Below are 144179 nucleotides of genomic sequence, written 5' to 3' on the forward strand. Positions count from 1 at the left end.
AACTTCTATCTTGCTTCCTATTAAAATTCAACTGAAAATTAAAATTGCAAAAAGTACAAATTAGACCAACGGCGCTAGTGTGTGATATTGATTCAGCAGCGAGTAAAGAATCCCAACACCACAAGGGATAAAACATAAATAACCAATCAAACAAGTGTTACTCGCGCTATGAATCAGCGAAAAATAAAAAAGTATTTACCTGTAATGACGGGAAAATCAACTTATAAGCATTTGTTGTTGAGAAGAAGTAAAATTTGATTGATCAAACTACAAGGGAAACAGGAACAAGATCCAAAATCAATCCTCAATTAAGAGTAATAAAATATCAGAGTTGCACTCCAAAAAAATATATATATCAGTGCTGCACTCTAGTAACTGGATTTAAGCATTAGAGTGCAGCACTGATATATATATATATATATATTTTTGGAGTGCAACTCTGATATTTTATTACTCTTAATTGAGGATTGATTTGGGATCTTGTTCCTGTTTCCCTTGTAGTTTGATCAATCAAATTTTACTTCTTCTCAGCAACAAATGCTTATAAGTTGATATTCCCGTCATTACAGGTAAATACTTTTTATTTTTTGTTGATTCATAGCGCGAGTAACGCTTGTTTGATTGAAAATTAAAATTGTATTTTTTTATTGTTTGCAAATTGTTATCAGTTTTGGCAGAACATGTACGGCGCTTACAAGTTCTTTTCTTTGGAGCTTGCGAGCGCTACACTAAAGCAAGTGTGCTGTCAGCTCCTGATCCCAGCGAACTACAATGTGTAGGAAATCCTATGATTGTGCAGCGGCCTCATGTGGCAGCATTGAGACTGCAATGGTACAAACACTTTCACTAATTCATCATATTTTCTGAACTGTGAATATATATAAGTAATAAAAAAAATACAAAATAACAACTTTCTTTTTTTTATCAATTTTTACTTTAAGCATATTACTTCCACGAGGCAAGAAACCACTTCCCTTTCAGAGACAAGCAGAATAATAGCTACCTGGGACCAAGTGTAGCTAATAGCTGCCCAACCACAAAACAAGAAGTCCTGTTTTTGGTCAAACATCAATTAGTTATGCTCCATCCCTGGCTGCTACTTCCCAGCATTTCTCTGTGGCGAAATCAGCTGCCTGCTCCAGCGAGAGCAATAAAATAGAGTGAAATCTAGTGAAGGGCTTCCCGGTAGCCCCCTCTGATAAAAAAGTAACTTCGGAAAAATAGACAAATAACATATACTGATTTATTTCATAATTAAAATTAGCAATTAGAAACATTGCAGACCACCTCAGAACCTTTAATATGTCATCAAAAATACTAGGGATCATATATATTGTGGGAAAATTATGTAATAATAATGAACTATAATGCTTCCATTGGATGCTCACTGTTTTCATAAACGTTTTCATTCTTTACCTTTTATATAAAAAATTCAGATGAAAATTGTAATGTATCCCATGAGGCTTTTGGCCTCAAATCCAAGTCAAGCAATAAGAAGTATAATGGTAATATAGTAATAGCAATACTAACGCTGCACAAATATATGCATCTAGATTACTGCTCGTGCACGTTATGTATTGTGTTTGCAAGATGGATAGTTTGCTGCATCATTAAGTTTTCTGCATCATTAAATGATCTTAATAATGTTCTAGTAAAAAAAAATACTTTTCTATATATTTTTCTGAAATTCCCGTATTCAAAGATTTAGCGTTTAAAATCTAACCAACAAAGGCACAAAAAATATCCACTTTCGGACACAGCAATTATTAAGTAGCATGTCAGCCACTGACCAATAATGGGTTAATTTCACGTAAGCAAGTGAACATAGCATCAGATGAATGAATTCACCTCGTTTCATGCTGTGTCATTTGGAGATGAGAACTTAGCATTGGCACCACTGCCTTCTACTTAATGTGTCCCATAAGATTCCTTGGGAAAAAAAAAGGAGTCGCTCTGATGGAACTGCATTGCCTGTATGTGAAATGCAAGTGCGGAATTTCTTTTTTTTTTTATCAGCCTAACCTTCTGTGTTGATACATGAATGCTGGTACCCACTTACAGGGATGCCAGATGATCAGTGCGGAATGAAGGTCCCAAGGGAACGCATCATGTGGTTCTCTGCCCTGTGACGTCACTAGCAGATGGCATGGGTACCAGCTCTGGCAGTTGGCATCAATGTCACTTTTTTTAGAGATCAATGAGATACACACATATCTAGACTCCTGGAGACAATGCGACATTCGGACTCACTCTGAAGGCGAAAAAAAATGAAATCTGGATGTTGATTGAATAAGTCTGAAGGTAACAAACCTTTTTATGCTGTATTATATGATTTCTGTATGTAATATTTACATGTTGAAGTTATTTGCTGGTATGTATATTAGACTTCATTTACTCTCCATAACATCATGCTCTTTCTTTTCATCATCTCATGACACAAGGTAGCCATGTACGTTAATGTGCATCAATATCATAGAATGCTTTCATAATTGCATAGTGAAGGAATTGTGTCACTAATTGGTTGTTCGGTAAGGCACAAGGGGTATTCTTGTGCATTTCTCTGCATGCTGTCCTGTGGTCTGACTTTATATACAGATTTCCTCTCTGCCCGCACATTCACATAGACAATATTTTATTATAATATTTCGGCAAATAGTGCCAGTATCCAGGTAAGAAGCAAGCAGGAGATCCCCAAAACGCTTGTTATGTGACACTCGTCATTTCCTTTCTGTTCAAATAAGATCAGAAATAAGATAAGAATATTTACTGAAAAACACCATTCTTGTAAAAAATCAAGATTTATTTTAAGGGAAAGGTGATTATTCATTTTTTGTCTAAAATCTTTAAGTGTTTCCACGTGAAAATAAAAATCTGGACAATTCATGTGTGCAATGTAAAGCTATATGTCTGTAAATTAAAACAAGAAAACGTAATAGTGGATTTCCGGCAATCTTATATGGTAATATTGCAGATAAAAAATGTGATTTAAGTTAATAATATTGTCTACATTTTTTTTCTGTGAAGTTTGTACCGTACTCAGTTTATAAACCTTTTCTGAAAATTAGTCGTTTTATGAATTGAATAATGATTTATTAGTTAGCTTTATTAGTAATATCTGTGAATATTGCTCTGTACTTTCAGGTGGTTTAACCCTAAACAGCAATGTTAACACTTCCATTTGATGAATCTGTTGTGATGACGGAATCGCAGCTTTGTAGAAAGTATGTGCGGGAAAACGAGGAGCAAAGACCTGCAAAGAAAGTAGAAAGCTGTGCTAAACAGATAATGTCCCATGGGAAAAATGTCAAAAGAACACCTGAAGAGGAAACAGAGCAAGAAGAAGAGGAGGAGGACAAGGAAGAAGAGGATGAAAATGGATTACCAAGGAGAAGGGGGCCAAGGAAAAAAAAGATGACCAAGGTCAGGATAGAAAGGATTAAAGTACGACGGGTAGAAGCCAATGCAAGAGAAAGGGGGAGAATGCATGGCCTAAATGATGCCCTGGACAATTTAAGGAAAGTTGTGCCCTGCTATTCTAAGACACAAAAACTGTCTAAAATAGAAACTTTGAGGCTGGCCAAAAACTATATCTGGGCTCTTTCTGAGATCCTGCGTATTGGGAAGCGACCAGATCTGCTCACCTTTGTGCAAAACCTATGCAAAGGTTTGTCCCAGCCCACCACAAACTTGGTGGCTGGGTGCCTGCAGCTCAATGCCAGGAGTTTTCTCATGGGTCAGAGTGGTGAGGCAGTCCATCATTCAAGATCCCCATATACTTCTATTTACCCTCCATATCACAGCCCTGAGCTTAGCACCCCACCAGGTCATGGAAGCCTTGACAATTCCAAGACAGGAAAGCCGTACAATTACTGTAGTGCTTATGAATCTTTTTATGAAAGCACTTCTCCTGAGTGCACCAGTCCTCAATTTGAAGGTCCCTTAAGCCCTCCCTCCATGAACTATAATGGAATATTTTCCCTGAAGCAAGAAGAGGCCTTGGACTATGGGAAAAATTACAATTATGGCATGCATTACTGTGCAGTGCCAGGCAGGGGTCCCCTCGGGCAGAGCTCTATGTTCAGGTTGCCTACAGACAGCCACTTCCCTTATGACTTCCATCTGCGCAGCCAGTCTCTCTCTATGCAAGATGAATTAAATGCAGTTTTTCATAATTAATGAGGAAAATGAATATAAACAGTGGTCATTCACCTCCCTCCCCCAATCTAATTAAGATAAAGCAGATGCTTGTTCACACAGTAATTGACACGGCTCGATTAAGGTATCACCACGGTCCCAAAAGTGTGTTTTAAACTTCTGTGCTCTAGTTTATTTGTTTTTTTTTAAATCTTTTTGTAAAAAGCAAAATTTTCTGCCATATTTAAAAGAGAACTTGTCACTCCTGATCCATTTATTAGTTGAATACTGTGATATTGCTCTGCACTAAAGCCGTGTTTTATGTTTATTTGTTAAGAAATCTGTTAAGATTACGTGCTAAAATAAAGAAATATACACTACACCATTCCTATGTCTATATTAATTACACACAGACAATTCAAGGCAATTACATGGAAAGCCGTTTTCTGCCAGGATGGCCTGCAAAGGATTGAAAAGAAATGCCTTGCAGCCAGGCCTCATTGTCCACGAACAGATTAGTGACTACATAACAATGCACAAGTCAGGCTCATTAGGTCTTGAATGCGAAAGTTAAGGATGTACATGAAAAGTTCAAAATCAACGAAAATTGTGACAATATAGAAAGCTCAGATTAAAAAAAACAAATATGCATCCTTCTCATCAACACGGTCTAGAAAAAAAAAACTGTTACTCTCAGAATAGTAAATCAGTGGACGCAGATGGCTGGGGATCAAGTGTAAGATTTGGAATTTTTAATTAATAGGTGTTACAGACCATCTCACTAAAATGCATCACTACTTTTCATAGATTAAATGAAATACAAAACACCACTAGGAGTTTACTTCGGCATGACTCTCACAACATATATGCATAGAAGGTTTTCTATTATATTTATATATTTTAGATTTTTTTTATATTAAATGCTGATGTGGTGTACAATAAGATATAATAAAAACAGCATTAAGCATCCATAGATTGATCACATTAGGAAATGGTGCTCTTCCTATTTATTGGACAATGAAATACGATCTAATCAAACTTTTTGGCTTGCGGTTTAGAATTCAAACTAGTGTTAAAAAAAGCGATGTATCTAATGTCTCATATCTGAATTACCTGAAATAATAGACCTAGCGGGTTTGCTAAAGCCTGGGGTAGATGTCATTTAACAAAAAAAAAAAATGTTTGAAAAATTGCACATTTTAGGTCTCCTTACTATAGGATCAGCACAGCTGAGTTGGTTAGATGCCGCAGTGCTGATATTTTTTTCCGGAGTAATTTTGTATTTCTGGCAGTTAAAAAAAATAAATAATCAGTTAAACTTGTCACATTTTTTCATGTCATGTAATTGCGCGTGAACATAACAACATAGATAAAAGTAAAACATTCCTCTCTGCTCAATCTAAATTGCAAACATATGATCATATCTTGAGTTTAGTTTAAAAGTCCATGTCTGAATTTAAAGATAGTAGGACTAATGTAACACCAATGATTTCCCTATCATAGGATTACTGCCAATGGTTTTGTTAACTTGGCGAAGGAAATCAACAAATATATGTGTATCTAAATATACATATATCAACAAGTACGTATAAATATAAAAGCACATATATATAGGTGTGTATATTAATAGAAAGATAAATGGATAGAGAGATATGAGCTAGATAGATATGAGATGGATAGATAATAGATGGATAGATATGAGATAGTTGGATGGATGGAGGGATAGGTAGATAAATGATAGTAAAAAGAGTCAAAAAGCAGCAAAAAAAGAAAGATTTTTGGGTGCAAAAGCCTCCCAAGCATGTACCAAACCTTGTAAATAAACCCAAAAAATGGAAGGCAGCACACCAGTCAGTAAAGATTCATGTGTAGTTTAATAGCCCATGTGGACGTTTTTCATAGATAGATAGATAGATAGATAGATAGATAGATAGATAGATCATTTGCTTTTCTTTAAAGCAAGTTGGGTGAGATATGAATATAATTAGCAAGTGTCTCTGAAATAAAAAGAATATAGAAAATAAAAATATTGAATGTTGTTGCAGTATTTGCCGAATTAGTGCAAATAAACTTTAAACACACATAATAAATCATATCATAAATATTAACGAGTGGTTTGGTAGTGATCAACCAATTAGATTAAACCACCTTAATATACGTAAGTACAATTAGGAAGGAGACCATTATGTATTTTAACAGCCAATAAATAATTTCTAAAATACTCTTAGATGAAAAAGTTGGAAACATTGATTTAAGGTCTATATTATATCCACAGCCCGGACAGTTTTCTAGAGCGGTCGTGTCACATCACGTGACATGTTCAGTTTCAGCCACTGCAAGTTTGGCATCCAAGTACGTTTCATATTCTCCTTGGGAAGGTTGCAAAGAATCTGGAAAAATAATTGCTTCAATTAGTTATTTTTTGCTTTGACCAGATTCCATATAGCTATTTTCATTACCTATCTAGGTTTCATAACTTACTTCTTGCATGTTGGATAAGACGTCTGCGATCTGGTAACTAGAAACCAACAGGTGATAATGTGCATACATACACAGAGGAATGTTAAAATATAGATAATGCGATCTCGCTTACAGTTTTCATTTTAAGGACATATATGGCAAGGAAGTAATAACAATATATTTCTGACACATTGTAATAAGTTTGTGTTTGATATTTTTTAAAACCAAATTAATTAAATGCAGGTTTTGCTACATTACATTGTAAAATTAAAAACAAAATCACAACTTTCGTTTTCATTTTTTCCAGTTTATAATTTAAATATCAGCTGACCCTATTTTCACTGTATATTGAAAATAACGACAATAGGGTCAGCTGATAGTTATAATCACATAACAATAGCTTAGTACAACCAGCATAGGATTTACATAGTATAATAAATGACAAATTCTACTTATATTAATTCACACAAGGAGAATCTAACAGTCAATATTAATACACAACATGCCTTTCAGCCCTTGCATAAATGTTTGACCATTGATAGTAATTATATCGACCAACTGCATGCATAGAAAGACATAGTATTGAATTTCTTTTTAGACGTTGTCAATGAATACAGAAATTAAGATAAAAAGTATGTTTGCCTATTTATTATTTGATGCTTTTCGGTAATACTGTGCTTGGCAAGTTTTTGACATTATCATACTCGAATACTATCCTTTTCCTGTTACATTTATTATAATTACATACAGAAAATCTCTGTATATCAAAGGCGCAAGACTTTTCTGCTCCCAACAGGAATTACTACAACTTTAACTTATCCTCACCCTGTGTGTTCATGGAGACAGAGTCAACTAGACAATTAAAAGTGCCCCTGATAATAGACATATTATTTCCTTCATTAATCTTAGATCAGTTTGTATCAGAAAAGTACATCTAATAATTTCCATTCTAATGAATTGGCCACTCCATAACTTTTTATGTCACATCAATTCTTATGCAAATTTGATAAATAGTATGTTGCTATTACAACAAAAGAGCAAAAAAAGGAATGCAAAATATAGGGGAAATTTACATTTATTTGAAGAATTTTGTGAGTTCTGTTTGTAAAATATGGCAATATATAGTTAACACACAAAAGACTTAGTCAAATATAAACTTTTTGACCCATTTATACTTGTATGTATGTATATATACAGCTTTGGCAGAAATTAAGAGACCACTTTCAAGTGTCTGTTTTTTCTCTTTTTAGGTATATTTTTGAGCAAAATGTAAATTGTTCTTTTAGTCTACAAACTTCTGACCACATAAATTTTGCATTTTTTTCTGACAAAGAAAAATGCTCAAAATTAAAAAAACAAACACAAAAAAAACAAGTTCATAATCATTTACAAACAACAATACTAGTGTTTTAACTCAGGAAGAGTTCAGAAATCAATATTTTGTGGAATAACCATGATTTTTAAAAACAGCTTTCATGCATCTTGGCATGCTTGCCACTAGTCTTTCACACTGCTTCTGGACCCAAAATGTAAGCATTTCTTCTTTGTTTGATGGCTTGTGACTATCCATCATCCTCTTGATTACATTCCAGAGATTTTCAATGGGGTTCAGGTCTGGAGAATGGGCTGCCCATGACAGGGTTTTGATGTGGTGTTCTCTTAATTTTTGCCATAGCTGTATATTATTTTCATTCAATAAGAATAAGATTATGCTCTGCCTTTTTACCACATCTATGGTCACACATTAAAATTATACAGTGTTTATGACTTGGTAGCGTTTATTGTGTAATAAAATTACAACGGCAACTTGTGAACTTAGCTTGCTCTCAAAATGGCAGTAAAATGTATAAACTGGGCACATATAAATGTATGATTAGTGGTATATTGCACTTTAGCTGGTTATAATATAATCTTATAAGTTAATGAACTCCAAGACTTATATATTTATTTATATAGAGACATAGTGAGGTTAAGACTCTAGGAGGCAAAAATGTGAAAGCATTAACCTTATATGATGTCCAGCTAGCTTAAACATTGTTTTGGAAGCTGGTGCAGATGAAATAAATTTCCATGTAAACCATACCTATGCAAGTGAAAATGCTAATTTGTAGTTCCTCCATCTGCTGCGTTCTCTACCTCTGACAGTAAGACAAGAATGTCAGCTCATTAATGCTTCCATTCATTGCATGTGCATGGGGACTGTTGTTCACAAAATTGTGATTTATAGGGAAAAAGGTGAAAAGATCATATTCATTTGTTATCATTTCTATAGTACATACATAGGAAAATATATGGCACAAGGTAATTTCTTTTTTTTATACATACTAAATATGTGTATAGACAATTAATATGGTACTTTATTAAGATTGCAATGCCTCAAATGCAACAAAAACTATTTTTTATAAGAGCGCATTATTTTTCTCCCACGTAAACAGCTCATCAGCAAATTCTGCACATATGTTCCCTGCCAGAAGGAAATGGCTTCAGTGTTTTTCATTCAAGGCGACATATTCAAATGTCAGCAATTGTCAGTATTGAAAATCTGCTCGTGTAACATAATTTTCTTCTGTTAAATGTGGTTTTCCCATGGTTGGTATCCTCACTGAAAATTACGTCTGGTAGGGATTACTTTACAATATAAGACAGGATCTTTAAAAATTACTCGTTACCGTCATTTTTCCCTATATTAGAAGTAATATTTATTAATGGAAGTGAAGAGCACATAAAAAGTAGCAATGAATTTATTAATTTTAGATTGAAAAGTACATGAGAAAACCATATGGTTACAACTGAATATATCTTATACTTGTCTATAAATAGTCATCGTTGTCTTTGCTCTTCTATACTTGTGCCTACTCTGCACCCTACCAGCTCCTCTCAGAAAAGTCACAAACATCTGACTAAAAACTTGGGACATGCTTACTCTGTTTTTGTTCTGTGAATGTCAAGTTATTCTTATAATTGCTTAAAAAAGATATATTTATTCCATATATTCATATATTATAATCCATAATCCATATATTATTCCATATAAGATGAAAACTTGGAACCAAATATTTCCAGAAGTCTGGAAGATTTTCTCTTTGAAGATCACTGCCTAGATCCATTTTCTCTAACCCACTGTAGACAAACACATTATATATTTGACGCTGTCGGTAAGTACTTCCCAAAATCTTTCACATGTGTAAAGAAAGGGAGGTGAGTCTGAGCAATCAGGGGTTAGTATCATCTGTGACATACAGCCCCTTAGATTCTGCTAGAAATAACGACCCCAGTGTCTAACCAGTTATTCATCCCAAAATAATCCTCCATCATCGGGATCATTAAATTACCAATGGGTTTCCAAGACAACTAGTAGTCTAATAAAGGCCCACCGGCCTGCCATCCTTGAACTCTGCTTATGCCCTATCAAAGGCAGCACCAACAGAATACCCGATGGTTTTTATTGATAAGCATAATATATTGCAATACACAAGTATTGCAGCTCAATAAAGAAGCAATCAACTGATCACCCAGTTATGTCCCATAATGAGACTAAAAAAACAAACTTAAAAAAATATATATTAATAACATGGTAAAACTAAATATTTTTCCACAAAAAAATAAACAAACAATTCCAATGGCTAAAAAAAGTAAAAAGGGCTGCATCATTTGGAATACCTCTGTAAAGATATGAAAAAATAAATAAGATGATGATTATCTCAAACAGTGAACAACATGAAAAAAAAGCTGAATGCAAGATGTTTCCCTTTTTGTTTATCCAATAACCAAAAAAACAAAGAAATGTATCCCAAAACGGTATCAATAAAATCTACAGTTTGTCCTGTATATAACAAGCCCATACAGCTTTGTAGATGGAAATATCATAATATAATAGCCATAGAAATATAGGTCTCAAGTAACCCATAAATGGATATTTATTCTTTAGCGGAAAATTGTTTGTTGTTATGGATCTTGAGGGACCCTACAAAACTTTGGGTTTGAAGGAATTCAAGTGAAGTAAGTGATAAGGCTTCTCAAGAGTATTCACAATATTTTAAGTGTGCAAAAAAATGGATGATGACATGTATTTTTTCAGTTTGCCTGATAAATGATTTGAATATTGATTTGAATAAAGGGGGGCTGGGTGGCAGATAACATTTACTTGACTAACACTTAGTTGACTTGGCTTCTTTGTCTTTTAAAGAACTATAAGTAAAACAGGTCTGACTTGTCAGGAGATATAATTATAGTGAGTTGTGGTATTGTGTACTTCCTTCTAGTTCTAATATTGATTAGATTTCTCCCTTTCTTCTCCATCTCCATTAGTATTTTTTTAAACTATGTGCAAAACAATATTTCTATTATACAGATCACCAGTCACAATCTTCCAGGATTCTCCCCTACTCTCCGGACTGTGGCCAGATGGAACTGAATGGATTGTCAACTCACTCATGTGTCCTGCAACTTCATTTTAAGAGGCATTTCATTGACTGGCAAAGTGCACACCTGTCTTAATTAACTGCTTGCTGGAGTACATGTAAAGAGTGGAAATCACCCTTCTTGTATTAGCTTAATATACTGACCTGCATATCTGTGTCTATAATTTCCTATGTGGTCTGCAACAGTTTAGTTAGCCTGGTACTTACAGGGTTAAGTATTAGGCCTGCCCTTGGTTTAGGAGAAGTTAATAGGGCATTAGGAATTCAGTTCCTGTATCTAGGCAGTTAGTGAGAACATTTCTGTAGGAAAAGGAACCCTTTGGCTGTGTGCACACGCTGCGGATTTTGCTGCGGTTCCGCAGCGGATTTGGCCGCTGCGGACCCGCAGCAGTTTTTGCTGCGGTGTACAGTACCATGATTCCCTATGTAGAAGACAGAGCATGTACCAGACCTTGGTAAGGTCACCGTTAGCACTGTGAGAAAAAGTCTCAAGGTGCAGCGCTCAGCTCAGTGAGTCACCTCAGTTCAGTTACCTTGTTGATTCATGTTCTTACCACCGATCAGAGGAAGCATTGCCACGCTGTCATGCACATAATAGAGTGGAAAACACTGGATGCTCATGCACCCCATTCATGTGAATGGGATCCATGTTCATGTTCTGGTACTGTTCTGGTACCAAACTTTTTTTCAACTGTTCGGCCAGACCTGAACAACCAGGAGTTCGCCCATCACTACCGGTAACCTCCTCTTCCTTGGGACTGGATCCTGCTGCAACTACAGATATGACAGGAGACCATAGGTCCAGTTCAGCAGGTTCGGCTTTACTGTTTAACACAGATACAAGCAACTGCGGCATATAAATTGAGACAGAGTCCCTCTTTGATGATGTTCCCTTGGTCATGTGTATTATCAGTCTTTGACTCCATTCTGCCTGACCTGCCACTGCCTCAACATCTTCTGTTGGTTCTAGGAGCTTCCTATCCAGCAAAAGTTTCCCTGAAGCTCACCATCCTTTTCTTTTGCTGTGACCAAGCTGACACCTTTCTCACCAGGGAGATAGAGACACAACCATCAATGTCTCATCCGGGTCCTAGGCCCAAGACTGTCCTGTATCCACACAAAGCATGGGATGTGTCCTCCTACTGTAAGGAGGCTTACATTGAAGGATCCCTTGTGCCTCTCTTACATCCATATTCTTAGAACCCGACATTATCTAGCACTTATTGACTCTACTAAACTCCTCCCTCACTCTCCTCCACTCTGACTCTCCCCGACTGAACTCGGAAGTGCTTTCCCTATAAACTAAACTAATCCCTCTCAACAAATGAGCTAATCCTTTGTATTAACTATCTGTTACCCTGTGTGATGTAAACTATATCCCTATGCTGAAGATTGTCCCGATAGTGGACAGCCTTCACGCCATTCCCAGAGATGACCTTGAGGCAGAGCCTCCAGGACAACTGAGACACAAACCAGCCATAAGCATAAAATACAAAACTCTTATCAAACATATATAAATCAACATATTAATATATTATATTTCATATTAACTCATTCATGCCATGTCTTCATCTACCCTCTGCACAGCAATGACACACCTTGACCAGTTCAGCCCTCACAAGGGAAGATATTGGCCCTTATAACAGTCTACTTTCAGTGTAATGCGTACCATCAGATATATTGCACCACATGTAATAGTCAAGATTATTCCTCTGAATTGTTCACAAGATATTTTACCAAAGTTTTATTTATGCTACAATCTGTATATGTGTTCTAAGAGTTTGTTCAATGAAGAAAAGTTCATATTCTTTCAACTGCCTCTCTCATTCATCTTGAAATCATCGGGTCTTAGCCTGCCATGTCAATCATCAGTATGCAGTCTGCAGATACATTTATCAGAAGGGATAACACATACACTCATCCAGGTAGCCAGTGATATCATGTTTATGGACGCTTAAGCAACCCTTGGGAAGAATGTCCCCTTATATTTAAATTGGCATAGTCGGTAATATCAAGATTTGGTCCTGTAAAATGAGTATGTAACCTACTGTGAAGTAAAGATAGCATGTGAATTGTGTTTGCAGATGCCGATTGGTGTCACAGTAAAATCAGAAGAAACCATCTATCATGGTAGTGGAAGGGAAAGGAGAGGTGAAGATTTGCCTAGCCCACCAGAATCACAGCCCCAAGAAGGAAGTGCCCTATGAAGAAAAGCTGGTGCACTGTCAGATGTGTGCATCAGGGCAAGCTGCATTGAAAAGAAAGCCCTGCCCACTGAGAGGTGAAGATAGAACATTGGAGGAGTGGCTAAGGCGGAGACATCAGAATAGAGACATTGATGCCACTAACAAGTCTATAGTACTGCCAATAAAAGGGAGGACATGAAGCCGAAAGAGCATGATGAAGAAAAGACCAGCTCTATTAGCCTTCTGTGTGTCAGAGAGGAAGCAACTGTAGAGAATGAAAAGGGAAAGTGCTTCATGTGTGGATCAGTTTGAGTAGCCTGGGAAAAAGAACATTTAAGTAGTGCTCACCTTGGCTGGTTGTGATAAGCAGGCACAACACCTGAAATAGCATTAAAGTCTCCACGTAATTATTTCTGCACCACTCGCATGCTCCCCAAGCTCTCGACAGGGAGCTAATAGTGGCAATTGTAGAACATAAAAAAAACTGTGCTGTATTGTCCGGCGCTATAATTAAGTAGACAAGATGATTCAGAAAGCTGAAATGGTTTACAAGACTACACATTTTATGAACAGTCTGTCCCCTTCATTTGGTATGTACCTATTGAAGGGGATGGACAATCCCTGAAACACATAATCCATTAAACGCATTCAAGCTTCCAGGGTCATCTGATGATACAATTTTTTTCCCCCGTTTTGCTATTTTCATAGTGTAAGCAACGTCACTTGTGCCTGTAGAAGAATAATCTGAGAAAAATGATGATTCATCAGAAAACTGGAGCCTGGCACTGGTATAATGAACAGTCGGACCAGATGCTACCTTGGATAGAAGACGACTCTCGGTGTCGGGTCAAGACATGGCTTGACAATCATCAGTATTTAGTCTGTAGATACATTTATCAGAAGTGATAACATACACATCCATCCAGACATACCTTGTTTACGGAAACAGAAACAACCGTAGGCAAGAATGATACCTTACACCTAAATTAGTGTATTTGAAGGGATCAGGATTTGGTCTTGTAAATTAAAGATGTAACTTGCGGAGCAGTAAAGATGGTATCGGATTTGTGTTGGGAAATGGCAATTGGTGTTGCAGTAAAGTAAGAAGAAACTGTCCATCATGGTAGTGGAAGGGGAAGAAAAGTGCGAAGGTTTGCCTAGCACACCAAAAGCACAGCTCAAAGAAGGAAGTGCCTTGTGAAGAAGAACTGATCCTCTGGAAAGTTTGCAGCTGGTGAAGGAAATTGGAAATAAAAGTACTACCCAACAAGAAGTGAAAAGAGAATAAAGGGGGGTGGCTGAAGGTGGAGACATCAGAAGAGAAAAGTGATGAGACTGAGACATTGAAGGTACTGCCCACAAAAGGGAGGAGACAATGCAGAAAGAGCTCAGTGAAGAGAAGACCAGTACCATTAGCCTGATGTGTGGCAGACAGTAAGCAACTGTAGAGAATGAAAAAGGGAAGCCCTTCATGTGTTAATCAGCATGAATAGCCTGGGAAAAATGAACATCTGAGTAGTGCTCACCTGTGCTGATGGTGCTGAGCAGGCACAACAATGGAAACAGTGTGAAAGTCTCCACTTTATTAATTTTTCATTACTTCTGCACCAGTCGCACACTCCCCATGCCCTCAGCAGGAATCTAGTAGTGAAAATGGCAGAACAAGAAAAAATGCCTGCTGCGGGCACCAGTGACTCAGCATCCCCCAGTTTTACCAGGGAACAGTCCTTTATACACAGCTTTGCAGGAGCTCGCCGTACCCCACTGCTGCAGGACGAACAAATTGAAGCTTTGGTCGGATGGATGGCAGCTATCGCATCGACTTCAATTAGTTCCAGATCCTCTCAAGTCCAGAGCACTGAAGAGAACCCATCTGTCTCTTCACCACCTGCCAAATTGCCCAGGCAGTCAGAGAGCCCTGGACAGGAGCCATCTCTAATTCTGTTCTCTGAATCTGTTGGCTTGGAAAGAGAGGGCCAGCCAAGCAGCATTCGAGAATTTGAAGAAGAGGTAGTATGCAGTGATGCGCAACTGCTTTGTCTCTCTGAATCTGAAGAGGCGGGTGGGCCAGTGCCTATGGTCAGCACACCTCAGTACGCATCTGATGATGAGACTCAGGTGCCACTTTCTGGTGCGTACTGTGCTGTCGAGACTACCCAGGAGAAGCAGGTGTTTGAAGAGGGTAGTGTAGATGATGAGGTCCTTGACCCATCATGGCGTGAGAAACAGGAAGGTGGTGGGAGGAGCTCTGAGAAAGAGATTCCCTGAATGGCCAAAACAGAAGGGAGAGGGAGGGGGCAGACTTGGTTGCTTGTAGCCTCCACTTCGGCACCCATTAGGAGCATTCCTCTTCCAAAACCCAAAATGGGCGCTCCCAGGACTTGCAGTGCGTGGTCCTTTTTTGACACAGTTGCAGATGACATTTGCTTTGTCAAATGCAAGCTGTGTAATCAGAAAGTCAAAAGAGGGAAAAGTGTCAGAAACCTCAATACCACAAATATGTGGAAACATGTGTGGACCAAGCACATGGTGGAGTCACAAAGACACACTGAAGACGTAGGCCAACGTACAGCACCACCTACCACCTCTTCAGCTCGTGTTTTAGCCTCTTCCTCCAGCTCACACACAGCTGGTTCGACTTCCTCACAGGATCACCATGGAAGAACCTCTGGCACTGTTGTCCAGAGACCCAGTGTAATTCCACCCACAGCACCATGTTCCCTGTCATCCTCACACTCCCAGGCCACTCTTCAGCCATCGGTAGCACAGGCATGGGAGAAAAGGCGGCCATACTTGGCAAACCATCCCCGAGCACAGGGTCTGAATGCTGGCATTGCAAAACTACTGTCCCTTGAAATGCTCTCATTCAGGCTGGTGGAGACTGACACCTTCCGTAACTTCATGGCATTGGCAGTCCCACAATACAACGTGCCCAGCCGCTTTTATTTCAGCAGGCAAGCCGTCCCTGCCCTGCAAAAGCATGTGGAGGGAAAAATTAAACATGTGCTACTAAACGCCGTCAGTAGCAAGGTCCACCTGACCACTGATGCGTGGACCAGTAACCATGGACAGGGACGATACCTTTCCCTCACTACCCATTGGGTAAATGTTGTGGAGCCGGGTACACATTTTGAGAGTGGCGCTGTACGTGTTCTGCCAACTCCAAGGATTGCAGGAATCCAGTCTGTACACATTGACTCCTCCTCATACTCCAGTTCCTCTGAATGAGCGCTGCTGGAGCTGTCACGGTCTACCTCCACATGGATCCATGAACGCTTACCTGTTACGACAGATATGAGCACAGCCGTGGCCAAACGTCAACAGGCCGTACTGAAATTAATTTCTTTGGGGAATCAAAGCCACACAGCGCAGGAGCTCTGGAATGCCATCAAGCAGGAGAGCGACGTGTGGTTTGAGCCAGCGAATCTCCAGCCAGGCTTGGTAGTGTGTGAGAATGGCCGAAATCTGGTGGCAGCTCTGGACCTAGGCAACCTCACTCACATCCCATGTCTGGCACATGTGCTCAACTTGGTCATGCAGAGTTTTTTGAGGGACTATCCCGATCTTGATGCACTGCTGCACAAGGTCCGCATAGAGTGCGCTCACTTGCGGCGTTCCAGCATGGCAAGATCGCGCATTGCAGCTCTGCAGCGCCGATTCCGCCTTCCGGAATATCGCATCATATGTGACCTACCCACCAGATGGAATTCAACGTTACATATGTTGGAGCAGTTGTGTGAGCAGCAGGCAGCAGTAATGGAGTACCAGCTGCATCAGGCGCAAACAAGGCGCACTGCACGCCGTTCACACTTCACCACCACTGAGTGGGCCTTTATGAAGGACATCTGCCACGTTTTGCGTGCCTTCGATGATTCCACGCAGATGGCGAGTGCAGATGATGCACTAGTCAGCATGACTGTCACCCCTTATCTGCCTGCTTCAAAAAAACACTGCAAGCACTAAGGGAGGAGGTTTTGGAAGAGGTGGAGGATGAGGAGTCACAAATGCCTCTGCTTCTGGACAGTCTGCGCAACGTGGTTCCTCACAAAGGCCTAGGCATGGGACAATTTGTGAGGAGGATGAGGAGGAGTCAATGGAGGAGGAAGACATCTCTCCAGAGGAGGGAGGTACACAATGCTCTAGTAATCAGTATGTAGAGGGAGGGTGGGGTGATGCAGAGCAGGCAGAGATGACGCCTCAAGCATGGGACAGCGTTTCTTGGCCAGTTGGGAGTCTGCAGCACATGGTTGATTTCCTGCTGCGATGATTATTGGGTGTACACCCTCATAGATCCTCGCTACCGGGACAACTTACAAAGTCTCATAACACCGCTGAACCAGGAGCGTAAAATGCGGGAGTACCAAGACACATTAGTGCATTCCATCATGTTCTCCATTCCACCTGAGAGCAGTGCTGCTAGTGCTTTACAAAGCAGCTCTGTGCGTCGAGGCAGTGGAAGAAGCTCTGCACAAAGAGGGAGCAGAAGCAGCGCCTCAGCACAAGGCAAGACCAGTATGGCCCAAATGTGGCAAAGTTTTGTGTCCCCGCCACAAATGTCTACACCATCACAGACGGCTCCAGTCAGCAGGAGGCAACGTTTCCGTCAGATGGTGACAGACTACATGTCTTGCCCTCTCAGTGTACTCCCAGATGGCTCTTCCCCTTTCAAGTTTTGGGTCTCTAAGCTGGATAAATGGCCAGAGCTTAGCCAGTATGCATTGGAGGTGCTGGCTTGCCCTGCTGCTAGTGTATTATCAGAACGCGTCTTTAGTGCCGCAGGTGGTGTACTAACAGACCGTTGCATGCAACTATCCTCCGATAACGTTGACCGGCTTACTTTTCTGAAAATGAACAAGGCCTGGATCTCGCTGGAATTTGCCAGTCCTCTTCCAGATTAAATAATTGGTTGGCAACAGTATCCAGGTCTCCTGTTGTGTTCATGTTTCTACCACCTAAACTGATTGACCCTGGGCTCCAACACGGCCAGTTGCTGCTCAGAAGTGCCATCTGCACAGAGAAAAACACTAGCTCCTGTGTTATTGGGGTTCAGTAACGCCAGCTGCTCCCCTGCTGTGTGTCCGGCAATGTCTCCTGCTCCCTCCACATTCACACTACATCAGATATTAAACTTGCTCCAATTAGGCCTCAGCCTCATTTCCGGACACACAGCAGGGGATCAGCTGACGTTACTGAACCCCAATAACACAGGAGCAAGTGCTGACTGTGCAGATGGCACTTCTGAGCAGCAACTGGCAGTGTTGGAGCCCAGGGTAAATGCTAGAAACAGAGTGGAGCCATAGGCCTAATTGGAGCAAGTTTAAAATCAGTAGTAGTCTACAACAGATATTAATCTTGATCCAATTAGGCCTCTGGCTCCACTATGTTTGTAGTATTAACACTGGGCTCCAACACCACCAGTTGCTGCTCAGAAGTGCCGTCTGCACAGTCAACATATGCTCCAGTGTTATTGGTGTTCAGTAATGTCAGGTGATCCCCAGCTGTGTTCGGCAATTTCTCCTGCTCTGTCCACACACACAACTACAGATTTTAAACTTGCTCCAATTAGGCCTCTGCCTCCACTCTGTTTGTACTATTGACCCTGGCTCCAACACTGCCAGTTGCTGCTCAGAAGTGCGGTCTGCACAGTCAACATATGTTCCAGTGTTATTGGGGTTTAGTAATGTCAGCTGATCCTCAGCTGTGTGTCCGGCAATTTCTCCTGCTCTGTCCACATTCACACAACTACAGATTTTAATTAGGCCTCTGCCTCCACTCTGTACTATTGACCCTGGGCTCCAACACCGCCAGTTGCTGCTCAGAAGTGCCATCTGCACAGTCAACATATGCTCCAGTGTTATTCAGGTTCAGTAATGTCAGCTGATCCCCAGCTGTGTGTCAGACAATTTTTCCTGCTCTGTCCACACTCACACAACTACAGATTTTAAACTTGCTCCAATTAGGCCTCTGTCTCCACTCTGTTTGTAGTATTTACCCTGGGTTCCAGCACCGCCAGCTGGTTCCCGGCAGTGTCTTTGGCATGGGTACTCCCTCCTGCTCAGCCTGGTTCCAGCACGCCAGCTGTTTCCGGGTTCCAGTACCGTCAGCTGGTTCTCGGCAGTGCCTTTGGCTTAGGTGCTTCCTTCTCGGTATCCGAGTTCCAGCAACGTCTGCTGGGCCTTGGTAGTGCTTTCTGGCATAGGTACCTCCTGCTTAGTAACCGGGTTCCAGTACCATCAGCTGCTCCTCGGTAGTGCCATTGGCTCTTGTTCCTTCTGCTGCCCCTCCGGGTTCCAGCACCGTCAGCTGGTCCTCGGTAGTTCCATTGGCTCTTGTTGCTTCTGCTACCCATCTGGGTTCCAGTACCATCAGTTGGTTCTCGGCTGGGCCTTTGGCTTAGGTGCCTCCTTCTCGGTATCCGAGTTCCAGCAACTTCTGATGGTCCTTGGTAGTGCTTTCTGGCACAGGTACCTCCTGCTTAGTAACCGGGTTCCAGTGCCATCAGCTGCTCCTTGGTAGTGCCATTGGCTCTTGTTCCTTCTGCTGCCCCTCCGGGTTCCAGCACCATCAGCTGGTCCTCGGTAGTTCCATTGGCTCTTTTAGCTTCTGCTACCAATCCAGGTTTCAGTACCGTCAGCTGGTTCTCAGCAGTGCCAGCAGAGTCAATAAGGCAAAAGGAAACAAAATGAAGCAGCTGAATGGCCGACAAGCTCCCTGAGCATGTGACGTCACAACAGCTACGCGGCGATACTAGGACCAGAAACCAACCAACGCGTTTCAAAGGCAGTGCTGCCTCCTTCGTCAGGATGATCATGTTCCTAGTTTACCGCCGCTATATAGCCTACAGAGTCCGACCAATTAACCCTTCCTGCGCCCCTGCAATTGTCAATGACAAATTAGACATTTTATGTACTAAACAGTATTAACTGAGTTTGAGTAAAACCGGGAGAAAAAAACAAATTATCTGACTAATTACATATATAAATAGAAATAGATATATAAATAGATAAACATACAATAATACAACTATCTTTATTAATTAAAAACCTTAAAAGGGAAAAAAAGAAAACTACAAATAAAAAGGAATAAATATTGTATGTATAAATATAAATTTATAAAAATGTGTAAGAATATATATACATTAAAATGAGGGGATACTCAGAGACCCCCACAAAGAAAAAAACACAACATGGCCAAAAATGGCAGAAAAATGCCAAAAATAAAACCACTTATGACACAGAAGATAAATGGGTATGGTAAATGGCTTATACAGCAGTAGATTTTTATAGACACTATTAGATACATATAGGAAACTCCTACAACCCGTGAAGGTGGCTCACTACTTTAAAAGAAATTGTAGGTCTATAGATAGATGCTGCTTATTAGATTCATCCACCTCCACATGGTGGATGCTATTGCTATGCCCCTAGTCTGCAGTGCTATGGGCACAGGCTTTGCCCCTAGTTATGCTAACTTTTATGTCGCCAAATTGGGAGGAGTCCCACATTTACACGGGTGGCAACTTACGCAGGGGTCTAGTGTTGTGGTGCGACTTCATTCATGACATGCTTTTCATTTGGGATGGTTCTAGGCAACATCTAAATAAATAATCTTTATTTTTATACAGCGTTAACATATTCTGCAGCGCTTTACAGTTTGCACACATTATCATCATTGTCCCCGATGGGGCTCACAATCTAAATTCTCTAACTGTATGTCTTTTTGGATACTTTTATCGCAAATCTGAACATTAACCAGTTCGGTCTTGAATTTACCCCAACAATCAGCACCACATGTATCAATTTTTTGGACTTAAATGTCTACATTGAGAGGGGCCTTCTGTGGCACCCCTGAGGTTTCAGTCGCCACAGAGGTACTGCACCTCATCCAGAGGTGTGGTATCCCACTTTCCATGTAAGGTGGAGGCACCTGACCACACTCTAGTACTTGCACCCACCACACACCAAAGCAGTAGGTGCTCCTACATCCCTGCAGGCTAGGAAAGTGTGTTGACAGGTGGGTGAAGCTGGTAGGTTGAGAACGGGGAAATAGAAAGGAAGTAGAGGAGATTTCCCTAAGGGGAAGAGGTGGAAGGACGTGAGTAAAGCAGCTCCCGGTCGGGAGGAGATGCTGGAAGGAGTAGAGACTGAAGGAAGCTCCCTGTGAGAGGGAAGGGTTCTCAGAGGAACGGGATAGGCAAGAGCCACCCGTGGGGCTCATTCCACGCTGACTGACGGCCGTCAGGTGGAGGGATCAGGTCGCAAAAGGGACTCGGCCCCTAGCCTAGTAGAGCGGACAACTGGACTCAGCTAGCAAGCTGACAGCTGTGGCAACTTTAGGAGTCACAGCCTCTAACCACAGTTATCTTCGCCGGAAAGGCAGCCAGAAAGGAGCAAGGAAACGCAGTGGGCACGTTATCCGATAAGGTCCATGACTGCTGGCCTGGGACACTGACTGTGAGGTGTTGCGTGGGAAGAGGCAAGAAGGCAACACAGTGAGAGGGCCAGGAAAGGCATATACTGAAGGGAGTGCTGGAAAGGTGTTCTTCATCTGCCTGGGAGTTGGCTGAGACCCTCATTTGGAGGACATGGCTGTTATGATTGAGTCACCGTAGGAGGCAAAAACAGAACTGCTAGCTAAGTCCAGAAAACCAGAGAAGTTGGCAGCTATCGGATTGCAGACCCCTGAACCTATCAACACAACTAGCAGTAGCCGTGGGGGGTTCCTACGATGCCCTAGACCCCTCGATCACAGCCGGAGAAATAACTTGGCCCAAAGAAAGAAAGGGGAAAACTAAACTGCCCCAGAGCAGCCCCCAACATATAATGATGGTGAAGCAAGATGAAAACACTAACACAGACAGAAAGATAGACTGAGCAAAGACGGGGCCCAAACTACCTACATAGGAAAGGACAGGAAGGCTGCTGTCTGCAATCCGTGAAAAAACCCTATGAAAATAAGAGCCAACAGACTGACAGTGAAAAAGGCCCTGAAGACGCTAGGCTTCAAAAAAGCTATGTCAGTACTCAGGAATATTCTGAAGACAGAGCTACAGGCAAAAGGAGATTCAGCTCACCCCAGCAAGGGAATGGCAGAATCCAGAAAAGCAAGGAAAACAAAATGCAAACAGGCAAAGCAGAAAAGCTTAGCTTAGAGGATCAGTAATCAGACTGGTGTCCTAGAAGTCCACAGAGAAATCACCCGCAGGGCAGAAGGGCGTCGGCAGCCTTATATCCAGTCCGTGACTCCACTCAGCCAGTCATCCTCATCAGGCTCAGGTGCCTGATAATCATGCTCATTACCTTCCTTCACCAGAATAGGGAGTTCACCAGACCTCAGTGACGAAGGGGAAAATGAACTCACAACACATGGCACTATGCAGGTATCTGTGTATACCAGAACTGTAAGTAAAGCTTTGGAACTGCACCCAGCTGTGTCCTCTGAATTCTTTCCTCAGCGCTCATTCCACTCTGCTACATCTCTTGCTAAATGGTACATCACCATTACCTTTTACATCTTTCATCTGCCCTGGTGCTAAAGCTCTGCCTGTGGAGAGATATTCCAACTCTGCTGCATCACACCATCAGTCCCAGAGGATCTACACTGCAGCGCTGGTCATTACTGACCAGAAACCACAGGTGGCATCACGAACACTTTACTATAAACTCTTTATTTCATCCCTTGTAAATATACCCCTTTATTGGGCGCCCATGACCACGGACTGCGTCACCGCCGCTGTGACACTGCCCCTTTAAGAAGTGGCCCGGTACCAAGTTCCCCACGGCACTGGCGGGCGCTCCAACTTGGCATCACGAACAGGATGTCGAAGCCCGGTATCACCGGGTCCTGTGTGCCAAAGACTTTATTGAACTGAGAAATTGCTTAACAGAATGTGCAAAGGAATAGACTTATTAGACTGTGATTTGGACTGTAAAAATGGCTGCCATGGCAGTTCCCTGAGGTATGCAGTGAGGGGTGCCATCGTGGGTGGTACCAAGATAAGGGCGCAAACAACATGAACCTCCTCTGCCTGAATTTCTATGCTACAGGGTAATGTCCAACAGCCTGAGGGGTCCGCATCCTAGCCTGGTATGGCGGCAAAGGAAAGAGGCACCGCCCCTGGGGGGTGGAAAAAGGCCCCGCGGAGGGATACAGAGTGGAAGAGAAGACACAACACCAGGAGGCCATCATGGAGATGGAGCGACAGGCCCATCAGGAGCGTGACCTGCGCACCAAAACCCAGGTCCGCGGGGAGCGAATGGGAAGCTGGAACCCTATGGGATGGGGCACGGTCCTTAACTTAGACCTGGATAGGGGATTGGGCTTCATTCGAGATTGCCAGAATGCTCCCGACTTGTTTGTGAACAGGCGGGATGTGGAAGTCCACCTTATCCGGGGACATCCAGAGTGTGACCCAGAGGAGTATCTAGGCCTTCTGGCACCCGGAGCAAGAATTCGGTTTGGTGCCCCCCCTCTAAAGCACACATGCGACTTGCACACTTAGCCATGTACCAGCGAGCTGCTCTTCTTAATGCTCTCAGTGTTCAGTGAAAAACTGAGAAAAGCAGGAAGAGAAGTTTGTTGTCACAGGACCATATATGAAAATCGCATATAAGTGAAATGTCAATGTGATGACTGCTGGAACCTGCAGCGCAGAATCCTGACATTGCAGGCTTCTGAATTCTCACAACTAATGTACTGCACACTTTTAGGATTCTCCCGAACCGGTAGCAAGAGTACACAGTCATGTCAGCACAAGCATGTGATTTATAAACTTATGGCCACATTCCGACTCGACATGCCCAGCCTCGCTCTGTTCATTTTCATTGAGTGAGGTCACACATGTCTAGTCAGCATGTTACTACATGTATGTAAATTACCGGCACGAGAAAATCCTAACAGCGTTCAGTGAGCACTGTGAGAATTCAGAAGTCTGCAGTCACATGGAATGACTGCAGACTCATCGCAAACCTGGACAACCCCTTTAATTTTCCTAACATAAATAAAAGCATGAGAATAAATCAGTTTCCCAAAAATATTTACATCCAGGTACCTTATAGATGACGTCGTCTCTGGAGTAGTTCTTCTTTCCTTCTTCTTGTCCAGACCCCATGATGATTTTTCTCATCCACATCTCATCTCTGCAGACTTCCATCTTCTCCAGTCTTCTGTAGCAAATCTCCACACAGTGCCCTTAAAGATAGAAGTGTTATTATAATGCTCCTAAATAAAAATATCTGCAATATACTGTTGACTCACACTATTCCCTTCCCTCCTCATACTGTCTCCTCTAACATCCCCCTGTTCACCATACTGTCTCCTCATATATTTACCCCCTCACTCTCTATACTGTCTGCTCACACATACCCGACTCCCCATACTGTGTCTACACACATCCCATCACCCTCACTCCCCTTACTGTGTCCACATACATTTTTCCCATCGCTATTCATACTGTGTCCACATTTACCTGTTTGCTCCCCATACTGTCTGCACCCATCCCCCCACTCACCGTACTGTGTCTGCATCCATCCCCCATACTGTTTCCTCATACATACATACTCTTCATTTTGTGTCCTCATATCTCCCCACAAATATTAAATCCCCCATCCCTACTCCAAATCCCCCCATCCCCACTCCAAATCCTGCGACACACATTAAATCCCTTCATCCCCACTCCAATTCCCCCCACACATTAAGTATCTCTCATCCCCACTCCAAATTTCCCCACACATTAAGTACCCCCATCCCCATGACAATTCCCTCCACACACATTAAGTACCCCCATCCCCACTCTAAATCCCCCCACACATTAAATAACCCCCCATCCCCACTCCAAAAGCCCCCACACATTAAATAACCCCACATCCCTACTTCAAATGCCCCACATATTAAATAACCCCCCATCCCCACTCCAAATGCCCCCACACATTAAATAACCCCATTCCCCACTCCAAATGCCCCCACACATTAAATAACCCCCATCCTTACTTCATTTTCAAATAACTTTATTGAAATTTTGAAATATAAGACAAAGGGAAGGGGAGGATATGTGGTTTCGGAAAAGGTTTAAGTTGCTTTATTAAGACATACAAAGGGCAAAACAAAAGGAAATGGTAGGCAAGGGAAATATAACAGTAATGTTACATTTTTAAGAAGTAAGTAGAGATACATAATATCTATAAACTAACAGTATCCTGTCTCTTCGATATGTTTGGGGAATAAATAAACCCCTATAAAGAATGAGACACGAAATTAGAAACTAACAGTATTGTGTCTTCAATATGTTTAGGGATTAAATAAACCTCTATAAGAAATAAGACAAGCATGCATATATCAATACACCTGTAAAAGAAAAAGGTATTATAACTGCTAAAAATATTAATTCCGCTTAGTGAACTGCTTATAAACAGAAGTGATTAAATTTGCTTAGTGCATTGCTTACTACCAAAATACTTTTTCAAAGAGCACAAAGTATAATCGCAACTGGTCCGAGTACGCCCAGTACCCAAAAACCAAATGGAGGAAAAAGTTTGTTTTTTTTCCTCAGACTATACAAGTGGAACATGGATCAGGTTCACTTATTAAATCGCTTTTCCAGTCACAAATAATACTCGACTTTTGACAATCCACGATTCTATAGAGAGTGGGTATCACCCGAAGTCCGTGTTAGCAAGACGAAGATCTTGTGTAAATGGCAGAGGAACATCAGGTGAATATTTATGAGGAGCTATACCAGCCTTTTTTTTAGAAAGTCCATACCCTCCACTGGAGTTTGAATGACAATTAGTTTGGAGGCAAACTTCACGAGCAATGTGGAAGTCTGTGACCAATAATAATTAATAAAAGCACGCTGAAGTACTCTTGTGATCTGGTAAAATGACCTACGTTTTTGCATGGTATTGCTGGATAAATCCTTGAAGAAAATTAAATTCTTGTATGGTGATGTAAGAAAAACTGGCTCTTTCGAAATACCAAAAAGCGCATTTCTCACCCAATTAGGGTAAAATTAAACTATTATGTCACTAGTTAGATTAGATGGTAAGGATGAAGGTCTTCGGACCCTGAATACTTTTTCAATTAGATTCTTGCCTTTAGTTTTGGGAAATAGATGGCATACCATTGAAGAGATATAGTCTCTCAGTTGAGATGGGGAATAGAATCAGGGACACCCCTGACCTTCACATTGTTTTTCCTTTTAAAATCTTCATAGTTGTACAGAGAGTCTCTGAAAGAGGTGATATCCTTCTGAATATTTCTCAGAGAATTCGAGAGTTCATGTAGATCTGGAGCACCTTAAGAACACGAGATTTCTTGATTTTTGGATACAGATTTTGATTCTTGAAGGGAACTGTTGAGTATATTGTGAGATTTTAGATCGTTATCACCGGTCATTGTCGATAATATGTCTTTAAAAAGTCTCTTGATCAAGCTTTCCGATGCTTTGACTTTGTCTGTTAATTGAGGGATTATTTTTTTATGTTTGATTTCTAACGATAGTCCTAAATTACCCTCACCATTGATAGATTTCCCCCAAGTGTCCAGTGAATTCAAGAAGGCTTTGTATATATTGATCAGGAAACTTTCAGTAGGATATACATCTGATGCTGGGATGCTATCCAGTGACAATGTATTAACAGTATGTACTCCAAAACCCACACCAGATTTCTCTTGAACCTTATTAGGTCGTTCAGTTTGGGTCTCATAATTAAGAGAACTCTCTGAAGAAAAAGAGTAGAGTGAAGATATTTCATCAGAGTCTGCAAAATCAGGAATGTCACCTTCCAAATTATTAGTAGAGAGTTTGTTCTGTAACCCCTTTAGAAATGCATGCAGTAGAAAAATTTTGGTGTAAGTTTTCGAAATGTTTTTTAATCAGTCGTTCATTTTCTTCAAATACATCGCTACAATAGCTCTTATGGAGAGAATTGCAAGTATTTGAAATGAGCTCAGGAGTACCAGCCCTTGATTTAAAGGAGCTATTATCTAAAATATGGTCAATAGCTTCCCCCTTTTTTGGAGAAACTTAAGCTAGACCCTCCCGTACTACACCAGATAGGATTATGGGCTCGTTTGTTTGCAATCTCCCATTACCGTAAATAGTAGTATCCGCAAGTGAATTGTGCCTTTCATTATTTTGATGAATAAATGCAATAGGAGGCTGGACCCCATTATAGTTTGGTAGCAGTTTTTTACTTACCGCTCCATCTATTAGATGAAAAGTGACGTCTAGAATCATAGAATCATAGAATCGTAGAGTTGGAAGGGACCTCCTGGGCCATCTGGTCCAACCCCCTGCTCAAAGCAGGATTCGCTAAATCATTCCAGTCAGATGTCTGTCCAGCCTCTGTTTGAAGACTTACATTGAAGGAGAACTCACCACTTCTCGTGGCAGCCTGTTCCACTCATTGATCACTCTAACTGTCAAAAAGTTTTTTCTAATATCTAATCTGTGTCTCCTCCCATTCAGCTTCATCCCATTGCTTCTAGTCTTTCCTTGTGCAAATGAGAATAAAGTTGATCCTTCTACAATGTGACAGCCCTTTAGATATTTGTAGACAGCTATTAAGTCTCCTCTCAGTCTTCTCTTTTGCAAACTAAACATTCCCAAATCCTGCAACCTTTCCTCATAAGACAGGGTTTGCAGACCGGTCACCATTCTGGTCGCTCTTTTCTGAACTTGCTCCAGTTTGTTGATGTCTTTTTTAAAATGTGGTGCCCAAAACTGGACACAATATTCCAGATGAGGTCTGACCAAAGAGGAGTAGAGGGAAATAATGACTTCACGTGATCTAGACTGTATGCTTCTGTTAATACATCCTAGAATTGCACTTGCCTTTTTTGCTGCTGCATCACACTGTTGACTCATATTCAGTCTGTGATCTATTAGTATACCCAAGTCTTTTTCACATGTGCTGTCACTTAGCACTATTCCTCCCATTCTGTATATGCTTTTTTCATTTTTATTGCCCAGATGTAGTACTTTGCATTTCTCCCTGTTAAAAACCATTCTGTTAGTTGCTGCCCACTTCTCCAGTTTATTTATATCTTTTTGAATCCTCTCTCTCTCTTCTTTAGTATTAGCTATCCCTCCTAGCTTTGTGTCATCAGCATATTTAATCAGTTTACCCTCAATTCCTTCATCTAAATCGTTGATAAAGATGTTGAACAATACAGGGCCCAGGACAGAGCCCTGTGGTACCCCACTTGAGACATTCATCCAACTGGATGTGCAGCCATTTACGACTACTCTTTGGGTCCGATCACTAAGCCAGTTATGAATCCACCTAACAGTTGCCTTGTCCATTCCATACTTAGTCATTTTTTCAATAAGGATTGTATGAGAGACTTTGTCAAATGCTTTGCTGAAGTCAAGATATACTATATCTACAGCATTTCCTTGATCCACCCAATCAGTGATACTGTCATAGAAGGAAATTAAGTTAGTCTGACATGACTTATTAGTTACAAACCCATGCTGACTCTGTTTAATCACTTCATTCTTATCCAGGTACTGATAATTTGTTCAAAGATCTTTCCTGGTATAGAAGTCAGACTCACCGGCCTATAGTTGAATGGGTCCACCTTCTTCCCCTTTTTGAAGATAGGAACAACATTTGCTCTTCTCCAGTCTTCTGGGACTTCTCCTGTTCTCCAAGAATTTTCAAAGATTATGGAGAGGGGTTCAAAAATTTATTCTGCTATCTCCTTCAGTACTCTGGGGTGTAATTCATCTGGACCTGGAGACTTGAATTCATTTAGGTTAGCTAAGTGTTTCCTCACTATCTTTCTGTTTATAGATATCCTGGATTCTTCTATTCCCTTAATAGGACAGTGAATAACAGTTGATGTTACATTTCCTTTCTGAGAGAAAACAGATGCAAAATAGGAATTTAAAAGTTCAGCCTTCTCAACATCCTGTCTTACCATTTCAGGTGGAGCTGAAAGGGTGAGCTGGGCAGGTTTGGACTGACTGTTGGCGTGTCCCCTGATGTCCCTGTCTTGTTGCACCCATGCCCTCCCCCCCAGCAGTGCTGGGAGCACCCTTTATGGAAAGTTGTACATTTAACTCTGCTAAGCTGTGACTGTTCAGTCTTTATAGCTACAAGCTGAGTGTAGTCATGGCCACTGCACTCTGTAAACCTACTCTTATGATTTCAAGGGACGATTTATTATTCTGGAATCATCCGCAATTTCTCATGGACTCCCCTTCTTGGAGCATGATTGCTAATTCAACAATTGAGTACATAAAATCCATTACTTCTGTGAAACCTGTGGAGGTGTACTGCAAGAGAGGTAGGAGAGGAGGAGTCCTGGCACGCCTTCGGAGGAGAGGGTTCAGAACAGCTCTTCCTTCACTCCACTTGGCTAATGTCCGTTCCTTATCTAACAAAATGGAGGAGCTGAACTTACTTTGTAACATGAAATCTGATATGGCCAATTCAGCTGCTCTTTGTTTTACTGAGACCTGGTTGAATGACACCATCCCTGATTGTAGTTTGGATCTACCTGGTTTTGTTATCTACAGAGCTGACCGTGATTGTGTAGCTTCAGGTAAACAAAGGGGGGGTGGGGTATGTCTCTACATCAACACTAGCTGGTGCTGTGATGTTAACATACTGGGAAAAGGTTGCTCTCCAGATCTAGAGTTCCTTGCACTCAATTGTAGACCATTTTACGCTCCAAGAGAGTTTTCATCTATGGTTCTGGTTGCAGTATATATTCCCCCTCAAGCATCTGTTAAAGCTGCTATTGGTGAATTAGCTTGCAAAATATCAGAATGGGAGAAAGGATCTCCTGAAGCATTTGTGATCGTAATGAGGGACTTTAACAAAGGAAAACTCAACCTGGATCTCCCCAAATTTACTCAACATCTAAACTGCTTCACGAGAGAGAACAATACGCTTGATCACTGCTATACAGTCATAAAAGGGGCCTACAGGGCAGTGAGGAGAGCAGCAGTGGGCTTTTCAGATCATTGTCTAATTCATTTAATTCCAGCCTACAGGCAAAGGTTGAAAAAATCCAAACCTACAGTTTATACAAAGAAGACATGGTCTGAGGAGGCAAAATTGCAACTGCAAGCATGCTTTGAATGCACGGACTGGGAGGTATTCCAGGAAACATGCTCGGGTCTGGATGAATGGGTTGATGCAGTGTCCTCATATATCCGTTTTTGTGAAGACACGTTTATTCCATCCAAATCTGTCCACTTTCGGGGAAACAACAAGCCGTGGTTTACAAATAAAGTCAGGTTGATCCGTAAGAGAAAAGAGGAGGCTTATAAAGCAGGCGATATTACTGAATTCAAGAAACTTAGGAACTCGCTATCTAAAGAGATCAAGTTAGCCAAACACGAGTATGCAAAGATTCTGGAGGAAAGGTTCTCATCAAAAGATACTAGATCTGCATGGAGAGGATTAAGAGAGGTCACCAATTATAAAAGCCACCCCACTATAGTGAACCCCAGCAGAAGTCTGGCAGCAGAGTTAAATGAATTCTACTGCAGATTTGAGGCAAGCTCTACACACAGTGGCTATTCATCTCTAAGCTCCTCAGTCTGTTCATATAAAGATCATTCATTGTGCAACACCCAAGTAGTGATCTCCGAGGCAGAGGTGATACGCATCCTGAAGGGACTTAAGGTCAAAAAGGCACCTGGCCCTGATGGTGTATCTCCAATGTGTCTGAAAGTATGGGTCGAGCAAGATCGTCCGATTATAGGGAAAAGTCGGGGTTGTCCCGAAACACGAAACCCAATGTAAGTCAATGGGGAATAAAAGTCGGCAGTGAGAGGAGGACAGGAAACACACCTACAGTACCCATTTGAATGCCAAAAGCATCAATTCTTATTACTTAAGCTTGTCAACCTTAATTAACTTCATAATACAAGTTACGCACTGAAAAATGGGGGTTATTTGGCTAAAGTTGTGGGGGGGGGAGGGCTGGCTGCAGGTTTTCATGTGCACTGGGCGAAAGAGCGCCCCTTTAACACATACCAAAACTCATCAATGATCATGCTCCGATACGGCAGAGAAATAGCGGTATAGTACAATGAAAAATGCTTCACTTTTTACATCTCATGACGAGGCCCATCTATTTCTCCATACAGAATCATTGGTCCCATATAATGTTTGAAACAGTATATGATGAGCTCCACATAATGCTACAGTATATGTTGGTCCCCATGGATGAAGCTCCACTGTCTTATGGGCCCAAATAATGCTCCAAACATAATGGGCCCCATTTCTAATGCTCTAGTGTATAATGGGCCCTGTAAATGCTGCTCCAGTGTCTGATGTCCACCTTTGGAATGTTCCAGTGTATGGTGGGCCCCATCTATCATTCTCCAGAGTATAGTGCTCCCCAAAAATTGCTGTCCCAACATTGAAAACAATCAAATAAGTCTCCTCGCTAGGGAATCCCTGGACTAGTCTGGACTCCTCGTCGTCCCCATCTTCCATCTCACTGCACAGTATTTCAACTTTGCAAGTGCTGTGATCCTGAGCAAGCAGGGGGGGCCCACTCGTTGGCGACGGCACTGGCACAGGGCCCCTGATAGTACGGTGGTGTGTCTGATGGCGGGTGGGCCGAACCTGCACTTTCATCTGCAGCTTCCTCTTTGTCACCATGTAAGATGGAACTATATGGGAAGGGTAACCTGAGTTTCATCAGGGTCAGATTCAGGCCGTGTAGCGTGAGAGGGGAATGTAGTGGTCTGGGTCAATGTACCAGCAGATTCATCGAGCAGTCGCTGGGCATCAGTGCACTTGTGTCGCCCCCAGGAGTACGGTCGCCACATTGGCATTACCTTCCTCCTAGGGAGTGTGATGTCATGCTTGGGAGCAACGAAGGATCTCTCTAGCAGGTTAACTGATTGGGCGGTGTTATTCCCACGAGTCATGACCCTCCAAACAGCGTTCATGAAGGCAAAGTGTTTGTTTTACGTGGGCAGTATGGTTGCAAAGCTGAACCTTAAAGGAATGTCCAGAAGGGCACCACCAGGAGTGGAGCCTACGGTTAAATTCGACTCCACCTGGGAAACCTCAACCATGCCAGCTACAGAACAGATGCACACATTGCAAGCTTAATTCCGTTAACGAACGAGACTCCGTCATGCCCCGCGGTCCGAGTCCGGCTTACTAGAGGGACACGTGAGGCTCTGGAACATGAGATTGGCCAATAACTGGTGTGTCATGTCCGTGGCTGCATGTGCGCTACACTGAAAAGGCCAGCGTTTGTCGCTTACAGGTGGGGATCACTGAGTGATTACAATTATTACCCGCGAACAATGATTTCCCAGTAAGTGCAGGTCAACTGCAGTTCCGGAATTAGGCCTAACCGTCATTCCTGAAAAAATGAAAAACTTACGTGTGCAAACCACAGGTGCTGTAGCTTGCCAGCCATTCTCACGCCCAGTATGGATTACACGTGATTGCACAAAGGTTAGAAAGGGTACCGTATCCCCAGATAACATGTATGGATAGCGTACACATTCAAAATATATGTCTCAGGAGTCAGGCTCAGACGGTGTCAGGCCCAGTATGGATTGCACGTGATTGCACAAAGGTTAGAAAGGGTACCGTATCCCCGGATAACATGTATGGATAGCGTACACATTCAAAATATATGTCTCAGGAGGCAGGCTCAGACGGTGTTAGGCCCAGTATGGACTGCACGTGATTGCACAAAGGTTAGAAAGGGTACCGTATCCCCGGATAACATGTATGGATAGCGTACACATTCAAAATATATGTCTCAGGAGGCAGGCTCAGACGGTGTTAGGCCCAGTATGGATTGCACGTGATGGCACAAAGGTTAGAAAGGGTACCGTATCCCCGGATAACATGTATGGATAGCGTACACATTCAAAATATATGTCTCAGGAGGCAGGCTCAGACGGTGTCAGGCCCAGTATGGATTGCACGTGATTGCACAAAGGTTAGAAAGGGTACCGTATCCCCGGATAACATGTATGGATAGCGTACACATTCAAAATATATGTCTCAGGAGGCAGGCTCAGACGGTGTTAGGCCCAGTATGGATTGCACGTGATTGCACAAAGGTTAGAAAGGGTACCGTATCCCCGGATAACATGTATGGATAGCATACACATTCAAAATATATGTCTCAGGAGGCAGGCTCAGACGGTGTCAGGCCCAGTATGGATTGCACGTGATTGCACAAAGGTTAGAAAGGGTACCGTATCCCCGGATAACATGTATGGATAGCGTACACATTCAAAATATATGTCTCAGGAGGCAGGCTCAGACGGTGTTAGGCCCAGTATGGATTGCACGTGATTGCACAAAGGTTAGAAAGGGTACCGTATCCCCGGATAACATGTATGGATAGCGTACACATTCAAAATATATGTCTCAGGAGGCAGGCTCAGACGGTGTTAGGCCCAGTATGGATTGCACGTGATTGCACAAAGGTTAGAAAGGGTACCGTATCCCCGGATAACATGTATGGATAGCGTACACATTCAAAATATATGTCTCAGGAGGCAGGCTCAGACGGTGTCAGGCCCAGTATGGATTGCACGTGATTGCACAAAGGTTAGAAAGGGTACCATATCCCCGGATAACATGTATGGATAGCGTACACATTCAAAATATATGTCTCAGGAGGCAGGCTCAGACGGTGTTAGGCCCAGTATGGATTGCACGTGATTGCACAAAGGTTAGAAAGGGTACCGTATCCCCGGATAACATGTATGGATAGCGTACACATTCAAAATATATGTCTCAGGAGGCAGGCTCAGACGGTGTTAGGCCCAGTATGGATTGCACGTGATTGCACAAAGGTTAGAAAGGGTACCGTATCCCCGGATAACATGTATGGATAGCGTACACATTCAAAATATATGTCTCAGGAGGCAGGCTCAGATGGTGTCAGGCCCAGTATGGATTGCACGTGATTGCACAAAGGTTAGAAAGGGTACCGTATCCCCGGATAACATGTATGGATAGCGTACACATTCAAAATATATGTCTCAGGAGGCAGGCTCAGACGGTGTCAGGCACAGTATGGATTTGACGGCCCAGATTACACAGCGGAGGAGCAGGAAGAAGTAAAGATTGCAAATGCTGGGGCCCTGCTCAAGCAAGGGGGGCCCACTCGTGGGCGTCGGTACTGGCACTGGGCCCCTCATAGTACAGCGGTGTGTCTGACGGCGGGTGTGCACCACCACCGTCAGAGACACTTGATTGCACTATGAGGGACCATGTGCCAGTGCCCGCGCCCAAGAGTCAGCCTACCCACCTGTCCAGGGCAACGGCACTCGCACGGTGTCGTGCGCTAGGTGGTGACCCCGGCCATGGGGGGGGAGGCAGCACAGTTAGGGAGTTTTAGAAAGTGGCATATGTTGATGTTGGACATTCAGCTGATGCAAAAGGCGAAATAGGTCAAGTCCCAGGAAGAGGTGGACCAAAGCAAGCCATTTTTCTGTCACCTTATGTGTCATCAGGGGAAGGTGGGACAAAATCCTTGGAAACCCATGCATGGTTCATTTTAATGAAGGTTAGATCATCCACATTTTGGGTTGACAGACGGGTCCTTTTTTCTGTCAGGATTGATCCAGCTGCACTGAAGACTCTTTCCGATAGCACACTTGCAGCTGGGCAAGCGAGCTCCTGTAAGGCATATTGTGCCAATTCAGGCCAGGTGTCCAGTTTAGCGGCCCAATAATAAAAGGGGAATGACCTGTGTGGGAGAACATCGATATGGGAGGAAAAGTAGTTTGTAACCATGGTTAACAACTGCTGTCTCCTGTCACTTTCCATCGATGCAGTATTACCAGTTGTGTGAGCGGTATTTGAAAAATCAGTCCACAACATTGTCATGAAACCCCTGTCTCCAACGCCACTTCTGCTGTGTGCACCACGAACACCTCTGCCAAGCTGCCCCCGGCCCGTACGGCTCGTGTGAGAACCATCACCGCTGCTGTGTGCTGGGAATGCCTCAAGCAACCGATTTACCAGAGTTGCTTGTTTATTAGCCAATATTAGGTCAAGGTTCTCCTGTGGCATGATGTTTTGTAATTTGCCTTTATAGCGTGGATCCAGGATGCTGGCCAACCAGTAGTCGTCATCGTTCATCATTTTGGCAATGCGGGGGTCCCTTTTTAGGATCCGCAAGGCATAATCTGACATGTGGGCCAATGTTCCCGGTGTCAATGATGCACTGCGAGTGCTGGTTGGAGGAGCACTTTCTGGCAAATCCACATCCCTCCAGTCACGCACAAACCCTGTACCAGACCTTGCCACGCCAACATTTTCACTTGCCCCACGAGATGCATCCTCCTCCCCTAAGTAATCATCCCCATCATCATCCTCCTCCTCCTCTTCTTCCTCCACCTCGTGCAGGAGAGGTCCCTGAGCAGACAATGGCTGAATGTCATCAAGGATTCCCTCCTCCTCTTCCTCCTCATCAACATTGGCTGCAGACGCCTGCTCCTTAAGGTGCGTCAAAGTTTGCATGAGCAGACGCATAAGTGGGATGCTCATGCTTAGGATGGCGTCGTCTGCGCTTACCAGCCGTGTGCATTCCTCAAAACACTGAAGGACTTTACAGAGGTCTTTCAGCTTCGACCACTGCACACCTGTCCACTCCATGTCTGCTCTCAAAGTGCCTGGCCGTGTATCCTCCCACAAATGCATTATGGCCTGCCTCTGCTCGCACAGCCGCTCCACCATGTGCAGGGTGGAGTTCCACCTTGTTGCAATGTCGATAATGAGGCGGTGGGAAGGTGGAGCAATCGCTGCAGCTTCTGCATACGAACGGAGTGTACAGGCGACCGGCGGATGTGCGCGCACAGTCTTCGAACCTTCTGGAGCAGGGCTGTTAACTCCGAATAATTTTTGAGGAAGCACTGCACCACCAGGTTCAAGGTGTGAGCCAAGCAAGGTATGTGGCTGAGTTTTGAAAGGGCTATGGCTGCCACAAAATTACGGCCGTTATCACTAACTACCTTGCCTGCCTCAAGATGTACACTGCCCAGCCATGACTCAGTTTGTCGCTTCAAGTCCTCGGCCAGCACCTCGGCGGTATGTCTGTCGCCCAAACACATCATCTGCAACACAGCCTGCTGATGCTTTCCACTAGCTGATCGATAGGGGGACACATCGTGTGCAACAGTGGCAGCTGCAGATGGAGTGCTCGTACGACTGCGCTCTGTGGACGAGCTTTCGCTTCTGGAGGAGGAGGGTGGAACGCCTACAGCCAACTGTTTCCTACACCATGGGCTAGGCAGCACTGTCCCACCACCGCTGTCCCCTGTGGACCCTGCATCCACCACATTAACCCAGTGCGCAGTGATGGACACGTAACGGCCCTGGCCATGCCGACTGGACCATGCATCAGTTGTGAGGTGCACCTTTCCGCTCACTGACTGCTTGAGTGCATGGACAATGCGGTCTTTCACATGATGGTGGAGGGCTGGGATGGCTTTGCGAGAGAAGAAGTGGCTACTGGGTAGGTCATAGTGTGGTACTGCATAGGCCATGAGTTCGCGGAAAGCTGTGCTTTCCACCAACCGAAAGGGCATCATCTCAAACGAGATTAGTTTGGCAATGTGGGCGTTCAAACCCAGTGTACGTGGATGAGAGACAGAGTACTTTCTTGACCTACTCATAGTGTCTGGGAGGGTGAGCAGGACTTGAGAGCTGCATATGGTGGAAGTAGCGGTGGACAGGGCGGACTGAGAGAGGGTTGATGATGGTGATGGAGTTGGTGTTCTTTCTGATGGCCTAGAATCAGTCTTTCGTTGATATAACAGTGGGATTCCCCGACTGCTGTGGCCTTGCAACGACACCTCAACATTTGCTGCTGTGCTAACCGGTGGGCTTACAGTGGGGGAAACAATGTAGCGTTGATGACTACCTTCGTTGTGATCAGTTGCACATGTGGCACTTGAGGTTTGGTGTTGTGTCCACACTTGCAAGTGCATGCTGGTTAAATGTCTAAGCATGCAACTGGTATTCAAATTTTTCAGATTTTTCCCTTGGCTAAAGGTCTTTGCGCACTTCTTACAGATAATCTTGGCCTGATCATGAGGATTTTGTTCAAAAAAGTGCCACACTGCACTCTTCCTACTTTGGCAGACATTTTGCGGCCTAGCACGCTGTGATCTTTTGACCCTCTGGACAAGCTGTCCAGCAACTCTTTTGATGTTTGGAACCTGTCTTTGGAGTGCTCCGGGCCTGCCAGATAACAGCTGTTGCGATGTCGATGTCTGCTGTGGATGCTCCTCATCTGAGCTATTGGAAGCAGCACCCTCTTCCCCCAATGGATGCCAATCTGGGTCAACAACTGGGTCATCCATCACCTCCTCTTCTATGTCATGTGCACCTTCCTCTGTGTCACTGTGTATGGTGGTATAGTGTGCGGGAAGGGGCACCTGAGTCTTATCAGGGTCAGAATCTGGCTCTGTACACTGCGAGGACAATGTAGTGCTCTGAGTGAATGTACCAGCAGAATCATCCATCAGCGGCTGTGCATCAGTGCACTCCATGTCAGATTCATCTTGGCCTGGGTAATTCACCATTTCACTTGATAATCCAGGCATGGTATGTGAAAACAGCTCCATGGAGTAATCAGTAGTATGGCCTGCGTCATCCTTCAATCTTGGTTGGGGTGAAGGACACAACGAAAGGTGTGGTTCATGAACATGAGCCTCCAATGACGACTCAGTGCTTTTACTTTTTACAACTGAAGAAGAGGAGGCGATAGAGCTGGAGGCTGAGTCAGCAATGTAAGACAAAACTTTTTCCTGATGCTCTGGCTTTAAAAGCGGTTTGCCAACTCCTAGAAAACTAAGCGTTCGAGGCCTTATGTAGCCAGACGATGACGCAGGCTCAACACCTCCTGCATTCGGTCCTATTTTGCTCTTGCCACTACCATCAGATCCACCACCAACACCATCATTACCAGCTGCCAACCCCCGCCCAATTCCACGGCCTCTTCCACCAGCCTTCCTCATTTTTGGTAGAAATGTAGACAAAATCCAACAAACTATATAGTATGTAAAACAAGGTACAAGGTGTCTATAGGACAGGGGAGATTTTGAATTTCTGCACACACTTTTGGACACTGGACACTTTTGGATTGTGTGAGGCCCAATGAATATCTGAGCGCTATGTGACAGGCTCGATGGCACAGCTGTGACCTAAGTGACTAGAGGATAAGTGAGAGTTTGAATCTCTGCACACACTTTTGGACACTGGACACTTTTGGATTGTGTGAGGCCCAATGAATATCTGAGCGCTATGTGACAGGCTCGATGGCACAGCTGTGACCTAAGTGACTAGAGGATAAGTGAGAGTTTGAATTTCTGCACACACTTTTGGACACTGGACACTTTTGGATTGTGTGAGGCCCAATGAATATCTGAGCGCTATGTGACAGGCTCGATGGCACAGCTGTGACCTAAGTGACTAGAGGATAAGTGAGAGTTTGAATCTCTGCACACACTTTTGGACACTGGACACTTTTGGATTGTGTGAGGCCCAATGAATATCTGAGCGCTATGTGACAGGCTCGATGGCACAGCTGTGACCTAAGTGACTAGAGGATAAGTGAGAGTTTGAATCTCTGCACACACTTTTGGACACTGGACACTTTTGGATTGTGTGAGGCCCAATGAATATCTGAGCGCTATGTGACAGGCTTGATGGCACAGCTGTGACCTAAGTGACTAGAGGATAAGTGAGAGTTTGAATCTCTGCACACACTTTTGGACACTGGACACTTTTGGATTGTGTGAGGCCCAATGAATATCTGAGCGCTATGTGACAGGCTCGATGGCACAGCTGTGACCTAAGTGACTAGAGGATAAGTGAGAGTTTGAATCTCTGCATACACTTTTGGACACTGGACACTTTTGGATTGTGTGAGGCCCAATGAATATCTGAGCGCTATGTGACAGGCTCGATGGCACAGCTGTGACCTAAGTGACTAGAGGATAAGTGAGAGTTTGAATCTCTGCACACACTTTTGGACACTGGACACTTTTGGATTGTGTGAGGCCCAATGAATATCTGAGCGCTATGTGACAGGCTCGATGGCACAGCTGTGACCTAAGTGACTAGAGGATAAGTGAGAGTTTGAATCTCTGCACACACTTTTGGACACTGGACACTTTTGGATTGTGTGAGGCCCAATGAATATCTGAGCGCTATGTGACAGGCTCGATGGCACAGCTGTGACCTAAGTGACTAGAGGATAAGTGAGAGTTTGAATTTCTGCACACACTTTTGGACACTGGACACTTTTGGATTGTGTGAGGCCCAATGAATATCTGAGCGCTATGTGACAGGCTCGATGGCACAGCTGTGACCTAAGTGACTAGAGGATAAGTGAGAGTTTGAATCTCTGCACACACTTTTGGACACTGGACACTTTTGGATTGTGTGAGGCCCAATGAATATCTGAGCGCTATGTGACAGGCTCGATGGCACAGCTGTGACCTAAGTGACTAGAGGATAAGTGAGAGTTTGAATCTCTGCACACACTTTTGGACACTGGACACTTTTGGATTGTGTGAGGCCCAATGAATATCTGAGCGCTATGTGACAGGCTTGATGGCACAGCTGTGACCTAAGTGACTAGAGGATAAGTGAGAGTTTGAATCTCTGCACACACTTTTGGACACTGGACACTTTTGGATTGTGTGAGGCCCAATGAATATCTGAGCGCTATGTGACAGGCTCGATGGCACAGCTGTGACCTAAGTGACTAGAGGATAAGTGAGAGTTTGAATCTCTGCACACACTTTTGGACACTGGACACTTTTGGATTGTGTGAGGCCCAATGAATATCTGAGCGCTATGTGACAGGCTCGATGGCACAGCTGTGACCTAAGTGACTAGAGGATAAGTGAGAGTTTGAATCTCTGCACACACTTTTGGACACTGGACACTTTTGGATTGTGTGAGGCCCAATGAATATCTGAGCGCTATGTGACAGGCTCGATGGCACAGCTGTGACCTAAGTGACTAGAGGATAAGTGAGAGTTTGAATCTCTGCACACACTTTTGGACACTGGACACTTTTGGATTGTGTGAGGCCCAATGAATATCTGAGCGCTATGTGACAGGCTCGATGGCACAGCTGTGACCTAAGTGACTAGAGGATAAGTGAGAGTTTGAATCTCTGCACACACTTTTGGACACTGGACACTTTTGGATTGTGTGAGGCCCAATGAATATCTGAGCGCTATGTGACAGGCTCGATGGCACAGCTGTGACCTAAGTGACTAGAGGATAAGTGAGAGTTTGAATCTCTGCACACACTTTTGGACACTGGACACTTTTGGATTGTGTGAGGCCCAATGAATATCTGAGCGCTATGTGACAGGCTCGATGGCACAGCTGTGACCTAAGTGACTAGAGGATAAGTGAGAGTTTGAATCTCTGCACACACTTTTGGACACTGGACACTTTTGGATTGTGTGAGGCCCAATGAATATCTGAGCGCTATGTGACAGGCTCGATGGCACAGCTGTGACCTAAGTGACTAGAGGATAAGTGAGAGTTTGAATCTCTGCACACACTTTTGGACACTGGACACTTTTGGATTGTGTGAGGCCCAATGAATATCTGAGCGCTATGTGACAGGCTCGATGGCACAGCTGTGACCAAAGTGACTAGAGGATAAGTGAGATTGGATTGCTTTTAAAAAAGCAGTTTGCGGAGCAGTGGGTAAACAGCAATGCCAGCCTGTCAGGAAGCTTTAGAAGGCAGCCCAACAACCAACACCACTGATACACCACTATATAGCCTCCCCTTGCACTGCACACACAGTGACTGGTGTGCTGTGCAGGCCAAATCGCTAGCAGCAGAAGCAGTTTTTTGGTCTTCTTCCCTGCCTAAAACTCTCCCTACAGAATCAGCAGCAACCTCTCCCTATGCTAAGATCGGCAGAAGTAAGATGGCGGTCGGCGTGCACGCCCTTTTATACCCCCTGTGACGCCCACCAAAGCAAGCCAATCACTTGCATGCCCTTCTGAAAGATGGTGGTGACCCGTGCCTATGTCATCACGTTGCCCACAGTGTCCGTGGATCCTGATTGGCTGAAAAAGAGCGCAAAACAAACTTTTGAAACGCGACTTTGGCGCGTAAGTCGCCGACCTCGTGGCCGACCTCATCCTAGGGTCGGGTTTCGTTTCATGAAACCCGACTTTGCCAAAAGTCGGCGACTTTTGAATTTTTTCGACCCGTTTCGCTCAACTCTACTAATCATGTGTATTGTCCCACCAAGTTTCAGTGATTCCAATGACATCATATTTCTTTTCCTGTGTTAGTAGTTCCAATTCTCCTTGTTTGTTGCCCATGCTTTGTGCATTAGGATAGAAACATTTTAGTTTGTGATTGGTTTCTCTTTCTCCAATATTTTTATTAATTAGATTCTTGTCTTTGTTCTTCCTTTCCACTTCTAATTGTAGAGTTCTCAACAGCATTTGTCAGGTGTATGGCTTTTTCTGGTCTTTTGCTTCCCTTCCCATGTTGTTCTAGTTTAAAGCTAGAACAACATGGGAAGGGAAGCAAAGAATTGTCCTCCTTATTGGGGTAATGAATAGTAGGGTTTTTCTGCTTCAGCTCCCCACGATCCAGATGAGCTTTAAGCTGCAATATCTCCCCATTTCTGTTGAGAAATCCTCCCGATCCACCATGGCGCTGCAGAGATTTCTCCCCCACCTCTGGCTCCTCCACCGACAAACGGCCGACATCCATGCCCGCCTCGGCCGGCACAAACTCAGCCGCATCAACTCTTAAATTACTGCTGGAATACCTGTTGGAGGATAATAGTCCCGCTAATCTGTCAGGTAAAACATCAGGAGCTTCGTTACTGGTACTCCCCTGCAGCCGCGCAGCAGCGGCTCTCATCGCAGATTCCCGACAAATCTTCATTAGCTGAAGCCGGTGCCACGCTGAGCCCAGGGGACTCCTCCACTGATGTCCGACAGGTTGATCGAGCTCCAAACGTACCCGGACCTCTCCCGATGGCTCTAGAGGAGGACGGACTGGCAGAATTATGCAGTGCCATTGCCGAAGCAGCATCACCGTCATTCCCCTGCAGCTGCCCGGCCGGTTTTACACTAAGCGATATCACTAGCAATATCGCTAAAACGTCACTGGTTTTGTGACGTTATAGCGATATTGCTAGCGATATCGCTATGTGTGATACTTACCAGCGACCGGCTCCCCCGCTGTCCATCGCTGATCGCGCGAGAATGTCCGGCTCCATTTCTCGTCGGGCGCTTCCTGCTGAGACTTCCTGCTGTGACGACGAGCGACGCTGGACGCGGGCGGGAGGATGCAGGATCGCTGTGTGTGAATGGTAAGTATCGTGCACTGCGTTGCTGCTGCATCGCTGTGAGATCTTTCTGTATGAAAGCTCACTAGCGATCATTTAGCGATGCACCAGCGATCCTGACCGGGTCGGATCGCTGGTTGGATCGCTGGTGCATCGCTAAATGTAAAAGGGCCTTAAGTCCAGGGGATCTCACCGATGATGTCTGAAAGGTTGGCTGGACCTGAGATGAACCCATCTTCACCCTCATGCTGCGAGAATCAGCTGCTTGAAGCGGAGGCTTGTCTTGTTTACCTCCGACATGCTGAGGGCCTGTGTGGGAAACCTTCCCTGTTCTTCTCTGTGCAGCCTGTGGATTTTTCTCAAAAGGAGCTGCTTTTTTCTTCTTGAATCTTCTTCCAGGCATCTTCTTCTACTTTTATAATCCAAAAGTCCCACGATTTAGTAATCTAAAGTAGCTTAAATTAGGGGAGATGCAGGAGTTCCTGAAAAACAGGTCCGCTCCCTTCCCCTGCAAACCATGCCCCCCATCCTTACTCCAAATGCCCCCACATATTATATATATCCCCATCCCCACTCCAAATGCCCCCACACATTATATAACCCCCATCCCCACACCAAATGCCCCCACACATTAAATAACCCACCATCCTTACTCCAAATGCCCCCACACATTAACCCCTTCCTGACATCCGACGTACTATCCCGTCCTTGGGACCCGGGCCCCTATGCCCATGAACGGGATAGTACATCTACCGCGATCAGCGGCGCCCACGTGGTGAGCGCCGCTGATCGCGGCCAGGTGTCAGCTGATTATCACAGCTGACACCCGGCACAATGTGTCAGGGGCGGTCACGGACCGCCCCCGACACGTTAACCCCTTGCACACCACGATCAAACATGATCGCGGTGTACCGGGGGTTAAAGGGAAGCATCGGCAGGGAGGGGGCTCCCTCCGTGCTTCCCTGAGCCCCCCACGGCAGCGCAATGTGCAAAAAAAAAAAAATATTCCCCCAAATAAATCCATTTTTTGGAAATAAAAAAACCAAAACAATAAAAGTACACATATTAGGTATCACCGCGTCCGTAACGACCCGCCCTATAAAACTGTCCCATTAGTTAACCCCTTTAGCGAACCCCTTAAAAAATAAAAATAAAAAACGAAGCAAAAAATAATGATTTATTATCATACCGCCAAACAAAAAGTGTAATAATGCGCGATCAAAAAGACGCATATAAATATCCATGGTACCGCTGAAAACGTCATCTTGTCCCGCAAGAAACGAGCCACCATACAGCATCATCAGTGAAAAAATAAAAAAGTTATAGCTCGCAGAATAAAGCGATGCAAAAATAATTATTTTTTATATAAAATAGTTTTCATTGCATAAAACCGACAAAACATAAAAAAACGACCTAAATGAGGTATCTCTGTAACCGTACTGACCCGAAGAATAAAACCGCTTTATCAATTTTATCGCACGCGGAACGGTGTAAACGCACCCCCCCAAAAGAAATTCATGGAACGCTGGTTTTTGTTCATTCTGCGTCCCAAAAATCGGAATAAAAAGCAATCAAAAAATGTCACATGCCCGAAAATGGTACCAATAAAAACGTCAACTCGTCCCGCAAAAAATAAGACCTCACATGACTCGGTGGGTCAAAATACGGAAAAATTATAGCTCTCAATATGTGGTGATGCAAAAACTATTTTTACAATAAAAAGTGTCTTTTAGCGTGCGACAGCTGCCAAATATAAAAACCGCCAAAAATAGTAAACATAATAAAATAAAAAAAATGTATTTATTTCCATTTTCCATTAGGGTTAGGGCTAGGGTTAGGGTAGGGTTAGGGCTAGGGTTAGGGCTAGGGTTAGGGTTAGGGCTAGGGTTAGGGCTAGGGTTAGGGTTAGGGCTGAGATTAGGGTTAGGGGTGTGTTGGGGTTCGGGTTGGAGTTAGAATTGGGGGTTTCCACTGTTTGGGCACATCAGGGGCTCTCCAAATGCAACATGGCGTCTGATCTCAATTCCAGCCAATTCTGAGTTGAAAAAGTCAAATGGTGCTCCTTCCCTTCCAAGCTCTGCCTTGCGCACAAACAGTGCTTTACCCCCACATATAGGGTATCAGCCTACTCTGGAAAAAAATGATTTTTTTATTTTCACATCCGAGCGTTATAAACTTCTGTGAAGCACTTGGGGGTTCAAAGTGCTCACCACGCATCTAGATAAGTTCTGTGGGGGGTCTAGTGTCCAAAATGGGGTCACTTGTCGGGAGTTTCAATAGTTTAGGTACATCAGGGGCTCTCCAAACGCACATGACACCCGCAGACCATTCCATCAAAGTCTGCATTCCAAAACGTCACTGCTTCCCTTCCGAGCCTGGACGTGTGTCCATACAGTAGTTTTCTCCCACATATGGGGTGTCAGCGTACTCATGACAAATTGGACAACAATTTTTGGGGTCCAATTTCTCCTGTTACCCTTGGGAAAATGAAAAAATTGGGGACTAATTGATCATGTTTGTGGAAAAAATACGATTTTTTTATTTTCATGCCCGAGCATTATAAACTTCTGTGAAGCCCTTGGGGGTTCAAAGTGCTCACCACACATCTAGATAAGTTCCTTAGGGGGTCTCGTTTCCAAAATGGGGTCATTTGTGGGGGGTTTCCACTGTTTAGGTACATCAGGGACTCTCCAAACGTGACATGGCGTCCGATCTGAATTCCAGCCAATTTTGCATTGAAAAAGTCAAACGGCGCTCCTTCCATTCTGAGCTCTGCCATGCGCCGAAACAGTCGTTCACCCCACATATCAGGTATCTGCGTTCTCAGGACAAATTGCACAATAACTTTTGCAGTCCAATTTCTCCTGTTACCCTTGGTAAAATAAAAAAATTGAACCTGAAGTATTTTTTTTGTGAAAAAAAGTTAGATGTTCATTTTTTTAAATATTCAAAAAAATTCCTGTGACGCACCTAAAGGGTCAATAAACTTCTTGAATGTGGTTTTGAGCACCTTAAGGGGTGCAGTTTTTAGAATGGTGTCACTTTTGGGTATTTTCTTTCATATAGACCCCTCAAAGTGGCTTCAAATGTGATGTGGTCCTAAAAATAAAATGATGTAAAGTAAACATGTGGGAAATGTTAGTTATCAAGTTTTTTGTGTGCCATATCTCTGTGATTTAAGGGCATAAAAATTCAAAGTTGGAAAATTGCAAAATTTTCAAAATTTTCGCCAAATTTCCGTTTTTCTCACAAATAAACGCAAGTTATTTGAATGAAATTTTACCACTAACATGAAGTACAATATGTCACGAGAAAACAATGTCAGAATCACCAGGATCCATAGAAGCGTTCCAGAGTTATGACCTCATAAAGGTACAGTGGTCAGAATTGTAAAAATTGGCCCGGTCATGAACGTGCAAAACACCCTTGGAGGTGAAGGGATTAAATAACCCCATCCCTACTCCAAATGTCCCCACACATTAAATAACCCCCATCCCCTCGCCAATTCCCCCACACATTTTATAACCCCCATCCCCACTCTAAATCCCCCCACACAGTAAATAACCCCCGATCCCCATGCCAACTCCCCCACACATAAAGTGCCCACCATCCCCATGCCAAATCCCCCCAAACATAAAGTGCCCCTCAACCCCACTCTAAATCCCCCCCACACAAAGTGCCCCCCATCCCCATTCCAAATCCCCCCACACTTTATGTATCCCCCCTCAATCTTCGGTGGTTTCTTCAGTTCCAGACTGGAGCACATTTACCACCAGTGTTCTGGGCGCTGGCGAGTGACGTCAGCAGTGTGATCACATGACCTGATCATGCTGCTGGCATCGCTCTGACCCTGCGGTCAGAGTTTCAATTGTACTGGCACCTGTATTGGGCACACAAAGAGGAAATTAACTGTTCGTATCAAGGAACATCTAACAAATATTCAAAAATGCTATACCAGACATCCGTTATCTCACCATTTTAAAGAAGTTCAAAGCAAATCAATTAAGAATGTCCATTTCCTTAGTATTCAAAAAGTCCACCAGAACCCAAGAGGGGGCAATTTTATAAAAGCAATGTCCAGAGTGAAATATAAGTGGATTTTTACCCTGGAATGTTTATCCCTAAAAGGCCTCAATCACGATCTAGAAATTTATGCCTTCCAATAGGCACTCTGGCCTTATACCCTAGTTTATCCTATTATTAATATGCTAGACTAATTCACCTTATTACTATCATTTTTTAGTAGGGTCTAGAGATAAGCGACTTTGCCTTTTTTCGGGTCGAGTCGGGTTTCATGAAACCCGACTTTCTCAAAAGTCGGGTCGAACGAAACCGGCCGATTATCGTGAAAAGTCTAAGGCCGACTGAAACACGAAACCCAATGCAAGTCAATGGGGAAGGAAAGTCGGCAGGGAGTGGAGGACATTAAACACACCTACAGTGTAAATTTGAATGGCAAAAACATCAATTTTTATTACTGAAGCTTGTCAACCTTAATTTACTTCATAATAATAGTTATGCACTGAAAACTGGGAGATATTTGGCTAAAATTGTGGAGGTGTAGGGCTGGCTCCAGGTTTTCATGTGCCCTGGGTCAAAGAGCGCCTCTTTAACACATACCACAACTCATGATGCTCCGATACGGTAGAGAAATAGCGGTATAGTACAATGAAAAATACTTCACTTTTTACATCTCATGACTGATATCGATTTTAAATTCTCCAATAGCTCCAAAAACGGACAGTATATTACTCCATACAGTATTATGGGCACCGCATAGTGTGCTATACAGAGTAATGAGGCCCATATATTTCTCCATACAGAATCATTGGTCCCATATAATTTTTGAAACAGTATATGATGAGCTCCACATAATGCTACAGTATATGTTGGTCCCCATGGATGAAGCTCCACTGTCTTATGGGCCCAAATAATGCTCCATATATAATGGGCCCCATTTCTAATGCTCCAGTGTATAATGGGCCCTGTAAATGCTGCTCCAGTGTCTGATGTCCTCCTTTGGAATGCTCCAGTGTATGGTGGGCCCCATATATCATTCTCCAGAGTATAGTGCTCCCCAAAAATTGCTGTCCCAACATTGAAAACAATTAAATAAGTCTCCTCGCGAGGGAATCCCTGTACTAGTCTGGACTCCTCATCGTCCCCATCTTCCATCTCACTGCACTTGGCTGCTTAGGCAGAGGGCGTACAGACATGATGTCATTGCGCTCTCTGATCAGAATATCACTGTCAGGACACGCGGAAGACGTCATGGCAGTGGAGCAGGGAGAGGTAAGTATTTCAACTTTGCAAGTGCTGTGATCCGGAGCAAGCAGGGGGGGCCCACTCGTTGGCAATGGCACTGGCACAGGGCCCCTCATAGTACGGCGGTGTCTGGCGGTGTGTCTGACGGCGGTGGCAGAGACACTCCTCCCACTGGCAGAGACACTTTTGCGCACTATGAGTGGCCCTGTGCCAGTGCCGTTGCCCATGAGTATGCCCCCCACCTGCTCAAGGAACCTGCACTTTCATCTGCACCTTCCTCTTTGTCACCTTGTAAGGTGGTATAGTATGCGGGAAGGGGAACCTGAGTTTCCTCAGGGTCAGATTCTGGCTGTGTAGAGTGTGAGGGGAATGTAGTGGTCTGGGTCAATGTACCAGCAGAATCATCTAGCATTGGCTGGGCATCAGTGCACTTGTGGCATCCCCAGGAGTACGGTCACCACAGTGGCATTACCTTCCTCCTAGGGAGTGTGATGTCATGAGCAACAAAGGATCTCTCTAGCAGTTCAACCAACACACAACACAGTTCCCACTCCAGGCCAGCAGGGAGAGCTCTGAACCTGACTGCTGAGGAGCTGCTCTCTGTGGTCGGGAGGATGTAAGTTAGGGCACTCTGTGCAGGGAAGGGGAAGTGTGTGGACGTGAGAAGGGGAGCTGGAGGATGAGCAGAGTTAAGCCTCACTCCTAGCTGGAGCACATGGTCCGGATTCCGGCCTCCGAGTTTGTAGGGACACTGACGTTCCCGCAGCAGAAACCGGAGGAAGTAGCAGCTGTAAATGCTCTGTACCCAACTAGGGCTCGGAGGCCCCAGCATCGACGTGTGGGAGCCAGAAGGAAAAGGCTACGGCTGCCTGCCATACAAGAAAGTTCCAAAAGAGAGTCAACAGGGGGAACTTCATTGAACTCAGCACTGCGAGTACCTCAGATAAGCGCTAGAACGGAGGCTACACTACCTATCTGCAGAGATAGAATTCAAAATTGGCTTCCAGGCTGACCAACAACTTCTCCATCTGTACTCTGGGTCCTGGACGGCACTTACCAAGTACAGGTAAAGGAGCTGCACGACTGTGTCTGTCATCTTTCTCCTGCGCCTGGTGCACGGCTCTGCTACATCCTGCACTGCACACCATCTACCAACTCTTTCATCTGCCCTGCGACTACGGCCCTACCTGTGCACGGCTTCTACATCTTAGCTGCACCACAACATCTGTCCCAGAGAAGCGACACTGCAGCGCTGGTCAATCTAATCAGAAACCACAGGTGGCGTCACGTATCATTCACCTATAAACATAATTCACCCCTATGCATGGAAGCCCAGGGCCACGGAACGGGTCATCATTACCGTGTCACATCCCTGTGAGACACCGGCCCGGTACCAATTAACCCCACTGTACTGGCTGGCCACCCACACTCCATGTCTGATTCATTTTGGACTTGGGAATTCACGATTTGACTTGTTAACCCAGGCATGGTATGATAGAAAGAGCTACATGGACTAATGTGAAGTGTGGCCTGCTGCATCATTCACTTTTGGTGGGCGTGAAGGACACAAGGAAAGGGATTCTTCCTGACCAGGAGCCAGCACTTGACGACTCAGTGCTTGCATTTTTTGAAACTTCAGAAGAGGACGGCATATTTGCTGGAGTCTGTTTCGGCAATGTAAGCCAAAACCAGTTCCTCATCCTCCGCCTTTAAAAGTGGTTAACCTACTCCCAGAAAAGGTAGCCTTCCAGGCGTTCCGGTGCCAGACCATGACGCAGGCTCAACACCTCCTGCCTTAGCTGCTATTGTGCTTTTGCCACTATCAGCAGATGCACCACCACCATCAGCACCAGCTGGCCCCCCCACGCCCACGTCCGCGGCCTCTTCCACCAAACTTCAAAATTTTGCAGAAAATAGACCCAAAATATCATCAGATATATGGCACTGTATCAGAAGCGTACAGCTCTATTCAGTCAAAGGGTAATTGTCAATCTCCCTATATATTCCATCAGTCACACAGAGACACTCACAGGCTCAGTATGGATTAGACAAGAATATAAAAATTAGACAAAGTGTACAGTATCATCAGATAGCAGGTATATATAGTATAGTTTAAACATTCTAAATCTCCATAGATATTTGAGGAGGCACACACAGACACTCTCAGGCTCAGTATTGGATTACAACACAATCTAAAAAGCCGTAAAACGGTAATGGATCTCAAGAGTACAGCTGTACACAGTGTAGGTGTCATTGTTGTCAATTTCAGTATTTATTTCCACAGTCAGAAAATAACTTTCACTTGGTCAGTTTGGATTAGACCAGAATATAACAAGCAGTAAATGAGTAATGTATCAGAAGCGTAGAGCTGTATACAGTGTTGGGGTAATTTTTAAATGTACATCTAAATAGCAGGAGTAACTCATAGACACTCACACGCTCAGGATGGATCACACCACAATATAACAAGAAGATCCGCAAGAAATAATCACACATGTGGGACAATGTTCCAGGTGTCAATGATACACTTAGAGTGTTGTTTGGAGGAGGACTTCCTGGCAGAAAGGGTATAGCATCACCAGATACCAGGTATATATAGCATAGTTTAAACATTAACAATGTACTTCTATATATCAGGAGTAGTGTTGAGCCACCCCGCTAGTGTTTTGGTTCGTCGCACAGGAGGCAAGTTCGTCGAATGTTCGTCGAACGTTCGAAGAACACCGCCGAACCCCATTGAAAACAGTGGCAGGCAAAAACAAACACATACAAACACATAGAAAACAATTACAAAGCACCTTTAAAGGTGTCCCAAAGCAGACAAAATGCTCAGAAGAGAAAAATAACATATGGAAAAGGGCAACTACATTTAGAAAAGAGGTGGAGGAGTTAAATGAGGAGGTGGAGGAGACACAGATATAGGCTTGTCATGCCCTTATGAAGTCAAGAAAGGCTGGAATAAAAATGTCAAATACAAACCAAAAAAAATTCTGAAATCGAACACGATCATATACTGTCGGACTTCCCACCAATAAATTATGCCAACTGCCGATGGGGCGGCGTTATTCCCACGAACATCTAAACTGCGTCCATGAAGGCAAAGTGTTTGGTTTCCGGGGGCTGTATGATTGCAAAGCTGAACCTTAAAGGAATGTCCAAAAGGGCACCACCAGGAGTGGAGCCTGTGGCTTAATTGGACTCCACCCGGGAAACCACAACCATCGTGGTATTTTTAAATCTTCATATATATTTCTGTCTCAGTAAGACAGTCCAGCCTCTCTGCAATAGGAAATGAGATGCAGCATACAAATACTGACATAAAGTCTAGTGATTGCAGAAATCTAGGAATTAATAATCACGGGAAAAACTTCCATCACAATTCTCAGAGGCGATGCTGAGCCTCAATTAATTTGTATGTGGAGACAGCGAAAACATAACTTTGTGAAGAAAGTGTTGCTGTATCGCAATACCGTTGATCCCATCAGCGTTACTCATCTCCATCAAATTTTTAACACAGGGAGAGATGTAAACCTGTTGCTCACTGCCTATCATGATCTGTCACGTAACTTTGGAGTGCAAAAGACACAAGCCACAGGCTGTAGGCGATTCTATGGGATTGGCATGAGAGGGCACATTTAAAAATGTGTGCCGGAATGTCACACGTCTGTGAGTAGGGAAACTGTGAAAGCTGATGATAAACCACCACTGCATGTTATTGTGAGTCGACGTCCATAAGAAATGGAAGCCATTGATCATCTGAAGCTAGAGCCCGGCCAGCGGGACAGGGCATAGCTACGTCTTAACCATCATCTATCAGTTCAACAAATTTGTAGTGGCAGTCTCAGTGAAGGATTTGACAGCCCAGACTACACAGCGGAGGAGAAGGGAGAGGTAAACATTGCAAATGCTGTGGCCCTGCCCAAGCAAGGGGGACACACTCGTGGGTGTCGGTACTGGCACTGGGCCCCTCATAGTACGGCGGTGTGTCTGTCGGCGGGTGTGCACCCCCACCGTCAGAGACACTTGATTGCACTATGAGGGACCCTGTGCCAGTGCCCGCGACCAAGAGTCGGCCTACCCACCTGTCCAGGGCAACGGCACTCGCACGGTTGTGTGCGCTAGGTGTTGACCCTTGCCATGGGGGGGGGAGGCAGCCCAGTTAGGGAGGTTTACAAAATGACATATGTTAATCTGGGACATTCAGCTGCTGCTAAAAGTGAAATTGGTCAAGTCCAAGGAAGAGGAGGACCAAAGCAAGCCATTTTTCTGGCAACCTATGTGTCATCAGGGTAAGGTGGGACAAAATCCTTGGAAACCCATGCATGGTTCATTTTAATGAAGGTTAGATCACCCACATTTTGGGTTGACAGACGGGTCCTTTTTTCTGTCAGGATTGATCCAGCTGCCCTGAAGACTCTTTCTGATAGCACACTTGCAGCTGGGCAAGCGAGCTCCTGCAAGGCATATTGTACCAATTCACGCCAGGTGTCCAGTTTAGCGACCCAATAGTCAAATGGGAATGACCTGTGAGGGAGAACATCGATATGGGACAAGAAGTAGTTTGTAACCATAGTTGACAACTGCTGTCTCCTGTCACTTTCAATCAATGCAGTATTACCAGTCGTGTGAGCGGGACTTGAAAAATCAGTCCACAATATGGTCATGAAACCCCTGTCTCCAACGCCACTTCTGATGTGTGCACCACCAACACCTCTTCCAAGCTGCCCCCGACCCCTACGGCTCATGTGAGAACCATCACCGCTGCTGTGTGCTGGGAATGCCTCAACCAACCGGTTTACCAGAGTTGCTTGTTTGTTAGCCAATATTAGGTCAAGGTTCTCCTGTGGAATTATGTTTTGGAATTTGCCTTTATAGCGTGGATCCAGGATGCTGGCCAACCAGTAGTCGTCATCGTTCATTATGTTGGCAATGCGGGGGTCCCTTTTTAGGATCTGCAAGGCAAAATCTGACATGTGGGCCAATGTTCCCGGTGTCAATGATGCACTGCGAATGCTGGGTGGAGGAGCACTTTCTGGCAAATCCACATCCCTCCAGCATTGTGACCATCAAAGTTGCACATGGAGTATTATTACTTTCTAGGGACAAAATTTGGAGGGCACAGGCACAGGAAATTAATATTTTCTAGGGGGCAATTTTACCATCTAGAGAGCACAAAGGAGGCATTATTACAATGTAAGGGGCACAGTGGTGGTATTACTATGTTGGGCAGTAAGAGGAGGGCTGTTTCTATACCATACAGCAGGTGCAGTAATAGGGACACATAAGGCAGCATCAACTCGGTATTGGGATATAGGCAAGATGAGGAATTGTACAGGTTGGGAATACATTTGCACATGAAAACACGAGAAGCAAAGGGATGAAACTGAAAGGGAAAAAATACACATTAGATATTAGGAAACACTTTTTGACAGTGAAGGTGATCAATGAGTGGAACAGGCTGCCACGAGAGGTGGTGAGTTTGTCTTCAATGGAACTGTTCACACAGAGGCTGGATATCTGTCTGAGGTGGGTTAGTGAATCTTGCATTGCTGCATTGAGCAGGAGGTTGGACACGATGACCCTGGATATCCCTTCCAACTTGAACATTCTAGGATTTCATGATTCTACATGTGACGGGTGCGGGAAATATGAGAAGACAGATGTATCTTTGCTGTAATCTCTGCAGATGAGTCCTGGCTGGAAAAGTCAACATGTCGGTCTGGGCCAGATGGAAAAGACGGGAAAAGTGAATGACTCCAACAGAAAGAATGTCATCTGTAAGTCACCATCTATAACTGTGCAGTAATCTCAATATGTCCTGCAGGACTGGTATCTACCATTTTATGTCACCATAAGGTGGTAATATCAGTGCTGGTCTTTGTATAGACTTTTATTTCAATAACAGTGCGGTCATCTCCTGAGGTTCCCCTATACTACTGGGTCGCCCTCCCAGGACTGTGGGATGCTCGGTACCGGGCCGGCAACTCAGAGGGGAAGGTGTCACAGCAGCGGTGACCTGGTCCATGGCCCTGGGCGCCCAATGTAAAAAGGGGAATTGAATGGTGGAATGTAGCTGATTAAATGAATAGTTTGTAACAACACCTGTGGTGTTTGGCAATAGAGATGTAAGCCGACGCTGCAGACAGATCCTCTGGGACCGATGGTGTGGTGCAGCAATGATGTTATAGCCCTCCACAAGCAGGGCTGTAGTCCCAGGGCAGAGTAGGAGAAGTGACACGTAGATGGTGTAGTGTCTGGCGCAAAGGGGTGTGGCAGTGCTGGCTCGTCACCTGCATACTTTTATGCAATTCTCACATCTTTATTCACGTATTGTAAAACATTCTCTATATTTCTTTCTCAATCGAACCCTATAAAATCTGTCATTAATACTGTTACTACACATTATCACTTTCTAGTCTCTTGTTCAAAAATGCTAAGCATTATTCATAAGTGCAAAGAGTAGACATTGGTCAGGCCATCATGTCTGAAAATGTCCCTATAACGAGGTAGTCCTTATTCCAAGGTGAGGTTCCTATGTAAAACTAAGAGGAAGCACCTAAAGAGATGCAACTATTTACAATTACAGTTCTGGATCACTCAGCGTCCATGATCTCCACAGTTCAAGTAATAGAAGAAGACTGCCAATAAAACTGGGCAACAATGGGATCAACAAATAAACATCATAATCAAAAATAGAAAAACTGGAAACTTGCTAATACCCTCCTGGGCAACAAAAGTTAGCTTAAATCAAAGTATGGCTAGTGATCCCCTCCTGGGTTTCTGGAAGCTGGTTTCTTGGGCTGCTTCCAGGGGAGATGCTCTGGATGTCCACCAGATGCGATTGCAGTGGTTGAAGATGCTGCCTGAGGTAAAGCAGGGGTGGTGACTTCAACAGTTGCTGGTGGCGTCTCGGCTACCAGTAATTCAACCACCTGGTTCGTCACCTGCATACTTTTATGCAATTCTCACATCTTTATTCACGTATTGTAAAACATTCTCTGTTGTGAGTTCATTTTCCCCTCCGTCACTGAGGCCTGGTGAACTCCCTATTCTAGTGAAGGAAAGTAGTGAGCCTGATTATCAGACACCTGGGACTAATGAAGACGATTGGCTGAGTGGAGTCACTGACTGGATTTAAGGCAGCCTACGCCCTTTCTGCCCTGCGGGTGATTTCTCTGTGGACTCTTGGACACCAGTCTGATTCCTGCTCTCCTAAAGCTAAGTTTTCTGTTTTGCCTTTTTGCATCTAAGATTTTTTTTTGTTTTTCTTGCTTTTTGGATTCTGCCACTCCTTGCTGGAGTGTGCAGTGTTCCGTGAGCTCTGTCTTCTGAAGGTACCTGAGTGCTGATTTAGTTTTTGAAGCTTAGTTGCTTCAGAGCCATTTTTATATCAGCTTGTTGGCTTTTGTCTCTGATAGGGTTTTGGCAGATTGCAGACAGCAGCCTTCCTATCCGTTCCTATCTAGGTAGTTTTTGGGCCCCGTCTTTGCTCAGCCTGTCTTTCTGTCTGTGTAAGTGTTTTCATCTTGCTTCACAGTCATTATATGTGGGGGGCTGCCTATTGCTTTGGGGTCTGCTCTGGGGCAGTTAGTTTTCCCCTTTCCTTCTTTAGGCCTATGTATCTCTCCGGCTGTGATCGAGGGGTCTAGGTCATCGTAGGAACCCTCCACGGCTACTGCTAGTTGTTTTGATAGGTTCAGGGGTCTGCAATCTGATAGTTGCCAACTTCTCTGGTTTTCAGGACTTAGCTAGCATTTCTGTTTTTGCCTCCTACGGTGACTCGATCATAACAGAATCACCCGCCCAAACCGCAGATCCTGGGGTACTCAATAGCAGGAAAGAATTGTGTTTAAAAAAAAAAAAAAAAAAAAGGTGTGTGTGTATTCTTTCCTCTATATCTCTGAGGCCGTAGGGGGAACGCATTTTTTCAAGCCTTGGGGTTGCTGTACGACGAACCTAATGCTATTGATCAGGCTGAAAAGACCCTGTTAGCATTGAACCAGGGTCGAGAATCTGCAGAGTTGTACTGTCAAAAGTTCCGAAAGTGGGCGGTCCTTACTACCTGGAATGATAGTTCCTTGGCTGCTCTCTTTCGGAAGGGTTTGTCAGAAGCCGTAAAAGATACTATGGTGGGATTTCCTATTCCCTCTGGTCTGGACGATTCTATGTCTTTAGCCATTCAGGTTGATCGGCGTTTACGTGAACGCAGGATTACACGAGAGGTGTTGCCACCGGTTGAACAGACGTCTGAACCTATGCAATGTGATAGAGTTTTGTCTAAGGCGCAACGTCAGGAATTCAGAAGGCGCAATAAGCTGTGTTTTTTCTGTGGAGATGCCTCACATGTTATTTCTGTTTGTCCTAAACGTGAGAAACGCTTTGCACACACGTTTTCTGTTGGTGCCTAAGTTTCTTTTGGCGATTACTCTGATCTGTTCCCTATCCACATTTTCCGCCAAGGCTTTTGTGGATTCGGGAGCAGTGCTAAACCTAATGGACTTGGATTTTGCTAAACGTTGTGGATTTCCATTGACACCTCTGCAGACACCTATCCCTTTGAGGGGGATTGATGCTACCCCTCTGGCAAAAAATAAACCTCAGTTTTGGACCCAGTTGGTCATGCGGGTCGCCCCAGACCACCAAGCAAGAAAATTGCAGATTTTTGGTGTTGCATGGTCTGCATGATGCCGTTGTTCTGGGGTTTCCCTGGTTGCAGATTCATATTCCAGTTTTGGATTGGAAGTCTGTGTCTGTGGTGAGTTGGGGTTGCCGGTGCACCTTTAGTGAAGCTCCAGTTTTTTCCACCTCTCCTCAGTCGCATGAGGTTCCTGACTATTTGGCGGACTACTATGATGTATTTAGTGAGAATGAGTCTGCGTCCTTGCCTCCTCATAGGAGTTATGACTGTGCAATTGAACTAAACCCGGGGTGTAAATTTCCTAAGGGTCGGCTCTTTAATTTATCTGTACCCGAGCACGAGGCTATGCGGTCCTATATTAAGGAGGCGTTGGAGAAGGGTCATATTAGACCATCCTCTTCACCCTTAGGTGCCGTTTTTTTTTTTGTGGCCAAGAAGGATGGTTCTTTAAGGCCTTGTATTGATTATCGTGCCCTCAATAAAATTACTATTAAATATCAGTATCCGTTACCCCTGATTTCGGATCTATTCTCTAGAGTCAGAGGTGCTTGCTGGTTTACCAAGCTTGACCTCAGGGGGGCGTATAATCTTATCCGCATTAAGCAGGGGGATGAATGGAAGACGGCGTTTAATACTCCGGAGGGACATTTTGAGTACCTGGTGATGCCTTTTGGGCTCACTAATGCCCCTTCTGTCTTCCAGTGCTTCATGAACGATATTTTCCGAGACTTTGTCGATAAATTTTTGATTATCTATCTGGATGATATTTTGATCTTCTCCAAGGATTGGGATTCTCATGTGGAACATGTTCGGACTGTGTTCCGGATCTTGAGAGAGAATTCTCTGTATGTCAAAGGATCAAAATGCCTTTTTGGGGTACAGAGAATTTCTTTTTTGGGATTTATTTTGTCTCCGTCAACTATTGAATTGGACCCAGCCAAGGTACAGGCCACTTATGATTGGGTTCAGCCCACTTCTTTGAAGGCCCTCCAGAAGTTTTTGGGTTTTGCTAATTTTTATCGGAAATTTATAGCAAAATTTTCTAGTATTGCCAAACCATTGACTGACCTGACCAGGAAGGGTGCGGATGTGTTGAATTGGTCTCCGGAGGCGGTTGCTTCCTTTCAGGAGCTGAATCGTAGATTTACCTCCGCCCCGGTTATGCGGCAACCTGATGTCTCACTCCCGTTCCAGGTAGAGGTGGATGCTTCTGAGATTGGTGCAGGAGCGGTGTTGTCCCAAAAGGATCCGGTAACATCTAAAATGAATCCCTGTGCTTTCTTTTCCCGTAAGTTCTCTTCATCTGAACGTAACTATGATGTGGGGAATCGGGAACTGTTGGCCATGAAATGGGCCTTTGAGGAGTGGAGACATTGGTTGGAGGGAGCCAAACATCAAGTTGTGGTCCTCACTGACCACAAAAATTTGATTTACCTAGAGTCGGCTAAACGCTTGAACCCTAGACAGGCTAGGTGGGCCTTGTTTTTTACACGTTTTGATCTTGTGGTCTCTTTCCTTCCTGGAACTAAGAATGTCAAGGCAGACGCCCTCTCTAGGAGTTTCTTTGCTGATTCTCCTGTGGTGACCAAGCCTGCCACCATCTTAGGCGAAGGGGTAGTTCTTTCTGCCATCTCGCCCGATTTGAGACTTGCTCTGCAAGAGTTCCAGGAGGACAAACCTGAGCGTTGCCCCAGTGGAATGTTGTATGTTCCTGACCAGTGGAAGAAGAGAGTGATGTCTGAAGTTCATTGCTCTGCATTGGCTGGTCATCCAGGTATTTTTGGTACTAGAGATCTGGTGAGTCGCTCTTTTTGGTGGCCCACCTTGTCTCATGATGTCAGGAATTTTGTGCAGTCCTGTGGGACTTGCTCCCAGTCTAAATCTTGTTCTCGCTCTAGTGGGTTGTTGATGCCTTTGCCGGTCCCCAGGAGGCCATGGACCCATATTTCAATGGATTTCATCTCTGATATGCCGGTCTCTCAAAGAATGACTGTTATTTGGGTGATTTGTGATAGGTTCTCTAAGATGGTTCATCTTGTACCACTCCCTAAGTTGCCATCTTCCTCTGAGTTGGTGCCTCTGTTTTTGCAACAGGTGGTTCGCTTACACGGGATTCCTGAGAACATTGTATCTGACAGAGGAGTTCCATTTGTGTCTAAATTTTGGAGGACGTTCTGTTCCAAGTTGGGAATTCAGTTGTCCTTCTCCTCTGCTTTTCACCCTCAGACCAATGGGCAGACAGAGAGAACAAACCAGACCTTGGAGTCGTATTTGAGATGTTTTATTTCCGCTGATCAGGATGATTGGGTTTCATTTTTGCCCTTGGCCGAATTTGCTTTAAATAATAGAGCTAGTTCTGCCACTTTGATGTCACCTTTTTTTTGTAACTTTGGTTTTCACCCTCGATTTTCTTCAGGGCAGGTGGAGCCTTCTGCCTGCCCAGGTGTTGACACTGTGGTGGAGCGAATGCACCAGATCTGGGACCAAGTGGTGGATAAGTTATCTCTCCCCCAGGAAAAGGCCCAGCGGTTTTCCAATCGACATAGGACCATTGGTCCCCAGTTTAAGATTGGTGATATGGTGTGGTTATCATCAAAAAATATTGCTATGAAGGTGGCTTCTCCTAAGTTTAAGCCTAGATTTATTGGACCTTACAAGATTTTGGAGATTATTAATCCGGTCTCTTTTCGTTTGGCTCTTCCTGTCACATTTAAGATCCATAATGTGTTCCATAAGTCCTTGTTGAAGAGGTTTGTTGAGCCAGTTGTGCCTGAGGTGGCACCTCCGGACCCTGTATTGGTTGAAGGTAACATGGAATATGAGGTAGAGAAGAAACTGGATTCCCGTGTGGCTAGACGGAGACTCCAGTATTTGGTTAAGTGGAAGGGTTATGGTCAGGAGTATAATTCCTGGATCTCTGCCTCTGATATTCATGCCAAAAGATTGGTGCGTGCCTTTCATCGGGCTCACCCTGATCGCCCTGGTAGCATTGTTGAGGGTTCGGTGACCCCTCCTCAAGGGGGGCGGTACTGTTGTGAGTTCATTTTCCCCTCCGTCACTGAGGCCTGGCGAACTCCCTATTCTAGTGAAGGAAAGTAGTGAGCCTGATTATCAGACACCTGGGACTAATGAAGACGATTGGCTGAGTGGAGTCACAGACTGGATTTAAGGCAGCCTACGCCCTTTCTGCCCTGCGGGTGATTTCTCTGTGGACTCTTGGACACCAGTCTGATTCCTGCTCTCCTAAAGCTAAGTTTTCTGTTTTGCCTTTTTGCATCTAAGATTTTTTTTTGTTTTTCTTGCTTTTTGGATTCTGCCACTCCCTGCTGGAGTGTGCAGTGTTCCGTGAGCTCTGTCTTCTGAAGGTACCTGAGTGCTGATTTAGTTTTTGAAGCTTAGTTGCTTCAGAGCCATTTTTATATCAGCTTGTTGGCTTTTGTCTCTGATAGGGTTTTGGCAGATTGCAGACAGCAGCCTTCCTATCCGTTCCTATCTAGGTAGTTTTTGGGCCCCGTCTTTGCTCAGCCTGTCTTTCTGTCTGTGTAAGTGTTTTCATCTTGCTTCACAGTCATTATATGTGGGGGGCTGCCTATTGCTTTGGGGTCTGCTCTGGGGCAGTTAGTTTTCCCCTTTCCTTCTTTAGGCCTATGTATCTCTCCGGCTGTGATCGAGGGGTCTAGGTCATCGTAGGAACCCCCCACGGCTACTGCTAGTTGTGTTGATAGGTTCAGGGTCTGCAATCTGATAGTTGCCAACTTCTCTGGTTTTCATGACTTAGCTAGCATTTCTGTTTTCGCCTCCTATGGTGACTCGATCATAACAATTCTCTATATTTCTTTCTCAATCGAACCCTATAAAATCTGTTATTAATACTGTTACTACACATTATCACTTTCTAGTTTCTTGTTAAAAAATACTAAGCATTATTCATAAGTGCAAAGAGTAGACATTGGTCCGGCTATCATGTCTGAAAATGTCCCTATAACGAGGTAGTCCTTATTCCAAGGTGAGGATCCTATGTAAAACCAAGAGGAAGCACCTAAAGAGATGCAACTATTTACAATTATAGTTCTGGATCACTCAGCGTCCATGATCTCCACAGTTCAAGTAATAGAAGAAGACTGCCAATAAAACTGGGCAACAACGGGATCAACAAATAAACATCATAATCAAAAATAGAAACACTGGAAACTTGCTAATACCCTCCTGGGCAACAAAAGTTAGTTTAAATCAAAGTATGGCTAGTGATCCCCTCCTGGGTTCCTGGAAGCTGGTTTCTTGGGCTGCTTCTAGGGGAGATGCTCTGGATGTCCACCAGATGCGATTGCAGTGGTTGAAGATGCTATATGAGGTACAGCAGGGGTGGTGACTTCAACAGTTGCTGGTGGCGTCTCGGCTACCAATAATTCAGTAGGAGTAGTAGCTGGTACTAAGGGATACCGCTCCTCAATTTCAGGCGGTACTGCTGTTAGCGGCACCACTACTTGTGGCTGCCGGTATAGCGCCATTTGGGTGCTGTCGCCTGATGCCTAAGCAATCACTGGACCGTTTCTGTCCACAGGTGCTGTCCCTAACACCAAGATCATAGTCGGGGCAGTGACCGTACCGGGTGCTTCCCGATGGAGCTCCGGTTCCTGCACGGGTACAGGGGGCGAACGATGGCAGCCATAACCCCACGAAGCTGCCCGGTTGACGGACGGCAGCTGGGTTTGTACTGGTGCAAGGTTGGCTCCTGCCAAGGCCTCCGGGATGGACATGCACGGCCGCGCCAGGTCCGGGTAAGGCCTCAACCCCGGCTCCACCACTTGCCCCGGGACTGTCATGTATCTCCTCCGGGCAGGCCGTAACCAGTGGCGGCACCGGTTTGGAGGTGGGCGCTGTAGATGGTATCGCAGCAGTCGCACGTTCCGCAGGGGTGGCCTGGGGGCGAGTTGCCTTTCTTCCCCACATTCTTCTGGCCTCTTCCCTCCTTCCATCATGGCGTTCTGACGTTCTTCCTCCTTCCTCAGCTCTTTTCCAGCCACTGGCTTTCGCTCTTCCTTCTGGGGGCGGCATCTTCTTCCCACTCCTCCATACCAAGCCAGTATACGAACCCCTCGGGGGGTGGGCCATGTTTCTGTCACATAGAAGTTCAGACAGGGGAGGCCCAGGACAGTTCACGGTCTTTTCTTAAGATCACCCCTGTTGTCACGCCCTCCTTCACTGCACCAGCGGCCATTTTTAGCGTTCATTTTACAGTCTATTAAATTGGGTCTTCTGCACATTTTCAAAAGATTTGAGTCTTAGGCACACAGAACTCGATGGCATCAGGTGTCGTCATCCTGTTCGTGACGCCAAGTTGGGTCGCCCTCCCAGGGCTGTGGGATGCTCGGTACCGGGCCGGCAACTCAGAGGGGAAGGTGTCACAGCAGCGGTGACCCGGTCCGTGGCCCTGGGCGCCCAATGTAAAAAGGGGAATTGAATGGTGGAATGTAGTTGATTAAATGAATAGTTCGTAACGCCACCTGTGGTGTTTGGCAATAGAGATGTAAGCCGACGCTGCAGACAGATCCTCTGGGACTGATGGTGTGGTGCAGCAATGATGTTATAGCCCTCCACAGGCAGGGCTGTAGTCCCAGGGCAGAGTAGGAGAAGTGACACGTAGATGGTGTAGTGTCTGGCGCAAGGGATGTGGCAGTGCTGGGCAAATTCTCGCAGGAATGAGTGGAGGACACCAGGGCATGTAGTTCCAAAGCTTTACTCACAGTCTGTTGTACAAATAGGTGCCCGCCTCTGTGCCGTGTCCTCCGGGTCAGGGACTCAGTCAACCTCCAGGCCAGATGGAATACTCCTTTCCAACACTCCGCCAACATGTGCCTTTCTGAATGTCTCCTCTTATAGCGCCTTTTAATGAAGTGCTCCTAGTACTGAGTTACACTGGAGTTCCTCCTGTCCGATGTTCCTATGAACTCTACTTGTACGGCAGACAGCTGTAGCCTGCTTTGGGGACTCCTTGCTACTAAGTCCCGGCTCACTCTCCAGTTGCTGTTGTGCCCCCAAGTCCTGTGTGGGAATAAAGTGGTCACTACTAGAGTTGAGCGAAACGGGTCGAAAAATTTCAAAAGTCGCCGACTTTTCGCAAAGTCGGGTTTCATGAAACGAAACCCGACCCTAGGATGAGGTCGGCCATGAGGTCGGCGACTTACGCGCCAAAGTCGCGTTTCAAAAGTTTGTTTTGCGCTCTTTTTCAGCCAATCAGGATCCACGGACACTGTGGGCAACGTGATGACATAGGCAGGGGTCACCACCATCTTTCAGAAGGGCATGCAAGTGATTGGCTTGCTTTGGTGGGCGTCACAGGGGGTATAAAAGGGCGTGCACGCCGACCGCCATCTTACTTCTGCCGATCTCAGTATAGGGAGAGGTTGCTGCTGATTCTGTAGGGAGAGCGTTAGGCAGGGAAGAAGACAAAAAAACTGCTTCTGCTGCTAGCGATTTGGCCTGCACAACACACCAGTCACTGTGTGTGCAGTGCAAGGGGAGGCTATATAGTGGTGTATCAGTGGTGTTGGTTGTTTGGCTGCCTTCTAAGGCTTCCTGACATTCCTGCATTGCTGTTTCCCCACTGCTCCGCAAACTGCTTTTTTAAAAGCAATCCCAATTTTTTTTTTTTGTCCTGCTGAGAAGAAAAAAAAACTGCTTCTGCTGCTAGCAATTTGGCCTGCACAACACACCAGTCACTGTGTGTGCAGTGCAAGGGGAGGCTACATTGTGGTGTATCAGTGGTGTTGGTTGTTGGGCTGCCTTTTAAGGCTTCCTGACAGGCTGGCATTGCTGTTTACCCACTGCTCCGCAAACTGCTTTTTTAAAAGCAATCCAATCTCCCTTATCCTCTAGTCACTTTTGTCACAGCTGTGCCATCGAGCCTGTCACATAGCGCTCAGATATTCATTGGGCCTCACACAATCCAAAAGTGTCCAGTGTCCAAAAGTGTGTGCAGAGATTCAAAATCTCCCTTATCCTCTAGTCACTTTGGTCACAGCTGTGCCATCGAGCCTGTCACATAGCGCTCAGATATTCATTGGGCCTCACACAATCCAAAAGTGTCCAGTGTCCAAAAGTGTGTGCAGAGATTCAAAATCTCCCTTATCCTCTAGTCACTTTTGTCACAGCTGTGCCATCGAGCCTGTCACATAGCGCTCAGATATTCATTGGGCCTCACACAATCCAAAAGTGTCCAGTGTCCAAAAGTGTGTGCAGAGATTCAAAATCTCCCTTATCCTCTAGTCACTTTGGTCACAGCTGTGCCATCGAGCCTGTCACATAGCGCTCAGATATTCATTGGGCCTCACACAATCCAAAAGTGTCCAGTGTCCAAAAGTGTGTGCAGAGATTCAAAATCTCCCTTATCCTCTAGTCACTTTGGTCACAGCTGTGCCATCGAGCCTGTCACATAGCGCTCAGATATTCATTGGGCCTCACACAATCCAAAAGTGTCCAGTGTCCAAAAGTGTGTGCAGAGATTCAAAATCTCCCTTATCCTCTAGTCACTTTGGTCACAGCTGTGCCATCGAGCCTGTCACATAGCGCTCAGATATTCATTGGGCCTCACATAATCCAAAAGTGTCCAGTGTCCAAAAGTGTGTGCAGAGATTCAAAATCTCCCTTATCCTCTAGTCACTTTGGTCACAGCTGTGCCATCGAGCCTGTCACATAGCGCTCAGATATTCATTGGGCCTCACACAATCCAAAAGTGTCCAGTGTCCAAAAGTGTGTGCAGAGATTCAAAATCTCCCTTATCCTCTAGTCACTTTGGTCACAGCTGTGCCATCGAGCCTGTCACATAGCGCTCAGATATTCATTGGGCCTCACACAATCCAAAAGTGTCCAGTTTCCAAAAGTGTGTGCAGAGATTCAAAATCTCCCTTATCCTCTAGTCACTTTGGTCACAGCTGTGCCATCGAGCCTGTCACATAGCGCTCAGATATTCATTGGGCCTCACACAATCCAAAAGTGTCCAGTGTCCAAAAGTGTGTGCAGAGATTCAAAATCTCCCTTATCCTCTAGTCACTTTGGTCACAGCTGTGCCATCGAGCCTGTCACATAGCGCTCAGATATTCATTGGGCCTCACACAATCCAAAAGTGTCCAGTGTCCAAAAGTGTGTGCAGAGATTCAAAATCTCCCTTATCCTCTAGTCACTTTGGTCACAGCTGTGCCATCGAGCCTGTCACATAGCGCTCAGATATTCATTGGGCCTCACGCAATCCAAAAGTGTCCAGTGTCCAAAAGTGTGTGCAGAGATTCAAAATCTCCCTTATCCTCTAGTCACTTTGGTCACAGCTGTGCCATCGAGCCTGTCACATAGCGCTCAGATATTCATTGGGCCTCACACAATCCAAAAGTGTCCAGTGTCCAAAAGTGTGTGCAGAAATTCAAAATCTCCCCTGTCCTATAGACACCTTGTACCTTGTTTTACATTACTATATAGTTTGTTGGATTTTGTCTACATTTCTACCAAAAATGAGGAAGGCTGGTGGAAGCCAGTGGAATTGGGCGGGGGTTGGCAGCTGGTAATGATGGTGTTGTTGGTGGATCTGATGGTAGTGGCAAGAGCAAAATAGGACCGAATGCAGGAGGTGTTGAGCATGCGTCATCGTCTGGCTACATAAGGCCTCGAACGCTTAGTTTACTAGGAGTTGGCAAACCGCTTTTAAAGCCAGAGCATCAGGAAAAAGTTTTGTCTTACATTGCTGAATCAGCCTCCAGCTCTATCGCCTCCTCTTCTTCAGTTGTAAAAAGTAAAAGCACTGAGTCATCATTGGAGGCTCATGTTCATGAACCACACCTTTCCTTGTGTCCTTCACCCCAACCAAGATTGAAGGATGACGCAGGCCATACTACTGATTACTCCATGGAGCTGTTTTCACATACCATGCCTGGATTATCAAGTGAAATGGTGAATTACCCAGGCCAAGATGAATCTGACATGGAGTGCACTGATGCACAGCCGCTGATGGATGATTCTGCTGGTACATTCACTCAGAGCACTACATTGTCCTCTCAGTGTACTGAGCCAGATTCTGACCCTGATGAGACTCAGGTGCCCCTTCCCGCACACTATACCACCATACACGGTGATACAGAGGAAGGTGCACATGACATAGATGAGGAGGTGATGGATGACCCAGTTGTTGACCCAGATTGGCATCCATTGGGGGAAGAGGGTGCTGCTTCCAATAGCTCAGATGAGGAGCATCCACAGCAGACATCGACATCGCAACAGCTGTTATCTGGCAGGCCCGGAGCACTCCAAAGACAGGTTCCAAACATCAAAAGAGTTGCTGGACAGCTTGTCCAGAGGGTCAAAAGATCACAGCGTGCTAGGCCGCAAAATGTCTGCCAAAGTAGGAAGAGTGCAGTGTGACACTTTTTTGACCAAAATCCTGATGATCAGGCCAAGGTTATCTGTAAGAAGTGCGCAAAGACCTTTAGCCGAGGGAAAAATCTGAAAAATTTGAATACCAGTTGCATGCTTAGACATTTAACCAGCATGCACTTGCAAGCGTGGACACAACACCAAACCTCAAGTGCCACATGTGCAACTGATCACAACGAAGGTAGTCAGCAACGCTACATTGTTTCCCCCACTGTAAGCCCACCGGTTAGCACAGCAGCAAATGTTGAGGTGTCGTTGCAAGGCCACAGCAGTCAGGGAATCCCACTGTTATATCAACGAAAGACTGATTCTAGGCCATCAGAAAGAACACCAACTCCATCACCATCATCAACCCTCTCTCAGTCCGCCCTGTCCACCGCTACTTCCACCATATGCAGCTCTCAAGTCCAGCTCACCCTCCCAGACACTATAAGTAGGTCAAGAAAGTACTCAGTCTCTCATCCGCGTACACTGGGTTTGAACGCCCACATTGCCAAACTAATCTCATTTGAGATGATGCCCTCTCGGTTGGTGGAAAGCACAGCTTTCCGCGAACTCATGGCCTATGCAGTACCACGCTATGACCTACCCAGTCGCCACTTCTTCTCTCGCAAAGCCATCCCAGCCCTCCACCATCATGTGAAAGACCGCATTGTCCATGCACTCAAGCAGTCAGTGAGCGGAAAGGTGCACCTCACAACTGATGCATGGTCCAGTCGGCATGGCCAGGGCCGTTACGTGTCCATCACTGCGCACTGGGTTAATGTGGTGGATGCAGGGTCCACATGGGACAGCGGTGGTGGGACAGTGCTGCCTAGCCCACGGTATAGGAAACAGTTGGCTGTAGGCGTTCGACCCTCCTCCTCCTCCAGAAGCGAAAGCTCGTCCACAGAGCGCAGTCGTACGAGCACTCCATCTGCAGCTGCCACTGTTGCACACGATGTGTCCCCCTATCGAGCAGCTAGTGGAAAGCGTCAGCAGGCTGTGTTGCAGATGATGTGTTTGGGCAACAGACACACCGCCGAGGTGCTGGCCGAGTACTTGAAGCGACAAACTGAGTCATGGCTGGGCAGTGTACATCTTGAGGCAGGCAAGGTAGTTAGTGATAACGGCCGTAATTTTGTGGCAGCCATAGCCCTTTCAAAACTCAGCCACATACCTTGCTTGGCTCACACCTTGAACCTGGTGGTGCAGTGCTTCCTCAAAAATTATCCGGAGTTAACAGCCCTGCTCCAGAAGGTGCGAAGTCTGTGCGCGCACATCCGCCGGTCGCCTGTACACTCCGTTCGTATGCAGAAGCTGCAGCGATTGCTCCACCTTCCCAACCACCGCCTCATTATCGACATTGCAACAAGGTGGAACTCCACCCTGCACATGGTGGAGCGGCTGTGCGAGCAGAGGCAGGCCATAATGCATTTGTGGGAGGATACACGGCCAGGCACTTTGAGAGCAGACATGGAGTTGACAGGTGTGCAGTGGTCGAAGCTGAAAGACCTCTGTAAAGTCCTTCAGTGTTTTGAGGAATGCACACGGCTGGTAAGCGCAGACGACGCCATCCTAAGCATGAGCATCCCACTTATGCGTCTGCTCATGCAAACTTTGACGCACCTTAAGGAGCAGGCGTCTGCAGCCAATGTTGATGAGGAGGAAGAGGAGGAGGGAATCCTTGATGACATTCAGCCATTGTCTGCTCAGGGACCTCTCCTGGACGAGGTGGAGGAAGAAGAGGAGGAGGAGGATGATGATGGGGATGATTACTTAGGGGAGGAGGATGTATCTCGTGGGGCAACTGAAAATGTTGGCGTGGCAAGGTCTGGTACAGGGTTTGTGCGTGACTGGAGGGATGTGGATTTGCCAGAAAGTGCTCCTCCACCCAGCACTCGCAGTGCATCATTGACACCGGGAACATTGGCCCACATGTAAGATTATGCCTTGCGGATCCTAAAAAGGGACCCCCGCATTGCCAAAATGATGAACGATGACGACTACTGGTTGGCCAGCATCCTGGATCCACGCTATAAAGGCAAATTACAAAACATCATGCCACAGGAGAACCTTGACCTAATATTGGCTAATAAACAAGCAACTCTGGTAAATCGGTTGCTTGAGGCATTCCCAGCACACAGCAGCGGTGATGGTTCTCACACGAGCCGTACGGGCCGGGGGCAGCTTGGCAGAGGTGTTCGTGGTGCACACAGCAGAAGTGGCGTTGGAGACAGGGGTTTCATGACAATGTTGTGGACTGATTTTTCAAATACCGCTCACACAACTGGTAATACTGCATCGATGGAAAGTGACAGGAGACAGAAGTTGTCAACTATGGTTACAAACTACTTTTCCTCCCATATCGATGTTCTCCCACAGAGGTCATTCCCCTTTGACTATTGGGCCGCTAAACTGGACACCTGCCCTGAATTGGCCCAATATGCCTTACAGGAGCTCGCTTGCCCAGCTGCAAGTGTGCTATCGGAAAGAGTCTTCAGTGCAGCTGGATCAATCCTGACAGAAAAAAGGACCCGTCTGTCAACCAAAAATGTGGATGATCAAACCTTCATTAAAATGAACCATGCATGGGTTTCCAAGGATTTTGTCCCACCTTCCCCTGATGACACATAGGGTGACAGAAAAATGGCTTGCTTTGGTCCACCTCTTCCTGGGACTTCACCTATTTCGCCTTTTGCATCAGCTGAATGTCCAACATCAACATATGCCACTTTCTAAAACTCCCTAACTGTGCTGCCTCCCCCCCATGGCCGGGGTCACCACCTAGCGCACGACACCGTGCGAGTGCCGTTGCCCTGGACAGGTGGGTAGGCCGACTCTTGGGCGCGGGCACTGGCACAGGGTCCCTCATAGTGCAATCAAGTGTCTCTGACGGTGGTGGTGCACACCCGCCGTCAGACACACCGCTGTACTATGAGGGGCCCAGTGCCAGTACCAACGCCCACGAGTGGGCCCCCCTTGCTTGGGCAGGGCCCCAGCATTTGCAATCTTTACCTCTCCCTGCTCCTCCGCTGTGTAATCTGGGCCGTCAAATCCATACTGGGCCTAACACCGTCTGAGCCTGCCTCCTGATGTATAGACATATATTTTGAATGTGTACGCTATCCATACATGTTATCTGGGGATACGGTACCCTTTCTAACCTTTGTGCAATCACGTGCAATCCATACTGGGCCTAACACCGTGTGAGCCTGCCTCCTGAGACATATATTTTGAATGTGTACGCTATCCATACATGTTATCCGGGGATACGGTACCCTTTCTAACCTTTGTGCAATCACGTGCAATCCATACTGGGCCTAACACCGTCTGAGCCTGCCTCCTGAGACATATATTTTGAATGTGTACGCTATCCATACATGTTATCTAGGGATACGGTACCCTTTCTAACCTTTGTGCAATCACGTGCAATCCATACTGGGCCTAACACCGTCTGAGCCTGCCTCCTGAGACTTATATTTTGAATGTGTACGCTATCCATACATGTTATCCGGGGAAACGGTACCCTTTCTAACCTTTGTGCAATCACGTGCAATCCATACTGGGCCTAACACCGTCTGAGCCTGCCTCCTGAGACATATATTTTGAATGTGTACGCTATCCATACATGTTATCTGGGGATACGGTACCCTTTCTAACCTTTGTGCAATCACGTGCAATCCATACTGGGCCTAACACCGTCTGAGCCTGCCTCCTGAGACATATATTTTGAATGTGTACGCTATCCATACATGTTATCCGGGGAAACGGTACCCTTTCTAACCTTTGTGCAATCACATGCAATCCATACTGGGCCTAACACCGTCTGAGCCTGCCTTCTGAGACATATATTTTGAATGTGTACGCTATCCATACATGTTATCTGGGGATACGGTACCCTTTCTAACCTTTGTGCAATCACGTGCAATCCATACTGGGCCTAACACCGTTTGAGCCTGCCTCCTGAGACATATATTTTGAATGTGTACGCTATCCATACATGTTATCCGGGGAAACGGTACCCTTTCTAACCTTTGTGCAATCACGTGCAATCCATACTGGGCCTAACACCGTCTGAGCCTGCCTCCTGAGACATATATTTTGAATGTGTACGCTATCCATACATGTTATCCGGGGATACGGTACCCTTTCTAACCTTTGTGCAATCACGTGTAATCCATACTGGGCGTGAGAACGGCTGGCGAGCTGTTAAGCAAGCTACAGCACCTGTGGTTTGCACACGTAAGTTTTTCATTTTTTCAGGAATGACGGTTAGGCCTAATTCCGGAACTGCGGTTGACCTGCACTTACTGGGAAATCATTGTTCGCGGGTAATAATTGTAATCAGTGATCCCCATCACTAACGTTGTTCAGCGGGTTATCTGCACCTGTAAGCGACAAACGCTGGCCTTTTCAGTGTAGCGCACATGCAGCCACGGACATGTAAGGGCATGACACACCAGTTATTGGCCAATCTCATGTGCCAGAGCCTCACGTGTCCCTCTAGTAAGCCGGACTCGGACCGTGGGGCATGACGGAGTCTCGTTCGTTTACGGAATTAAGCTTGCAATGTGTGCATCTGTTCTGTAGCTGGCATGGTTGAGGTTTCCCAGGTGGAGTCGAATTTAACCGTAGGCTCCACTCCTGGTGGTGCCCTTCTGGACATTCCTTTAAGGTTCAGCTTTGCAACCATACTGCCCACGTAAAACAAACACTTTGCCTTCATGAACGCTGTTTGGAGGGTCATGACTCGTGGGAATAACGCCGCCCAATCAGTTAACCTGCTGGAGAGATCCTTCGTTGCTCCCAAGCATGACATCACACTCCCTAGGAAGAAGGTAATGCCACTGTGGCAACCGTACTCCTGGGGGCGACACAAGTGCACTGATGCCCAGCCACTGCTCGATGAATCTGCTGGTACATTGACCCAGACCACTACATTCCCCTCGCACGCTACCCGGCCTGAATCTGACCCTGATGAAACTCAGGTTACCCTTCCCATATACAGTTCCATCTTACACGGTGACAAAGAGGAAGCTGCAGATGAAAGTGCAGGTTCGGCCCACCCGCCATCAGACACACCACCGTACTATCAGGGGCCCTGTGCCAGTGCCGTCGCCAACGAGTGGGCCCCCCCTGCTTGCCCAGGATCACAGCACTTGCAAAGTTGAAATACTGTGCAGTGAGATGGAAGATGGGGACGACGAGGAGTCTAGACTTGTACAGGGATTCCCTAGCGAGGAGACTTATTTGATTGTTTTCAATGTTGGGACAGCAATTTTTGGGGAGCACTATACTCTGGAGAATGATAGATGGGGCCCACCATACACTGGAACATTCCAAAGGTGGACATCAGACACTGGAGCAGCATTTACAGGGCCCATTATACACTAGAACATTATAAATGGGGCCCATTATGTTTGGAGCATTATTTGGGCCCATAAGACAGTGGAGCTTCATCCATGGGGACCAACATATACTGTAGCATTATGTGGAGCTCATCATATACTGTTTCAAACATTATATGGGACCAATGATTCTGTATGGAGAAATAGATGGGCCTCGTCATGAGATGTAAAAAGTGAAGTATTTTTCATTGTACTATACCGCTATTTCTCTGCCGTATCGGAGCATGATGAGTTGTGGTATGTGTTAAAGGGGCGCTCTTTCGCCCAGGGCACATGAAAACCTGCAGCCAGCCCTCCCCCCCACAACTTTAGCCAAATAACCCCCATTTTTCAGTGCGTAACTTGTATTATGAAGTTAATTAAGGTTGACAAGCTTAATTAATAAGAATTGATGCTTTTGGCATTCAAATGGGCACTGTAGGTGTGTTTCCTGTCCTCCTCTCACTGCCGACTTTTATTCCCCATTGACTTACATTGGATTTCGTGTTTCGGGACGACCCCGACTTTTCCCTATAGTCGGACGATCTTGCTCGACCCGACTTTTGGAAAAGTCGGGTTTCACGAAACGAAACGCGACCCTAAAAAAACAAAAGTCGCTCAACTCTAGTCACTACTTCTATTCCTCTGGTGTCTGCTGCAGGATCATTAGTATCCATACAACCTCGGGGACCGGGCCCCGGCCATGTGCTTAGAACTCCTAGGAATGGTTCTCTTCTAACCCACGTCCTCTGTTCTCTTTTACTCCTCATGTTCCGTACTGATCTTCCTCTCTATGGAGAGTCAGGCTTTCAGTCTCTGTTGCTCTCTCTCCCTTTCCTGTGCCAGCAGACCCAGGTCACTGGGATCTGCTGGAGCACTTCCATCCATCTATCCCTCTCTCCGGGGATCTTCTTCTCTCCCCAACAACTACTGACTACTCTGATCAACTCTTCCCTCTCTTTGTAATGTAAACTAACTCCACCCACCTCCCAGCACGTTTCGTGTTCCAAGCAGGGAGCCACCAATGGGTGCTTTGCTACACTACTTTGTGGTGTGGGGTGCAGGTGTTGGAGTGTGGTCAGGTATCTCCACCTTACCTGGATGGTGGGGCACCACACCTCAGGAGGAGGTGCAGTACCTCTGTGGCGACTGAGCCTCAGGGGCGCCACACTACCATAGTTATAATCATAATTACCTGGTGAGGGGCCACAGCCAGACACATAAAGGGCCCCTGTGCAAGAACAATATATGATCCCTTTACAGCCCAAGAGCTCCTAAAAATACAATATTGCACCTTTTTTGGAGGTAGAAGTGGCCCCCTTACTTCTTGCGCCCATGTACGGCCACGCAGGTTGCATCAATGATATGTCCTTTTGTTAGGGGCCCACTCAGATGTTTTGCCCCCCTGAGCTGAACCCCTAGCTACGCCTCTGGCATATGTTTTAAAACTGTTGTATCATCCACATCATGAGCATTTAAAATATCTCGATAATGCTCTCTTGCTCTAGTTTTAAGAGGTCTGGATGTAAGTCCTACATATATTTTTGGACATGGAAAGATCTCATAATAAACCACCCCTACAGTGTGACAAGTGATGTGTTGGGTGATGGTGAAGGTTTTCTTACCATCACTTGATTGAAAGGTGGTGGCATGAGACATGTTGGGGCAAGCGATGCAGTTATTACAGGAATTGAAACCCCATTTCGGGCACTTAGATCCAAATACTTTGTCCATTTGAGGTCCGCTATAATATCTGTGGATGGGTTGATCCTTTAAGTTAGATGATCACCTATAGGTGATTGGTGGTTGATCAGGTAACTATTTGAAGAGAGTGTGGTCCATTTATAACATTGACCAGTATAGATGGCGCGCCCTACAGGACCGTGGGGTACTCGGTACCTGGCCGGTCCTTCAGGGAATGTCTAGGCGGTAATGACTCTGTCCATGGCCCTGGGCGTCCATTAAAATAGATGAGGAGGAAAGTTTGTTAGGTATTAATTCATGACGCGACCGGTGGTGTTTGGCTGTAAGAGGATGGCCAACGCTGCCTAAGGAGACCGCTGGGGCCGTTGGTGATGCAGCAGAGTTGTTACAGCTCTTCATGGGTAGAGCTGGGCCCCAGGGTAGTTATAGTTCTTATAAGGGATACAGTGCCTTGTGAAAGTATTCAATTCCCTGGAACTTTTCAACCTTTTCCCACATATCATGCTTCAAACATAAATTTTTGGTGAAGAATCAACAACAAGTGGGACACAATTGTGAAGTTGAATGAAACATATTGGTTATTTTACGTTTTTGTGGAAATTCAAAAACTGAAAAGTGGGACATGCAATATTATTCGGCCCCTTTACTTTCAGTGCAGCAGACTCACTCCAGAAGTTCATTCTGGATCTCTGAATGATCCAATGTTGTCCTAAATGAATAATGATGATACAGTAAATATAATCCACCTGTGTGTAATCAAGTCTCCGTATAAATTCATCTGCTCTGTGATAGTCTCAGAGTTCTGTTTGATGCACAGAGAGTATCATGAAGACAAAGGAGCAAAACAGCCTGGTCCATGATACTGTTGTGGAGAAGTTTAAAGCCAGATTTGGATACAAAATGATTTCCAAAACTTTAAACATCCCAAGGAGTACTGTGCAAACGATCATATTGAAATGGAAGGAGTATCATACCACTGCAAGTTTATCAAGACCCGGCCATCCCTCTAAACTTTCATCTCAAACAAGGAGAAGACTGATCAGAGATGCAGCCAAGAGGCCCATGATCACTCTGGATGAACTGCATAGATCTACAGCTGAGGTGGGACAGTCTGTCCATACGACAGCAATCAGCCGTACACTGCACAAATCTGGCCTTTATGGAAGAGTGGCAAGAAGAAAGCCATTTCTCAAAGATATCCATAAAAAGTGTTGTTTAAAGTTTGCAACAAGCCACCTGGGAGACACACCAAACATGTGGAAGAAGGTGCTCTGGTCAGATGAAAACAAAATCAAACTTTTGGCAACAATGCCAAATGATATGCTTGGCATAAAGGCAATACAGCTCATCACCCTGAACGCATCATCCCCACTGTCAAACATGGTGGTGGCAGCATCATGGTTTGGGCCTGCTTTTCTTCGGCAGGGACAGGGAAGATGGTTAAAATTGATGGGAAGATGGATGAAGCCAAATACAGGACCATTCTTGAAGAAAACCTGTTGGAGTCTGCAAAAGACCTGAGACTGGGACAGATATTTGTCTTCTAACAAGACAATGATCCCAAACATAAAGCAAAATCTACAATGGAATGGTTCACAAATAAACATATCCAGGTGTTAGAATAGCCAAAGTCCAGACCTGAATCCAATCGAGAATCTGTGGAAAGAGCTGAAAACTGCTGTTCACAAACGATCTCCATCAAACCTCACCAAGCTTGAGCTGTTTGTCAAGGAAGAATGGGCAAGAATTTCAGTCTCTCGATGTACAAAACTGATAGAGACATTCCCCAAGTGACGTGCAGCTGTAATCACAGCAAAAGGTGGCACAACAAAGTATTAAGTTAAAGGGGACAAATAATATTGCACGTCACACTTTTCAGTTTTTCAATTTCCACAAAAATGTAAAAAACCAATAAATTTCGTTCAACTTCACAATTGTGTTCAATTTGTTGCTGATTCTTCAACAAAACTTTACATTTGGTATCTTTATGTTTGAAGCATGATATGTGGGAAAAGGTTGAAAAGTTCCAGGGGGCCGAATACTTTCGCAAGGCACTGTAGTGACGTTGGGGTGCAGGACTGAGGGAATAATGAATAACTACAGACACATGAACTGTGGTTTCCTTTACCTTTACTTGATGGCTTGAAATGCAGACTGTAGCACTGCTAACAGATGGAAATGGAGTTCCGGACAGTCTGGAAGCAATCTAGGGGCCTCCTTGCAGCGCTGTTCTCTGAGGTCCATGCTGCTTAAAGCTATGCTTGAGCCACTGTTCTTTATGGTCCCTGTACTTGCCCATATGGCAGGCAGCTTGAGCCTATTGCAGTTGTCGCTCCTTTGTGGCGGTTTGGGGCTCTGATATGCTGTTGTGCCCTGAGTGTCTGATGGGCCAGGGGAACTGCAGTTCCCTGCCCTCTGAATTTAGCTGCTGGAACTGTTGTACACGTGCAACCATGGACTCCGGTATCCGGTTCTAGTGCTCTGTTCTGTGGTGAGATTGGTCACAGCTCCACTCCTCAGTTTTCCTAGACTTTTCTCTTCCTCTATAACTCTTCTCTGACTCAGATTGCAACTCTCATCTGGGGATGAGCTCCTTACTCTTCCAGTCCCCAACACTGACTGCCTAACTCTGCCTCCAGGCCAGAACTAGAGAAGCCCCCCTAAATCTAGGTTATGAGCGCCTTCTCCTGGTCTGGAGCCAGGAAAAATGTTGAATGCTGATGTTACCTGACCAGGAAACTCAACCTTGCTTCCAGGCATGACATCACCCCCTGTGAGGGGGGCAATGCCACAGTGGCAACCGGTCTCCTGGGTGCCACATTTACTTAAAGCGTTTCTCATTTCAGACCATCTACTAGTGTATGTGGAGATAAATCTTACCTAGAGTAGCCCCGCTCCTCAAATCTGGTAGAGAGAAGATTGGCTTGTTCGGAAAAAGATTGTTCATCCTAGCAGATCCTCTTTGCTCTCAAGATCTGTCCTGTGGGTATTCCATTAATAAGGGGTCTTGAGTGAGCTGAGTTGGCATGGAGCAGAGAGTTGACGGCAGTCTCCTTTCGGAAGACATTAGTTTCCAGAAGTCCATTTTTGCCTCGTGAAATTTGGATATCCAGAAAATCAATAGTGGTTTGCTATATTTACACGTGAGCTTAATGTTCAAGTTATTATCATTTAAGATTTTCAAAAAATCGAGAAGGTCCTGTTCAGAGCCCTGCCATACAAGTAAGATGTCACCTATGTAGCAGGCCCAAAAGAGGACCTTCTCGATGAATGCCACTGGTTTAGAGCAAAAGAGATTTCTTTTCCACATGCTCAAAAACAGATTTGCGTACAAAGATGCGAAGGCCGCCCCCATCGCAGTACCTTGCTTTTGTAAATAAATACTTTCTTTAAAAATAAAGAAGTTATGTTCCAAGGCTAATCTAAGTAGGAGGAGAAATTCGTTAAACTCATGGTTGTAATCTGTCATTGTTAAAAAAGTTCTAACAGCTTGGATCCCATGATGATGATGAATGGATGTGTGCAAGGACTTCACGTCCATGGAAACAAGCTACATCTCATCATCCAGGGGTATTTCCTCAATATTTCTCAAGACATCGCCTGTGTCCTTTACATATGAAGGGAGGTCATGGACTAAAGGTTTTAAATGAAAGTCCAAATATTTGCATACAATTTCTCAGAGATTTCCATTACCTGAAACGATGGGGCGTCCTGGTGGACAAGTGGCATTCTGATGTATTTTGGGAATTAAATAAATATAAGCCATTCTGGGGTATGGTGGTATCAAACGATCTTTGAGGTCCTTGATTATTATACCTTCATTGAACAAACACTCACATAGGATGCCTCCTAGGATGATTTTTGCATCATTGTTCTATTTTTTCACCAATTAAATATATTTTTTATTTTACTTTTTGTCATCATTCTTTCAGCATTTCACATCAATGTCTTTGTTATTTTCTTTCACTTTTTCTTTTTCTTTTTATATTTTTATATATATATAGCCTTATTTTAAATATGTCAAGTATTTTATTGTTTTTTCACATACAGTGACCTGACACATTCACTTCACTTTTGAGACAGTGACATTGCACACCTTCACTTTTTAGGAATTTTTATGTACAGTCTATTTTGGTTTGGAATCTTTATAAAATTTAATTGGGCTAATTGCATTAACTTTAGGAAGTTATTCCAATGCCTTTTATAAATAAATCTTGTATTCAGGCCCATCTACTGTATGAATTTAGATTCCTTATTATAACAATTACCATAAATGAGTGGCTTTTTTGCATATTTTGTCCCTACTCTATGAGTTTTAATCATGTTTTAAAATATTTTTTTCAATAAAACTTTGTATTTTGATGGCATCTAGCTTCCTTTCCATTTCTTTTTGGTTTATTTGTGTGATGATAAGGTGGAAGAAGAGGAGTCCACATGATGCAGTGCTTGTCATCCACTCAAGCACTTTATCTCCACATTCACACACGAATTCAGACGTCAGCCTAGGAGAGTTGTTCATACTAGACACATAGGGTCCCAGCAGCATGAGACCACCTTGTCGTTGGTTGCTGGGCATGCATCCAAATTATGCAACTTTTTTGTATATTGTATATGGAGGAGGCTGCTCCTAGTAAGCACCTATTCACATTAGCTTAGAAGTGCCAATCAGTCTTTTGTTATTTCTTTGTTAGCTCTCTGACTGAGCACTCTGCCCTTCAACAAGTGGTGGTTTTAATTACAGCAGGATCCTACCTACCCATAAATACAGGCTTTACTGAGAGAGGTATCCACATTCACGCATTAATTCTGACTTTAGCCGAAGATAGGTATTCACACTAAGAATATAGGGTCCCAGCAGCGTTAGATTACCTTGTCATTGGTTGCTGGGCATGCATGAATTGGCCAAATTATGTGCTAAGCGTCTCAATTTTTTCTTATTATCCAGAGCAGTATTACTATTCATATTTCATATATTCCATGTCTACATGCTGTAGCATGATAGAATACCATTTTATTTGTATATTGCCCCACTATAGTAGGCCTAATAATTTTAACGAGGAAATCTGGCCTTTTGACTTGCCACTGAAACACAGATTTAGCACAAAAACGATTTGGAGTAGCTAAATGGACCACGTGGCAGCAACAATATAGTAAGCCTAATAATATTTACATGAAAGCAATGCTCCAAAAATACATTATAAACCCATCACCAATGATATACATATAGTGGGCCTCAATAATGCTTGCAATAGAGACGACTCCTAAAACAATATAATGAAAAACAGGAGAGACAATGGAGTCCAAAACTATTTAAATAGAATCAATTTTTATTAGTATCAAAAAAAGGGCACATGAAGAGAACACGACAAAAGTGTATTAAAGTATGAAAAAGTGAGGCATAAAGTAAATAGATAATCCCGAAACCAATGAAAAAACAGGTCAGCACTGTTGATGATCAAAAGGATAACCTGGTAGACACTCCTATTGTAATACGATTCGATCAAACACTATTAAATTAGTGTGAATGAAGTAATATATTAATTATTGCACATTGCCCAAGTAATAAAGCTTTCATACTGCAGTAATCAAAGATAAATTTCATAATATTAAGGACAGCAGCAAGAGAGAATGATCAAATTTACATGTCTACAAGGGTAGCCCATCACAAATGTGTATAAATGAGGGCATGAATGTACCTATCTGTATATCAGAGCCTCTCGTGCACCAAAAGGGGAGCAGATAATAATGTCAAAACTGTATCATATAGTACTTAGATAAAACTATCTCATTGTAGGAGAGAAAAATACATTTAACATGCGACTGCAGTAATGGCTCTCAAGAAATATACACATGTGACGATCTATGTGAGCCCAATTTTTGTGGAGAGAGCCACACAAAGAGATTAAATAACAACCACTAGGGTCAATGTATATGAAAAGCCATCAGTTTAAAAGTAATGTGCATGTAACACTGAAGCAATAGCAGTGCCTGAAAAAATATACAGCAGTTATGTGTACTAAATGATGCACGAGTAACGGATCAAGATGATCAAAAAAATATTAGCATACCCATCATGGCACAATGCGAAATAAGTGCTGGCCTGGGACTGAGGAAGCAGCATTCAGCCGCGAAACATGCGTTGGGTCTCAGGCCAGCACTTATTTCGCATTGTGCGATGATGTGTATGCTAATATTTTTTTGATCATCTTGATGTTAGCTTTTTATAAGGTCAAGGACATGTGATTTCGGCAAAAAATCATAGAATGCCTTGTGTCAAGACATTGTGGATGGTTTCTGAACCCTGATTGTATGCGGAAACAACACACCTAAAGTTAAGTTAAAAAAAGCGTGTGCCACTGCTGTAATCTCTTCAAACATTCCTTTAACCCCTCCACACCCACTACCCTCATCAAACACATTCTCCCTGATTCATCATACATAATCATTATCAAAGCAAAAGTAATAACAAAAGCATTAGTGGAAACGAGATGAGTTACTGTGATTTTTGCTGACTTTGAGTAAAAATGCTAGTGAAAGTGAACACGAATCAGAATGTGCTACTTTCGTGCTGTATTTTAGATTGGCTAATGTTTTCTGAACATGGTCACTCATCTCTAGTATTGATATTAATATATCTTCTCTTTTCATGGTGTCCACCATCTATGCCCTTTTCTTTTGCAAAGATGGCTCAAAATCCTCCGACATCAAGAACATGGCACTTTTTTTGTGAATTTTCCTTCTTTATAACAATATACTTTTTTTCTAATTTAGTATTAGACTATCACCTTTATTATGACACAATGTTTGGTGTTTGATAATTTTAGCACGCAGCACTTTAACATTTTGCGCACCTGATCTCCATCTTGATGCCTTTTCAAGCATTTGATAACACTTAGCACTTTATTGCACCACATGAATCACGCAATGCTCCTTTAAATTAATGTATTCATATTATATTATTGAGTATCTTCGGCACACATATAGTCATTAGTGATGGGCGAGCACTAAAATGCTCGGGTGCTCATTGCTTGGGTGGAGCAAATTGGAATGCTCGAGTGCTCGACCTGAGAAATAAGCCCCATGTAAGTCTATGGGAAATGCGAGCACCTCGGCGGGCTTTAGAGGGACTAGAAATTGCGGAAATCGATGGTAACAGTGCTCAAATGACATGGGAACAGCATGGGGAAGACTCCTAGAAGCAATTCTGACTCCCAGGTCACTGCTGTGAACAATGTTGTTAAAGTCTTATGCCACTGTTACAGACTTGCAATAAAACATACAGAAGCGAAACCAAAATGGATTTTCCTGGGAAATATGTTAAGGAACATCCTTTCCAGGGTAGTGACTTGTATATAAGGCAAAATAAATAACAAAAAATAAAAATGCTCCTTCACACCTTGGGCTATGTTCACACGTAGCTAGTGTTGAGCATTCCGATACCGCAAGTATCGGGTATCGGCCGATACTTGCTGTATCGGAATTCCGATACCGACTTCCAATATTTTTTCAATATCGGGCATCGGCATCGGAATCGGAAGTTCAAAGTTGATTGACAGCCGAAATGATGTCATCATGATGCGCGGTGTGTGCGCATCATGATGCGCCGTCATTTCGGGCCTTCCGGGGGTCTCTGCCGGCCTGCCGGGGGGCTGTGTGGACTGCCCGGGGTCTGTACCGGCCTGCCGGGGGGCTGTGCCGGCCTGCCGGTGGTCTGTGCACCCTGTGGGGGTCTGTACCGGCCTGCCGGGGGGCTGTGCCGGCCTGCCGGTGGTCTGTGCACCCTGTGGGGGTCTGTACCGGCCTGCCGGGGGGCTGTGCCGGCCTGCCGGTGGTCTGTGCACCCTGTGGGGGTCTGTACCGGCCTGCCGGGGGGCTGTGCCGCCTGCCGGTGGTCTGTGCACCCTGTGGGGGTCTGTGCCGGCCTGCCGGGGGGCTGTGCTGATGTCCGGGGGTCTGTGCAAGCATCGTCCGATGGGACTACAAGTCCCATCTGGCGATGCCTGCTACCCTGACAGTGATTGACACATTAGCCAATGATGGGACAGTAGTAGTCCCATCATCCGGCTAATGTGTTAAATGTTTAAAAAAATATATATATATACTACATACATACTACATGCATGCTACATACATACTACATGCTACATACATACCACATATATACTACATGCATGCTACATACATACTACATGCTACATACATACTACATATATACTACATGCATGCTACATACATACTACATGCATGCTACATACATACTACATACATACTACATGCATGCTACATACATACTACATACATACTACATACATACTACATGCTACATACATACCACATATATACTACATACATACTACATGCATGCTACATACATACTACATGCTACATACATACCACATATATACTACATACATACTACATGCATGCTACATGCTACATACATACCACATACATACTACATGCATGCTACATACATACTACATGCTACATACATACCACATATATACTACATGCATGCTACATACATACTACATGCTACATACATACCACATACATACTACATACATACTACATACATACTACATGCATGCTACATACATACTACATGCTACATACATACCACATATATACTACATGCATGCTACATACATGCTACATGCTACATACATACCACATATATACTACATGCATGCTACATACATACTACATGCATGCTACATACATACTACATACATACTACATGCATGCTACATACATACTACATGCTACATACATACTACATACATACTACATGCATGCTACATACATACTACATGCTACATATACTACATACATACTGCATGCATGATACATACATACTACATGCATGCTACATACATACTACATGCTACATACATACTACATACATACTACATGCATGCTACATACAATACATTCATACAATACATACATAGACATACAGTACATATAACATAGAGTAACATACTTACCAATACTTGTCACATTGTTCCCCGAAGCCATTGTCTTTTACGGAATAAATATTAACATAACAAACCACAAAAATACTCATCCATGATCCGAAGCAGTCCACGAGTGTGTCCCACGACGATCTTGGGTAGAGAACTGCAGCATCAGCTGATGCTGCCGCTCTCTACGGGCTGCAGGAATCCAATGACGGAAGGTAGGTATCCTTCCGCACTGTATTCCTCCGCCACTTAAAAAAAAAAAGTCCCTAGTCTCACTTTATGCCATTGCTGCGTGGGAAGTATGTATGTAGCATGCATGTAGTATGTATGTAGCATGCATGTAGTATGTATGTAGCATGCATGTAGTATGTAGCATGTATGTAGTATGCATGTAGTATATATGTAGTATGTATGTTACATGTAGTATATATGTAGTATGCATGTAGTATATATGTTGTATGTATGTTGCATGCATGTAGTATATATGTAGTATGTATGTTGCATGCATGTAGTATATATGTAGTATGAATGTAGCATGTATGTAGTATGTAGCATGTATGTAGCATGCATGTAGTATGCATGTTGCATGTAGTATATATGTAGTATGTATGTTACATGTAGTATATATGTAGTATGCATGTTGTATGTATGTAGCATGTATGTAGCATGTAATTTTTTTATTTTTTTTTTTACATTCAACACATTAGCCGGATGATGGGACTACTACTGTCCCATCATTGGCTAATGTGTCAATCACTGTCATGGTAGCAGGCATCGCCTGATGGGACTTGTAGTCCCATCGGACGATGCCTGCACAGACCCCCGAAGCCTGCACAGACCACCGGCAGGCCGGCACAGCCCCCCGGCAGGCCAGCACAGCCCCCTGGAGCCTGCATAGACCACCGGCAGGCCGGCACAGCCCCCCGGCAGGCCGGCACAGCCCCCTGGAGCCTGCACAGACCACCGGCAGGCCGTCACAGCCCCCCGGCAGGCCGGCACAGACCACCGGAGCCTGCACAGACCCCCTGGCAGGCCGGCACAGCCCCCCGAAAGGCCCGTACAGACCCCAGAGAGGCTGTACAAGGCAAAAATAGGGTTTTTCTTATTCCGATACCGGAAGTCCCATAGACTTGAATGGGACTTCCGGTATCGGAATCGGCGATACTAATACTTTTTTTTAAGATCGGCCGATCCATTCCGATCCGATACTTTGAAGTATCGGACGGTATCGCTCAACTCTACACGTAGCATTTTTGATGCAGTTTTGAATTTTAGCATTGCTTTCTACCAAGACAAATGCATTCACTGGGAAATGTTATTATACAACCTTATCTGGCCATGGGGTTTGTGACAAATCATCAGACACATCCTGTTTAATTTATGAAAGAGAACTCTGAAAGTCACAAAGCCTATTTTTATAGGTTCATCAGGCGGCCTTTACTATTCTTAAAGGGCCAGCAGTCGGCCTTCACTACTCTTAGAGATCCATCAGCCGGCTATGATTTGTTGTTCCCATTATTAAAAAGTGGGTCTCCTATACTGCTATTGCATATGCAGTGAGTGGCAGGGCTGCCAAAAATTAGGATGCACCCCAACACCCCTTTGACGACGTACAGGAGTGCCTCATGATAAAATGTTCCCATTATTAGGAAGTGGGTCTCCCATAGTGTTTGTTTATGCAGTGAGTGGCAGGGCTGGCCAAAATTTGGACGCACCCCAATAGCCCTTTGAAGAGACATACAGAAGGGCCTCCTGAAAACAATGTTCCTGTTATTAGGTAGTGGTTCTCCCATACTGTTTGCCTATGCAGTGAATGCAAGAGCTGCCAAAAATTCAGATGAACCCCTAAACCCCTTTGAAGAGACGTACAGGAGGGCCTCCTGAAAACAATATTCACATTCTTAGGAAGTGGGTCTCCCATACTGTTTGCCTATGCAGTGAATGCAAGGCCTTGTCAAAATTTAGATGCACCCCAATACCCCTTTGAAGAGACGTACAAGAGGGCCTCCTGAAAACAATGTTCATATTATTAGGAAGTGGTTCTCCCACACTGTTTGCCTATGCAGTAAATGCAAGGTCTGGCCAAAATTTAGATGCACCCCAAAATCCCTTTGAAGAGATGTACAGGAGGGCCTCCTGAAAACAATGTTCCCATTCTTAGGAAGTGGGTCTCCCATACTGTAATATGGAAAGGATCTGGCTGCATTCTACAGCGCCAACAACCACATGGAGAAGAAAAACAGTGTTCTCTGGATTGCTTTTAAAGAAAATAATTAGGATTAAGATCTAAAGAAAATTATTCCTGGCCCCTGATACCTGGGGCTATGTCTACAAATATCTGTAATAGACAGCAGCAGCAGCAGCAGACAGAACTGGAATGGACAATATTGCTATAAGCACTGCAGTCTGCCACATATCCCCCCTGCCTGCCTAGCACTGATATCTATGCAGCTTTATTAGTCCTCAGAAGGACTGTTAGTTGAGATGGATATGTGTATTAGATATGGTATACCCACACTAAGTACGAAGTAAAACAAATCTCTCCCTAGCTCAGCAGCACCTCTCCCTACAGTGGCTGATTCCGGAGCAGACTGTGACGAGCATGGCAGCACCAGGTCTGATATAGACATGATGACGCTGTGTGGCCAGCCAATCACTATAATGCTACAACCAACATGGCTGCGGCATTACAGTGTGTGGCAGACAATCTCTGCATGTTCATCGGCTCTCTAAAGAGCACCAAACATGCAGGGCTGGGACCCGAGCTCCCGCTGAGCAACCCCGGAAATTCTCGGAGAGCTCCGAGCATCTCCAGCAGTGAGATGCTCAAGCAAGCACCGAGTAGTGGAGAGCATGGTCGCTCATCACTAATAGTCATGTTATAGCAGCCCACAGATGCACCAGCCCCCTTTTATTCTATTTTTAATTTCTCTTACTTTTCTTTCTTCAGAATCCTTTAAGCACTGTATGTATATTGGGAACACTGGTGATGATTAATATTAAGTCTTCACATATTCTAAATGTCACCTTGCTAATTATTAATTTAATTTATCTTATCCATGCATGGCTGTTCCCCCATGGATGTTTAGGTGAGTGGCTGTTTGTTTACACGTCTGCACATGTGCCGCCTCATTGACAGCGGTGGATCGCTTGCATGACACATGGCAAACCAGATCATCCTCAGTATGGGAGAACTGAACAGCGCATGAGCCACATTATGCGCAGATACACACCGCTCACATGATTTTGTTACACTTGACCCACACACCTCCTCCATACTGTGTATTCATTGGCCAGCCTATGCATTATGAACTGTACCTATCCTCCCCAAATGAAATGTGCATTGGGGCAGTGGGAACTCTGCAGACAGCTGGTGATTATGATATTTAAGTGAGAATCTTTTACTCTTGCTCCCCTTCTGTTCTATATTTGTTTTGGAAAGTTATATTCAACTGATTACAGTATGTTCAGGGGTTTTTGCTATACTCATGTTATACCTATCATGCATTTCACCTCCTGCATATGACTATGTTCCTTTGCATGTGTGTGTAAGGGAGTGGGGTATGATGTCTGTTATGCCTCCCTTCCCTCTGATTGTTTTCCAGTCCTTAGTGTTTACAAACATGTTTTTATGATTATTGCCTGTATGTATAATTATGTATTACCGCTCATTATTTATGGTACTGTCACTTGAATGTGTTACCATTGTATTGATAAGTGTATAGATTGCCTCATGTTCTTGCATGATAATATTGCTTGCATATTATATGTCATTTATGTATGTATAGTTAAGGAAAGTTAGTGCATCCTTTATTGGGACATTAGAGGAGGGCACTCTTAGTATATAGTTTCCCCATAGACTGGGTAGTTGTAAATATGTTGCGGGCCACTAAGTGGGGGTATACTAGTGGGACCTGGTAGGAGGTTCATAGAGTGTTAATTATAGGAGGGGCTGCCAGGTAGTAAGAGGAAAGTTAAGTCAGATAGGGCCAGGGTGCCCAAGAATCCACATGGGCTATAAGCCCGGACAGCTTGGCAGTCATGTAACATTAAGTCGTTATTGCCCACATTACCCACTGCCACTGCAGGTCTTAGCAAAGGGTCAGAACAGGAAAAGAAAGATGTGGCATCTTACCACCTGGACCAATGCTTTTAGGGCAGAAGTTGGCTGGACTAAGGAGATGAAAGGAGTTGGCGCTTCGACAAGATCGGTACAGACAGGCCGGATGCTTCACCGGGGGTCACCAAGCGTAGTGATTGATGAATTCAGTTCTGGGGCAAAACGGATTGTAGTGAGGTCAAACCTGGAAGGAACTGGGAAGCCGTCTAGTCAGGTCCAGTCCGGGTGTGTACTGCACAGAAGTGACAGCAAGCAAGGGAAAGATCAGGAAGCAAGTAAATGTGATGATGTACCAACTGTGGATGTAACGTGCAAAATCCTAAGTAAAGAAAGTGTTAAAGTTGTCTCGGACTGTGTCTCCCTTGATGTGAGTTGCCTAGAAGAGGGACCGTTATAGCCTGGGAAGATGGGACTGGAGATGAAGGTATAACGAAGAGCAGAGTATTGTTTCATTTAAGGGATGGGCTGAGCACAGCTGCCACAAGAGTACAGGCCACGACTACAGTCCTGGCCCTCACTTACATGTGCTTAGCAGCCTCTGTTTTTTTATTTTACTTTTTTTTACTATTTAAATACACGGTGTACTAAGTTAATAAAGTATTTGTATAAGGTTCATATATTCCATAGGTCCTCTTTTCCAACCACTGTTTCGTTGAGCTGCATCATGTGAGTTTAGCCCATTATTGTGGTTTTTAGATGGGTTCCATGTTGACAACTGTATACTATGCACAGAGCTCCTGTGTATAATTGCACTTTAATTTACTTGGTGCCATTACATGGTATTATTAGTAATGTGTTATTTTATTAATGATCATGATCAGTATTATATTATCTGATCACTATGTGAATAATATGTGATCTGTTGATGGTATGGCGTTATGGAGGAGCCAACCCCCACGGCAAGGTAGGGCCAGTCAGAAGTAGAGTAGGGTCAGGCAACTGCCCCTGGCTTTTCTCTTTACCTGTTGTTTGTTTCCATTTTTGGTGGTGGTGATTCTAATAATTCACCTATTTGATATTCTTAATTACTTAATAAAAGTTACATTTTAATATATCTTACTAAGTGCAGAGTCTTTACAGTGCAATAGATGTCCTCAAAAACTCCTACTACAACATCTGTAAAACTTTGAATTCCCTGTATTTTTAAGGGCAAGTGGAGCGCCCCCACAGGGCCTTAGGTTACTCGGTACCGGGCCAGTCAGGTTATTTAAAGGGGATGTGTCACGGTGGTAGTGACCCAGTCCATGGCCCTGGGTGTCCAGTAAAGATGAATGTTTAATGGGGAGGAAGATGATGGGAAAAGGGTAAGGAAATGGGGAGTTTGTCGTGACGGCACCCGTGGTATTCGACAATGGTAGCCGACGCTGCAATGCAGATCCTCTGGGACGGTGTTATGGCAGCAAGGATGGTGAAGCTCTCCACGGGTAGAGCTGTGTCCCAGGGCAGTTAAAGTAGTAACAGTTGAGCCGGTGCCGGTGATAGTGAATGCTGTGTAAGGCAGGCGGGATGCAAGTGACATGGCAGACAGAGTTGGGTGCAGTTTCAGGGTCTTTACTCACAATTCCTGCGTATGGTAGCGCACTTGGTACTTTGTCCTCCAGGGGGAGGGGTCCAGCAAACTCCCACTCAATTCAGAGACACCTTTTCAGAACTCCCCTTGATGTTCATCTTTCTAGGCCGTGTCTCTGCGCTGATATCTCCTTTCTCTCCTGCCCTGTGCATGCACAAGCAGTGTTCCAAGCCGACAGCCACAGATCTCACCGGGCGACGTGGGTCTGGCTCCGGGATCCTCTAGCGCTACCTTTTTGGGAAGTATTTGTGGCTGCGGCAGAGGCACTTGAAATTACCTCCACCTCCGGCTTGCTAGCTGAGCCTCGTTGGTTGTTCTACACTAGGCTTAGGGACCAGCTCCCTCACTGTGGCCTGGTCCTTCCACGTCTAGATACGGGCCCCACGGTTGGCTTATCGCACTACCCGTGCCCTAAGGACCCCCTTCTCTTCATCTGGTCTTCAATTTCCTATTAGAAGATAAACCCATTAAAATAGGTAACAAGAACATTGACATGTCATCTTCTGACATAGAGGCTTCTGATAGTGTCTGAAGGAAGCTGACTAGAAAAGTTGAGGGGAAAATTGCATTTTTAGATGTAGTCGGTAGCTACTGCTATTGTTACCTGTTTAATAATACATGCATGTAACACTCACTTAAAAAACATCCATATGTTTCGTATGTTCTCTCAAAAAGATAAACATTTGAGTGATTGAAGTATAGTGCTGTAGTGTGTTTCCCAGACATCTGCCCGAAAATAACACTTTCTATAGTACATTATTTTCATTTATTTATTTTGCTTTGTTTACAATATATTTTTGTATAGCAAGAACAGAAGGACCAGTGAATGGATTTACACTTTATGGGTAGAAATGCAGAGTACATAGCATATTAAAGTATGTACACCAGAAAAGTGATCAATAAAGCCTAAATTAAGAACTTTTATCATTTTAAAAATGCATCCAGATTTTTACAGCCATCTGTTGTTGCTCCAAGTTCCATCTACCATGCTGTGATCAAATGCGAAGAATTGCCTTCTCCTATACTTTTGTGCTTTTTTTGCAAGGAATTTAAGACAGTGTTCAATAGCTTTGGGATTTGAGATTAATCTATTTACTAGGTGACGATAGTAAACAAGCAAGGAATAATTAGAAAGTACTAGATAAGCATACGAATTGAGAAAGAAGGTTTATTAAATGTTTATCAAATCATTAACTATGTCTTTAATATACTTTGCTTAGCCCCTATGCACAGAGATGAGCTTTTATAGAGAAATAAAATGAGCAACATGCTTGGTAATTGTTAGCCCTTTTATGAATTAAAAACTTGTGAATAACCATGCATAATGTCAAATTACCATGCAGTCATTCAGCTATATTAACCCCTTCACGCCCAATGACGCCACATAGGCGTCATGAAACCTGGTACAAATCTGACCAGTGACACCTATGTGGCGTCATGACTTTAAAGCCCCCCTGCGGGTCGGGTGACCGGGGTCACTGAAAGGTCACCCGACCCGCAGATACAGGGGGCTTTGAAATTCACCACAGGGGGCGTGGCTTCGCCCCCACGTGGCTACGATCGCTCTGATTGGCTGTTAAAAGTGAAACAGCCAATCAGAGCGATAGTAATATTTCATCAATGAAAATTGATGAAATATTACAATCCAGCCATGGCCGATGCTGCTGTAGCATCGGACATGGCTGGAGACACCGATTTCACCCCCCTACCGGCGATCGCCCCCCCGCAACTGAATGACAGCGGCGATCTGCCGCCGCTGTCATCATCTGCCCCCCCTCCCATTCCCTCTGCTCCCCGCCAGCCTCCGATCCCCCCGTCCCTCTCGGTGTCCCTCGGGTCCGGATGATGGGCGCCGCCATCTTGGAAAATGGCGGGCGCATGCGCAGTGCGCCCACCCGAATCTGCTGGCTGCAGATTCCATTCTTTAATTTTGATCACTCTCACAGTGATCAAAATGAAAGAAAAAGTAAATAAACCCCCCCGATTATCACCCCCATAGGTAGGCACAACTAATAAAATAAAGAAAATATTTTTATTTTTCCATTAGGGTTAGGGTTAAAAAGAGGGTTAGGGTTAGGGTTGGAAAGAGGGTTAGGGTTGGAAAGAGGGTTAGGGTTGGAAAGAGGGTTAGGGTTGGAAAGAGGGTTAGGGTTGGAAAGAGGGTTAGGGTTGGAAAGAGGGTTAGGGTTGAAAAGAGGGTTAGGGTTGGAAAGAGGGTTAGGGTTGGAAAGAGGGTTAGGGTTGGAAAGAGGGTTAGGGTTGGAAAGAGGGTTAGGGTTGGAAAGAGGGTTAGGGTTGGAAAGAGGGTTAGACTTGTGGTTAGGGTTATGGTTAGGGTTGGGATTAGGGTTACGGATAGGGTTAGGAGTATGTTGGGGTTAGGGTTATAGTTAGGGATTAGGGTTAGGGATGTGTTGGGGTTAGGGCTGTGGTTAGGGGTGTGTTGCGGTTAGGGTTGGAGTTAGAATTGAGGGGTGTCCACTGTTTAGGCACATCAGGGGGTCTCCAAACGCGACATGGTGCAACCATTGATTCCAGCCATTTTTGCGTTCAAAAAGTTAAACGGTGCTTCCTCCCTTCCAAGCCCCGACATGTGCCCAAACAGTGGTTTACCCCAACATATGGGGTATCAGCGTACTCAGGAAAAATTGCACAACAACTTTGGGTGTCTAATTTCTCCTGGTACCCTTGGGAAAATAAAAAATTGGGGGCTAAAAAAATATTTTTGTGGAAATTTTTTTTTTTTATTTTCATTTCTCTGCATTATAAACTTCTGTGAAGCAATTGGGGGTCCAAAGTGCTCACCAGGCATCTAGATAAGTTACTTGGGAGGTCTAGTTTGCAAAATAGGGTCACTTGTGGGGGGTTTCTATTGTTTAGGCACATCAGGGGCTCTGCAAACGTAACGACGACCGCAGACCATTCCATCAAAGTCTGCATTTCAAAACGCCACTACTTCCATTCCGAGCCCTTACGTGTGCCCAAACAATAGTCCCCCCCAATATATGGGGAACCAGCGTACTCAGGACAAACTGTACAACAACTTTTGGGGTCCAATTTATCCTGCTACCCTTGTGAAAAAAAAAAATTGCTGGCTAAAAATCATTTTTTTTTTGAGGAAAAAAAATATTTTTTATTTTCACGGCTCTGCGTTTTAAACTTCTGTGAAGCGCTTGGGGGTTCAAGGTGCTCACCACACATCTAGATAAGTTCCTTGGGGGGTCTAGTCTCCAAAATGGGGTCACTTGTGGGGGGTTCCACAGTTTAGGTACATTAGGGGCTCTGCAAATGCAACATGATGCCCGCAGACCATACCATCAAAGTCAGCATTTCAAAATGTCACTACTTCCCTTTCGAGCCCCGACGTGTGTCCAAACAGTGATTCCCCCCCACATGTGGGGTACCAGCGTACTCAGGACAAACTGGACAACAAATTTTGGGGTCTAATTTATCCTGGTACCCTTGTGAAAATAAAAAATTGCGCACTAAAAAATAATTTTTTGAGGGAAAACTTTTTTTTATTTTCACGGCTCTGCGTCATAAACTTTTGTGAAGCACTTGAGGGTTCAAGGTGCTCACCACACATCTAGATAAGTTCCTTAGGGGGTCTAGTTTCCAAAATGGGGTCATTTGTGGGGAGCTCCAATGTTTAGGCACACAGGGGCTCTCCAAACACGACATGGTGTCCGCTAACGATTGGAAGTAATTTGCATTTCAAAAAGTCAAATGGCGCTCCTTCCCTTCTGAGCCCTGCTGTGTGCCCAAACAGTGGTTCCCCCCCACATATGGGGTACCAGCGTACTCAGGACAAACTGGACAACAAGATTTGTGGTCCAATTTCTCCTGCTAGCCTTGTGAAAATTAAAAATAGTGTGCTAAAAATCATTTTTGAGGAAAAAAAAATTATTTTTTATTTTCACTGCTCTGTGTTATAAACTTTTGTGAAGCACTTGGGGGTTCAAAGTGCTCACCACACATCTAGATAAGTTCCTTAGGGGGTCTAGTTTCCAAAATGGGGTCATTCGTGGGGGAGCTCCAATGTTTAGGTGCACATGGGTTCTCCAAACACGACATGGTGTCCGATAGCGATTGGAGCTAATTTTCCATTCAAAAAGTCAAATGGTGCTCCTTGCCTTCCGGGCCCTGCCGTGCACCCAAACAGTGGTTTATGACCACATATGAGGTATCTGTGCACTCAAGAGAAATTGCTCAACAAATTTTAGGATCCATTTTATCCTGTTGCCCATGTGAAAATGAAAACTGAGGCTAAAAGAAAATTTTTGTGAAAAAAAGTATTATTTTTTTTTTACAGATCAATTTGTGAAGTACCTGGGGGTTCAAAGTGATCACTATGCATCTAGATAAGTTCCTTGGGGGGTCTAGTTTCCAAAATGGGGTCACTTGTGGAGGAGCTCCAATGTTCATGCACACAGGGGCTCTCCAAACACGACATGGCAACCACTAAATATTCCAGCATATTTTCCATTCAAAAAGTCAAATGGCGCTCCTTCCCTTCTGAGCCCTGCCGTGCGCCCAAACAGTGGTTTATGACCACATATGAGGTATCGTTGTACTCAGGAGAAATTCCCCAACAAACTTTAGGATCCATTTTATCCTGTTTCCCATGTGAAAATGAAAAAATTGATGCTAAAAGGAAAAATTGTTGGAAAAATTAAAATGTCCATTTTTTCTTTCCACATTGCTTTAGTTCCTGTGAAACACCTGAAGGGTTAATAATCTTCTTGAATGTAGTTTTGAGTAGCTTGAGGGGTGCAGTTTTTAGAATGGTGTAACTTTTGGGTATTTTCTGCCATATAGACCCCTCAAAGTGACTTCAAATGTGAGGTGGTCCCTAAAAAAAATGGTTTTGTAAATTTTATTGTAAAAATGAGAAATCGCTGGTCAACTTTTAACCCTTATAACTTCCTAACAAAAAAATATTTTGTTTCCAAAATTGTGCTGATGTAAAGTAGACATGTGGGAAATGTTATTTAGTAACTATTTTGTGTCACATAACTCTCTGGTTTAACAGAATAAAAATTCAAAATTTGAAAATTGCAAAATTTTCTAAATTTTCGCCAAATTTCTGATTTTTTTGACAAATAAACGCAAAAATTATCAACCTAAATTTACCACTAACATGAAGCCCAATATGTCAGTAAAAAACAATCTCAGAATCGCTAGAATGCGTTGAAGCGTTCCTGAGTTATTACCTCATAAAGGGACACTGGTCTGAATTGCAAAAAATGGCCTTGTCATTAAGGTCAAAATAGGCTTGGTCATGAAGGGGTTAAGGTGCTGCTTAGACCCTTGCAGGGTTAGCTCTCAGTCGGTTGGTAATGGTAAGGTTATGTGCCCTTTACCTGAATGTGGGCATGCAGCCTAAAGCTTTGTAAATTCTCTCACTTAATGTCATCACTAGAGATGAGCGACTTTGCCTTTTTTTGGGTCGAGTCAGGTTTCATGAAACCCGACTTTCTCAAAAGTCGGGTCGAACGAAATCGGCCGACTATAGGGAAAAGTCGGGGTCCGACTGAAACACGAAACCCAATGCAAGTCAATGGGGAAGTAAAGTCGGTAGGGAGTGAAGGACAGTAAACACACCTACAGTGCCCATTTTAATGGCAACGACATCAATTCTTATTACTTAAGCTTGTCAACCTTAATTTACTTTATAATAATAGTTATGCATTGAAAACTGGGGGTTATTTGGCTAAAGTTGTGGGGGTGGGGTAGGGCTGGCGCAAGGTTTTCGTGTGCCCTGGGCCAAAGAGTGTCAGTGCGCCCTTTTAACACCTTCCACAATTCATGATGCTCCGATACGGCACAGAAATATAGAAAAATACTTCACTGCTTACATGACATGACTGATATTATCTATTTTAAATTCTACAATAGCTCAAAAAACGGACAGTATATTACTTCATACAGTATTATGGCCACCACCTAGTGCGCCATACGGAATAATGAACCCCGTATATTTCTCCATACAGAATAATTGGTCACATATAATGTTCCATACAGTATATGATGAGCTCCACATAATGCTACAGTATATGTTGGTCCCCATGGACGATGCTCCAGTGTGTTATGGGCCCAAATAATGCTCCATATATAATGGGCCCCATTTCTAATGCTCCAATGTATAATGGGCCCCGTAAATGCTGCTCCAGTGTCTGATGTCCCCCATTTGGAATGCTTCAGTATATGATGGGGCAAATGGATGATGCTCCAGTGTATGATGGGCTCCATATCTCATTCTCCAGTGTATATTGCTCCCCAAAAAATGCTCCCAACATTTAAAAAAATTAAATACCTCTCCTCGCTGGGCACTGCTGTACTCTGGACTCCACAGCATTGCCATCTTCAAGCTCTCTGCACTTGTACTGTTTCAGTAGGGGGCATACAGACGTGATGTCAATGCGCTCTCTAACCTGAATGTCACTGTCAGGAAACGCAGAAGACATCACGGTGGTGGAGCAGGGAGAGGTAAGTATTGCAAGTGCTGTGGCCCTGAGCAAGCATGGGGGGCCCACTCGTGGGCGACGGCACTGGCACAGGGCCCCACATATTACGACGGTATGTCTGACGGCGAGTGGTCCTCCCACCGGCAGAGACACTTTTGCGTGCTATGAGGGGCCCTGTGACACTGCCGTCACCCACAAGTAGGACACCCGACCTGCTCAGGGAACCGGCACTTTTATCTGCACCTTCCTCTGTGTCACCGTGTAAGGTGGTATAGTATGCGGGAAGGGGCACCTGAGTTTCATCACATTCTGGCTCCATAGAGTGCGAGAGGAATATAGTGCTGTGGGTGAATGTACCAGCATAATCATCTAGCAGTGGCTGTGCATCAGTGTACTCCATCTCCGATTCATGTTGGACTGGGGAATTCAGGATTTCACTTGATACAACAGGCATGGCATGTGAAAAGAGCTCCATGGAGTAATGTGAATTGTGGGCTGCCGCATCCTACACTTTGGGTGGGGGTGAAGGAGACAAGGAAAGAGGTGGTTCCTGACCAGAAGCCTGCACTGACGACTCTGTGCTTGCATTTTTGTAAACTTCAGAAGAGGAGGTGATAGAGCTGGAGGCTGTTTCAGCAATGTAAGGCAAAACCAGTTGCTGATGCTCCGGCTTTAAAAGCAGTTTACCTACTCCCAGAAAAGGGAGCCTTAAAGGCCTTCTTGTGCCAGACGATGGTGCAGGCTCAACACCTCCTGCCTTAGCTGCTATTGTGCTTTTGGCACTACCAGCAGATGCACCACCACCATCAGTACGAGCTGGCCCCCCACACCCACATCCGTGGCCGCTTCCACCATACTTAATAATTTTTGTGAAAATGGACTCAAAACACAAGCAGATATATGGTACTGTATCAGAAGCGGACAGCTCTATACAGTCTAGGGATAATTGTAAATCTCCGTATATATTTCATGAGAAAGACACAGATGGTCACAGGCTCAGTATGGATTAGACAATAATATAAAAATTTGCAAAAGGGTACAGTATCACTAGATACAAGGTATATATAGTATAGTTTAAACATACTGAATATCCATATACATTTCAGGAGGCCAACACAGACACTTTCAGGCCCAGTATGGATCCGACAACAAAATAGAGCATTGAGAAAGGGTACTATGGTGCCCCTGAAAGTACGGTCGCCACAGAGGTACTGCACCTCATCCAAAGGTGTGGTATCCCACCCTCAGGTAAGGAGGGATCACCACTCAGGACTCCTAACCCTGCACTCAACACACACACTAGTTAGTCATGGCATCTGGGTGTACCCGGCGGGAGGATGGCCTCATCCCAGCCTGACTAGGAAAGGGTGTTGGGGGTTAGTGTGGAAGGTAGGTACAGTGGGAGGAGCTTAGGTAGTGGAGTGATTGTGGCCATCCAAGAGAGAGAGCAAGGTGACAGTTGGTGGGTGTAGCTAGTCTGAGGTAAATGGATCTTTCTAGAGAGTTGTCAGTCGGTGACAGGACAGAGTAAGAGCAGGATTGCTGTGAGAGGGCTGAGGGTCAGAGAAGAGAGAAACATCTTGTCCAAGCTCCTAGACTGGAAGGAAGGGGTCCTTGGGGCATGGGAAGTGCAATAAGCCACCTGTAAAGCCCATTTCTGGAGAAGGAAGGACCAGGCCTCGTTCTGGAAGGTGGCTCCTGAAGGTAGTGGAAAAATACAGGGCTCAGCTATAAAGACAGAGGCTGAGGTAACTTTAAGTGCCTCAGTCGCAGCTGCATTCAAAAATCAAAAAGGCAGCAGTTGGAATAAAGGACCCCGGGGCCTGACCCACGTCGCCCGGTGTGATCTGTGGCTGCCAGCTTGGGACACTGTTTGCAAAGGCGCACAGCAGGAAGGAAGGGAGAGATCAGCGCAGATACACGGCCTAGAGAGGATACACAAGGAGGAGTCTTGAACAGGTGTTCCTGATCTACCTTGGAGTTTGCCGGACTGTATTGCCAACTGTTCAGCAATAAAGGTTCGGATACGGCTTTAAAGAAGGCTACTACTTGGATAAAACACAATTTTATTATAGAATGATTAATTTAAATGATAGAACACCAAGTTAACGGAATGGCAGATATAACATTACCTTGTCTTGTTAATTCATTTCATGTGAATCATATAATTATTATGAATTATAGTACATAGAGAAATAAGTATCCATACTATACATTACCAAGCATTGTAGCATCACTTCTCTACTGGAGGGACCGAAGTGTCAGTGAGAAGGAAAATACTCTGGTCTTGTCATCACAGAAACCGTGCACCCACGATAACTTCTGGAAATGTCCCTCCCCTCACTGACATAGGGTCCACCTTTTTATACACAACACTCCCACATTACAACTGTGCAGTATGTTTAGTCTGCATCAGAATCTTGACTCTGCACAGTACGTTGTTGTCTTGATAACAGCACAAGACTTCAAGGTCTGTTTGTTATAGACTACTACAATCTTAGTTTGTTTGCACCAACCAGAGATTCGTTTGCCATTAGCATGTCTCTTAACAATAGCACAATGTTTTGCTACTGATTATAACCCAGGATCTGTTTGCCTCTGGTCAACTTGTCAAAGTTGTCTATCACTGTTCAAAGTTCAACATATGTTGCTTGTTACAAAGTTAACTCTTCATGCTCATAGCATAACGCTCTAAGATGGTAACATATGGGCAGCATGACTTCCATAATCACCTATTCTGAAAACTGGATACCTATCGTAACCCAGAAACACACGCATACATGTCAGATATGTATCACAATCGGTCCTCGATTATGGATGCTATGCATGATCATTGCTACATGAGACCATCACATTTTGGTCTCTCTTGTCAATCGAGAATCATACTATTATTGAGCACAAGACTTCCTTGTTCAAGCAGCAGAAATATTCATTATCTATACAGTTGTTATTCCTATTGTCCTAATACACCACACAGAATTAGTTGGAAAGCTCCTAGTAGAATTCTCATCAACCATCCCCCAATTGGCAGGGTATAGTAAAGAGAAAGCATTCAGTCAAAGCAAATATCACTTGTGTGCAAATCAGGATAATGAATCTTTGAAACACAGAGCTTCAAAGACCACAGAACAATTCCTTGTCTTACGGTATTGACACAGAGCAAACGCTTTGTGGTTCAGTGTCAAAGTTCAGCATTAATGATATTACACCATAGTATATTGCAATATAGTGTTTGGATTCAAACATCCATATTTCATATTTGCAATACTTTCCCTCCTTGGTCTAATAAGCACACTATATCAAAGCATATAAACAATATATTACAATATGTAGGCTATAAGATATCCATATTTTTATTAGCACCACAATCCACCCTTGGATATCTTATAGCGACACATTATTTATCCAACACCAACAAACCAATGTATGCATAATACAAATTACTCCTTAAAGCTATCCTGGAGCTAACACCTGACCCACTAGTTATATTAGCTAGAATATAACAAGTGATATTTCCAAAGGAAAACATCCCACCTCTAGGCAATCTTACATGTTCTGTAAATGATGGAGCGATCACTATTGCCCGCCCTCATACTTTTGCACTTTTTATCTGAACTGGAGCCACATAATATATCCCTCTCCCCATCCCCAGTCTGATTCATCATATTTAAATGTTTATCACAAGCCACTGACAGCATGGATCGGCTGGCATAATTCTTGGAATCCTTCTGTTAATCATTTCTCCCATTAGAAATTTTCTTCAGTACAGTTCACACTTTGGGTCACATCTTCTTGGTCTTTGCCCTTCAAAAATGGCTAGTGTCCACTGAGCCAAGTAAAGCCATAGATTCTGTTTGGTTTTCAGAAATCCACACTTTCCATAGCTGGTATCTGTTTGAAGATTGCTTGGCTCTTGAAAGCAGTCTCACAAGATGAAAGCAAAAATACAACACTTACAGATCAGATTTTGATCTAAAGGGAAAACAAAAACATTATTATCTGAGATCACATTGACTGCTACTTGAGAAATGACTTGAGCAGATTCAGGACAGCTAATTGATTCCACCAAATTTTAGAAATCCACTGACTGAGCTATTCTAGCTTCTCTCTGTAATATTGACATGTCACTTTACTCAATATTCATGCATTTCTCCTTGATAAATCTGATCTATCACATTACCTCAATTCATTGAAATATCAAACATAACTGTTCAAGATACAACTTTCAAACGGATTTTACAAACCTATTATGTTCCTAATTGAAAATAAAGATTAAAAACATACATAAAACTAAATCACAACTTTTAGCTAAATACAGTCCGATTCATCACAATCGGATGATTACTTATTTAATTGTTTGCAAACAATTATTTTAACCTTTACCTTTGAGCTCATTAGTCTAACCCCATGTCTTATATATAGCTAAATACATTGAATCGGATTCCTCTGAAAAACTGGTTTGTCCAGTCTGGAAAAAGAAAGCACAAAAAAAAGGTTAGAATACGTACAAGTCAAATACTGCACTTTGTCCTTATCCTATCTGTACAAAAACAAGCAAGCAACCTCACTGGACACTGTCTTAAAAGGATAACACAGGAATGATGACTGGTGACCCATGTAAAATGATCCAGCCCCATAGACAGAACACTGGAATAGTAGCACCGTCTTTTTGGGGTCTACAGTATGACAAGTTCTGCTCTTTCAGAGTCTCACTCTTACCCACTGTTGGGATCTGCATTTCTTGCGACTTTTGTGCAGTTGTAGCAAAGTCGGCTTTTTTTACAGGAGTCTGTAAATTCAGTATCATCATAGATGGCAAGTTCTTCCTTATTCTCAATACCATCAATATTCTGGTGAAATGAATGGCTCTCTGGTTTGGGATTACAATAACGCTTAATGTGGCCCATCTTCCCACATTTAAAGCAATACCTAGGCCTGTAAACAGCAGACACATTCTTGGATACTTCATCCTGCTCTTTTGACTCAAGACACCACTCATTTAATAGTTTTACAAATATTTCATATGAACTGGCATTTCTTAGAGACACTCTTGTGGCATAATCTAAATTACAATGATTTGCCATTGAAAATAGAAAACTAGGATCATTCTGAGACATATCTGGATGATTGCAAACATTTCTGTACAATGCCAAATAATTACTACAGAACAACATGGGATCATCAGATCGCCTGAATCTGAACCTTGCCAGGGCCTTAACACCCCTAGTATTTCTTCTACTTAAGGTAGATTGCAACTCAGATCTATTAGACACACTGCAATCTTCTACCTCATTCTGGTTTTGCTTCCCTGTAACTGTCTCTACAACCTGGATCTGGCAAATGCGATGAGGTTTTAATGGGTTAAGAAGAGGATCCATTTCCATCTCCCCATTAAAATGATCATCCCCCTGTTCAGGTTGATGACAGTTTCGGAGTCAGTTGACTCCTGTGCATCACCATCCCACTGATCTGCGTTCCTCTCCATCTCTGCTCTGGCCATGGCCAAAGCTTCATTCCTGTTCACCTTCCCCCTCTTCTTTCTGCACTTATACTGTTTTACACATACAGCAGCCTGTCCTGCATCATGCTGAGTTCCAACGCATTTGTCCATTACTAACTTATTCTGACCCTGTGCTGCCACCAATGCATTCTGGGCCTCACATAGCTGTATTTCCAATTCCTGCACTTTAGTTAACATTCTTTGCTTTTCCTCATGCTGTTTTCTATATGCAGATAGCAGGATCCAGCCACACTTACTAAGAGCACATAATTCTTTCCCTTTTTCTACTTTTACTTTCTGCAAGCATTCTGCTACATCAACAGGCTTTGCATCTTGCCAATATTTGCCCCAACGTTCACTTGAACCAACACTGTGCGACAAAATATGATATGGAGTTTTCTCCCACCCTGGAGTCTCAATAGACTCACAACCACTTTTTGTTCCATTTCCGACAACTTTCTTTGCATATGGGTGTTTTGCTCATGCATATCTCGGTATGTACTGAGTAAAATCCACATACGCCGTCCTACAGACACTACATCACCTGCCTGAGCAGGGACACCCCTGAGTACTTCAACAACATCAGTAGGTGCTGACTGCATCACCTGCCTTTGCAGGGAAATTCTCGAGTAAATCACCAACATCGAGGGGTTAACTGCATCACCTGCCTTAGCAGGGATCCCCATGAGTAAACCAACAACATCATGGGGCTCTGAGCCCTTGAGCTTATTCTCCCAGGGTTCTGCCAATCCACAACAATGCATTTCTTGCGCTATAATATTGTATGGAGCTCTGGTCCAGCCAGGGATCTCCACACAGCCATCCTCTTTCTTTTTCCCATTCTAAGGCTAGTTTCACACTTGCATTTTTTTGCAACGCGTTTTTCCCGCAAAAAAACGCATTGAAAAAACGCATACAAAAGCATACAACTGCTGCGTTTTTTTCAAGCATTTTTATGAGCATGCATGAAAAAAACTCAGCGTTTTTATGCGTTTGTATGCGTTTTTAGTGCGTTTTTACCGCGTTTGCGTTTTTTTCCAACATTAGGTGGCCCCTCACACTAACCCAAACCATGACTTTACTAACCCTAACCCTGACCCTAACCCTAACCCTAACCCTGACCCTAACCCTTAACCAAATCATACTTAACCCTAACCCAAACCCTAAACCCTAACTAACCCTAACCCTAACCCTGACCTTGACCCTAACCCTGACCCTAACCCTAACCCTAACCCTAACCCTGACCCTAACCCTAACCCTAACCCTGACCCTAACCCTTAACAAAACCATACTTAACCCTAACCCTGACCCTAACCCTAACCCTGACCCTAACCCTAACCCTAACCCTAACCCTGACCCTAACCCTTAACCAAACCATACTTAACCCTAATCCTGACCCTAACCCTGACCCTAACCCTTAACAAAACCATACTTAACCCTAACCCTGACCCTAACCCTAACCCTGACCCTAACCCTAACCTTAACCCTGACCCTAACCCTAACCCTAACCCTAACCCTGACCCTAACCCTTAACCAAACCATACTTAACCCTAATCCTGACCCTAACCCTGACCCTAACCCTTAACCAAACCATACTTAACCCTAACCCTGACCCAAACCCCAACCCTAACCCTGACCCTGACCCTAACCCTAACCCTAAACCCCCTTAACTAACCCTAACTCTAACCCAAACCCCTAAATTCCATGGTTAAAAAAAAAAAACGCATATGCAAAAAAACGCATACATGAGCATGCCAGTGCGCACATATGCACATCCATAGGCTATAATGGCCATTTTTAGCGCAAAACGTGCGCATATGTGCGCATGCGCTTTTTTGCAGGGCCAAAAAATGCAACATGCTGCATCTGGAAAATACAAACGCACACCCCAAAAAAACGCAGCGCATGAAAATCGCATACATGCGCTTACAAGCGCGCAGGTATGCGCACCCATGTTAAATATAGGGGAAAAAACGCATGCGCACATATGCGTTTTTTTCCAGCGCTAAAAAACGCAAATGTGAAACCAGCCTTAAACATTTTGTTTTTCTGACTTTGTGCCGAAAACCCAAACATTTTGGCCTAGTGCCGACAAATTATTCTATTACTCTAAAATAAGTTAGGACGTGAGCATTATTTCTTATCCCAACAAAGAAAAAAACTTCTGAGCCTTCTGCGTATCCTGCCGACTACGCCAATTTATGTATTGCCAACTGTTAAGCAATAAAGGTTCGGATATGGCTTTATAGAAGGCTACTACTTGGATATAACACAATTTTATTATACAATGATTAATTTAAATGATAGAACACCAAGTTAATGGAATGGCAGATATAATATTACCCTGTCTTGTTAATTAATTTCATGTGAATCATACAATTATTATGAATTATAGTACATAGAGAAATAAGTATCCATACTATACATTACCAAGCATTGTAACATCACTTCTCTACTGGAGGGGCCGAAGTGTCAGTGACAAGGAAAATACTCTGGTCTTGTCATCACAGAAACCGTGCACCCACGATAGCTTCTGGAAATGTCCCTCCCCTCACTGACATAGGGTCCACCTTTTTATACACAACACTCCCACATTACAACTGTGCAGTATGTTTAGTCTGCATCAGAATCTTGACTCTGTACAGTACGTTGTTGTCTTGATAACAGCCAAGACTTCAAGGTCTGTTTGTTATAGACTACTACAATCTTAGTTTGTTTGCACCAACCAGAGATTCGTTTGCCATTAGCATGTCTCTTAACAATAGCACAATGTTTTGCTACTGATTATAACCCAGGATCTGTTTGCCTCTGGTCAACTTGTCAAAGTTGTCTATCACTGTTCAAAGTTCAACATATGTTGATTGTTACAAAGTTAACACTTCATGCTCATAGCATAACGCTCTAAGATGGTAACATATGGGCAGCATGACTTCCATAATCACCTATTCTGAAAACTGGATACCTATCGTAACCCAGACACACACGCATACATGTCAGATATGTATCACAATTGGTCCTCGATTATGGATGTCATGCATGATCATTGCTACATGAGACCATCACATTTTGGTCTCTCTTGTCAATCGAGAATCATACTATTATTGAGCACAAGACTTCCTTGTTCAAGCAGCAGAAATATTCATTATCTATACAGTTGTTATTCCTATTGTCCTAATACACCACACAGAATTAGTTGGAAAGCTCCTAGTAGAATTCCCATCAACGACCCCCCAATTAGCAGGGTATAGTAAAGAGAAAGTATTCAGTCAAAGCAAATATCACTTGTGTGCAAATCAGGATAATGAATCTTTGAAACACAGAGCTTCAAAGACCACAGAACAATTCCTTGTCTTACGGTATTGACACAGAGCAAACGCTTTGTGGTTCAGTGTCAAAGTTCAGCATTAATGATATTACACCATAGTATATTGCAATATAGTGTTTAGATTCAAACAACCATATTTCATATTTGCAATACTTTCCATCCTTGGTCTAATGACCACACTATATCAAAGCATTTAAACAATATATTACAATATGTAGGCTATAAGATATCCATATTTTTATTAGCACCACCTGGACCCCTCCCTCGGAGGACACAGTACCTAGCGGGTCATCTTGTGCACAAAAATTTTGAGGAAAAACTCAGAAACTGCACCCAACTGTGTCCTTGTTGTCTTTTACAACTCACCTGCTACACACGCTACACCAGACAATGGCTGACTGTCATCCTGCCTTCCCTCCTCATCCTCCTCCTGTTGCCCCTCCAATGCAGATGCCTGATCCTTAATGTGCTTCAAAGTTTGCATGAGCAGACGCATAAGTGTTATGCTCATGCTTATGATGGCATCGTCTGCGTTTACTAGCCGTGTGCATTCCTCAAAACACTGAAGGACTTTACAGAGGTCTTTCAGCTTTGACCACTGCACACCTGAAAACTCCATGTCTGCCCTCAAACTGCCTGCTCGTGTATCCTCCCACAAATGCGTTACAGCCTGCCTCTGTTCGCACAGCATCTCAACCATGTGCATGGTGGCGTTCCATCTTGTAGCAACGTCTTTGATTAGGCGGTGCTTGGGGAGGTAGAGTGATCACTGCAGTTTCCGCATACGACTGGAGTGTGCAGGCGAGCGACGGATGTGCAAGCACAGTCTTCGCACCTTATGGAGCAGGGCTGCTAACTCTGGATAATTATTTAGTAAGCACTGCACCACCAGGTTCAAGGTGTGAGCCAGGCAAGGTATGTGTGTGAGTTTTTCAAGGCCTATGGCTGCCACAAAATTCCGCTCATTATCACTGACTACCTTGCCTGGCTCAAGATGTAGTGTAGACTGCCCAGCCATGACTCAGTTTGACGATGCAAGTAGTCGGCGCGCGGTGTGTCTGCTGTTGCCCAAAGACATAATTTTTAAAACAGCCTGCTGCTGCTTACCACTAGCTGTTCGATAGTGGCACACCTCGTGTGCAGCACTGACAAATGTGGATGGAGTGCTCGAGCGACTGCGCTCTGTCGACGAGCTTTAACTTCTGGAGTTGTAGGAGGGTCGAACGCCTACAGCCAACTGTTTCCTATACCGTGGGCTAGGCAGCACTGTTCCACCGCCGCTGTCTCCTGTGGAGCCTGCATCCACCACATTAACCCAGTGCGCAGTGATGGACACATAAAGGCCCTGGTCATACCTACTGGACCATGCATCTGTTGTGAGGTGCACCTTTCCACTCACTGATTGTTTTAGTGCATGGATAATGCGGTCTTTCATATGCCGGTGGAGAGCTGGGATGGCTTTGTGAGAAAAGAAGTGCTTACTGGGTTGGTCAATGCATGGGACAGCGTAGGCCATGAGCTCTCGGAAAGCTTCGCTTTCAACCAAACGGAAGAGCATCATCTCTAATGAGATCAGTTTGGCAATGTAGGCATTCAAAGCCAGTGTATGTGGATGAGAGGATGAGTACTTTCTTGTCCTACTGAGAGTGTCTGGTAGGGTGAGCTGGACTTGAGAGCTGCATATGGGGGAACTAGCTTTTGACCGGACGGACTGAGAAGGGGTTGGTGAGGGTGTTGATGGCCTAGATTCAGTGTTTCCTCGCAAAAATATTGTGATTCCCTGACTGCTTTGGCCTAGCAACGACACCTCAACATTTCTTGGTGGTGTTGTGCTTAGCGGTGGCCTTACAGTGGGTGAAGCGATGGAGCGTTGCCGTCTACCTTCAGTCGGAGCAGGTGCACATGTGCTACCAGAGGTTTTGTAGTCCATCCACGCTTGCAAGTGCATGTTGGTTAAATGTCTAAGCATGCAACTGGTATTCAAATTTCGTAGATTTTTCCCTCTGCTAAAGGTCCTTTGGCACTTCTTGCAGATAACCTTCAGTAGGATTTTGTTCAAAAAAGTGCCACACTGCACTCTTCCTACTATGGTACAGATTTTCAGGGCTTGCACGCTGTGCTAATTTGACCGTCTGGCCAAGCTGTCCTGCAACTCTTTTAGTTTTCTTAGCAAGTTTTTGACAGCTACTGGCCTGCCGGATAACCGCTGCTGCGATGATGATGCCTGCTGCGGATCTTTCTCCTGTTCTGACCTATTTTCACCGGCACCCTCTTCCCCCAATCAATGCCAATCCGGGTCAACAACTTGGTCATCCATGACCTCGTCTTCAATGTCATTTTCACCTTCCTCTGTACCTTCCACTTTGTCACCGTGTAAGGTGGTATAGTATGCAGGAGGAGGCACCTGAGTTTCAACATGGTCTGATTCTGGCTCAGTAGACTGAGAGGGCAATGTAGTGCTGTGGGTGAATGTACCAGCATAATCATCTAGCAATGGCTGTGCATCAGTGCACTCCATGTCAGATTCATCTTGGATTGGGGAATTCAGGATTTGACTTGATAACCCAGGCATGGTATGTGAAAAGAGCTCCATGGAGTAATCTGAAGTGTGTGCTGCGGCATCCTTCACTTTTGGTGTGGGTAAAGGACACAAGGAAAGGTGTTGCTCCTGACCAGAAGCCTGCACTGACGACTCTGTGCTTGCAGTTGTTGTAACTTCAGAAGGGGATGTGTTATGATTGAGTCACCGTAGGAGGCAGACACAAAAATAGAAGCTACGTCCAGAAAACCAGAGAAGTTGGCAACTATCAGATTGCAGACCCCTGAACCTATCAACACAACTAGCAGTAGCCGTGGGGGGTTCCTACGGTGCCCTAGACCCCTCGATCACAGCCGGAGAGCTAAATAGCCTAAAGACAGAAAAGGAAATCTAAACTGCCCCAGAGCAGACCCCAAAGTAAAAGGCAGCCCCCAAAATATAATGACGGTGAAGCAAGATGAAAAAACACTCACACAGATAGAAAGATAGGCTGAGCAAACGATGGAACCCAACCTAACTAAACAGAACAGGAAAGGAAGGTTGCTGTCTGCAATCTGCCAAAACCCTATCAAAAACATAAGCCAACAAGCTGATATGGAAAAAGACCCTGAAGCAGCTAGGCTTCAAAAACTAAATCAGCACTCAGGTATTTTCAGAAGACAGAGCTAAAGGAATTCAGCTCACCCCAGCAGGGAATGGCAGAAATCCAGAAAAACAAAGCAAAACAAAGTCAAAGCACAAATGCAAAAAGCCGAGCAGAAAACTTAGCTTTAGTAGAGCAGGAATTCAGACTGGTCTCCAAGGATCCCACAGAGAAATCACCCACAGGGCAGAAGGGCGATGGCAGCCTTATATCCAGTCAGTAACTCCACTCAGCCAGTCATCATCATTAGGCTCAGGTGTTTGATAATCAGGCTCACTACCTTTCTTTACCAGAAGAGGGAGTTCCTCGGGCCTCAGTAGTGAAGGGGAAAATGAACTCACAACAGTACCTCCCCCTTGAGGAGGGGTCACCGAACCCTCATCCATGCCAACAAGGCGATCCGGGTGAGCCCGATGAAAGGCACGCACCAATCTTTTGGCATGAATATCAGAGGCAGAGACCCAGGAATTATCCTCCTGACCATAACCCTTCCACTTAACCAAATACTGGAGTCTCCGTCTAGCCAGACGGGAATCCAGTACTTTCTCTACCTCATATTCCATGTTACCTTCAACCAATACAGGGTCTGGAGGTGCCACCCCCGGAACAACAGGTTCAACAAACCTCTTCAACAAAGATTTATGGAACACATTATGGATTTTAAATGTGACAGGAAGAGCCAAACGAAAAGAGACCGGATTAATAATCTCCAAAATCTTGTAAGGTCCAATAAATCTAGGCTTAAACTTAGGTGAAGCCACCTTCATAGCAATATTTTTTGATGATAACCACACCATATCACCAACCTTAAACTGGGGACCAATGGTCCTATGTCAGTTGGAAAACCGCTGGGCCTTTTCCTGGGAGAGAGATAACTTATCCACCACTTGGTCCCAGATCTGGTGCATTCTCTCCACCACAGTGTCAACACCTGGGCAGGCAGAGGGCTCCACCTGCCCTGAAGAAAATCGAGGATGAAACCCAAAGTTACAAAAAAAAGGTGACATCAAAGTGGCAGAACTAGCTCTATTATTTAAAGCAAATTCGGCCAAGGGCAAAAATGAAACCCAATCATCCTGATCAGCAGAAATAAAACATCTCAAATATGACTCCAAGGTCTGGTTTGTTCTCTCTGTCTGCCCATTGGTCTGAGGGTGAAAAGCAGAGGAGAAGGACAACTAAATTCCCAGCTTGGAACAGAAAGTCCTCCAAAATCTAGACACAAACTGAACTCCTCTGTCAGATACAATGTTCTCAGGAATCCCGTGCAAGCGAACCACCTGTTGCAAAAACAGGGGCACCAACTCAGAGGAAGGTGGCAACTTAGGGAGTGGTACAAGATGAACCATCTTAGAGAACCTATCACAAATCACCCAAATAACAGTCATCCTTTGAGAGACAGGCATATCAGAGATGAAATCCATTGAAATATGGGTCCATGGCCTCTTGGGGACAGGCAAAGGCATCAACAACCCACTAGAGCGAGAACACGATTTAGACCGGGAGCACGTCCCACAGGACTGCACAAAATTCCTGACATCACGAGACAAGGAGGGCCACCAAAAAGAGCGACTCACCAGATCTCTAGTACCAAAAATACCTGGATGACCAGCCAAAGCAGAGCAATGAACTTCAGACATCACTCTCTTCTTCCACTGGTCAGGAACATACAACTTTCCACTGGGACAACGCTCAGGTTTGTCCTCCTGGAACTCTTCCAGAGCACGTCTCAAATCGGGCAAGATGGCAGAAAGAACTACCCCTTCGCCTAAGATGGTAGCAGGCTTGGTCACCACAGGAGAATCAGCAAAGAAGCTCCTAGAGAGGGCGTCTGCCTTGACATTCTTAGTTCCAGGAAGAAAAGAAACCACAAAATCAAAACGTGTAAAAAACAAGGCCCACCTAGCCTGTCTAGGGTTCAAGCGCTTAGCCGACTCTAGGTAAATCAAATTCTTGTGGTCAGTGAGGACCACGACTTGATGCTTAGCTCCCTCCAACCAATGTCTCCACTCCTCAAATGCCCATTTCATGGCCAACAGTTCCCGATTCCCCACATCATAGTTACGTTCAGATGGAGAGAACTTTTGGGAAAAGAAAGCACAGGGATTCATTTTAGCTGTTACAGGATCCTTTTGGGACAAAACAGCTCCTGCACCAATCTCAGAAGCATCCACCTCTACCTGGAACGGAAGTGAGACATCAGGTTGCCGCAAAACCGGGGCGGAGGTGAATCTATGCTTCAGCTCCTGAAAGGAAGAAACAGCCTCCGGAGACCAATTTAACACATCAGCACCCTTCTTAGTCAAATCAGTCAATGGCTTGGCAATACTAGAAAATTTTGCTATAAATTTCCGATAAAAATTAGCAAAACCCAAAAACTCCTGGAGGGCCTTCAAAGAAGTGGGCTGAACCCAATCGTAAATGGCCTGTACCTTGGCCGGGTCCATTTCAATAGTTGACGGGGACAAAATAAATCCCAAAAAAGAAATCCTCTGTACTCCAAAAAGGCATTTAGATCCTTTGACATACTGGGAATTCTCCCTCAAGATCCGGAACACAGTCCGAATATGTTCCACATGAGAATCCCAATCCTTGGAGAAGATCAAAATATCATCCAGATAGATAATCAAAAATTTATCGACAAAATCTTGGAAAATATCGTTCATGAAGCACTGGAAGACAGAAGGGGCATTAGTGAGCCCAAAAGGCATCACCAGGTACTCAAAATGTCCCTCCGGAGTATTAAACGCCGTCTTCCATTCATCCCCATGCTTAATGCGAATAAGATTATACGCCCCCCTGAGGTCAAGCTTGGTAAACCAGCAAGCACCTTTAACTCTGGAGAATAGATCAGAAATCAGGGGTAACGGATACTGATATTTAACAGTAATTTTGTTGAGGGCACGATAATCAATACAAGGTCTTAATGATCCATCCTTTTTGGCTACAAAAAAAAACTGGCACCTAAGGGTGACGAGGATGGTCTAATATGACTCTTCTCCAACGCCTCCTTAATATAGGATCGCATAGCCTCGTGCTCGGGTACAGATAAATTGAAGAGCCGACCCTAAGGAAATTGACACCCCGGGCTCAGTTCAATTGCACAGTCATAACTCCTATGAGGAGGCAGAGACGCAGACTTATTCTCACTAAATACATCACAAAAGTCCGCCAAATAATCACGAACATCATGCGACTGAGGAGAGGTGGAAAACACCGGAGCCTCACTAAAGGCACACCGAAAACCCAACTCACCACAGACACAGATTTCCAGTCTAAAACTGGATTATTTATTTGTAACCACGGAAACTCCAGAACAAGAGTATCATGCAGATTATGCAACACCAAAAATCTGCAATTTTCTTGATGGTCTGGGGCGACCCACATTACCACCTGGGTCCAAAACTGAGGTTTATTTTTAGCCAAAGGAGTAGCATGAATCCCCCTCAAAGGGATAGGCGTCTGCAGAGGTGTCATCGGAAATCCACAACGTTTAGCAAAATCCAAGTCCATTAGGTTTAGGGCTGCTCCCGAATCCACAAAAGCCTTGGCGGAGAATGTGGACAGGGAGCAGATCAGCGTAATAGCCAGAAGAAACTTAGGTTGAACACCACCAACAGAAAACGTGTGTGCAAAGCGTTTCTCTCGTTTAGGACAGACAGAAATAATATGCGAGGCATCTCCACAGAAAAAACACAACTTATTACGCCTTCTGAACTCCTGACACTGCTCTCTGGACAAAACTCTATCACATTGCATAGGTTCAGACATTTGTTCAACAGGTGGCAACACCTCTCGTGCAGCTTTGCGTTCGCGCAAACGCCGATCAACCTGAATGGCTAATGACATAGAATCATCAAGACCAGAGGGAACTGGAAATCCCGCCATAGTATCTTTTACGGCTTCTGACAACCCCTTCTGAAAAAGAGCAGCCACGGCATTATCATTCCAGGTAGTAAGTACTGCCCACTTTCGGAATTTTTGACAGTACAATTCTGCAGAATCTCGACCCTGGTTCAATGCCAGCAGGGTCTTTTCAGCCTGATCAATGGCATTAGGTTCATCATACAACAACCCCAAGGCCTGAAAAAATGCGTTCACATTAGTCAGAATAGGATCATCTGGTTTCAAAGAAAACGCCCAATCCTGGGGATCGCCACGCAGCAAAGAGATGACAATTTTAACCTGCTGCGCGGAGCTCCCTGACGAGTTAGGCTTCAAGGGAAGGGAAGCAAAAGACCAAAAAAAGCCATACACCTGACAAATGCTATTGAGAACTCTGCTATTAGAAGTGGAAAGGAAGAACAAAGACGAAAGAATCTAATTAATAAAAATATTGGAGAAAGAGAAACCAATCACAAACTAAAATGTTTCTATACTAATGCACAAAGCATGGGCAACAAACAAGGAGAATTGGAACTACTAACACAGGAAAAGAAATATGATGTCATTGGAATCACTGAAACTTGGTGGGACAATACACATGATTGGAATACAAGACTAGAAGGATACAACTTATTTGCAAGAAACAGACTTGATAAACGAGGAGGGGGTGTCGCATTGTATGTTAGAAACGTGTATATCTGCACAGAGATTGAAGCTTCAGAGACTGGGAGTTCTGTGGAAACTGTTTGGGTAAGAATACAAGGACAGAACAACGGAAAGGACACCATTGTAGGCATTTACTACAGGCCGCCTGTGCAAGCTGAAGATATGGATGAACTCTTTATGCATCAAATGGCCAAGTTCTCCAAAAAATATGACATAGTTGTCATGGGAGATTTCAACTATCCAGACATTTGTTGGGAATCTCTCTCAGGCAAAACTAACAGGTCAAGGAAATTCTTATCCTCTCTTGCTGACAACTTTATCTTCCAAAAGGTAAGGGAGAAAACAAGGGGAACTACTACCTTGGATCTAATCCTTATAAACAGGGAGGAAATGGTTGAGGAGGTAAAAGTGGCTGGGACCCTAGGAGGTAGCGACCATGCTATTTTAGAATTTTGGATAACTAGAGGCGGAAGACCTGTGAAGACTCAGACGTCAAGGTTAGATTTCAGAAAGGCAGATTTTAAGGGATTCAGAAAGAGAATTGGAGGGATCCAATGGCTGGATATCCTTAAAGACAAAAAAGTCCAGGAAGGGTGGGAAATCTTGAAAAATGAAATTCTCAAAGCACAGTTGTTAACAATTCCGAAAAGAGGGAAGAATAGGAAGCATTTAAGGAAACCAGGATGAATGAACACAGAACTTAAGCACATGCTAAAAAGGAAGAAAAAAATGTTTATAAAATGGAAAGAGGGAGGCATATCTAAAGAAGAATATAATGCTGTCTGCAGAACCTGCAGGGCACAAATCAGATTAGCTAAAGCTGAAAATGAATTGAGGCTTGCAAGAGATGTCAAAAGCAATAATAAAGGATTTTGGGGATATGTCAAAAGTAAAAGAAAAGTCAAAGATGCTATAGGATTTTTACAGGATGAAAATGATGAAATGGTAAGACAGGATGTTGAGAAGGCTGAACTTTTAAATTCCTATTTTGCATCTGTTTTCTCTCAGAAAGGAAATGTAACATCAACTGTTATTCACTGTCCTATTAAGGGAATAGAAGAATCCAGGATATCTATAAACAGAAAGATAGTGAGGAAACACTTAGCTAACCTAAATGAATTCAAGTCTCCAGGTCCAGATGAATTACACCCCAGAGTACTGAAGGAGATAGCAGAAGAAATTTTTGAACCCCTCTCCATAATCTTTGAAAATTCTTGGAGAAAAGGAGAAGTGCCAGAAGACTGGAGAAGAGCAAATGTTGTTCCTATCTTCAAAAAGGGGAAGAAGGTGGACCCAGGCAACTATAGGCCGGTGAGTCTGACTTCTATACCAGGAAAGATCTTTGAACAAATTATTAAACAACATGTATGTCAATACCTGGATAAGAATGAAGTGATTAAACAGAGTCAGCATGGGTTTGTAACTAATAAGTCATGTCAGACTAACTTAATTTCCTTCTATGATGGTATCACTGATTGGGTGGATCAAGGAAATGCTGTAGATATAGTATATCTTGACTTCAGCAAAGCATTTGACAAAGTCTCTCATACAATCCTTATTGAAAAAATGACTAAGTATGGAATGGACAAGGCAACTGTTAGGTGGATTCATAACTGGCTTAGTGATCGGACCCAAAGAGTAGAGAAGAGAGAGAGAGGATTCAAAAAGATTTAAATAAACTGGAGAAGTGGGCAGCAACTAACAGAATGGTTTTTAACAGGGAGAAATGCAAAGTACTACATCTGGGCAATAAAAATGAAAAAAAGCATATATAGAATGGGAGGAATAGGGCTAAGTGACAGCACATGTGAAAAAGACTTGGGTATACTAATAGATCACAGACTGAATATGAGTCAACAGTGTGATGCAGCAGCAAAAAAGGCAAATGCAATTCTAGGATGTATTAACAGAAGCATACAGTCTAGATCACGTGAAGTCATTATTTCCCTCTACTCCTCTTTAGTCAGACCTCATCTGGAATATTGTGTCCAGTTTTGGGCACCACATTTTAAAAAAGACATCAACAAACTGGAGCAAGTTCAGAAAAGTGCGACCAGAATGGTGACCGGTCTGCAAACCCTGTCTTATGAGGAAAGGTTGCAGGATTTTGGAATGTTTAGTTTGCAAAAGAGAAGACAGAGAGGAGACTTAATAGCTGTCTACAAATATCTCAAGGGCTGTCACATTGTAGAAGGATCAACTTTATTCTCATTTGCACAAGGAAAGACTAGAAGCAATGGGATGAAACTGAATGGGAGGAGACACAGATTAGATATTAGAAAAAACTTTTTGACAGTTAGAGTGATCAATGAGTGGAACAGGCTGCCACGAGAAGTGTTGAGTTCTCCTTCAATGGAAGTCTTCAAACAGAGGCTGGACAGACATCTGACTGGGATGATTTAGCGAATCCTGCTTTGTGCAGGGGGTTGGACCAGATGGCCCAGGAGGTCCCTTCCAACTCTACGATTCTATGTTCTAAGGCAAAAAATAATTTACAATTATTTTTGAAATTCAAAAATTTAGACCGATCCCCAAAAAATACATCAGGTGTAGGAATCTTTGGTTCAGCAGCATGTGAATGAGCAAGGCAGGCGGAAATTCCCCGCACTTCCGCAGCGAGCTGCTCCACACGATCAGACAATTGCCTTATCTCCATTGAGAGAAAAAAAAATTCCCCCTATGGCCGCAGAGATACAGAGGAAAAAATATACACACTTTTTTTTTTTTTACAATTCTTTCCTGCTATTGAGTACCCTAGGATCTGCGGTATGGCGGGTGATTCTGCTATGATTGAGTCACCGTAGGAGGCAGACACAAAAATAGAAGCTACGTCCAGAAAACCAGAGAAGTTGGCAACTATCAGATTGCAGACCCCTGAACCTATCAACCCAACTAGCAGTAGCCGTGGGGGGTTCCTACGGTGCCCTAGACCCCTCGATCACAGCCGGAGAGCTAAATAGCCTAAAGACAGAAAAGGAAATCTAAACTGCCCCAGAGCAGACCCCAAAGTAAAAGGCAGCCCCCAACATATAATGACAGTGAAGCAAGATGAAAAAACACTCACACAGATAGAAAGATAGGCTGAGCAAACGATGGGGCCCAAGCTAACTAAACAGAACAGGAAAGGAAGGTTGCTGTCTGCAATCTGCCAAAACCCTATCAAAAACATAAGCCAACAAGCTGATATGGAAAAAGACCCTGAAGCAGCTAGGCTTCAAAAACTAAATCAGCACTCAGGTATTTTCAGAAGACAGAGCTAAAGGAATTCAGCTCACCCCAGCAGGGAATGGCAGAAATCCAGAAAAACAAAGCAAAACAAAGTCAAAGCACAAATGCAAAAAGCCGAGCAGAAAACTTAGCTTTAGAAGAGCAGGAATTCAGACTGGTCTCCAAGGATCCCACAGAGAAATCACCCACAGGGCAGAAGGGCGATGGCAGCCTTATATCCAGTCAGTAACTCCACTCAGCCAGTCATCATCATTAGGCTCAGGTGTTTGATAATCAGGCTCACTACCTTTCTTTACCAGAAGAGGGAGTTCCTCGGGCCTCAGTAGTGAAGGGGAAAATGAACTCACAACAGGGATGCAATAGAGCTGGAGGCTGTTTCGGCAATGTAAGCCAAAACTTGTTCCTGAAGCTCCGGCTTTAAAAGCTGTTTACCTACTCCCAGAAAAGGGAAACTTAAAGGCCATCTTGTGCCAGACGATGACGCAGGTTCAACACCTCCTGCCTTAGCTGCTATTGTGCTTTTCCCAGAATCAGCCGATGCACCACCACCACCATCAGTACCAGCTGCGCCCCCCTGCCCACATCCGTGGCCTCTTCCACCATACTTCCTTATGTTTGGGAAGATGTACCAAAATGACCAGCAGAGAAATGGTACTGTATGAGGATCGTACAGCTGTGTAAGGTGTATGTAAAATTGAAATCTCTGTATATATTTTGTGAGTCACAGACGCTCATCCAGTATGTATTTCACCATAATCCAACAAGCAGATATACGGTACTGTATCAGAAGTGTACAGCTGTATACATTGTTGGTGAAAATGTCAATACCCGTACTTGTATTTATGGCATGTCACACATACACACTGATTCTGTGTAGGTGTGACTGTAATAAGAACACGAGATATCCGATACTGTTTGATAATCGGACAGCAGTCAATACGGTGTATGGAGAAATGGAAATGTCCGTATATGTATTTACGGAGTGTCACACACACACACTGACTGTGGAGATGTGACCATAATAACTAAGAACACCAGATATCCAATACTGCTTGAGAATTGAACAGCAGTCAATACGGTGTATGGAGAAATGGAAATGTCCGTATATGTATTTACGGAGTGTCACACACACGCTGACTCTGTGTAGATGTGACCATAATAAAAACACCAGATATCCGATAATGTTTGAGAATCGGACACCTCTATACAGTGTATGATAGGAAAAATGTTAATCTCCGTGTATTTTTTTACTGAGTCACACACATATAGCATGTATTTGTCCATGATACCAGCCGGTACATGGTAGTGTGTGAGGAGCGTACACCTCTATACGGTATGTGAAAAAATTTACGCTCAGTATCTACTGTGCAGAAAAAAAGGAATAAAAAGATTTTTGCTTTTAAAAAAGCAGTCTGCAAAGCAGTGTGCAAATAGCAATGCAGCTATCAGGGAGCCTTATAAGGCAGCCTAATCACCAACAGAGCTTCTGAACAAAAAAGTGTGAAAAAATGAACGCTTGCTAACTGTGCAGAGAAAAGGAAAAAAAATATTTTTGCTTTTAAAAAAGCACTCTGCATAGCAGTGTGCAAACAGCGATGCAGCTATCAGGGAGCCTTGTAAGGCAGCCTAATAACCAACAGAGCTGCTGCACACAAATATATCCTCCCCTGTCACTGCACACTATACTTTCGTGTTTTACAGTGACAATCGCTATCAGCAGAAGGAATTTTTTTTTAACTTTTTCCCTGCCTAAACACTCTCCCTATTGAGAATGATCAGCAGCAACCTCTCCCTATGCTAATATTGGCAGAAGTAAGATGGCGGTTGGCGGTCACGGCCTTTTATAGGCACTGTGATGCCACACAAAGACAGCCAATCACTTGCATGCCCTTCTCTAACATGGTGGGGGCCGCTGCTGACGTAATTGCGTTGCCCACAGTGTGCATCCTTGATGATTGGCTGAGAAAAGGCACTGTAAGGATTGTGGGAAGCGAGACTTTGGCGCTCAAGTCGGCGACCTCATGGCTGACCTCACACTATGGTCGGGTTTCGATCGGCGAAACCCGACTTTAGCCAAAGTCGGCGGATTCTGAATTTGGCCAACCCATTTTTCTCAACTCTAGTCATCACACTTGGCCCATTTCTGAGTTTTATCACACATCACTAGCAGAAAAATTAGGAACCAATTCATCAAATCTTTTATGCTAGAAAAGTGGAGTAAAAGTTTTCAAAAGTTGCAACATTTTTGTGCAATGCGGAATTGTGCAATAATTTGTCAACTTTTGACATTTTTACAGCAGTTTGAATCAGCTCTGCCAAAATGTGAGGGACCCAGGAGTGAACTAGGAGGAATCTGCCAGTGCCAAAGTGAAATGGGCCCACCCATCCAATTCATTAAAAATGTTGACGTTTTGTATGGCAGAAATGTTACTCTAGTGTCTGATTAGGTTACTCTATTTTACTCTAGACCCTACTCTATTTTCTGGTTAAGGGAATGGGGAAGCACACCACTCAAAAAAATGTGCTAAATTTATTAAGTGGCATGCACTTCTTAATGAATTTGCAAACTTGTACTCCCTGCAAAACTGGAATAGTATTGATGAATAGGTGTCTTAGTGTCAACTGTTCTCGCACTATCTCCTTATTCCACCTCTTCAAGTAGTCCGAGGAAGCAAATTCAGTTGAAACCAGCGAGCCCCCTCTATGTCCTGCTCAGGGGCCCGCCAGTGCCCTGAGGCCCACCGGAGATCTCTCCGGTGTCCAGGTGGGCCTTTCCAACCATGCTGTCGCATACCAGCATGTAGTACATATAGGAGAAAACTAATGAAGACGGTAGAAAAAGTCCAGCTTCCGTGAAGGCTATATTTATTAATAATAGTAAAAATTACATGGCATCAATGACCACAGCAACACGTTTCGAACACATAAGTGTTCTTTGTCAGTGCTGGACTTTTTCTACCTTCTTCATTGTTTCTTCAAGCAGTCCCTTGGAGTCCATGCTACAACTCGCTACACATGGGGTGAGCTGTTTTTTTCTACTGTCAAGTGAAAAAGAAGTTTTCGAATTCTGGGATACTTAAAATATGTATGAACATTACATCTTTAATAAAGAAACAGACAAGTCAAAAAAGAAAAATGTTAAACCATTTAAAAACACTACTGGATGTAACATATCAACAAGATCAAGTTAAAATAAGACAAGATCTCCATTGTCTAAATATTAAACAATATATTGTAATGTACCCACACAGATCTTGCCAGTTAAATAAGCTTGGGTGCTCTTTACTCAAACTGAGCAATTCCTAATATTCGCATGCTCATTTTAAGTAATTAAAGGGAATCTGTCACCCTTTTTTGCCCTATCAGCTGCCGGCATTGAGATCAGGGGCTTATCTACAGCCTTCTGTAATGCTGTAGATAAACACCCGATATAACCTGAAAGATAAGAAAAGCACGTTAGATTATACTCACCCGAGGGGGCGGTCCGGTCCGATGGGTGTCGCGGTCCGGTCCGGATCCTCCCATCTTCATACGATGCCGTCCTCTTCTTCTCTTCCTGTAGTAGCTCCAGCGCCAGGCTCACTGCTCTTCCCTGTTGAGGGCAGAGCAGAATACTGCAGTGCACAGGCGCCAGACCTCTCCCCACGACTGTGCACTGCAGGACTCTGCTCTGCCCTCAACAGGGCAGAGCAATGCCCTTGCGCCGCAGCTGTTACAGGAAGGGAAGAAGAGGACGGCATCACATGAAGATGGGAGGAGCCGGACCGGACCGCGACACCCATTGGACTGGACCTCCCGCTCCTGTGAGTATAATCTAACGTGTTTTTCTTATCTTTCAGGTTACATTGGGGGCTTATCTACAGCATTACAGAATGCTGTAGATAAGCCCCTGATGTCAATGCCGGCAGCTGATAGGGCAAAAAAAGGGTGACAGATTCCCTTTAATACAATGGGAGTCAACAGGAAAGCCAAGCTTTTTTCTGGCAGACCCTACAAAGAGGTCTGGGGCTGTGAAAAGGTTCAAATGGAAGGGTAAAGTGCTGAAAGGAAGGAGAACAGCATGGGGAAGACCCATGGAAGCATCTGACTCCCAGATGGCTGCTGAGAACAAAGGTATCATACTTTTACTCCATTTTTATAGCAACAAACTGTACCCAAGAGTATGCAATACCGTATGGATGAGCAATATGATACCGATAAATTTGAAATAAGTTTTTTGAGCCTTTTAGAGCAACTAAATGTACCAAAGAAGATGTAATACCTTATAGGTAAGCAAGATGATACAGATAAATTTGAAACAAGTTTTTTGAGCCTTTCATAGCAACAAAATGTACCCAAGAAGATAGAATACCCTATGAGTGAGCAATATGATACCAATAGATTTGAAACAAGTTTTTTGAGCCTTTTGTAGCAACAAAATGTACCCAAGAAGATATAATGCCCCAGATGAGTGCAGCTTATATCTGTCAGTTTTGCATTGCTGGTCATCACAAATACAGAGGAACCAAGGTCATTTTTTTTAATTTATTTATTTACTTAAAGCGCAGGCAATGGCTGATGAATATTCCCATCAGCCGCCGCCTGCTCTAATTGTTATTAGGGGCAGCAGAGAGTAGTAGTCTCATCAGCCAACTCCTGTGACCATAAATAAACTTTATACCTACTGTCACAGCTGTGGGCTCTTGCTTTTATCTGAAAGGCTCTTTGAACGGTGATTATGATCTTACCGCCGATAAGAGGCAGTGTTTGTAGCGCTGTCATACACATGATAGCGTGGCAAACTGGATGTTTGGGCCCCTATACATATGAATGGGATCCGAGTTCAGGATCAGGTATTATTCTGGTACCGGAACCAAACTTTTTTTTAACCCCTTTACACCCCAAGACTGTTTGCACCTTCATAAACAGTCCAAATTTTACAACTCTGACCAGTGTCACTTTATGAGGTAATAACTCTGGAATGCTTAAACGGATCCTACTGATTCTAAGAAAGTTTTTTGTGACATATTGCACTTCATTATAGTAGTAAAATTTATTCGATATGACTTTCTATTTGTTATTTGTTATTTATTTGTGAAAAAAATGTAAATTTGGTGAAAATTTGGGCAATTTTCAAAATTTCATTTGTATGCCCTTAAATCAAAGAGTTATGTCACACAAAATAGTTAATAAATTACATTCCCCACATGTCTACTTTAAAACAGTACAATTTTTGAAATTTTTTTCGTTAGGAAGTTATAAGGGTTAAAATTTGACCAGCAACGTCTAATTTTTTCAACAAAATAAATAAAACTGTTTTTTTAGGGACCACATCACATTTGAAATGACTTTAAGGGGACTATATGACATAAAATACCCAAATGTGACACCATTCTAAAAACTGCACCCCCCAAGATGCTTAAAACCACTTTTAAGAAGCTTATTAACCTTTCAGGTGCTTCACAGGATTTTTTAGAATGTGGAAAGAAAAAAAATAAACATTTAACTTTTTTCACAAAAATTTACTTTAGATGCAAATTTTTTCTTTTCACAAATTTAACAGAAAAAAATGAATCCAAAATATGTTGTTCAATTTCTCATGAGCATGCTGATACCACATATGTTGGGGAAAACATTTGGAAGCATGGCAGGGCTCGGAAGGGAGAGAGTGCTATTTGACTTTTAGAATGCAAAATTTGCTGGTATAGTTGGTGAACATCATGTAGGGTTTGGAGAGCCCCTGTTGTCGAAACAGTGGAAACCCTCACAAGTAGCACAATTTTGGAAGCAAGACCCCTCAGGGAACTTATCTAGATGTGTGGTGAGCACCTTGAGCCCCCAGGTGCTTCTCAGAAGTTTACAACATTGAGCTGTGAAAATAAAAAAAAACACATTTTTCCTACAAAAATGTTTTGAACCCGAAATTTTGCATTTTCATATGGGTAACAGGAAAAAATTGCACCATACACCATACAGTTTTTTGTGCACTTTTTTTTGAGTATGCTGATACAAAATATGTGAAGCAAAACTACTGTTTGGGCGCACAGCAGGGCTGGGAAGGGAAGGAGTATCATATGACTTTTTCAATGCAAAATTTGCTGGAATAATCAGTGGATGCCATGTCGTGTTTGGAGAGCCTCTGATGTCCCTAAAAATGGAAATTCCCCACAAGTGACACCATTTTGGAAACTAGAGCACTCAGGGAACTTATCCAGATGTGTAGTGAGCACCTTGAACTCCAATGTGCTTGACAGAAGTTTATAACATTGAGCCGTGAAAATAAAAATAAACACAGTTTTCTCATAAAAACGTTTTTTAGCTCCAAATATTGCATCTTCTTAAGAATAACAGGAGAAATTTCACCATACATTTTGTTCTGCAATTTCTTCTGAATACGCTGATACCCCATATGTGGGGAAAACTACTGTCTGGGTACACGGCACAGTTTCAAAAGGAAGGAGCGATGTTTTAGAATGCATACTTTGATGGAATTGTGTGCATGTCATATTTGAAGAGCCCCTAGTGTGCCTATACCCCATAAGTGACCCCATTTTGGAAATTAGACCCCCTCAAGGAATTTATCTAGATGTGTGGTGAGCACTTTGAACCCTCAGGTGCTTCCCAGAATTTCCCACAAAACTGTGGTTTTATGCCCAAATTTTGTCATTTTCACAAGGATAGCAGGAGAAAATGGCACCCAAAATTTGTTTTTCAATTTCTCCTGAGTACAATGATACACCATATGTGGTAAAAATTGCTTTTTGAGGCATAGGGCAACTTTTAGGAAAGAAGAATAGCGATGTTTGGATTTAGATTTTGCTGGACTGGTTTGTGGATGCCTTGTCACATTGGCAGAGCCCCTGAGGTGCCAGAACAGAGGAAACCCCCCATATATGACTTCATTTTAGAAACTACACTCCCACTGAATTAACCTAGGGGTGCAGTGATCATATTGACACCACCTATGCCTCATAGATTTTTAAAGTATTGGGCGTCGAAGAAAGAATAATTACCACTAAAATGTTGTTTTAACCACAAGTTATCACTTTTCTAAGAAGGTAATATTAAAAATTAACCTAAGTTTCTCCTGAGTGTGCCAATGTCCTACATGTAAATAGGAAATACTTTTCAGGCACAGTGCAATGCTCAGAAAGGAAGAAGCGCCATATTATAGTGCAGATTTTTACTGTCATTGTTTGCAGGTGCTATGACTCACTGGGATAGCCCCTGAGGTGTCAAAACAGCAGAACTCCTCATAAGTGACCCCATTTTGCATAATACACCTCTTTATGAATTAATCTATCAATGCAGTGATTATATTAAGGGTATGTGCACACGGTGCGGATTCTGCTGCGGATCCGCAGCGTTTCTGCAGCTGCAGGTCCGCAGCAGATTTACGTGCGTTGTACAGTACCATTGTTATCAATGGTAAACTGGAAAATGCTGTGCACATGCTGAGGATTTTTCCGTGCTGTTTTGCTGCGGTTTACAATCCGTAGCATGTCAATTCTTTTGTGCAGAAACGCTGCGGTTTTACACCTCATGCATTATGAGGTGTGAAACCGCAGGGCAAAACCGCAGGCAAATCCACAGATAAAGTCCTGCGGATTTATCTGCGGATTTTACTACAAAATCCGCACCACCAAAAAACTCCGTGTGCACATAGCCTTACACCACATGTGTCACAGAATTTTATAGTATTGGGCTGTGAAGAAAAAATAACTACATTTTTACCACAAAAAAATGTGCTTTAGCCATAGATTTTACATTTTCACAAGGAGAAATGAGTAAAAATGGCACCAAAATTTGTCCCACAATTTCTGCTGAATGTAGAAATACCCCACATGTGGCTGTACAGTACTGCCTAGCAATAAGTAGAGACTCTGGAGGGACGAGCGCTTTTTGCCTCCTGGAGCGCAGATTTTCCAAGCATATTTGCAGATTCCATATAAAGAGCCTCTAAGTGCTAGAAGAGCAGAATCCCCTGTCAGGTGACCCCATTTGGGAAATTATGCCCCTTTGGGAATTTATCTACAGGTGTAGTGACAATTTTGTCTCCATGGTGTTTTTCAGAAACAAGCAGCAATGGATGTTATTGAGTATATTGCAAACTGTTTTTGTGGTGACCTGTATGCTGTAGTGACCAGTGTGTTGTGGTGCCAAGCTCTTTCTTCTGGAGATATGCAACGGTAAATTAGGAGGGTGGTCATCGCTACAGAAATGCCAAACGTGTGGACGCTAACTGTGGTTTAACCTCTTAGCGACCAAGCCATTTTGTAGGTTTAAGACCAGGCCTTAATTTTGAAATCGGACCACTGTCAGTTTATGAGGTTATAACTCTGGAACGCTTTAATGGATCCCGCTGATTCTGAGAAATTTTTTTGTGACATATTGTACTTCAGGTTAGTGGTAAAATTTCTTCTATATGACTTGCGTTTATTTATGAAAAAAATGGAAATATCGCGAAAATTTTTAAAATTTTGCAATTTTCAAACTTTTAGTTTTTATGCCCTTAAATCAGAGAGATATGTCAGAATAAATAGTTAAAAAATAACATTTCCCACATGTCTACTTTACATCAGCACAATTTTGGAACCAAAATTTTGTTTTCTTCGGAAGTTATAAGGGTTAGAAGTTGACCAGTGATTTCTCATTTTTCCAACAAAATTTACAAAACCATTACTTTTAGGGACCACCTCATATTTGAAGTGAGTTTGCGGGGTCAATATAACAGAAAATACCCAAAAGTGACTCCATTCTAAAAACTCCACCCCTCAAGGTGTTCAAAACCACATTCATGAAGTTTATTAACCGTTTAGGTACTTCACAAGAATTGAAGCAATGTGGAAGGAAAAAATGAACATTTAACTTTTTTTCCCAAAAATTTTTATTTGGACACAATTTTTTTTATTTTGTCAAGGGTATCAGGAAAAAAAAAAAATGATAATAATAAATTTTATTACTATAGCGCCGACATATTCCGCAGCACTTTACATTTCGGAGGGGATTTGTACAGACAATAGACATTACAGCATAACAATAATCACATAAATTATAACAAATACCAAGAGGAATGAGGGCCCTGCTCGCAAGCTCACAATCTATGAGGAAAAAAAGGGAGACACGAAAGGTGGGTGGTAACAGTTGCCCTGATTGTATGGACCAGTAATAATGTTAAGTGTGTATCAGTACAGACACAGAGGGCTAATGGATGCATAAAGCATGTGGGAACATGATGCGGGGAACCTGGTTATGGTAAAACTTTTGGCTGTGCCACACAGGGATAGATTAGGTTAATATGTTGAGGCGATAGGCCAGTCTGAATAAATGCGTTTTCAGGGCACGCTTAAAATTGTGGGGATTGGGGACTAATCGTATTGACTTGGGAAGTGCATTCCAAAGAATTGGCACGGCACGTGTAGAGTCTTGGAGACGGGAGTGGGAGGTTCTGATTATTGAGGATGCTAACCTCAGGTCATCAGCAGAAGGGAGGGCGCGGGTAGGGTGGTATACTGAAACAAGGGAGGTGATGTAGGATGGTGCCGAGCCACGGAGGGCTTTGTGGGTGAGGGTAATAAGTTTATACTGATTTCTGGAATGGATGGGTAGCCAGTGTAATGACTGGCACAAGGTAGAGGCATCGGTGTAACGATTGGTGAGGAATATGATCCTGGCTGCAGCATTCAAGACAGATTGGAGAGGAGAGAGTTTGGTAAGAGGGAGACCGATTAGAAGAGAGTTACAATAGTCGAGACGAGAATGAATAAGAGAAACAGTAAGAGTTTTTGCAGACTCAAAAGTAAGAAAAGGTTGAATTCTAGAAATGTTTTTGAGGTGCAGATGACAAGAGTGAGCCAGTGATCGAATGTGGGGAGCAAAGGAAAGCTCGGAATCAAGTATGACCCCAAGACAGCAGGCATGTTGCTGGGGAGTAAAAGTGGAGCCACACACAGAAATGGCAATGTCGGGTATAGGTACATTAGTAGAGGGATTAAACACATGGAGTTCCGTCTTTGACAGGTTGAGTTTCAGATATAGTGAGGACATGATGTTAGACACAGCGTTTAGACAATCGCCGGTGTTTTCTAGAAAGGCTGGCATGATGTCAGGAGAAGAAGCGTATAATAGGGTGTCATCAGCATAGAGATGGTACAGGAAACCAAATCTACTGATTGTTTGACCAATAGGGGCAGTGTACAAGGAGAAGAGGAGGGGGCCTAGGACTGATCCTTGAGGAACCCCAACAGTAAGGGGAAGGTGAGAGGAGGGGGAGCCAGCAAAAGATACAGTAAAGGAGCGGTCAGAAAGATAGGAGGAGAACCAGGAGAGAACGGTGTCCTTGAGGTCAATGGAACGGAGCATAGTGAGGAGGAGCTGATGATCCACAGTGTCGAATGCTGCAGAGAGATCCAAGAGAATTAGCATGGAGTAATGACCATTAGATTTAGCTGTTAGTAGATCATTAGAGACTTTAGTGAGGGCAGTTTCAGTAGAGTGTAAGGAGCGGAAGCCGGATTTGAGAGGGTCGAGAAGAGAGTTATCAGAGAGATAGCGGATAAGACGGGAGTGGACCAGGTGTTCCAGGAGTTTAGAGATGAAGGGAAGATTAGAGACAGGTCTATTGTTAGCGGCACAGTTTTGGTCAAGGGATGGTTTTTTAAGTAGTGGATGTATGATGGCATGCTTAAATGAAGAGGGAAAGATACCATAAGAGAGAGAAATGTTAAATATTTTAGTTAGGTGAGTGGTGACAGTAGGGGAAAGGGACTGGAGGAGATGTGATGGAAATGGGTCACTGATGCAAGTGGTTGGGCGAGAAAATGCAAGGAGCCTGCTTACTTCTTCTTCTGTGACTGGTTCCAAATCAGAGAGTGAGCTAGATGCAGTGGGGGAGGGAGGACAGTGCATGGTATGAGGTGATTGGGAGATAATTTCCTGTTGGATCTGGTCAATTTTTTCTTTGAAGTAATTGGCCAGATCGTCAGCTTGGAGCTCCGTGGTTGGGGCCTGTACTCTTGGATTGAGTAGAGAATGAAAAGTGTCAAAGAGACGTTTCAGGTTATTGGACAGTGAGGTGATGAGGGTGTTGAAATAGGTTTGTTTGGAGAGGTGAAGGGCAGTGTTGTATGTTCGAAGCGTAAACTTATAATGGATGAAATCTTCGTGTAGATTGGATTTTCTCCACAGACGTTCGGTGCACCTGGAGCACCGCTGCAGGAAACGTGTTTCCAGGGTGTGCCAGGGTTGTCGCCATCTGTGTTGTGGTGTTCTATTTATAGCAGGTGCAAATTCATCCAGGGCACTTTGAGGTGTTTCATTGTAATGCTTCAGTGCAGAATCAGGACATGAGAGGGAGGAGATAGGGGCCAATGAAGACTGCAAGTTCTTCATAAGTTTCTGGGTGTTAATGGCCTGTATGTTTCTATAAGTATGGACAGTGGGGGTGACCTGAGCAGCCTGGCAGTTCTTGATAGAGAATGAAAGAAGATTGTGGTCAGAGAGCGTGAAGGGGAGTTTGCAAAATTATCCACTGCACAAAGCCAAGAGAAGACCAAGTCGAGGGAGTTTCCGTCTTCATGCGTTGGAGAATTAGTAAGCTGCAAAATGCCAAATGAGGAGGTTAGAGATAAAAGGTGAGTAGCAGATGGGGAGAGGTGAAGAGCAATGAGGATGTTGAAATCTCCCATGATGAGGGTAGGGATGTCACAGGAGAGAAAATGTGGAAGCCAAGTGGAAAAATGATCCAGGAACTGATGGGAGGGGCCGGGAGGACGATACACCACCACCACTCGCATGGAGAAGGGGGTGTAGAGTCTGACGGCATGGACCTCAAAAGAAGGGAAGACTAGTGAGGGTAGTTCAGGGATAACCTGAAAGGTACATTTTGGTGATAGAAGCAGACCAATGCCTCCACCTGCTCTATTGTCTGATCTTGGGGTATGAGAGAAGTGTAGTCCACCATATGAAAGAGCAGCAGCAGCGGTAGTGTCTGACTGCTGGATCCAGGTTTCAATAAGAGCCAGGAGGTTGAGAGAATTAGAAAGGAAAAAGTCATGAATGAAGGAGAGTTTGTTACACACTGAGCGAGAATTCTAAAGGGCACAATTAAGAGAGACAGATGGCATGCAGGGAATATTAATAAGATTAGAGGGGTTTCTGAGTGTAGTAGTTGGGGGGTTTGACTTTCTATAACATGGGGGACCAGGGTTGGGAGCAATGTCTCCTGCGACTAGGAGAAGGAGGATAGAAAGTGTGAGCAGATGGTTAAGTGATTTGTGAGAGCGTCTCTTATGTTGAATGGGGGGACGGACTGGATCTGTGCAATTTAACAATGTGAAAAGAGCGTGAGTGCTTTACATAGGAGAGGAAAGAAGCGAGGGGCCGATATGGATGGCGTGTGGAGAGTTAATGCCAGGGCGGTGGATGTGTGTGAATGCAGCGGCCAGGATAAAAATTACACAAATGCATATGGTATATATTTGTTGTACTCCAAATGTACAGGGAGTAGATGTATATAAATGTCTTACCTGTCTCCTGCCCTGTCTAACTGCCATGTTATAACTGCCAGTACTTTTATAAACTGTACTTCGATAAAGTGTGCATAAATGCTTTCCCCAAACTATGTCTGAATATGTAGGAGGCTAAGGATTGTTTTTTTTTCTCTCTCTTCTCGTTAATCAATCAAACTAAATTGAAACAGCAGGGCCCAATAAAATGTTGTGGTCAGATAAACAGATGTCCAGCACTACATGGATCATAAAGCACTGTGAAAAGTTTCTTGACCTCACAACATAAGGGGACAAGCAGAGTAAGTTGAAATGACTATTTACCAGATATAGGCTTGCAGAGTTGAAAACACATATAGAGCATTCAGGATTAACTGCTTGCTGACATTGAATAGAGGAGTTGATTCAGAGCAGAGATTGAAAGAGGTGGTTACCAGATATAAGCTTGCAGAGTTGAAAACACATATAGAGCATTCAGGATTAACTGCTTGCTGACATTGAATAGAGGAGTTGATTCAGAGCAGAGATTGAAAGAGGTAGTTACCAGATATAAGAATGCATAGTTGAAAACACATATAGACCATTCAGATTAACTGCTTGCTGACATTGAATGGAGGAATGAACCACAATATTTGCTTTGCAATTTCTCCTGAGTACACCGATACCCCATATGCAGAGGAAGAAAAATCTTTAGCCGCACGGCAGTGCTCAGAAGGGAAGGAGCATCATTTGAGATTTTGAATGTCAAATTGGCTGGAATCGAGAACGGATGCCATGTCGCGTTTGGAGAGCCCCTGATGTACCTAAACAGTGGAAACCCCCCATAAGTGACCCCATTTTGGAAACTAGACCCCCCCAAGGAACTTATCTAAATGTGTGTTGAACACTTTGAACCCCCAAGGGCTTCACAGAAGGTTATAACGTAGAGCCATAAAATTAAAAAATCATATTTTTTCCACAAAAATGACCTTTTCACCCCCAATTTTTATTTTCCCAAGGGTAACAGGACCCCAAAAGTTATTGTGCAATTTGTCATGAGTATGCTGATACCCCATATGTGGGGGTAAAATATTATTTGGGTGCATGGCAGAGCTCGGAAGGGAACAAGTGCCATTTGACTTTTTTGGCTGGAATTGAGATCGGACGCCATGTCGCATTTGGAAAGCCCCTGATGTGCCTAAACAGTGGAAACCCCCCACAAGTGACCCCATTTTGGAAACTAGACCTCCAACGGAGCTTATCTAGATGTGTGTTGAGCATTTTGAACCCCCAGTGCTTCTCAGAAGTTTATAATGTAGAGCCGTGAAAATAAAAAAATCTTTTTTTTCCACAAAAATGATTTTTTTCCCCCAAAATTTTTATTTTCACAATGGTAACAGGAGAAATAGGACCCCAACAGTTGTGGTGCAATTTGTCCTGAGTATGCTGATACCCTATATGTGGAGTGGATCCACTGTTTGGGCACATGGCAGAGCTCAGAAGGGAAGGAGCGCCGTTTTGGAATGCAGACTTTGATGGAATGTTCTATGGGCGTCATGTTGCGTTTCCAGAGCCCCTGATGTGCCAAAACAGTAGAAACCCCCCACAAGTGACCCCATTTTGGAAACTAGACCCCCCAAGGAGCTTAACTAGATATGTGGTGAGAACTTTGAACCCCCAAATGCTTCACAGACGTTTATAACGCAGAGCTGTGAAAATTAAAAAATCATATTTTTTTCCACAAAAATGATCTTCAATGAGCTATAATTTTTCCATATTTCAGCCGACAGAGTCATGTGTGGGCTTGATTTTTGCGGAAAGAGCTGACATTTTTATTGGTACCATTTTCGGGCATATAACGTTTTTTAATCGCTTTCTATTCTGATTTTTCTGTTAATTTTTTGAATGAACAAAGCCCAGCAATTTAGGAATGCTTTTTTTCCCCTCCGTTCCGCATGTGGTAAAATTAGTATGGCAGCTTTATTCTTCGGGTCACTACGATTACAGCGATACCTCATTTATATCTTTTTTTATGTTTTGGTGTTTTTTACACAATAAAAACTTTTATAGAAAAAATATTTTTGCATCACTTTATTCTGCGAGCAATAACGTTTTTATTTTTTCACTGATGATGCTGTATGGTGGCTCGTTTTTTGCGGGACAAGATGTCGTTTTCAGCGGTGCAATGTTTATTTATATCTGTCTTTTTGATCGCATGTTATTGCACTTTTTCCAAGCGGTATGATGATACTGCTTGGAAAAAGTATAATTTGCTACATTTTTTGTGTTTTTTTTACGGCGTTCACTGAAGAGGTTAACTAGGGTGACACTTTTATAGATGGGATTTTTATGGACCAAACGTGTATCTTTTAGTTTTTTTTTTTTTTACATAAAAATGTGTAATTTTTAGGGAATTTTTTAGGGAATTTTTGAAATTATTTTTTAACAATTTTTTTTACATATTTTTTCAAAAAATGTTTTTTTTTTACCTTGTCCCTTTATGGGACTTTCACTTTCGCTTTGACTTTAGGTATAATACATTGCAGTGCTCCAGCATTGTAATGCATTATACCAATGCTAAAAGCTGGTGACACCTTGCTGTGAGCATGGTCTCACCATCTTTCCGTAGATAAATGGCCCGGAGGTTGTCATGACACCTCCGGGTCATCATGGCACAGGTCGGGCCCCATGATTACATCACAGGGACGCCGACCTGAGGCAGAGGGAGCCCCCTACCCTCTGCCTCCCCCTCTGAACGCTGCGATCGTGCTTGATTGCAGCAGTGAGGGGGTTAACAGCCAGGGGTGGTGGGGGCTCCGCTCCTAGCTGTCAGTGCAGGACACTCAGCCACTGCAGCGCTGAGCTACTACACTGATATAGGGCAGAGAGGCTCAAATTTCAGGCTCTCCTGTCCGATCACTGCTGTGTTTGGTCTGTCAGATTGACTGACCAATCACAGCGCTGTGGGTGCAAGGACCCTGCCCCCCTTGCTGTGCTTCTCAGCTGTCATAGACAGCTGTCGGCACTGAACTGAAACTGCGTGTTTACACGCAGTGACAGTTCAAAGGCAGGATTGGCAGAGTCCGTCATGGTGCTGGAAGTTAGCTCCTGCCATGATGGACTCTGCACGTCCATAGACATTAAAGAGTTAAAAACACTGTGGGGCTAAGAAAGGAGGAAGACATTTGGATTTGGGAGCACAGAATTTGCTGGATTTCTTTTGAGGTGTGTAGGTACGTGCGCCGACAGAAATCGTGCGGAGACAGAAATCGGTGTACTTTCAACAGGTCCTCTTTATTGGCTGTCCTCCCGACGACCACAGCAACACGACAGCTTCCGTACACACAGGCCCGGGTACCTTGCAACATCTTCTCTCTCCTACAGTGATGTCCTTTGTGGTTCTATCGCTGTGGCTGCCCTAGACCTACCACCACAGTGCTTCGCCTGTCCGAGTTCATCTGTCTGGTACCCCTGGGCGTCTTCTGTCCTGTTGCTATCCTGTCAGGGCCACCCCCCTGACGGTCTCTCCTTCCAGTCCCTTCTGGAGCTCTTCCCCTTTCAGTCTCTTTCACCTTCAGTCTTCTCCTTTGCTGAACTCCTCCTCCTGGACTGGCTTCTTTCTGGAACTCTCTCTCCCTTTTTATTCCCCTCCCTGGGAATTCCCCTCTTGAGTCCCTGTAACTTCGCCCACCATGACTTTGCATTTTCTTTAGCATTAGCTGCTGTTAAGTCCTTTCCCTGCTTTCTTCTGTCTCCCTCTAGTGGTCAAACCTTATTACTGCACTGTCTTCTTTTCCTGCTGTTCTTCATCTCTTAATATGTTTCCCATCCACTGCTCCCACACAGTTGGGGAAATTATAAACTTCCCAGAATTTTTCCGCATTTTCCAGCCAGATTTCTGTGTTGGGTAGGGGGATAAATTCCTGACAAAGCAAGTCCCACAAAGCCCAGGAATTGTCCGCAACAATCCCAGAAAGGGTAGAAAGGCCTATTGGAAGTGGAAATGGAGCAATGATAGGCTCACCCCGGTAGCCAGCAATCTGCCAAACAGAGAAAGAAAAATTTTTAAGGAATAACAATAATAACTACAAGGGTTTTTGAAAAAAAAAAAAATAAAAAGGGACATTGCATACAATATGACAAGCGTGCATTTAGTTTAAAATATTACTTACCTTAGTATCACCAGCAGACGTTCCTCCGCTGGAATAGCTCTACGGAGCTGGGTGTCCAGTCTGCTGATGGCTACCTCTACATGACCCAGCAATTCCTGGAAGCTCTGTTGAGACATCCTCGTGTAATCAAAATATGTGTCCGGGTTTTCCCGGAGCTCACTGAGTAAGGAGTGGTAGGCTCAAAGGCTCTCCCGAACTTCAAGAATGGGGTGTTGCCAAAAGTGCCGATGCTGTCTTCTTCTCCTTCTATCTCTCTCCCTTTCTTGGTCACAAGCAAAGGCAAAGACAGCAGCCAATTTGATATCCAAATCCAGCTTAAACAAGAAACTCTCCTTGGAAATATCCATCTTGATGCAGGATACAGCCTCAAAATCTGCTGTTTTCAGCTCTACAAGTATCTATATAACGAAATGCCATGAGCCACGCCCATTGGGCATGGCTGGTGTCACAGAATATCTCCTGTAAAAATTTTTTCCAAATGGGAAGCATGAGCTTAAAAAACACAAACGCATACTAACGCATAAAAATGCCGCTTTTTTTACGTCTTGCGTAAGATGATGCGGGAAAAAAACGCTGCGTTATTACGCGTTTGCATGCGGACAATATGCAGCGGACTCAACCGCAAATGTGAACTTTACCTAACAAAGTTTACTTTCAACTGGGCTTGAACCCACATTTTCCGTTCCATTTAACCACTCAGCTATTAGCTCAACTGGCAGTGAATGGATCTTTCTTCTGTGCTTATGAGTTGATCCATTCAAGTGATGTATTAAGGGCTTGTCCTAGCCTATAAATAAGGGAATAATTACCCAAAGCACACTCTAACTAATTATTCACGTCACCGCTCACCTTAGTGAAAGTATCAGGTTAATGGATCAGTGCTAGGAGATATAATGCATGCGCCGTACGTCTTGCATAAGCACAAGATAAAAGATCATGTGACTGCAAATCTCACAGGCAGAAAAGCGGCACTGCAAGAGTATGTGCCAGAAGGCATGCACCATGTACCGGTCAATACCGGTATATAGAGAGTAAGTAGGTGCATATTAAAGTACATGTAAAAGGCTCATGGGGTCAAAGGCAAGGGTCAGCTGTCACATGGCCAGTCACATATTAGTCTTCTAGCAAATAATTAGGTCACAGCCGTGATTTTAAATATGATTACTGAACTCGCCCAAATGAGTGTTAGCCTTTTAAATTGGGCAGTGAGCCCAAACTGATAGCTCTAAATCAAATAAAGGTTCCCTTTGTAAAAGCACAGGCGAACATAGCGTTGGGCACACAGTGAGAGTGGGGTTATATATCTTGTCTTTTATCATCATGTTTCTCTCACAGTCATTTATTCTAATTTACTTTGGTAACATGATTGGGCATGTGGCACTTTAAAGGCATTTATTATCCTTACCATCAGGTTTTATGTGCTTTTTTGTGACATTTCTTTCTTTCAATATATTATTTTTGTCACTGTATATATTCTAAATAATCATGTCAGTATATTTATATGCAATGATCTATTAGTACCTTGTTATCTTATTAAGCATTGAAGTTCTGACATTAATTTATGCTACTTCACAGTCACTTCAGTAAAATTTCATTTTAATTGTGTATTTGCACATACAAATTTACTCTAACATTCACCTTTACTGGCTGTCCAATGGATGACATACAGTATATATGTATTATTTTGAATGAAATATTTTTATATCATGGTACAGCCCTACCTCCTGTGTATTTTATCTTGTTGAATTTTTTCCTTTTGTTTATTTTTTTCATTATTTGTATGATTTGATCAATAATATTTAGTAAATTTCATATATAGAGTTGTGCATCATGTTTATAGGTTCATTATTCCATGAGGATACACAACATCCTTTGATTATTTCAGTTTGCATTTAAAGTTTGTCTTAATCTGTGACCCGTCCAAAGAGATCCTAAGGTCTAAAAACTCTATAAGAGGAAGAAAAGTTAGATGTGAGAACAATATTCCAGAGGTTATCATTCAGAAGTGAAATGAAGGATTTGCATTACTCTAGTGTACCCTTCCACATCATTAATATATCATTTATAAAGCAAAACCAATGTAAAGCATGGGAAGGGTTTTAGTTGCATATGATGGGACACACCATGCCCCCATTGCAGTGCCCGACACATGACAGTAAAAGTTTCTGTCAAAAACAAAGCAATTGTAATTGATAACTGTATGAAGGAGATCACGAACAATGGAGTCATCTATCCTTGGAGTTCCAAAAATGGGATATTGCTTTATTGCTCAAATCTTGGTTTATACTCTCAAAGATAGATTCAATATCTAAGGTTATCAATAATGCTCCAGTGGGTATAATCAAAGTATCCAGCTTTTGAATTAAATCAGACATGGCTCTAGTAAATGACCTCAAAGATAGAACCAATAGTTGCAAGTAAAAGTCAAGGTAAATGCAAGGACACTCACATAGGCCATTAAGAACAGTCCACAAGCTCTTTGTAGAGTTTAGGTCAGGAAAAGAAGGGTGCCATGTAATTGTTCTTTCATGTTTAAGGCCTTTACTGACAGTGGAGTACATTACTGCATGCAAGGAGAACATTGTCTTACATAAAAGTCATAGATTTCTTGAAATATGTAGATTGTTTTGCACCCTTCTAAAAACTGTCAGTAAGTTTGTGAGTTTATTTTGGGTCATCTTTATCCTGAAAAGGTCTAACTAGCTCATATAATACCAGCCCATAGCAATACTCCACCTCTTGCTGGTGTCTAAGTCGAACTGGAGATCTGTTCCTTTTACTGATCCAGCCAACTGGTCCATCAAGAATCAATCCCACCCCATCAGTCCATAAAACCTTTGAAAATTTTGTTTTTAGATATTTTGTGGCCTAGTCTTGATGCTTCAATGTATGTTTTGTTCGGTGGTGGTCGGATTTCAACCTTCCTTGAATTAGTCATGTTTTTGAACACTGAGAACCTCGTATCTCTGGACACTCCAGTGGGTCATAGTTTGGAATATGACAGCACTGAGGGATAATGGGTTCCTGGTCACTTAATGCTTGATCCTTCTCAGATCTTTGGCAGTTAACAAGCATCTTTTTTCATTTTTCATATTTTCACATTTTTTGTAACCCTGTCGACTATTTGTAACAAATCTTGTGATGCTTCTTTGAGTGCAGCCAATGTTTCAGCAATTTTAAGAGTATTACAATCCTCTGGAAGACTTTTAACAATTTTTGACTTTTAGAATTCTCACTATGTAAACAATTGCATATACATACAGTCATGGTTGACAGTGTTGGCACTAGTGTTGAGCATTCCGATACCGCAAGTATCGGGTATCGGCCGATACTTGCTGTATCGGAATTCCGATACCGACTTCCGATATTTTTTCAATATCAGAAGTCGGCATCGGAATCGGAAGTTCAAAGTTGATTGACAGCCTGACGTCATCATGATGTGCGGTGTGTGCGCATCATGATGCGCCGTCATTTCGGGCCTTCCGGGGGTCTCTGCCGGCCTGCCGGGGGGCTGTGCCGGCCTGCCGGGGGGCTGTGTGGACTGCCCGGGGTCTGTACCGGCCTGCCAGGGGGCTGTGCCGGCCTGCCGGTGGTCTGTGCACCCTGTGGGGGTCTGTACCGGCCTGCCGGGGGGCTGTGCCGGCCTGCCGGTGGTCTGTGCACCCTGTGGGGGTCTGTACCGGCCTGCCGTGGGGCTGTGCCGGCCTGCCGGGGGGCTGTGCTGATGTCCGGGGGTCTGTGCAAGCATCGTCCGATGGGACTACAAGTCCCATCTGGCGATGCCTGCTACCATGACAGTGATTGACACATTAGCCAATGATGGGACAGTAGTAGTCCCATCATCCGGCTAATGTGTTAAATGTTAAAAAAAAAAAAAAAAAATACTACATACATACTACATACATACTACATGCATGCTACATACATACTACATGCTACATACATACTACATATATACTACATAATACATACATACATACTACATGCATGCTACATACATACTACATGCTACATACATACTACATATATACTACATACATACTACATACATACTACATGCTACATATATACTACATACATACTACATACATACTACATGTATGCTACATACATACTACATGCTACATACATACTACATATATACTACATGCATGCTACATACATACTACATGCTACATACATACCACATACATACTACATACATACTACATGCATGCTACATACATACTACATGCTACATACATACTACATATATACTACATGCATGCTACATACATACTACATGCTACATACATACTACATGCTACATACATACTACATGCTACATACATACTACATGCTACATACATACTACATACACTCACTGGCCACTTTATTAGGTACACCATGCTAGTAACGGGTTGGACCCCCTTTTGCCTTCAGAACTGCCTCAATTCTTCGTGGCAGAGATTCAACAAGGTGCTGGAAGCATTCCTCAGAGATTTTGGACCATATTGACATGATGGCATCACACAGTTGGCGCAGATTTGTCGGCTGCACATCCCTGATGCGAATCTCCCGTTCCACCACATCCCAAAGATGCTCTATTGGATTGAGATCTGGTGACTGAGGAGGCCATTTGAGTACAGTGAACTCATTGTCATGTTCAAGAAACCAATCTGAGATGATTCGAGCTTTATGACATGGCGCATTATCCTGCTGAAAGTAGCCATCAGATGTTGGGTACATTGTGGTCATAAAGGGATGGACATGGTCAGCAACAATACTCAGGTAGGCTGTGGCGTTGCAAAGATGCTCAATTGGTACCAAGGGGCCCAAAGAGTGCCAAGAAAAAATTCCCCACACCATGACACCACCACCACCAGCCTGAACCGTTGATACAAGGCAGGATGGATCCATGCTTTCATGTTGTTTACGCCAAATTCTGACCCTACCATCCGAATGTCGCAGCAGAAATCGAGACTCATCAGACCAGGCAACGTTTTTCCAATCTTCTACTGTCCAATTTCGATGAGCTTGTGCAAATTGTAGCCTCAGTTTCCTGTTCTTAGCTGAGAGGAGTGGTACCCGGTGTGGTCTTCTGCTGCTGTAGCCCATCTGCCTCAAAGTTCGACGCACTGTGCGTTCAGAGATGCTCTTCTGCCTACCTTGGTTGTAACGGGTGGCAATTTGAGTCACTGTTGCCTTTCTATCAGCTCGAACCAGTCTGCCCATTCTCCTCTGACCTCTGGCATCAACAAGGCATTTCCGGCCACAGAACTGCCGCTCACTGGATTTTTTTTCTTTTTCGGACCATTCTCTGTAAACCCTAGAGATGGTTGTGCGTGAAAATCCCAGTAGATCAGCAGTTTCTGAAATACTCAGACCAGCCCTTCTGGCACCAACAATCATGCCACGTTCAAAGGCACTCAAATCACCTTTCTTCCCCATACTGATGCTCGGTTTGAACTGCAGGAGATTGTCTTGACCATGTCTACATGCCTAAATGCACTGAGTTGCCGCCATGTGATTGGCAGATTAGAAATTAAGTCTTAACACACAGTTGGACAGGTGTACCTAATAAAGTGGCCAGTGAGTGTATATACTACATACATACTACATGCATGCTACATACATACTACATGCTACATACATACTACATATATACTACATACATACTACATACATACTACATGCTACATATATACTACATACATACTACATACATACTACATGCATGCTACATACATACTACATGCTACATACATACTACATATATACTACATGCATGCTACATACATACTACATGCTACATACATACCACATACATACTACATACATACTACATGCATGCTACATACATACTACATGCTACATACATACTACATATATACTACATGCATGCTACATACATACTACATGCTACATACATACTACATGCTACATACATACTACATGCTACATACATACTACATATATACTACATACATACTACATACATACTACATGCATGCTACATACATACTACATGCTACATACATACCACATACATACTACATACATACTACATGCATGCTACATACATACTACATGCTACATACATACTACATATATACTACATGCATGCTACATGCATACTACATGCTACATACATACTACATATATACTACATGCATGCTACATACATACTACATGCTACATACATACTACATGCTACATACATACTACATGCTACATACATACTACATATATAATACATACATACTACATATATACTACATACATACTACATGCATACTACATGCATGCTACATACATACTACATGCTACATACATACCACATACATACTACATACATACTACATGCTACATACATACTACATATATACTACATGCATGCTACATACATACTGCATGCTACATGCATGCAACATACATACTACATACATACTACATGCTACATACATACCACATATATACTACATACATACTACATACAATACATTCATACAATACATACATAGACATACAGTACATATAACATAGAGTAACATACTTACCAATACTTGTCACATTGTTCCCCGAAGCCATTGTCTTTTACGGAATAAATATTAACATAACAAACCACAAAAATACTCACCCACGATCCGAAGCAGTCCACGAGTGTGTCCCACGACGATCTTGGGTAGAGAACTGCAGCATCAGCTGTTGCTGCCATTCTCTACGGGCTGCAGGAATCCAATGACGGAAGGTAGGTATCCTTCCGCACTGTATTCCCCCGCCACTTAAAAAAAAAAAAGTCCCTAGTCTCACTTTATGCCATTGCTGCGTGGGAAAATTCCCACACAGCAATGGCATAAAGTGAGACTAGGGACTTTTTTTTTTTTAAGTGGCGGAGGAATACAGTGCGGAAGGATACCTACCTTCCGTCATTGGATTCCTGCAGCCCGTAGAGAACGGCAGCAACAGCTGATGCTGCAGTTCTCTACCCAAGATCGTCGTGGGACACACTCGTGGACTGCTTCGGATCGTGGGTGAGTATTTTTGTGGTTTGTTATGTTAATATTTATTCCGTAAAAGACAATGGCTTCGGGGAACAATGTGACAAGTATTGGTAAGTATGTTACTCTATGTTATATGTACTGCTTGTCTATGTATGTATTGTATGAATGTATTGTATGTAGTATGTATGTAGTATATATGTGGTATGTATGTAGTATGTATGTAGTATGTATGTAGCATGCATGTAGCATGCAGTATGTATGTAGCATGCATGTAGTATATATGTAGTATGTATGTAGCATGTAGTATGTATGTAGTATATATGTGGTATGTATGTAGCATGTAGTATGTATGTAGCATGCATGTAGTATGCATGTAGTATGTATGTAGCATGCATGTAGTATATATGTAGTATGTATGTAGCATGTAGTATGTATGTAGTATGTATGTAGTATGTATGTAGTATGTATGTGGTATGTATGTAGCATGTAGCATGCATGTAGTATGTATGTAGTATATATGTGGTATGTATGTAGCATGTAGTATGTATGAAGCATGCAGTATGTAGCATGCATGTAGTATATATGTAGTATGTATGTAGCATGTAGTATGTATGTAGCATGCAGTATGTATGTAGCATGCATGTAGTATATATGTAGTATGTATGTAGCATATATGTAGTATGTATGTAGCATGTAGTATGTATGTAGTATGCATGTTGCATGCATGTAGTATATATGTAGTATGTATGTTGCATGTAGTATATATGTAGTATGTAGTATGTATGTAGTATGTATGTAGTATGTATGTGGTATGTATGTAGCATGTAGCATGCATGTAGTATATATGTGGTATGTATGTAGCATGTAGTATGTATGTAGCATGCAGTATGTATGTAGCATGCATGTAGTATATATGTAGTATGTATGTAGCATATATGTAGTATGTATGTAGCATGTAGTATATATGTAGTATGCATGTTGCATGCATGTAGTATATATGTAGTATGTATGTTGCATGTAGTATATATGTAGTATGAATGTAGCATGTATGTAGTATGCATGTTGTATGTATGTAGCATGTATGTAGCATGTAATTTTTTTTTATTTTTTTTTTACATTCAACACATTAGCCGGATGATGGGACTACTACTGTCCCATCATTGGCTAATGTGTCAATCACTGTCATGGTAGCAGGCATCGCCCGATGGGACTTGTAGTCCCATCGGACGATGCCTGCACAGCCCCCCGAAGCCTGCACAGCCCCCCGGCAGGCCGGCACAGCCCCCCGGAGCCTGCACAGCCCCCCGGCAGGCCGGCACAGCCCCCCGGCAGGCCGGCACAGCCCACCGGAGCCTGCACAGCCCCCCGGCAGGCCGGCACAGACCACCGGAGCCTGCACAGACCCCCTGGTAGGCCGGCACAGCCCCCCGAAAGGCCCGTACAGACCCCAGAGAGGCTGTACAAGGGAAAAACAGGATTTTTCTTATTCCGATACCGGAAGTCCCATAGACTTGAATGGGACTTCCGGTATCGGAATCGGCGATACCGATACTTTTTTTTAAGATCGGCCGATCCATTCCGATCCGATACTTTGAAGTATCGGACGGTATCGCTCAACTCTAGTTGGCACCCTTGAAATTGATCCAGAAAATGAAGTATTTCTCCCAGAAAATTGTTGAAAATACACAGGTTTTGTTACACACATGTACATGTCCTTTGTGAGTATTGGAACAACACAAAAAAACAGAGAAAAAAGGCAAATTGGACATAATTTCACACAAAACACTAAAAATGGGCAGGACAAAATTGTTGGCACCCTCCACTTAATATTTGGTTGCACACCGTTTGGGATTAATAACTGCAAGGAATCACTTCCTAGAACCATCAACAAGCTTCTTATACCTCTCAACTGGAATTTGTACCACTCTTCCTTTGCAGACTGATCCAATTCTCATATAATTGAAGGGTGCCTTCTCCCAACAGAAATTTTAAGATCTTTACACATGTGTTCAGTGGGATTTAGATAAGACTCATTGTTGGCCACTTCAGATATTTTCAGCGCTTTGTTTCCATCCATTTATGGGTGCTTCTTGAAGTATGTTTGAGGTCATTGCTCTGCTGGAAAACCCTTGACCTAGGACTCAAATTCAGCTTTCTGACACTAGGCACTGCAAAATTCCTTGATAATCTTCAGATTTCATGATGCCTTGCACACTGTCAAGGCATGCAGAGCTAGCAGAACAATCCCAAAACATATTTGAACCTTCACCACATTTGACTGTAGGTACTGAGTTTTTTCTTTGTAGGACTCATTCCTTTATCGATAAACAGTAGAATATTGTGCTTTACCAAAAACTTTTAGGTTGTTCTCATCTGTCCACAAGATGCTTTCGCAGAAGGATTTCGACTTACTCAAGTAACATAGTAACATAGTTTTGAAGGCTGAAGGAAGACCTTATATCCATCTAGTTCAGCCTATTTTTAGTGCAGCTGTTCTGCATTGTTGATCCTGGGGAAGGCAAAAAACCCAGAGTAGAAGCCAGTTTTCTCCATAGGGAAAAAAAATTCCTTCCCCTAAGCTGGGTCAACCATCTACCTATAATATTATGTTATTCGTAACCTTCTATACTGTTACTCACAAGAAAAGCATCCATTCATTTCTTAAATTCATTCAGTGAGTTGGCCATCACCACTTCCTCAGGAAGAGAATTCCAGAGCCTCACTGCTCTTACCGTGAAGAACCCTCTCCTATGCTGGTGCAGAAATTGTCTTTCCTCCAAACGAAGATAATGCCCCATTGTTCTTGTCACAGTCCTTGGTACAAACAGTTCATTGGAGAGATTTCTGTATTGCCCTCTGATATACTTGTACATCTATATTAGGTCTCCCCTAAGTCTTCTCTTTTCTAGAGTAAATAGACCTAATTTTGATAACCTTTCTGGGTATTGTAGTGAACCAACTCCATTTATCATTTTAGTAGCCCGCCTTTGAACCCTTTCAAGTTCAGTAATGTCTTTCTTGAGCACCGGCATCCAAAATTGCACACAATACTCCAAGAGTGGTCTGGTGACGAGTGATTTGTACAGAGGGAGAATTATGTTTTCATCTCGTGTCCCCAGACCTCTTCTAATGCATCCCATGACCCTATTTGCTTTGGTGGCAGCTGCCTGACACTGGGCACTCCAATTTAGCTTCTTATTGACTAAGATGCCTAAGTCTTTTTCCATGTCTGATTTCCCCAGCAGTTTCCCATTTAGTAAGTAATTATAGCATCTGTTTCTCCTTCCCATGTGCATAACCTTACACTTATCTGTGTTAAACCTTTTGGCAAACTGCAATCTAGCTTAGCTTTATTATGTCTTTGTGTCAGCAGTCAGATCCTCCTGAGTCTCCTGCCAGAGCGTTTCATTTCATCCAAATGTTGACGGATAGTTCGTTCAGACACTGATGTACCATGAGCCTGCAGGACAGCTTGAATTTCTTTGGAACTTGATTGGGGTTGCTTGTCCACTAACCAGAATATCCAGGTTTTCAACCACTCATAAATTTTTCTCTGTTGTCCACATACAGGAAGATTAGCTACAGTGGCATGGGTTGTAAAACTCTTGATTATGTTGTGATCTGTAGACAAAGGAACGTCAATATCCCTGGAGATGGACTTGTAACCTTGAAATCATTAATATTTTTCAATAATTTTTTTCTCAAGTCCTCAGACAGTTCTATTCTCCTCTTTATTCTGTCCATGCTTAGTGTGGCACACATACACACAAAAGCAAAGATTGAGTCAAATTCTCTCCTTATTTTTTTCAGCTGTGATTTTCATATTGCACACAACTGTTACTTGCCACACGTGAGTTTGAGCATCACGTGCTTGAAACAAAGTTGCTTACCCACAATTTTGGAAAAGTGATAACAATTTTGCCCTGTCCATGTTTGGATTTTTGTGTAAAATTATGTCCAATTTGCCTATTTTTCCCCTTTTTTTTGTGTTGTTCCTACGCACACAAAGAAGATACACATGCGTATAACAAAACATATAATTTCAATAATTTTCTGGGAGAACTACTTCATTATCTTGAACAATTTCAAGGGTGCCAACACTTTCAGCCATGACTGTAAGTGTATACTCATGTTATATTTGCATAGCCATATATACATAAAATATTGTTGTTGTTTTTTTGAAGAATATAACAAGGGAAAATAAAAATGTTTAAAAATGCATTAATTGTATTCTATTTATCTGTGGAAAAAAATATTTTGCTTCAGTGCATTTAAAAATTTAACAACTATAGTCTCCTATGTCTTGTATTTCATTTTGAAAGCAAAATATTATTGTTACTTTGATTTAAGAAATCATTTTCATTAATAAAGATAAATAGCCTTGGAAAATTGAATTGTTCAGCTAATTCTGGACTCTATTTCCAGCATTCATTTAGAGCAATATACAACTAATTTGTTACAGTGTGGGACCAGTAATGCACACAATCCAGATATTATTTAATATGTATTTTGAGACTGTTCGATTGTGTGAGCATATGTCCTGTGATATGTGAGATACTCTCCAACTACCTATTTGCCTGTAATTCATTTAATTTGTAATAATTTTAGCAAAGTGTCAGGGAAATAATGACACATTAAGGCCCAGCAGCTGTTAGTCCACTTCAGAAGTACTGCTATGTTATGGTTTGTAATAGTCAATGTCCAAGCAGGAGAGGAATAATTAGAATCATTCCAGAGCGGTGATCAAGGCCACTTTAGGTACAAGTTTTCATTATAATATGATAGAAGCTGTTCTGTAATTAAATCCTGCAACCAAATTGTTACATAATAAAATCACAGTGCTCCAAATTACTTTATATTCCAGTGTAAATGGGCAGTGAAGAGTTAAAGTAATAATTACCATGTAATAGTGTAAATTACAACATCATAAAAAAGGAAGCAGTAACAAATAATAGCAAAATACTAGAAGATGATGCTAGGGTTATTGGGCAGTGTGAACAGAGATAAGTAGAAAAATCAGTATTAGAGTTGAGCGAAACGGATCGAAAAAATTCAAAAGTCGCCGACTTTTGGCAAAGTCGGGTTTCATGAAACGAAACCCGACCCTAGGATGAGGTCGGCCACGAGGTCGGCGACTTACGCGCCAAAGTCGCGTTTCAAAAGTTTGTTTTGCGCTCTTTTTCAGCCAATCAGGATCCACGGACACTGTGGGCAACGTGATGACATAGGCACGGGTCACCACCATCTTTCAGAAGGGCATGCAAGTGATTGGCTTGCTTTGGTGGGCGTCACAGGGGGTATAAAAGGGCGTGCACGCCGACCGCCATCTTACTTCTGCCGATCTTAGTATAGGGAGAGGTTGCTGCTGATTCTGTAGGGAGAGCGTTAGGCAGGGAAGAAGACAAAAAAAACTGCTTCTGCTGCTAGCGATTTGGCCTGCACAACACACAAGTCACTGTGTGTGCAGTGCAAGGGGAGGCTATATTGTGGTGTATCAGTGGTGTTGGTTGTTGGGCTGCCTTTTAAGGCTTCCTGACACGCTGGCATTGCTGTTTACCCACTGCTCCGCAAACTGCTTTTTTAAAAGCAATCCAATCTCCCTTATCCTCTCGTCACTTTGGTCACAGGCAGCTGTGCCATCGAGCGTGTCACATAGCGCTCAGATATCAGTGGGCCGCACACAATCCACAAGTGTCCAGTGTCCACAAGTGTACGCAGAGATTCAAAATCTCCATTATCCTCTCATCACTTTGGTCACAGGCAGCTGTGCCATCGAGCGTGTCACATAGCGCTCAGATATCAGTGGGCCGCACACAATCCACAAGTGTCCAGTGTCCAAAAGTGTACGCAGAGATTCAAAATCTCCATTATCCTCTCGTCACTTTGGTCACAGGCAGCTGTGCCATCGAGCGTGTCACATAGCGCTCAGATATCAGTGGGCCGCACACAATCCACAAGTGTCCAGTGTCCAAAAGTGTACGCAGAGATTCAAAATCTCCATTATCCTCTCGTCACTTTGGTCACAGGCAGCTGTGCCATCGAGCGTGTCACATAGCGCTCAGATATCAGTGGGCCGCACACAATCCACAAGTGTCCAGTGTCCAAAAGTGTACGCAGAGATTCAAAATCTCCATTATCCTCTCGTCACTTTGGTCACAGGCAGCTGTGCCATCGAGCGTGTCACATAGCGCTCAGATATCAGTGGGCCGCACACAATCCACAAGTGTCCACTGTCCACAAGTGTACGCAGAGATTCAAAATCTCCATTATCCTCTCGTCACTTTGGTCACAGGCAGCTGTGCCATCGAGCGTGTCACATAGCGCTCAGATATCAGTGGGCCGCACACAATCCACAAGTGTCCAGTGTCCAAAAGTGTACGCAGAGATTCAAAATCTCCATTATCCTCTCGTCACTTTGGTCACAGGCAGCTGTGCCATCGAGCGTGTCACATAGCGCTCAGATATCAGTGGGCCGCACACAATCCACAAGTGTCCACTGTCCACAAGTGTACGCAGAGATTCAAAATCTCCATTATCCTCTCATCACTTTGGTCACAGGCAGCTGTGCCATCGAGCGTGTCACATAGCGCTCAGATATCAGTGGGCCGCACACAATCCACAAGTGTCCAGTGTCCAAAAGTGTACGCAGAGATTCAAAATCTCCATTATCCACTCGTCACTTTGGTCACAGGCAGCTGTGCCATCGAGCGTGTCACATAGCGCTCAGATATCAGTGGGCCG

The 144179-nt window shown here is 43.7% G+C and overlaps 1 protein-coding gene across 1 annotated transcript; it reads left to right on the plus strand.

Annotated features, from left to right (window-relative positions):
• Positions 1 to 2009: 2009 nt before the first annotated feature.
• On the plus strand, positions 2010 to 4514 carry NEUROD6 (neuronal differentiation 6). The gene is made up of 2 exons (XM_073549927.1): positions 2010 to 2301; positions 3142 to 4514. The coding sequence occupies exon 2, from the start codon at positions 3163 to 3165 to the stop codon at positions 4174 to 4176; it is 1014 nt and encodes a 337-aa protein (XP_073406028.1). The 5' UTR covers positions 2010 to 2301; positions 3142 to 3162; the 3' UTR covers positions 4177 to 4514.
• Positions 4515 to 144179: the final 139665 nt, after the last annotated feature.

The sequence above is a fragment of the Dendrobates tinctorius genome, unplaced genomic scaffold, assembly GCF_039654945.1.
Source record: "Dendrobates tinctorius isolate UK_male_01 unplaced genomic scaffold, ASM3965494v1 ptg000162l, whole genome shotgun sequence".
In the NCBI taxonomy this organism is placed as follows: Eukaryota; Metazoa; Chordata; class Amphibia; order Anura; family Dendrobatidae; genus Dendrobates; species Dendrobates tinctorius.

Coding starts and splice junctions, on each gene's coding strand:
- NEUROD6 (XM_073549927.1), top strand. CDS start 3,163: ATGTTAACACTTCCATTTGATGAATCTGTTGTGATGACGGAATCGCAG.